Source organism: Mya arenaria, chromosome 15 (assembly GCF_026914265.1).
Source record: "Mya arenaria isolate MELC-2E11 chromosome 15, ASM2691426v1".
NCBI classification, from domain to species: Eukaryota; Metazoa; Mollusca; class Bivalvia; order Myida; family Myidae; genus Mya; species Mya arenaria.
The window spans coordinates 43,828,730-43,953,594 of record NC_069136.1 but is presented as its reverse complement, the minus strand read 5'-3'; the positions used below and the strand labels follow the sequence as shown (position 1 = coordinate 43,953,594).

General features: G+C 36.1%; 3 protein-coding genes and 1 long non-coding RNA gene across 5 annotated transcripts; 1 reads left to right on the top strand and 3 right to left on the bottom strand.

Annotated features, from left to right (window-relative positions):
• The first annotated feature begins 20,143 nt into the window (after positions 1–20,143).
• LOC128220703 (uncharacterized) lies at positions 20,144–21,474 on the top strand. The gene is made up of 3 exons (XR_008258836.1): positions 20,144–20,349; positions 20,721–20,831; positions 21,050–21,474. It is a non-coding gene; the product is annotated as an uncharacterized LOC128220703 (long non-coding RNA).
• Positions 21,475–64,101: 42,627 nt separating this feature from the next.
• Positions 64,102–104,550, bottom strand: LOC128219407 (choline-phosphate cytidylyltransferase B-like). The gene is made up of 7 exons (XM_052927218.1): positions 104,436–104,550; positions 103,682–103,798; positions 102,852–103,003; positions 68,377–68,465; positions 66,078–66,216; positions 64,664–64,763; positions 64,102–64,211 (listed from the first exon to the last, which is right to left on the bottom strand). The coding sequence occupies exons 1-6, from the start codon at positions 104,548–104,550 to the stop codon at positions 64,722–64,724; spliced, it is 654 nt and encodes a 217-aa protein (XP_052783178.1). The 3' UTR covers positions 64,102–64,211; positions 64,664–64,721.
• Positions 89,025–93,489, bottom strand: LOC128220762 (uncharacterized). 2 transcript variants are annotated; one of them, XM_052929287.1, is made up of 2 exons: positions 93,395–93,489; positions 89,025–91,137 (listed from the first exon to the last, which is right to left on the bottom strand). In XM_052929287.1, exon 2 carries the CDS (start codon positions 91,120–91,122, stop codon positions 89,041–89,043), a length of 2,082 nt encoding a protein of 693 aa, XP_052785247.1. In that variant the 5' UTR covers positions 91,123–91,137; positions 93,395–93,489; the 3' UTR covers positions 89,025–89,040. The 2 variants fall into 2 exon arrangements, with proteins under 2 accessions (XP_052785247.1, XP_052785248.1); XM_052929288.1 differs by lacking the exon at positions 93,395–93,489 and adding an exon at positions 93,153–93,259.
• On the bottom strand, positions 94,956–99,340 carry LOC128220764 (transcription intermediary factor 1-alpha-like). Its single transcript, XM_052929289.1, has 2 exons — positions 99,251–99,340; positions 94,956–97,620 (listed from the first exon to the last, which is right to left on the bottom strand). Exon 2 carries the CDS (start codon positions 97,603–97,605, stop codon positions 96,778–96,780), a length of 828 nt encoding a protein of 275 aa, XP_052785249.1. The 5' UTR covers positions 97,606–97,620; positions 99,251–99,340; the 3' UTR covers positions 94,956–96,777.
• Positions 104,551–124,865: the final 20,315 nt, after the last annotated feature.

Below are 124,865 nucleotides of genomic sequence, written 5' to 3'. Positions count from 1 at the left end.
CTGAATCTTATTAAAAACAAAAGTTTCATGAAGACTGAGGTAGAATTAAGAAGAAAATATAGCCTATACTGGAGTGTAAACAAGAGTTTTAAACATTTCAACAAGTGACCTACATTCTATTAACTGGCCAAACATTACCTGTCAGCAGACTTGACCTAACTTCAACAATGACACACACATAAGTAAGTTTCAAGAATATTGGAAATGAAATGTGGATATCAGTGTCTACCAACTACATTCTGTAAATATAGAGCAGACATGATTAGACATCCACTGATCACAAAGCTTCCTTGTTACCTCTACATGAACCCCTTGTATTGTTCAACAGCCTTTAACTGTTATATCTGAAAGGAATCAAGGTGCATACCTGCATGAGAGTCCACCCACAGGTAAATTCTGCCACCTTGGGCCTCTCATCATTTAAGTATGCATAGAGTGCGTCCAATGCCTGAAAAGTGGAAAATACCATGTACACTCAGAGTTGGCAACAAGCGTGAGTGGTTGTAACTTGGTGACCTCCTTTTTGACATTATCAGATTTGACCTAGTTTTCACAAAAATGATCATTATGACCACGTTCAAGAAAGACATTTTGACTGGACATGACCATAATCAGCATTGGCCTGGATGTCATTGTAATGTACACAAAACTTAATGAAAAAATATTAACATTGTTCCCTCAAGATTCTTAAGGTGTAAAAAGGGTTGTGGAACATTTGACCTAACCATCTGGCTCCTTTATGACTCACATGGCCTATACTCAAGGTTGACCTAAATCTCATAAAGATACACATTCTTAGTTTCTTGAAGAATAAGAACACTTCTGCCATCACAGAAGTGATGAATACCACAAAAAGCCAAATGGTCACAGCTATGGTTCAAGTTGGACTTTTTAGACAATTATTTACAGGAAAAGGTCCATAACTATTTCAAAACAAGTGAAATGGCACACTAATTGAAGTTGCAAAATTTGCCATGCTGATCAACATTCCTATGAATTTTAATGTATATACAGTAAAACTGCAATTGCTCGAGGACGCTGGGGTCCGAGCAGAAACCTCGAGAACCGATGTTTCGAACGACCCGAGTTTCATTTTTCCAGTCTGTTATTAAATATAATTATTTCGGTGCATTTTAAGTTTGAAGTCCGATTGTTTACTATGACGGTGATTATGTGTTGCGTTGTGGAAATCGCTCATATGTTGAAAGGCTGCTGTATCATACTCAATGTAAAAGAAAAAAAATTAAATGAATAAATAGTTATGTTTATTTAATTTTACAAAAAGCACATGTTCTAAACAATCAACATTTAGATATGACAGAACTTAGTATGGCATAAGCCAGATTAAGGTTTCGCAAAATCAAGGATTGATGATTGGCGCATCTTGTCTGTTTCGCAAAACTGTTCAAACTCAAAAATTATCTTCTCAAATGCCATTATCAACTATTAGTCAAGTCAAGTCAAGTCAACAGTCATGCAAAAACAGTGATAAACAGTTTTTCACACCTTATATTTCCTTTCAACTGTCATTACAATTTTTAGAATTTGCGAAAAATCTTTACACCTAGCAATTTGTTTATTTTGGAACATGCGTTTGGGAAGAAAGTGTGATATTATGACCTTGAGGGAGCCATAAGACCTTGTGCATGATTTGTGTTTTTGGGACCGGCTATTGTGCTCGACTCCTCGAGTTATTTCGGTTTCAATGCAGTGTCAGTATATTTTATAAGAAAATAGAAGGGAAAATTTTCAGGACCAAGCTCCGACCTCGAGGGACTGTCGGTTCATGAACGACCGCCTGTTTGAACGACTGCAGTTTTACTTTATAATACTTATGGAGCTACACATGTATGAGCATCCCAAGACTTTTGTCAGACCTAAACATTTTCTCATCCTTATCAACATTTCTATTTCATGAGTGTATGTGCAATAATTTTGTAACTACACCAATCACAATATTTTTTAAGACCAGTTTTTACTAAGTCAAGGGTCATTACTCTTTTAAGACAATGTTAAAAGTCAGACAAATTGCAGACGCACAATTACCTATGAGGTCCAACATTTCTAAAAAGTTTCATATTTGCAGGTGCAATACTTTAGTAGCAACATGCAACACAAGATATTTCAGTTAATTTATAACTTAATAAAGGGCTAGAACTCTTGTTTAACACAGTAAAATGCAACACAAGTTGTGTATATCCAATACTTTTGGAGCAACATGCATCACAATATGTTGTGACATGACATGATGGTACAGGACGCCATGCACAACTGGTATATAGATCCCAGATCAACTAGAGCTGTCACAGGAGTGACGAATAACCCCCAAATGCCGCCTGGACACAGGAATGGCAAACCATTCCATTGAAAAGAGGCCATAACTCCAAGGTTACTGCACACTGCATCTTCTTTTATCATGCATGTATTGTTTTATTTAAATCTGTTGAGTAATTTAGAAGTTACACTGCTGACAAGAAAAATTAGCTGATGCTCTGCTGATCTCTTCTGGAATAAGACAAAACGGTTTTTCTATTTTCGTAACAGTGCACGAAAACCTTTACTCCACTGGCCCCATTTTCAATCACAAGCATTGTCTTCACAGAGGCTGCCTACACAGCAAGTTTCATCACAATATCTCATGCCCAATTAAAGTTACGAAGCTGAAACCATTTTTCTATTTTTAGTAACAGTGACCTTGACCTTGGCCCCACCAGCACCAATATCAAACTTGACCTGTATCTTTTGATGTTACACCTGTGTACCAAAAAAATTTCTAATCTGTCTAGCCTTTCATGAGTTATCGTCCGGAAACCATGAAAACCGACAGACCGAACGACGTTCAAATCCGTTTAACCTTTCATGAGTTATCGTCCGGAAACCGTTTTTCTTTTTTTAAGTAACAGTGACCTTGACCTTGGCCCCACCAGCCCCAATATCGAACTTGACCTGTATCTCCTGATGTTACACCTGTGTACCAAAATCTTTTCAAATCTGTCAAGCCTTTCATGAGTTATGGTCCGGAAAACGTTTTTCTATTTTTAGTAACAGTGACCTTGACCTTCGCCCCACCAGCCCCAATATCGAACTTGACCTGTATCTTCTGATGTTACACCTGTGTACCAATTTTTTTTTAAATCTGTCTAGCCTTTCAGGAGATATCGTCCGGAAACCATGAAAACCGACCGACCGATCGACAGACAGACCGACCGACCGACAAGCTCACTAACTTGATCTGTATCTTCTGATGTTACACCTGTGTACCAAAAATTGTTCAAATCTGTCTAGCCTTTCATGAGTTATCGTCCGGAAACCGTTTTTCTTTTTTTAGTAACAGTGACCTTGACCTTGGCCCCACCAGCCCCAATATCGAACTTGACCTGTATCTTCTGATGTTACACCTTTGTACCAAAAAAAATTCAAATCTGTCAAGCCTTTCATGAGTTATCATCCGGAAACCGTTTTTCTATTGTTAGTAACAGTGACCTTGACCTTGGCCCCACCAGCCCCAATATTGAACTTGACCTTTATCTTCTGATGTTACACCTGTGTACCAAAAATTTTTCAAATCTGTCTAGCCTTTCATGAGTTATCGTCCGGAAACCATGAAAACCGACAGACCGACCGACCGACAGACAGACCAACCGAGAAGCTCACTCCTATATACCCCCTCAAACTTCGTTTGTGTGGGTATAATAATATCCGTCATGTGTTTCTGTTCCGGATAAGAAAATCCGACCCGAGGGCATGCAGCATTGCCATTGGGTCTGATTTTTCCATCCAGAACAGACACACATGATATATATTATTTAAAGCACACCTTAAACTACGTTTTTTGTATATTTCACCAAATAGCGCGTGTGATGATGTTAAATGACGTCATGAAGCACAGTATTCACTGCATACATCAATAGGTTCCTTCGATATCACATCTTTTAAGTGATATTTTGTTTAGTTTTGAACGTATATTTTTGTAAAGTTAATTCATCTATTGAAATCTCATAATTATGCTAAAATAAAGTGTATAATAAAAGAAAAAGAAAGTATTACGTCAAAGGGCTTGACTCATCTGGCATGGGGGTGGGGGTGCCAGATGGAATATTCTAGCACAGCTGAATTCACCAGAAATGCCTATCCAGTGTGCTAGAAATATCTACCTGCCCTCTACTACAGTCTTAACAAGCTTTTCAATCATTTCACCTACTTGTAGCGACTATTTTTTACCAGACATAACCTATAATCAAATTTGTCCCAGCTTTAACAGTGACAAGTCCTGACCAAATTTCAAGAATATTGTGAAACATATGTGGATCATCTAGAGACAGTGTTCCCTAACTAAATTTTGACAAGGCATGACTGTATGCCCAAACACAATAGCTCCCCTGATACAGGTAAATGATCCATTATGTTCCTGTCTATTACTGTATTACTTTAAGAAAACAGGGTGCATACCTGCATGCTACAGTCTTCCCAGAGATCTTTTAAAAACACTTTTGGCATCATGGCATCCAAGTCTGTACAGCAGTAGTTATTTGCCTGAAATAAGTGAGAAAATGATAATGCATTAAAGGTAGGGACATCGGGGATGCACGAGACACATTATATGTACCGAACAAAGTAATATTAAAATGTCTCCATGCAAATCAAAGTTACAGCCCGGACAACACCATCTAAACTCTATGTGCCTATAATTTATAATCATTCCACACTGATTAAAATCTCACTGATTAAAATTTAAGTATAACCTGAAACTTTGAGGTAAGGCCGTTGGTCTTATGATAATACACTTTTATGTACCGAACAAATTGATCTTATAATCCCACAATGCATGAAAAATTTACAGCGCATTCACAGATAATTAATCTATATAAATATATGCAAGATTCATTATTAAACTCTTATTTTTGACCTTGAACTTTGAAGAAGGGTCATGGGTCTTTCATGCAAAATACTACCCTTATGATTGCCATGTGCGAATTTAAAATTATGACAAAATCACAGCCTGGACAAGACCAACTATATGTACTGTATATGCATGTATGGAGAATTCAATAATGATAAACCTGTAAGTGTGACCTTGATCTTTGTCAAGGTAGGGACATGGGTCTTGCTTGTGACTTGTCATATTTAAGTGCTCAACACATGTGTGAAATTTTAAAGCAGCCCTCTCACAGATTGATAACTTTTTTCTACTTTTTATCTTGGCATGAGCCTATTTTTGCTTAAATAAATAGAAACAATTGATGTAAGACTGTTGACAAAAGACTAAGAGAAGATTGCAGTTTTCATATTAATGTTTGAAAATAGATTGTGGCTCAAAGCTTTACTAGCGCTTTAGGAAAAACTGAGATCTATTCTATAGTGAGTTATCTTATATGACAGAATTGAAGGCACTGATGCCAAAATGAACTGAGACCGAAAAATAAATAAGGTCAAAACTGGTAATTTGTGAGAGTTCAGCTTTAAACTAGAGATTGTTATTTTTTTTAAAGAGCTTGTCTCCCCCTTTGTGTGGTCATAAGTGAGAAATAATCAATGATGAACATAAAATTTGTACTTTTGGACTGAAGTCAAACAAACATAGGGGTCATTTTCTGGTCATGACCAACCTGAAGTTCCTGGGCCCAAGTATAAAGTTCCTGGGTCCAAGCATTCTTTAGTTATTGAGCAGAAAGAAGTGTGAGTAGGCACTGGTGACCAACAAAATTGTTTTTCATCTGAAGGTCACTGTGACCTTGACCTACTGACCTCAAAATCAGGGGCCTTCAACAAATCAACGCCAAAACCAAATATGAAGTTCCTTTATATGAGTGTTCTTTATATATTCAGCGGAAAGTGTTATTTTTTACCTTAAGGTTTCCTTGACCTTTGGCCTACTGGCCTGATAATCAATAGAGGTCAACTTTTAGTCAACTTTTAGTCATGACCAACTGGAATACCAAGATTCAAGTTCCTGGGTGCAAGCATTCCTTAGATATTGAGCTGAAACCATATTTTTACCTTAAGGTAACTGTCCTTTGACTTTGACCATTTTGCATATTAAATATGAATTTACTTGGTGCAAGCATTCTTTAGTTATTGAGCAGAACTATTTTTCAGCTTTAGGTCACCGCCAACATATCATTTTTCACCCCTAAAGGTGACCAGGACCTTGACCTTTGACTTACTGATCTCAAAATCAATAGGGGTCCTGTAATAGTCATGACCTACTTGCACACCAAGTATGAAAACCCTGGACCCCTAGGATATTCAGTTATAGCACGAAGACCGTTTTTTTCACCTTAAGGTCATTGTGACCTTTACCTTTGATGTACTGATCTCAAAATCAATGGAGGCCATCTACTGATCATGCTAACCTGCATACCAAGTAAGTTCCTAGGGCTTATCCATCGCAAATTCTTAAGCGGAAACAAAGTGTGAAGTATGGAACGACTTACTTCAAAATTCCCTACTGCATCACAAAGTTACAGCCTGGACACGAAGAACAATTCCATAATGATAAACCTTTAAGTGTGACTGTGACCTTGTCCTTTGAGGTAGAGATGCGAGTCTTGCACACGACATGTCATCTTGATCTACAAAGCATGTGTAAAGTAATTTCAAAATATTTCCTTGAACGACAAAGTTACACCCCTGACACAGAAAATCAGAGAGACAGATCAACAAACAGACGGATCAACAGACAGACGGCACCAATTTAATATGCCCACAGCAGTAACAGACTGCCATATCCCCTGCCAAATCAGTATAGAAGAATCTCAAGTATTTGCTAAGCAGGGAAAGTTATTAGATAAGACATGATAAATTCCAGAGAAACCAGTGTCGTCAAGCACAGCTTTATAGATTTGCATGTGCCAGCTAACGGGAGAAGAACAAAAGTCGAACAATAACAGAAAAGTACATGCAGGGCAAAAATTAAATTAACGCAGATTTATAACAAGAGTTAGGGGTTCTTTTCAATGCAGACTTCCTGAACATGATCTTTCAGTATATAGATTTTGAAGTTTATATCACTGACTTTTGAAATAATGCTCCAGACATAGTTATGGTACCAGGGCCTTAAAGAGATTTATCTGTATATGAAGTTTGAAAGCAATACCTCAAGAACTCTGAGTCATGCTCTGTCCAAAAATTGTTTAAACAAAAGGATCAACAGGGTTTTGGATTTGAAATGATATATGGATCTTATTGATAGGGTTTACTCCCTATGGGAAACCATATTTGAATTAGATTTCCAAAGACAGTCATTTTGAGTAGGTTTTATGAGACCTCTATTGCATAAACAAAGTCAATCTCAAGTTTTCACAAACTAAATGTTGAAGAGGCATGACTAAATATCCAAAGATCACAACATCTCCCCTGTTACATGTTTAGAATCTATATGTATTGTCTAACCATCTTTTACTGTATGATTTTACAGTAAACAAGCTGCATACCTGCATAAAACAGTCATCGCAGAGGTCAACTTCTGCCATCGGTGGGTCACTCCTCATCTTAGTCTGTACAACACTAGACCAATGCCTGGAATAAGTGGGAGAATACCATGTACATTCAGAATAAGAAACAAACTAAAAATCAATTGACCTCAATTTCATAACAAGAGGCCCAAGGTGGCCCAATGTCACTCACCTGATTGGACAAAGGGTTCTAAAGCTTTTGATTGGACAACATACTGGACCCCAGCCCCCTAAATGTTTGTCTGAATAAAAAACATGACAAATATGTATTTATTTAAAAAGTACCATAACGCACATTGTTTCTGTGAATATGTACATTAAGTTTGAAGTTGATATCTTCATTGATTGTAAAGCAATAAAATGTTTTAAAAATCAACAAAAACAATAAAAGAAAAAGAAAATTTGATAAAAGGGTCATCTAATGAACATGACTTTGAAAATGTTTTGAAATCGGGCCAAGGAATTCCATAAAATAATTTATTGAAAACTAGCCCCGCCACTGGCGACCATGTTTTTTATAAATCACAATGGGGTGATGGAATTTGTTATATGGTTGACTAAGGAACATTTCTTTGCAATTATTTTTAATTTGGGTAAATGGTTTCTGAAGAGAAGATTTTCAATGTTTCCCATGTGGACGTCTTCCCCTGGCAACGATGTTTTTTATGAATCAACATGGAGTGAAGGAATTTGGCTGAGGGTCACACTACTATGAAATAATTTTGATAATTTTAATTAGTTTCTGAAGAGGAGATTTTCAAAGTTTTCAATATACAGAACAGAACAGAAATTTTATTCGACTTAAGCATAACAAGAGCTGTCACAGTATGTGACGAATGCCCCCGAATGTGACATTGGCCTATGAACAAGGTCAGTACATGAAAAGTTGATCTTGCCTTTACATGTCAAATTCATATGGCAAGTAATTTTAAATTGCCACTGAACATAAACAAGAGAAAGTTACAGCCCGGACACAACAACCTATACTCTATGTCCTTATTTATGCAGCATTCCATTGTGAATAAACATTAAGTGTGACCTTGACCATAAAGGTAGGGACACGGGTCTTGCATGCGACACGTCATCTTGGTTTGTGGAACACATGTGGCAAGTTATTTTAAAATCTGTCCATACAAGGGAAAGTTACAGCCCGGACACGACAACCTATACTCTATGTCCTATATGCAACACTCCATTGTGAATAAACACTAAGTGTGACCTTGACCTTAGAGGTAGGGACACAGGTCTTGCACGCGACACGTCGTCTTGGTATGTGGAACACATGTGACAAGTTATTTTAAAATCTGTCCATACAAGGGACAGTTACAGCCCGGACACAAGTTATTGAGCCGGACACGGACGGACGGTGGACGGACGGACGGTGCGATTTTAATATGCCCACCTTTGGGGGCATAAAAAGCTCATCGTCACAACAACATGTATAGAAATAAATAAATAATATAGACACATAGTGTAAAGTAGCACCAACCCCTTGCGGCAATGTTTTTAATGAATCAACATGGCGTGAACTAATTTAATAAAAGGGTCACCTAAGGAACATTTTTGTGAAATAATTGTAAAATCAAGCAAGCAGATTCTAAGGATAAAATTCTCAAAGTTTTCCATATAGAAATATAGTGAAACATAGCCACGCTCACTGGCTGCCTTGTTTTTATACAATTAGACATGGGGTGAAGGAATCTCATGTATGATCACCTTAGGAGTATTTCTTTGAATTATGTTGAAATCAGGCCAGCCGTTTCTGACAAGATGTTTTTCCTTTTGGTTGCCATGGCCAACTGAGTTTGCCATGGCAACCAGAGTTCTGCATGGAACCACTTTTATTGAAGGAATCTGGAAGAGGACCACCCAAGGGACATTCCTGCATAGTTGAGTTGAAGGTGTCCCAGTGGTTTAGGATGAGAAGTTGTTTGAAGGAAAATGTTAATGATGGACGACGGACAATCACCCTATCACAAAAAAAGTTTGATGAAGACATGTGCATACTTGCCATTTCACTGAGGCTGGGGGAAAAATCTCTAAGAATTTTGATCCTACCTCCAGGCAGGGGATAAAAATTGCTCAGAATTTAACAAAAGAAAACAAAAAAAAATAACCAAAGAGAAAAATTTAACAATAGGCAATAATGACAAAATGAAACAACAGTATGTGAGTGAATGTAAGCAATCAACTCCACAAGGGAGAAAATGACTTGCAATAAATACTTTCAAAAATATTTGATAAATGCTAAAAGGAAACTTTTAAAAGAAGTGATTAATTTATTTGTAATAATGATCAAAGGCAAATAAATATTACCTTTTGGCAAGTGGAAGTATAAATAATAATTATAATATTTATTCCGTTTGTTTTTGTCTGAAAGTCATCAATGTTGATAGTAAGCAGAATTTTTTAATTGACTTCCGGGGAAGGTAAACCAAAATGTCATATGTCTCGAAAACATATTTTGTTAAAAAAGGTAAAGGTTTTTTCGTACTTTAGTCTAATTTTTGATAATTCGCCAACAAAGACCTGCTAATAAATCCCCCTGAATACTACCAAAATCCCAGAGAATTTTCAGCCTTTCTGAACAAATCCCCTGGAATGGTCTCCAGAAATATGGCATGTAATTGCAGTCCAAAGTTGTATCCACTGTGCTACATGGCTTACTCTAAACCATTGGAATATTTAAGCTATATACCTAACTTGGTATATCAAGTGAAAACATTGACTAGCCAATCGCTAATAAGAATGAATTCTACTAGGTATACATACCTACTAGTAATCTTTTTTAATGGAAAAATTACAAAAACACTGTGAAAATATATTAACTGTAAACTATGTGGTACTTCAGTTAGTGAGTTTCAATGCATTGTACACATCGATACCAAGTTTATGTCAGTTTTCAACAAAAAATTTTCCCGCTATTTCATCATAAGGTGTATAGCACAGATTAAAAGCAACCTACATGATGATCAAGTTTCAAATGGATAGAGAAGAAAATGTAGATGCTAGAGTTTCACAAACAAAATGTTTACGGGGCATAATTGGCCAACTGTCAATCACAATAGCTTCCCTGTTACATGTACAGGATGAATACATAACTATGTATTTCAGTAATGTTTCACGGAAACGGTCTTCCAAGAGATCTGTTTAAAATACTTGGCATGCATGGCCCCCTTTTCATCCAAGTCTTTACAGCCTAGTCCATAGCCTGAAACAAGTGAGAAAATAGCGTGTTCTGCCAGATTTAGAAGCAAACAAGATCTATGTGTATCCTGTAGTTATCTTTTATTGTGTTATTTAGTAGCACAACAAGGTGCCTACCTGCATGCAACAGTCCTCCAAGAGATCAATTTCTGCAACCGTGTGCCCCTGGTCATCCTTGTCTGTACTGTGCTAGTTCATCATCTGAAAAGTGGGAAAATACCATGAACATTCAGGGTAAGAATGTACCAGAGAGGTCGTCACGTGGTGACCTACTTTTAGGCATGATTAACTACTTTAATCAAACTTGACCAAGATTTCATTAAGACACACATGTTAGGTTTTAATGGGGCTGAGAAGATTGATATTTGTTCACAGGAACAATTACAAATATCACAACTCTTGTAATTTCTTGCCAGTGTTTTTTAAGGAATAGTTTGGAGTTTATAAAAAAACACAAAGGGAGATAAAGAAGAGAGAGATTCTGCAGTAATGGTAATTAAACTACAGCTGTCACATGAGTGATGAATACCCCCAAATGCCACCTGGACACAAGAAAGGCAATCTATTCCTTTTAAAAGAGGCCATAACTCCAAGGTTATTGCACAGTGCATCTTCTTTATCATGCATGCAATTCAAATCTGTTGAGTAATTTAGAAGTTAAGCTGCTGACAAGAAAAAGTAACATAGGGCATGGGCTCTTACGTACCGGTAGCTGAAATAAAGTTATGGTTTTTACCTACAGAACTTCCTCTCATTATGTTCTATCATTGTATGAAGTTTTATTGAATTCCATCCCATCCAGTAGTTTAAGTCATGCTACAGAAAAGAAAAAGTAACTAATGGTAATAACTCTGTAACTAGCTAAAATAGATGTATGATTCTTCCCTTCATTATTTTTCATCATCATATAAAGTTTTATTGAATTCCATGTATTCAATTAAAGTTATCCTTCAGACAAGGAATTATTAACCGACCAACAGATTGACCAACCGACCACAGGATGAGTACTCCAATGTATCAACTTCAAACCTCATTTGTTGGGGTTATAAACATTGTGTCATAATGTTCCCAGATTCAAAACATGATGGCCCTAAAATGCTCACCTAAGCAAAGGGCCACAACTCTGTGATAAAGCATTACAGCTGCACTCTCACAGATTTACCTTTTAAAACTTTTTTAGTTTTTGTCTAGGAAAGATCAAATTTTTGGGTTAGTATCTGAAAACCAATGATATGAAAATGCTGACAAAAGATCAGATCGCAGTTTTTCATATTTCTGTCACATCTATTTTTTACCTTAAACATAAAAATCTGCGATCAATTTTTTTGTCAGCATTCTTATCAAACTGGTTTCCATGGATTTTCACAAAAATTGGCTCGTTCCAAAACAAAAAATTAAAAAGTTGTCACAACTTCCAATCTGTGAGAGTGCAGCTTTAATAAAAATGTTGCAATCTAAACATATCTTTACTGATGACAATGCCTTGTTTTATATTTGTAAAGTGTCATGCAATGAAGTTACCACGAAAGTTTCATTAAATTTGGAGTGGTACTTTTAGAGATTTTTTTAAAGCAACACAGTAAGTCGGCCATTTTGTTGTTGTTGTTGTTGATGTTGTTCAATCTCAATGCCTGTTGTATTTTTGTAGAGGGTCATGCAATGAAGCTTCCTGTAAAGTTTCATTGAATTTGGACTGGTAGTTTTAGAGGCAATGTTTTTTTAAGCAAACAGGAAATTAGCCATTTTGTTGTTTTTGTTGATCAAGCATAACCCCTTGTTGTAAACTTTCATTGAATCTGGACTGGTAGATGTTTTTTAAAGCAAAACAGGAAGTCAACCATTTTGCTGTTGCTGTTGTTGTTGATCAATCATGACCCTTGTTGTATTTTTGTAGAGGGTCACCCAAGGAAGCTTCCTGTAAAGTTAAATTAAATTTGGACTGGTAGTTTTAGAGGAGATGTTTTTTTTAAAGCAAACAGGAAATTGGCCATTTTTTGTTGTTGTTGGTGGTGGTCAATCATGACCCCTTGTTGTATTTTTGTAGAGGGTCACCCAATGAAGCTTCCTGTACAGTTTCATTGAATTTGGAGTGGCAGTTTTAGAGGAGATGTTTTTTTTAAAGCAAAGAGGAAGTCAGCCATTTGGTTGTTGTTGCTGTTGTTGTTGTTGATCAACCGTGGCCCCTTGTTTCATTTTTGTAGAGGGTCACCCAAGGAAGCTTCATGTAAAGTTTCATTGAATTTGGAGTGATTGGAGTGGTAGTTTTAGAGATGTTTTTTAAAGCAAAACAGGAAGTCATCCATTTTGTTGATGTTGCTGTTATTGTTGATCAATCGTGACTCCTTGTATTTTTGTGGAGGGTCACCCAAGGAAGCTTCATGCAGTTTCATTGAATTTGGACTGGTAGTTTCAGAGGATATGTTTTTTAATTCAAAACAGGTAGTCGGCCAGGTTGTTGTTGTTGTCGTTAATCAATCGTCACCCAGTGTTGTATTTTTTTGTAGAAGGACACACAAGGAAGCTCTCTGTGAAGTTTCATTGAATTTGCCCAGGTGGTTTCAGAAATGTTTTTTAAGCAATTGTTGACGATGGACATATGGACTGACTGACGAACGGACAACGGAAAAAGACTGATCACTATACACACAATGTAGCTCACCTTGAAGGAATTCCAATGTACATCAATCATTACCTTAATAGTCCAATATTTGAAAGAAGTGCTCTACTGCCGAAGGAAGACCTGAAATGAAAACAAAATAGCTTAAGTTTCAATGCATCTAAAACTCTTACATCAATATCCAAACACAGAAAATTTACACAAGTCATACAATTACAGTACAATAATAAAACCACTTAATAAATGACTGGGATAACAATATGCAGGGGACAATTAGAGATATATTTCATAAAACAATGGGTACTACCTGGTCGTCCGCAGGATACATAATGCAGGACCAGGAGGTATCCTCGTCCAAATGGACATCATCGCAAGTGGTATTTGCGAATCACTTTCTGGGACACCAGTATGACGGACAAAAAGAGTAACACTTTGTTCAACAGATTGTTTAACAACTTCTGCATGGACACCCACTTTCCTCTGTGGTGGCCCCAACACCAAAAGGTGTACATGGAAGATTGGGACCCCTTGCAACCATGCCCTAAAGTCCTAGTCCAGCAGCACAAAACACTCAATTTTCTACGATGGCATTTAACTGAGATAATTGTGTCACCTTGGTGGAAAAAGTACTCACTGTAATGGTATAAAGGTAATGGCAAAAAACTGAACTTCACTTTTCTTGTCAAAATATTTAGTATTATTAAGGCTTAAAAAAAAACGGTAGGGTCGGCGCCTATTCCGTAGGTAGGGTCGGGTAGCCCGAACCAAATGCATTTTTTTTAGGCCTAACTGTATTAAATTTGATATACATATTATTTCACTTGATTTAATGGTTTAAAATGATTTTTTTGGTTACAAAAACACCAGTTAATTACGCCAAGTAAAAATTACTTTTTCCACTGCGAAAATCTGCAGATAAAAAATACGTTGGTGCCAGGCGTTATGGTTTAATATACATTAAACCCAGCCGTTGATTAACTTGCCTATCAGCCAGTATGGCATAAATTGAATTATGAAGAGAGGAACATAGCCAATTCAGGGCAGTTGCAGTAATAGATTCTTTTTAGTTTATCAGGGGAAATCACTGTGTAGGCTATTGTCATATGAATTAAGCAACAGTTACCTAAACTGAAATTGATGCTTTATAATACAGACCTTCAAACCAGTGATAGGAAATGCCCGATATAGGTAAAATGATGCTAAAAAGATTTTTTTAGCCACAATCCTTTGCATGCTAGACAAGTATCGGAAATTCTGCCAGTTCTTTGATTGGCGATAATAATCAATCACTGTTGTTTTTTTCTGTCAGCTCTGCAATTACTGGCATGGAAAGTTGACCATATTTACAAGATAAACAAGAGATCTGCTGAGTGAGCACTAATGCTCCTCTGTTGTTTTCAATCGAATAAGGGGTGTAACTCAATAATGACCAAACCCTGAGTTATGGTCTTTGCTATAAACATGCGTATTATCTCTGGCAACAGGTTCTACCAAGTTTCATACGAATATCTTTAACCAATTGTTATAAGTATGGCCAGGGTTAAAGTTTTTGCACAACAGCAATGTAAGGAAAATGATAATTCCTCAACTAATATTGCTAAAAATGACTGTCATATCAAGCATATCATATCAAGCATGTAATACACATGCAGTCATGATCGCTACTAATATTATTGATTTTAAAAAACAATTCTTGTGTAAATGTACATAAACACCCTGAACATGGCAAGTGCAATGCTTAATCTATACTATAATACATATATCTCATTATTCTTATCTACGATGGCACATTTCATGTAATATATACATGTAGATAGTTTGAATAACCGTAGTGTGTTAAGGATAAGATTTAAACATTCATCTAGGCCTTCTTCTTTTTATTCTATGTTTTACAAACACAGCCGCTCAAAAAAACTCATTTTTGAAATAAAAATAAAATTGTGATTTCGTTTTTCTTTTATTTCCGCCAATGAAACTTTATCGCGGCAAATAATTAAAAGCAGAGGACATCGCAATAGCTGTAAAAATGTTGGTGTAAACATCTCTGAAAAAGTTCAAGCCAACGAAAAACATTCATCCGATTTGCAGGCTGGTGCTAAACACCCGGTATCACTTCCCGATACCGGATTATGTTGATATTGGGGTTATTATCAGATAATAAATCCATTAGTATCCATGGTCCGTTATTAATTGCTAATTGACAACCAATGTATACTTTAAACTAGAACTGTAAGCCAAAGGCTAACGAATACCCCCCACCCCTTCCCTGTCTAGGTTGTTTGCCCTGGCCTTAGTTATGGTATCACTAGAACGCACAAGGCAATACATTTATTTCCCACCAAATTCATGTAGGCAAAGGTTTACATCATGGCTATTAATATTTGAAAGTTTGAAAAAGATTTGTTCAATAGCTTCAAAGAAGAATCCTGGACAAAGCTAATTTTGCCCAATTTAACTCATTAAGGGGCCACAACTCTACTCAGGATCATGCGATTCTGACCAAATCCACGGAGGCACAGGTTTACATCATGGTCATTAATATTTGAAAGTTTGAAAAAGATTCGTTCAATAACGACAAAGATGAATCCCGGACAAAGCTAATTTTGCCCAATTTAACTCATTAAGGGGCCACAACTCCACTCAGGATCATGCGATTCTGACCAAATCCACGGAGGCACAGGTTTACAGCATGGTCATTAATATTTGAAAGTTTGAAAAAGATTCGTTCAATAACGACAAAGATGAATCCCGGACAAAAAAAGACGGACGGACAGACGGACAGACAGACAGACAGACAGACAGACGGACAGACGGACAACCCGATTCCAGTATACCCCCCCAAACTTTGTTTTGGGGGGTATAATAAAACGGTATCAACATAATCCTGTATCATAAACTGTGATAACGGCTTTTCTCGATATCGATACCTGGTACCAGGTTTAAGCTCACCTGGATTTGCATCGTCATTGATAAAATGGCTGCCCCCATTAGTTCCTGTTGCGCTAGTTCCTGGCGGATAAATATTCGCTGTATAGAAGTGAACAAACTGATAAAAAGCTCTTTTGCTAACTGTAACAATGACATGGTTGGTGAATTGGTATCGGACAATTTGCAGCCAAGACAACGCAGTGGAGTGATGGCCGATTCCTTAAATTCTTAATGGTAAATCAATTTACCAAAAAAAAAATGATTTTTTTATGTCGCTTGTCTATTATAACATACATTTACAAAGTATAAAGAGTGATTAATGAAAATATGAATTGAACTTGTCAGATTAAACAAAAACAAATTTGCACACACTTACATATTGACATGACATTCAAATAGAAAGTCATAAAGGATACATCATCGCTTTTGGCTTTTGTGCGTCTTTTTCCCGACCAAAAAATAAAATTTCAGAAATGTAATTTTATATTTATTTTTATTTCCTCCTCCTCTGACACTAATTACATCTCTGGCCGTTCGTACAACATATAATTAAAAAAAAAGGCCCTACTTATTTTATAACTGTTATTAACGCTTAGCTCAATCTTAAACATAAAAAATCAAGAGTTCAATAATTTATTCTTTAAATTTATTTAATTGTAGTCATATAATCATATTAATAATTGTAAATATTTGGGAACAGAAGGATGTGCATATTATAACATATTTCATTCCATGATATTATTTTTATTGACAATGGAATTCATCTTCAATATATGTAGTATTACAAAATAAACATTTATAAGTATGACCTTCGTCATATAATTAATTCCATTTTCCATTTATATGAGAACAGAACTATCATTTATCTTACTGCAAATTGGCTTAAAGTTGTAAACACTTTACAACTAAATTTCAACAAAGGCATAAAAATTGTAAGGGTATTTTCACTTAAAATCCAAAAAGAACCATTTCTTTTAACATGTATCAAACACAAGTCCAGCTATTTTTTCCATTATATTTCCCTCAAGGCTTGTTTATCAGTAAATAATTATAGTCCTCAAAAAGGCTCTAGTTGAAAATGTTAACAACGAAAAAAAAATTTATTTTTGTAAGTGGTGCATTCTCATTGACTGTTAGAACTTAAACTGCCTTTTGACAAAGCTTCGTAATGTTACCCGTCATTTTCTATTTCGCTTCATTCTAAAATTCGACCATGTTTACAAAAAAGTTCAGTTTAAGAAGTTCTTTTTAAGTTTCCTTATATTACAATAATGATTATATAATCAGTTCTATTTAAAATTCCCTTTTTTGTAAGGCATTTTTCCTACTGTCACCGTACTATAATCTGCAAATATCACACTCTGTAAATTCCACCACAATTTTCATGATGACGTAGATGAACTTATATATATTTAACTTATCTTTTTTCCTGTTATCCTTTATTTTGTTCACGGTAGGATAAACCCAATCACATTAATTGTAAAGAACGCCTGTTTGCAAGACAGGATGTGGTTACCAACTGGAATTTATTGATTAGGCATAAAAAAACAAATCCACAACCCCAACCAATGCTAATTGTTCCTTCTGACCCTACACTCTTTTTTTGCCATTGTGTAGATTTTTTTCATAGTTTCCTAAGCTATGTGCATTTATTTGAGTGAACATGTTAAAATTCGACAATTTTACACATAACGCAGTTGCGGCCACTAATATTTGTCCCTGTGAAGCCATTAAAACATTTTTAGCGGCCACTTATCCCTTGTCACTGACACTTCCGCAAGTAATTTTGCCAATACACGGCTTTAATTGATAATGAAGTTGACGGAAAAGAACGACAGCCTCCGATATTTCTGTCATCCAATGAAAATGCCTATAACATCACATGATTACTATGCATGTTTACTTATCAAGAGATCATGTTTATAACATGTGTGCGAATGTTTCGATCAGGATTGACACACTTAATGAATATATTTTAAAAATTGAACTTAAAAATGTATATATAGTTGTGTTGACTTATGTTTGGTGTTGTTTGTTTATGTTTTAGCTTTTATCTATTGCATTATATTTGTAATTTTCAATAAAGTTGTGTTTTTTACTTTTGTATTCAACCTTCTTTAGTGGTAATGATGATACTGATTTTGGGGTGAGGTGGTGGTTAAGATACATACTCGACCTCTGTTTGAACAAAGCCAGGAAAGTGTCAGGAAAGTCTAACCTGGACTAAGTGGCCACCTGTAGTAAGCAGCCACTTATACCTTTTCCCAAAGGTGGCCACTTAATACAGGTTTGACTGTATGAGATATTTTCTGTCAGCACTGCAGATAACCAGCACACAGAATGTGCAAGTGTTAAATTAGCAACTGATCTGTTTGTAATTAGTGTATGTTATCACGGACCTATTATGTTTGACTTTAAATTAATATTGATTAAGTAAGGTTTGAAAGGTGGGGTCACTAGCTATACAAATGTATATTTTAATCAATAGTGATTATGCTTCCATTGTACTCAAGTTTTAAAAACTATCAAAAGTTTTAAGGGTCATGTCACCAAACAACACATAGACTTAGGGGTCATGTCACCAAACAACACATGAATTTAGGGGTAATGTCACCAAACAACACATTAATTTAGGGGTCATGTCACCAAACAACACATGAATTTAGGGGTCATGTCATGGAACAACATAGACTTAGGGGTCATTTCACCAAACAACACAAAGACTTAGGGGTCATGTCACCAAACAACACATGGAATTAGGGGTCATGTCACCAAACAACACATGAATTGAGGGGTCATGTCACCAAACAACACATGAAATTATGGATTCTGTCACCAAACAACACATGCGCTTAGGGTTCATGACACCAAACAACACATGGATTTATGGGTCATGTCACCAAACAACACATGGATTTAGGGCTCATGTCACCAAACAACACATAGACTTAGGGGTCATGTCACCAAACAACACAAAATAAAAAAGTCATTGACTTAGGGGTCATGTCACCAAACACCACAAAATAAAAGTCATGGACTTAGGGGTCACGTCACCAAACAACACATAGACTTAGGGGAAAAGTCACCAAACAACACATGGACTTTGGTGTCAGGTCACCAAACAACACTTAAGACTTAGGGGTCGCCCGTACGAAAATTCCAACTGTAATACAGCTGTAAAAGACCCGTAAATGAGGAGTAAAGTCACATTTACAGGTGTAAACCGCCTGGAAAATGAATTTAAGCAGGAAAAGCATTGATATTTACAGGCGGAATTTCTCATTGTGCAGGCGGAATTTCTTATTTTACAGGTGTAAAAAAAAATCCAACTGTAAATTTTAACTTCGAATACTTTCATGACTGTAATTTACATCAGAGTGGTGCTATTTGGACCTGTAAAAACAAATTACAGCTGTAAAATTGAACATAGAAATTTTATGAGCCTAATTCAGTGTAGAAAAAAAAGTTAACTTTTTTCATACACTGCTGTTAATTTAAACTTAGGTGCTTTTGTAGAGAATAAAAGATGAAAGTGGAAAATTAGTTTAAAAATACTTTTATCTTTATAGTAGCAGTGCATTAGAATATTTTTTAAAAACTAATTATTTCACTGTAAAGTTAAATTTAAAATATTCTGCAATTCAAACTCTTTTTAATATGACTTAAATTGAGAAAGAAAAATTATGTTTAATTTCAGAATTAATTTTTCTCAAATAACACTGTTGGTGATTGAATAAATCATATTGCATTCAACAAATCAATTTTGTTATATTTCTACTATATGTAATTTCTTGGTTATATTCCTAAATATAATCATGATTTAATTTGTTATATTAATAGTAGAAAATCCTAATTTTATAGCAATGTACATCTACATCTTAATGAACAATAGGTAAAGTGCTGAAAAGTTTACCATTGTTATATGTTAAACAAAATTTTCTCTCCATGAGTCCAGGTATATCACACCCTGGGCTTATCAGTTCATTCAAAGGTCAGGCAATATAGCTTCCTGGAGAGTCTAAGCCAATCAGCATCAGGTTAACATTCATCTGTGTAGGAAATTCAAATGTATGGAGAAGATTCATGTAAACATGGTGGTTTCTTAAGCTTTCATATTTTGGATGGATAAACCTTTTCCCTAAGGTAAGAACACTTTCAACATGTATTTTTAATAAAATGACACAGTAAAAAGAACATAAATACAATATGGTTGTGATTAAGTATATAATGTTTCTGCAATTCTGGTAGCATTTAAACAAACATTGTCTGTGTTATGCTCTCTGAACCTCCATTAACACAATGTCTCACTGATTGCTTTGAAGCCTGGTGATTGTAATACAGGTGTGTAATTATATGAATACCTGCACCAGTTCTATAACTTATCAGTAAAAGCTGCATTTAACTTTATATATACTCTTATTAATATAATTTTCCAACTAAGCCATCTTTATTTATCATTGGTGATCATGTGGGTGTGTATGTATATGCCTTATGATTTGATTTTATTACTATAGATGACCAATGTTGTGCCCAGTGTGACAAAGATTAGGATCCCATGTGACCAGACAAGATATGATGGGAAGATTGGAAAGCTTAAGAACATGAAAGGCAGTCCCTGCTTCATGGTGGGTTGCTAAATCATCTGTTATTTCATTGAGTTTCAACTTTGAAACTTTATATTTTTTTATAAACCCATGTAGGCATGAAGTAGAAATATAAATGCTTTTATAACAATAACATTTCTAATTTAATAACATTTTTAATTTATGTACTTAGCTATATATCATGGCAGTAAATGAGTAGTGATGAGGAATGATAGCATTGTTGTTGTTTGTGATTGCAGGTCAAACGCCTGGACCATAGTCATATTCTGATAGACGGAGATCTTAAAAGAAAAGCCATCTTAAAAGAGAGGTGTGCTCTGCAGCAAGGACAGTGCATTCAACTGAAAAGTGGACCAACACTTTTATAACATTTATGCATTCTGTTTGATAATGATCTCATCTGGCATTTTCATTATCCAATGAGTTATGCCTCAATCCGCTGTGCTTAGGGGAATAAATAGAGTTCAGAAAAACTTTTAAACCGTGTAGTGCCAATTATAAAAAGTGACTATAAAAAATGCCATTGATTTATTTGCTTATACAAATTTAGGATATTTAATTTCATTGTGTGAGCTCCTTTACCATAAGTTTTGTAATTCAATAAAGATTAATACTCTTGTTAAATGCATGCAAAAAATTGTAATGTTGTTGTTTTATTTGTGTGTTTTTTTTAATTATAGACAAGAATAAATGTTTTAACTGCATTATTGTAGCCCTGTTAATTCTACACCTGTAAATCTGAAATTACGCCTGTAAATTCTACACCTGTAAATCTAAAATTACGCCTGTAAATTCTGCACCTGTAATTCTCAAATTACGCCTGTAAATTCTGCACCTGTAAATCTCAAATTACACCTGTAAAATATTGCTGAGAATTACGCCTAATTTAAATATTTCGCGCAATTTTACAGGTCATTTACGCCTGTATTACAGGTCTTTTACACCTGTAAATGAACTTTTTAAAGATTAAAGTGAATTCCAGCTGTAATTCTAGAATTACAGCTGTAAAATCATGAAAAATCACAGGTCCTTTACAGGTCTTTTACAGGTCTTTTACAGTTGGAAATTTCGTACAGGCTGAGGTCATTAAACAACACATGGACTTAACAACAAAAGGTACTTGATGTTTAACAAGTGATTATTCTTAAAATTGAAAGTTGCAACCAAATTTTTTTGAAAACAATCTCATTTGGTTTTATTTATACAAGAATATAACATTTACATATGAAAAAAATGTTTTAAAATTATATGTATACAGACAAAGAAAATTAACTCTTCAACTGTATCATTCAACTGGTCAGGGGCACAATAATTCTGAGACACAGTCCAGGTATTCAGCATCAGGGAAAACAGTGACATGATGAACTACAACAACTGAATCACCACAATCACTGTCAACCCTATCCTCCAAATGTGCCCAGAGATGCTGCAGCTGCGGCAGACACTGCACATGGTAATTTTGCTATAGTAAACTTTTTTCTACTCTATTTACAGTATGTTTGTGTGCTTAAAAGTTATATGATGCTTGCTGGGTGTCGAGAAACCATGTTCTGCATAATTCACGTTCAGGTTTGTAGTCAGGCTAAAGTGAAATGTGTGTCTATTCATCCAGGCTGGTCCTTGTCTCAAGGACAGTGTTAATACATTTGTAAAAAATATTCTCTTATAAAAATTGGCAAACTGATTTGAAAGAAAAAGTATGTGCAGTACAGGACAGGATTTTGTTCAGTTGCCTGCACACTAACAGGACTTGGTGATTGACTGCACACTGACAGGATTTTGTTTAGTTGCCTGCACACTGACAGGACTTGATGATTGACTGCACACTGACAGAATTTGATTCTCATACCTGCACACTGACAAGACTTTGTTCAGTTGCCTGCACACTGACACTGACAGGGCTTGATAATTGACAGCACACTGACAGCGCTTGGTACAGATTTCTGCACACTGACAGGACTTTTTTCAGTTGCCTGCACACTGACAGGACTTTGTTCAATTGCCTGCTTACACACAGGACTTCATTTAATTGCCTGCACACTGACAAAACTATGTTAAATTGCTTGCACTCTGAAAGAACATTTACTAAAGATACACAAACAACAAACACTGCACCATCCAATAAAATCAATAAACTGCCTTAAGCTCTAAAAATCCAATATCAGAAAACATTCAGCACCTTCTGCTAATATTCATTGCTTCTTCCATCTAGGTCAACATCACCTTCCTTCACATGTTCACAATATTTTTTTTTCTTTAAATACATTAAGGCTTTTTCACTATCCACACAGAAGATAAGATTGTAGCTAAGAATAATATACATGAAGTTCAATGGAAAAGTCTGGTTATTAAATTTATCACAGGGGTAGACACTAACCATTTTTCCAAGGGATCCCGAAGGGACACCAACATTTGAAATCAGGTGTCCCTTCCTGAAATTAGGAGTCCCTTCCACTTTTTACATTTTTTCATTGTTGAGCCTGTTTAATATTAAATTCAACATACAAATACAGTGTCCTTTACTTTTCAATTTGTAATTTAAGTATACACCATATTATACATGTTTTCAGCAGCATGTAATGACAAGTTTAGTAGCACTGAATGTCAGACATGTGAACCTCTGGCAATGGCAGTAAGGTATATTTGGGTCTCTAAGTTGGTAGATTGGGTTCAAAAGCGGTAGAGTGTCTAAGTCCCTTTTGTTTTCAGTCAAATACAAAGATGGATACTATGTAAACAAAAACTTGATGTTGTTACTATTTTTAGATTTTCAGAAAATACGCATAAAATACATCATGGTTCAGGGTCTTGTCAGATGTCGGTGCTTTTCAATGAGAAACAGTAGGAATATTACATCTGGCTTGTGAAAACTGAAGCCAATGTTAAGTAGAGCTGCTGATATTTAAATCAATCAGACTGCCCAACAGGTATAGTGCATACTGGAAGAGCAGACGACCAAAAATTGTGTATGTTAATTTTCGCGCCACAAAGTCGTAACATTTTATAATTTGACTGTAGATAATGAATAAAATTTAACAAAGTTTATTTCTATTTTGATCTGATCATAGCGTTAAAATATACGTCTTTAAAATTAACAAAGAATACTGATAAGTTGAATGCCAATTAACAAAGAATGCTGAATGTATGATGCCGGTCTTTTGTGCCATAAATGTTATTGGAAATACTCGAAGGTCGTATCATAAAGGTTATCACCAGAGATGGCATCTTTTTTGAGCGGTTCTGACAAAACAATTCCACTTATGTATTTTACCGATAATAAATCTCTGTCACCTCCAACCTTGTTGAAAATGTAAACAACAAAACGGAAGCGTTAACCCGCATGCGCCCTGTGTAATGACCAGTTTATTTATAGAATTACGACGTAACTATAGTCAAAAAGTCAGCTATACTTTCGCTTTGGTGTGTCCGATAATAATAATTATAATATCATTCTGACATGCACTGTCAAGAAATTTAGGGGGACCCGAATTTAGGTAATAAACTAATGAAATGCTTCTTATTTATTGATATTTAGCGTTAATCGGTCAGAAAAATTAAGTGTCCCGACGGAATACCAGACTTTGAAGTTAGGTGTCCCTCCCGAAAAATTGGTGTCCTCGGGATCCCGGTGTCGAAAACTGTATCATTAAGTAAAAATGTAATTTCTTCTAAAGAATAAAGTGTATAATAATTATTTGAATCTATGAACCTAAAAAAATAACAATACTGACCTTAGAAGTGACTATGTTGAAGACAAGTAATAAGATTTAAAATCTATTACCTTGTTACAAAAAATAGAAAGTAGTGGAATCTCCAACAAAAAGGGAGACCATATAGCAAGACTTGATGCCCTTGCTTCAAGAGTAAACTTTACATAACTATTAGATTTTAACATTTTAGCCATTTTGTTGTTGTTGTTGTTCTTGATCAATCATGACCCTTGTTGAATTTTTGTAGAGGGTCACCCAAGGAAGCTTTCTGTAAAGTTTAAATGAATTTGGACTGGTAGTTTTAGAGGAGATTTTTTTTCGAAGCAAAATAGGATGCGGCCATTTTGTTGTTGTTGCTGTTGTTGTTGTTGATCAATCATGACCCCTTGTTGTATTTTTGCAGTTGGTCACCCATGGAATCTTCCTGTAAAGTTTCATTGAATTTGGACTGGTAGTTTCAGAGGAGATGTTTTTTAAAGCAAAACAGGAAGTTGGCCATTTTGTTGTTGTTCTTGTTGATCAATCGTGACCCCTTGTTGCATTTTTGTAAATGGTTGCCCAAGGAAGCTTCCTGTGAAGTTTCATTGAATTTGGCCAGGTGGTTTCAGAGGAGAAGTTTTTTAAACAATTGTAGGCAGATGGACGGACTGACTGACTAACGGACGGCCGGACGCCGGACAAAGACCGATCACAATAGCTCACCTTGAGCACTTCATGCTCTGGTCAGCTAAAAATGATGCAAAAAGACAGCTAAGATTTTGGTGCATAGATTACTTAGTAAATAAGAATGCGAACAAAGGAACATTTCTTTACAAATGTTCTCATTGGATGACAGGCACGTGGGAAGAACGGAGGACTGAATTACTCCAAAGAAAAAATGGTTTCATTATTATAAACAAGATTTAAAACATTATCTGAAGCAGGTACTTAAGCTATCGAGAGACTTAGTGCAGGCAGTCTGTTTGCAAGCCACTAATGAGACAAGACGCCATCCAGCAACACGTGCAGAAGCTGCTGGCTCTCTCTCTTTGCGGCCAGGGAGATTCCATATTGGTGCAAGAAGCTGAAAGACAAGTACCATGGCAGATCTCGGCCGCTGCAGGAACCATTTGAGTACGTTAGTGACCAGTAGCTGGAGAACTCATTGTGGGCCAGCTGACCACTGACGAATGGTCTGTCTACAGAAAGAACGTCCTTACCAACAAAAATACTGAAGGTGAATTTTTATACTGAACTAGGAAATTAATAATAATTATAAAATAAAATATAGTATGGCAGTGACCAGAGGTGTGTGTACATTTATTTATAAATTGTAATTAGTCACTAGTCGACACTCTTGACGTCCAAGTTAATGTCCGCTGATGGTGACCTGGGGCGGTCACTAGAGCATTCGGCGCACGTCCATGTGAGTGGCCAGACCGGAAGGGCGGGCGATGCTACTGGTCCTTGGGGAGGCAGTTGGGGGTCCGCTGTGGCACGTGTCCAAACGCTTATGAACACGGCCGGCTTCCGTGTGAGGGTTCCCACCAACCTGTGAGTAACTGTTGCTTCGCAGCAACAGACGCAGACATGGATCTGACGTTGGGCTGTTACCCGGTGAATTTCAGCATGCACTTCAGTGACGAAGTCCATCCGGGCATTATGTGAGCCGAGTAAGTGGCGGACGGCTGTCCCGATAAATGTCGGCAAACCTCTGGTCCATTGGTGTTCGTCCCAGCAGGAGGCGGCCTTCTGTATCGAAGTGTGTGGTCCGGAGCGCCTCGCTCACGAAGGCCGTCAGCCATCTGACGAAGTTGACGTACATTTAAAGTGCAGAGTAAATCTTGGCAGCGAAGAATTCATGCTGTTTCGAAGGTTTGTTTGAACATAGCTTAAGTTCAAGCAAGAGAATGTGGGCAGAACCGTCGTATGTGTGTGTTTATGAAATGAAATGACGAAGGAGTTGAAGTCTTTTATTTCCCCAATGACAAAGGGGTTGAAAAGTCTTGAGGTTGAAAAGATCTGTTTCAGATGATCTTTTTTAGAAGCTGGCAAATGATTCCCAAGTTTATGATCATTTGACAGAAGCAATAGGTCAGTTTCCACCAACAAGTCTTACAAACTTGTATAGCTTTTAGACAACTCCAAGAAAGAACAATCTCCATCAAAAGACTCTTTGCATTATGTCATGATATTCTGAGGAGATTTAACAAGTTTATCATACCCAACCAGCACCTTGAGAAGTGAGAAGAAACTCTGCATAGGAAGGGTAATTGTATATATGCTTTGGGCAGATTTTAGATTGAAAGTCAGGCAAGTTATACTGTCAAATGGAAATGGCGCAGTATATCATGCTGTAAAGTAAGTAGTTTTTAGGAGGGCAGAGATAATCACAAAAGGTCCATGAAGACAACTTAATGCTCTTCTGAGTTTCACAGCTTTTACTGTAAATTTAAACAATTGTTGTAGTGACCTCAGTGGAAAATGATGCCTCAAAATTGGTTTTAGAACAAGGTTTGTAAACCTTTACAATTAAACTTTTAACCTAGCAATCTACTTTATGACATCAATATAACCCATTATAGAACTTGACCAAAAATTTATAGACATGATCATTACCAAGTTTCATTATTGGGTTGAAAGTGTTCATAAGGTTGTTGAACCATTCGACCTAGTGACCCACATATTGACTTGAGATGACACATATTAAACCACATCTACCTATATTTTATATTAACATTCTGATAAAAGTTTAGTGAAGTGAAGATTTGGCAGAAAATGTGGCCTCTTAAGAAATACCAGGTATTTAAGAACATAAAGTTTAATATCATGACTTTTTTGTTGTGTTTTTACCCTTTTTCAGTCTTTCATGATTTTATACAAACACATATTCTGATCAACGTTTCGTAGAGATTAAGTAGAAGGTATGACCTCTAGTGATAAGAAAGTTTTTAAATAAATAACCTTCTTTATGAATATCCATGACCAAAATAAGAACTTGACCTGGATGTCCTAGACAAACATTATAACCAAGTTTCATAAAGATTGGAATAAAAAAGGGAAAGATTTGAGGTTGTTGTTTCTTACGTCATCAGGTAAGACCCATTTGGCGCGCATGTTCGAGTTTATAAAACTTGCCATACCATCTTTAGTTGCACCATATATTCATTATATCTAACTTACCAACAAGTGTAGTCAGTACATTAACTGGTAAAAATCTATATTACTCTTGAATACAAAAAGCTAAAAGAACACGTGCGTAAAGAGAAACAACATTCTAAGCACAGTCTAGTATTACAATAATATATATTTCCTTGGCAAAATACTCGGAACATATGAACACTCCTAACACATAGTGATATAAAAACAACTTATTATGAAAATATATTCATCACGCATATATACATTTTTGAAACAGACTGGAATATGTCCACTTTAGATTCTGGCTAGATGAGGCTGCATGTGTAAGAGTCTGTTTGGTCTATTTGCACCCTTTTTATCACAGCTGACTTGTGGCAAAGGGCACCGTCATTCAGCCTAGTCCCTTGAAATATTCGTTATGCACATTCAGACACTTTTTCAGTCCAACAAGGCACTCTTATAGATGTTGTTAGGTAAAGGCTAGATCAGGCTGCATGTGTCTGGTTGTCTCGTCTCTAAACACACTTTTTATCATCGCTGATGTGTGGGCAGGGGCACTGTCATTCAGCATATAGTCCCTTGAATTACTCCCAAATGCACATCCAGACACTTTCCAGGTGCCCAATACAGTCCAAAAAGGCACTTCTAAAGTTGTCCTTAGGAATAGAAAAATGCAAATTCTAGGGCATGCAACGTTTTGAAATTGTGACATCAGAGATGCTCCTCAAAGACTTTGCTTCACCAAAATTCCCATGGTTCTATATCAGTCTGCATTTAGATAAGAAACTGAAGTCTGTTTGTCTTTGGAATAAATGCACGGCTGACTTGTGGGCACCTTTATTTACATGTCAGGCCTCACATACTATGTGCATTGATGGGCTGTTTTGTAGTGATAAACAACCAAATGCTGCATATATGGCATAGACTTCTCCAGTAACAGTTTGTCCTTTTAGCACAGAAATCTTGGCCACCAATCCCTGTGTGTCCAACATTTTGACATGCTTTGCTCTGCCTAAACACTGAAGGTCGATAATAGCATCCCAGACAAAGGTCGATAATAGCATCCCAGACAAAGGTCGATAATAGCATCCCAGACAAAGGTCGATAATAGCATCCCAGACAAAGGTCGATAACAGCATCCCAGACAAGCCTCATCTTCAAGTAATCTTTCATTATTTATCATTCTTCAATTGCTGAGACTATCTTGTGTCACATTTTATAGTGCCATGTTAGCTGGCTTTAAGCCAAACAGCATCACATGCTCTTATAGCCGAACAGAGTCTGCATTTCAACACATGCACTACAAGCCAAACAGGGTTCACATTTCCATACATGCTCTGATAGCCAAACACGGTCCACATTTCCATACATGCCCTTATAGCCAAACATGGTCCACATTCCATTCATGCCCTTATAGCCAAACACGGTCCACATTTCCATTCATGCCCTTATAGCCAAACACTGTCCACATTTCCATTCATGCCCTTATAGCCAGACACGGTCCACATTTTCATACATGCCCTTATAGCCAAACAGGGTCCACATTTCCATACATGCCCTTATAGCCAAACAGGGTCCACATTTCCATTCATGCCCTTATAGCCAGACACGGTCCACATTTTCATACATGCCCTTATAGCCAAACAGGGTCCACATTTCCATACATGCCCTTATAGCCAAATAGGGTCCACATTTCCATTCATGCCCTTATAGCCAAACACTGTCCACATTTCCATACAAGCACTGATCCATAGTCAACAGGGTCCATATTTCCATACAAGCACTGATCCATAGCCAACAGGGTCCATATTTCCATACAAGCACTGATCCATAGTCAAACAGGGTCCATATTTTCATACATGCTCTGATCCATAGTCAACAGGGTCCACATTTCCATACATGCACTGATCCATAGTCAAACAGGGTCCATATTTTCATACATGCACTGATCCATAGCCAACAGGGTCCATATTTCCATACATGCACTGATCCATAGCCAAACACGGTCCACATTTCCATACATGCACTGATCCATAGTCAACAGGGTCCATATTTCCATACAAGCACTGATCCATTGTCAAACAGGGTCCATATTTCCATACATGCACTGATCCATAGCCAACAGGGTCCATATTTCCATACATGCACTGATCCATAGCCAACAGGGTCCATATTTCCATACATGCACTGATCCATAGCCAAACACGGTCCACATTTCCATACATGCACTGATCCATAGTCAACAGGGTCCATATTTCCATACATGCACTGATCCATTGTCAAACAGGGTCCATATTTCCATACATGCACTGATCCATAGTCAAACAGGGTCCATATTTCCATACATGCACTGATCCATAGCCAAACAGGGTCCATATTTCCATACATGCACTGATCCATAGCCAACAGGGTCCATATTTCCATACATGCACTGATCCATAGCCAAACACGGTCCACATTTCCATACATGCACTGATCCATAGCCAACAGGGTCCATATTTCCATACATGCACTGATCCATAGCCAAACACTGTCCACATTTCCATACAAGCACTGATCCATAGTCAACAGGGTCCATATTTCCATACAAGCACTGATCCATAGCCAACAGGGTCCATATTTCCATACAAGCACTGATCCATAGTCAAACAGGGTCCATATTTTCATACATGCTCTGATCCATAGCCAACAGGGTCCACATTTCCATACATGCACTGATCCATTGTCAAACAGGGTCCATATTTCCATACATGCACTGATCCATAGCCAACAGGGTCCATATTTCCATACATGCACTGATCCATAGTCAAACAGGGTCCATATTTCCATACATGCACTGATCCATAGCCAACAGGGTCCATATTTCCATACATGCACTGATCCATAGTCAACAGGGTCCATATTTCCATACATGCACTGATCCATAGCCAACAGGGTCCATATTTCCATACATGCTCTGATCCATAGCCAACAGGGTCCATATTTCCATACATGCACTGATCCATAGCCAACAGGGTCCATATTTCCATACATGCACTGATCCATAGCCAACAGGGTCCATATTTCCATACATGCTCTGATCCATAGCCAACAGGGTCCATATTTCCATACATGCACTGATCCATAGTCAACAGGGTCCATATTTCCATACATGCACTGATCCATAGCCAACAGGGTCCACATTTCCATACATGCACTGATCCATAGCCAACAGGGTCCATATTTCCATACATGCACTGATCCATAGCCAACAGGGTCCACATTTCCATACATGCACTGATCCATAGTCAAACAGGGTCCATATTTTCATACATGCTCTGATCCATAGCCAACAGGGTCCACATTTCCATACATGCACTGATCCATAGTCAAACAGGGTCCATATTTTCATACATGCTCTGATCCATAGCCAACAGGGTCCACATTTCCATACATGCTTTTTGCTCATCTACATGCATTTTTCTCCAATTAGAAGTAAAAGTAATTAGGACTGAAGTTCAAGTTTATTTTTTTACAAAAACACATTTCATATGCCCTTCTTATATACTGACCAACTGACAATTAAAAACGATTGCCAATCAGACTGCATCCTAAACCTCCCATTGTTGGGTGGATTTTATAATGCTGGAAGTGTGCCATGGGACTGTATTGCTCGTTCCCTCCTTAATTGGATAGTTAATTAGTTAAATGTAATTTGTACCATCATTACACCCATTATACACCCATTAGAGTTCGAGCACACTCCCATGTGTTTGCCTGGACACCTTAATATTAAACGTATTTTCCCTAGGGTCTCCACACCATAAAACAATTAAATGCGCATTTATAAAAAATAAAAAAAAAGAGAATTCACATAGAAAAGGAATGTCACAAAGTGAACAGGCAAACTAAGGGGGAGAATATGACCTTTAATTCCAGCTTGATACTCCGCCCTTATACACAAAACATGGTACAATAAAATGTATCCCAAGGAAATAAAAAATACATGCTTTCAATCACAAAAGTATAAATATCATAAACAGCAGTAAAGAAGGAGTCTCTGGTTGATTTTTTTTTTTTAACCAGTGCCTTGCTTTTCCTGGGGTAGGGGGCAGGGGGACAGGTAGGGCCATTTCCAATTCACTAATAAGTGATAAATTCTGAAAACCCATCAGGTACCACACAGAGCCAATGGGCGACACATGCTCAAAGGTTCTGAAAGGTCCTGACTGCTCGTCCCCCTGAGACCCAGCCCTAGGGGCTGCTCCGGGTTACAATAAAGTTACTATATCAAGGAAATAAAATATATATATGTTTTCAATCACTTAAGTATAAATAACATTAACAGAAGTCAAGAAGGAGTCTCTGGTTGTATATATATATATATATATATATATATATATATATTTTTCACCAGTGACTCCCAAGACCAGGCGCTTTCCCTGGAGCAGGGGGCAGGGGGACAGGTAGGGCCATTTCCAGTTCACTTATATACAGGTGATAAATTCTGAAAACCCTTCAGGTACCACACAGAGCCAATGGGCGACACACGCTCAAAGGTTCTGAAAGACCCTGACTGCTCGTCCCCCCTGACACCAAGCCCTAGGGGCTGCTTCGGGTTACAATAAAGTTACTATATCAAGGAAATAAAATATATATATGTTTTCAATCACTTAAGTATAAATTACATTAACAGAAGTCAAGAAGGAGTCTCTGGTTCTATATATTTTTATTTTATTTTTTTACCAGTGACTCCCAAGACCAGGCGCTTTCCCTGGAGCAGGGGGCAGGGGGACAGTAGGGCCATTTCCAGTTCACTTATATACAGGTGATAAATTCTGAAAACCCTTCAGGTAACACACAGAGCCAATGCGCGACACACGCTCAAAGGTTCTGAAAGACCCTGACTGCTCGTCCCCCCTGACACCTAGCCCTAGGGGCTGCTTCGGGTTACAATAAAGTTACTATATCAAGGAAATAAAATATATATGTTTTCAATCACTTAAGTATAAATAACATTAACAGAAGTGAAGTAGGAGTCTCTGGTTGCATATTTTTTTTTTTCATTTTTTCACCAGTGACTCCCAAGACCAGGCGCTTTCCCTAGAGCAGGGGGCAGGGGGACAGGTAGGGCCATTTCCAGTTCACTTATATACAAAAGATAAATTCTGAAAACCCTTCAGGTACCACACAGAGCCAATGGGCGACACACGCTCAAAGGTTCTGAAAGACCCTGACTGCTCGTCCCCCCTGACACCAAGCCCTAGGGGCTGCTTCGGGTTACAATAAAGTTACTATATCAAGGAAATAAAATATATATGTTTTCAATCACTTAAGTATAAATAACATTAACAGAAGTCAAGAAGGAGTCTCTGGTTGTATATATTTTTTTTATTTTTTTTACCAGTGACTCCCAAGACCAGGTGCTTTCCCTGGAGCAGGGGGCAGGGGGACAGGTAGGGCCATTTCCAGTTCACTTATATACAAAAGATAAATTCTGAAAACCCTTCAGGTAACACACAGAGCCAATGGGCGACACACGCTCAAAGGTTCTGAAAGACCCTGACTGCTCGTCCCCCCTGACACCAAGCCCTAGGGGCTGCTTCGGGTTACAATAAAGTTACTATATCAAGGAAATAAAATATATATATGTTTTCAATCACTTAAGTATAAATAACATTAACAGAAGTCAAGAAGGAGTCTCTGGTTGTATATATTTTTTTTATTTTTTTTTACCAGTGACTCCCAAGACCAGGCGCTTTCCCTGGAGCAGGGGGCAGGGGGACAGGTAGGGCCATTTCCAGTTCACTTATATACAGGTGATAAATTCTGAAAACCCATCAGGTACCACACAGAACCAATGGGCAACACACGCTCAAAGGTTCCGAAAGGTCCTGACTGCTCGTCCCCCCTGAGACCCAGCCCCAGGGGCTGCTCCGGCAGTTTAATATATCAACAAATAAATCAAAGTTATGCCAGAATGTTGTTTGAAAAATATTAACAATTTCACTAATACTTTTAATCATTATTAGCTTTATACCATAAATGAAATACGTAATTATGAAAATGATACTCAACAGATAAATAATATAGAGGTATGACCTGTCTATAAACTTGATGTCTATCATCCATGAACCTTTTCATGAGGTTACCACTGACAATCCGGAATACCGGTATTAGATGTCTTCCATTTAAAATCAGTCATCATGGTCTTAAAAGTGCATCAAACCAATCTCCATTACATGCTTTTAGAATGAGGTAGAATGGTGTTTTATTTTTAATATTTCATTGATACCTTAAAATGTGAGATAATACCTAAAATTAAGATATAACTATTTATTAACATACTTAAAAACTATTGGGGCTTCTATGTGTATTGAATACCTGTTGATTTTAAAGAAAATGTGGTCTTCAGAGTGTTAAAATATTTTTTCTTTCTAATATTCGACCTTGTGGCCATTTTTTTTACCCAATACTATCAGTATAAAACGACCTAGATTTCACAGAGGCACACATTCTAACCAAGTTTATAAAGTTTAAAACTGTTGCTACTAGAGTGCAAATAGTAGATGAAGCATTTTTTTTAATAACGCATAGCAGATAACACACAACAGACAAATTCCAATCTCAATAGATCACCATACACTTGAACATTGAATCATGTTGAGAGTTAAGTTCAATGACAATACTGGTAATTACTGAGTCAATTGAAAATATTGTATGGACTTTATCAAGCAAATACTATTTAGTAGACAGGAGGTTGTTGAGGACGGTCAAAGGCATGGAGGATAATCAGGTGGATCACCAGAAAGATACAAACAGAGAAAAACGAGCAAATACAGGCATTAAAGCTGCACTTACACACAGATAGAAGGTTTTGATATTTTTATTTTTTGTCTTGGAACGAGCCAATATTTGTGAAAATCCATGGAAAACAGTTATATAAGACTGCTGAAAAAAAATAGATCGGAGATATTTATATTAAAGTTCACAAAATGTTGTTTCATGCACTTTCTTAATCCCTTATTAACAGTTAAAGCTATAAGACATAATTTCGAACAGAAATATGAAAATCAACGATCTGATTTTTTGTCAGCAATCTTAAATCATTGGTTGGCAGAAATTCATGCAAAAATTTGCCCTTTCCAGGATAAAAAATAAAAAAAGTAAAAATGGTATATCTGTGAGTGTGCAGCTTTAAAAGTTCATGAAGAACAAGTGAACAGGATTGTATATCATTTCGGGCTCAGGCAAATACAGCTAACCTCGGACAAATAACTAGGCCAATATGATAATTTACCTAGCATACATAGTCAGATTGTATTCCAAGAGAAATATGCTAATTTACCTAGCATACATAGTCAGATTGTATTCCAAGAGAAATATGCTAATTTACCTAGCATACATAGTCAGATTGTATTCCAAGAGAAATATGCTAATTTACCTAGCATACATAGTCAGATTGTATTCCAAGAGAAATATGCTAATTTACTTAGCATACCCAGTCAGATTGTATTCCAAGAGAAATGTGGTAATTTACTAAGCATACATAGTCAGATTGTATTCCAAGAGAAATGTGGTAATTTACTTAGCATACATAGTCAGATTGTATTCCAAGAGAAATGTGGTAATTTACCTAGCATACATAGTCAGATTGTATTCCAAGAGAAATGTGCTAATTTACCTAGCATACATAGTCAGATTGTATTCCAAGAGAAATATGCTAATTTACCTAGCATACATAGTCAGATTGTATTCCAAGAGAAATATGCTAATTTACCTAGCATACATAGTCAGATTGTATTCCAAGAGAAATATGCTAATTTACCTAGCATACATAGTCAGATTGTATTCCAAGAGAAATATGCTAATTTACCTAGCATACATAGTCAGATTGTATTCCAAGAGAAATGTGGTAATTTACCTAGCATACATAGTCAGATTGTTTTCCAAGAGAAATATGCTAATTTACCTAGCATACATAGTCAGATTGTTTTCCAAGAGAAATGTGGTAATTTACCTAGCATACATAGTCAGATTGTATTCCAAGAGAAATGTGGTAATTTACTTAGCATACATAGTCAGATTGTATTCCAAGAGAAATATGCTAATTTACCTAGCATACATAGTCAGATTGTATTCCAAGAGAAATGTGGTAATTTACCTAGCATACATAGTCAGATTGTTTTCCAAGAGAAATGTGCTAATTTACTTAGCATACATAGTCAGATTGTATTCCAAGAGAAATATGCTAATTTACCTAGCATACATAGTCAGATTGTATTCCAAGAGAAATATGCTAATTTACCTAGCATACATAGTCAGATTGTATTCCAAGAGAAATATGCTAATTTACCTAGCATACATAGTCAGAATGTATTCCAGGAGAAATCTTCTAATTTACCTTGTACATAGTAATCCCATCATGTATTTATGCAATTGTTGAAGTTAATCTTGTGAATCACTTTGTATGATAACTGATCTTTAGGCACTTCTGTCGAAGCCTGATGCTTATCCTCAGCGTGGCTCAGGGGTGATTTATTTGGCTTTAAATACAAAGGCTTGCTGCATCACAATGTTATATATATGTCAGGGTTGCTAAAATGGGAATGCAGATCAAATGCTACTCAAATTTTTAATTTTTGCCTGGCAGTTGGGAATGAGAAAAGACGCTTCACTGACATGCTGGTAAAATTAAAGCACACCACCATGCAAAAGGGGTGAAATGGCCTGCGGGTGAGCCAGGAAAATGGGTGGATTGAACAGTTACTAGTCTTCAAGTGGCTGGGGACAGTATGGGACAAACATAGGGAAGCTGCTTTTTACGAGCCCCTTCTAGTCCTGGATGACTTCAGCGGCATCGTTTCAGCAAAATAAAGGACATGTTGAAGAAAGGACGAACAAAAAAAGCCATAAATCCGAAAGGGTGACGTCCTTCTACAATCGGAAATGTCGGTCAATAAGCCAATGAAAGTTCCCTTGAAACAAATGGATGGCCAGCGGCAGCAATATGTAAACCAACGCGGGGAGATAGAGGATGCCGGAATGAGAGGACACCTGTGCCTGGAGCATGAATGCCTTAGAATCATCTAGACAATAGCATCAAGTTCAAGCACAAAATCCCATATAAATGATTGTTAAAAAAACACACCAACAATGATTGTTAAAAAAACACACCAACGATTCACTCGAGGAAGATGCTAAAGAAGAGATGCCAAACTTTACCAGAGATGACAAAAAAATCTTTGAGCTGGATGACGATAAGATTGCTCAAGTAAACCCAAACTTATTCATCCCTGATTTGTAGTATACGTTGATTTAAATAGAATGGTTTGGTGATTGTGGTCTTGCATTTTTAATATATATATATATATATATATATATATATATATATATATATATCAGGGCTTCTAAAAACCGGCAATTTGCCGGTCTGGACCGATTTTGACCAATCCAGACCGATTTAAGATTAAAAAAGTGTCGAAAAAATTGGTCCGAAATTTTCTCATTTTTTTTTGTATTTTCAGTTCAAAACGACTTAAGTCAGTAAAAATTGTAGAAATTGTAATACACAAACATTCGTGGGTCATTCGCACATTCAAAACTACCCCCAATAAAAGTGTCTAGTTACCATCAGACCAATGCGACCAGCTGCTTTTTCCGCTCAGCTGAACACTCGATCTGTTAAGTTGCAGATGCTTGCAATCAGTCCAATCACATGTAGTGGTAGGTTACAGAAGACACAATTAAACACATAAGTTAACAAGAGATGTTTGTCAAACATTATGCCCCCCCCCCCTGAGCGCCATGTTGTCAGGATTATATGGACAATTGAATGAAATATGCATGGACCGAAATGACAGCTGATTTGTTGCTGTTTTAAGATTATGACCATTAAAGTGTGAGGATAAAGTGTGTTATGACCGTCATGACCTTTGACTCTATGAACTCAAAATCCAGAGTCATCAGCTGGTCACCAGAAACCTAAATGTCAAGTTTGAGTGCCATGGGTGCAGGCATTGTCAAGTTATCACAAGACAAGTTTTTTTCGTTCAAGGTCACTGTGACCTTGACCTTTGACCCAATGACCCTTTAAATCATAAGGGGTCTTCTACAAGTCAGATGCAACTCCAAGTCAAGTTTGAAGGCCATGGGTTCAGGCATTGTTGAGTTATCACTCTGACAACCTTTTACCATTCAAGATCACTGTGACCTTGACCTTTGGCTCTATGAATCCTAAAATCAATAAGGGTGATCTACTGGTCAGGCTTAACATCCATGTCAAGTTTAATGATCATAGGTTCAGGCATTGTTGAGATATCAGTGGGGGAAGATTTGTTAACTTTTTTGCGTTAAAGGTTACTGTGACATTGACCTTGGCCTGATGATCCCCAAAGTGAATAGGGGTCATCTACTGGGCAGGCCCAACCTTTATGTCAAGTTTGATGACCATAGGTCCAAGAATTGTCGAGTTTGCTTTCAAGGTCACTGTGACCTTGACCTTTGACCCCTAAAATCAATAGGGGCCATCTACTGGTCAGGCCCAACCTCCATGTCAAGTTTGAGGGCCGTGGGTGCAGGCATTGTTGAATTATCACTTGGACAACCTTTTATCATTCAAGGTCACTGTGACCTTGACCTTTGGCCCAATGACCCCTAAAATTAATACGGACAATCTTCTGGCCAGACTCAACCTCTAAATCAAGTTTGAGGGCCATGGGTGCAGCCATTGTCAAGTTATTACTCGGATAACCTTTTACCATTCCAGGTCACTGTGACCTTGACCTTTGGCCCAATGACCCCTTAAATCAATAGGGACCATCTTCTGGCCAGGCCCAACCTCAAAGTCAAGTTTGAGGGCCATGGGTGCAGGCATTGTCGAGTTATCACTCGGACAACCTTTTACCATTCCAGGTCACTGTGACCTTGACCTTTGGCCAGATGACCCCCAAAAACCATAGGGGTCATCTCCTGGTCAGGCCAGTTCTCCAAGTCAAGTTTGAGGGCCATGGGTGCAGGCATTGTTGAGTTATCAATTTGACAACCTTTTACCATTCAAGGTCACTCTGACCTTGACCTTTGGCCCAATGACCCCCAAAAACAATTGTGGTCATCTACTGGTCATATCCAACCTCCAAGTCAAGTTTGAGGGCCATGGGTGCAGGCATTGTTGAGTTATCACTCGAACAACCTTTTACCATTCAAGGTCACTGTGACCTTGACCTTTGACCCATTGAGCCCAAAAAACAATAGGGGTCAGCTACTGGTCAGGCCCAACCTCCAATTCAAATTTGAGGGCCTTGGGTGCAGGCATTGTCATGTTATCACTCGGACAACCTTTTACCATTCAAGGTTACTGTGACCTTGACCTTTGGCCTGATGACCCCCAAAAACAATAGGGGTCATCTACTGGTCAGGTCCAACCTCCATGTCAAGTTTGAGGGCCATGGGTGCAGGCATTGTTGAGTTATCACTCGGACAAGCTTTAAAATTATTTTACCATTAAAGGTCACTGTGACCTTGACCTTTGACCTGATGACCCCCAAAATCAATAGGGGTCATCTACTGGTCAGACCCAACCTTCAAGTGAAGTTTGATGACCATACGTCCAGGAATTGTTGAGTTATCACTCGGACAAGCTTTGGTCTACCGACCGACATACCGACATGCCTGTGCAAAGCAATATACCCCTCTTCTTCGAAGGGGGGCATAATTATGTGCTTGCAGCTATCCTGATTAGATGTTAAAATATATCCATATTTTCACATAGCAATCCGCTATGTCGTCTATCATAACATGATGCATCCGTTTGTTCATTACTTTTAAATTTAAATTGCAATAATTAAAGTAGCATTGCTGGTTAAGAACGATTTTTAAGATAAATACAATTGTCATTGTTAATCAGCAAAAGCATTAACATTCCAAATTTATTAACCTAGTCCTATGGATATCAACAGCGACACGCTTGATTAACTACAGAGTCTGAAAGCTGAGTGCGCCGCTTACGTCATATAATACACTGTAATAAAAAAATTGTTGTCGATTTCAAACTTATAGCTAGAAGCCCCGATTATTAATCAAGATACATATGATTATTCAAGATTATCAGTTGAATGTTGACCAACTGTAGTAGCATTAAGCAAATAAATCAGAATAATGTTTCACTTTTTGTCGTCTGACCGCTTTCTGCCGGCCGCAGTTTCCGATCCGACACGGCAGCTTTTCTTGTTAGAAACACCGCAGAACTCGATAAGAATCTCATTTGAAATTAAGTTTGTATCAATTTCTATCTAATTCGGCTATAATGGTTCTAGAGCCAGCTTACGAATTGCCACATCGCGAAAATGTGTGACATTTCTATACAATCGGACTTTTGAACTGGTCTTTTTTTTGGAGGGGGGGGGGATTGTTTTTTTGGGGGGGGGGGGGGTTGTTGCCGGGTCCGGACCAATTGAGGTTCCAAACTTTTAGAAGCCCTGATATATATAGATATTGTGTTATTTTAATTATCTTACAATGACATTATTTGAAAATTATTTAAAAACGATTATATTAAATAACGCACATTGGTCTTATTTAAATTTCAAACTAACTTTTTCATTCTCGTTTTTTTTCCTCTGTATTAAACAAAGTTTAGTGATATTTTAACAGATTTCTCTCACTATTTCCTATTGTGTATTATATTTCCTTATACTATAGTAAAATCAGTCTGTCCAAATGTATTTCCAATCCAGCCTCAGATAGAAATAAAAAATTCACCCGATAATAACACACCATTCCTTTCACCTCAAAGATTATTGAAAGACATGCTGCCAACTGTCTCTCTTTCTATCATTTTTTTAAGTATTTCTAAATCTATACCCAAAATTATCTTTACTTGCATGTGAACATAAAACAATATGAATATCACTGGGAGCGATGGATATTCCCCATACATACATTTTCTATGACAAGGCAGAAATTATAGTACAAAGTGCAGGTAGAAGGTTAATGGTTACAGCATTATTTTACACAAGTTGGAAAATTTCATAACATGGAAAGATATGGGCAGGTTTAAAAATTAAATTTAGAGTAAATATTAAGAAATGAAATAACAAGAGCACCGCGAAATGGAGCATTATACGCCCGAAGAAGATTCGGCCTGAGGTCTTTAATAAACATTTAGGTTATGCTAGTATACTGCTTACTAAGTTTAAAAGTAGCAGGACTTGGAAAGTGCTCACAACACATCCTTTTAATGTAGCAATAATTTGTATAAAGTTATCTAAAAATTGCTTTATTGGTTACAAAGTTGTGGCAAGGACACGTTTTCTAAAAATTCCTTTATTAGTCGTGGCCTGGACACGGAATTGCTAACACCCCCCAGTGAAATTAGCCTTTGAGTTACGGACCTGGAAAGCATGCTTGACAAATCCTTTTAATGTAGAGATGATTTGTATAAAGTTGAAAATTGCTTTAGTAGTAACCCAGTTATGGCCTGGACATGGAATTGCTAACGTCCCCCCCCCATGGTGATTCTAGTGTTTGAGGTATGGACCTGGAAATTGCGCGCGACACATCCTTTTAATGTAATGATGCTTTGTATAAAGTTATTTGAAAATGACTTTATTAGTGATCAAGTTGTGGCCCGGACACGGATTTGCTAACGCACCCCCATGGTGATTCTAGTCTTTGAGGTATGGACCTGGAAATTGCGCACGACACATCCTTTTAATGTAGTGATGATTTGTATAAAGTTATTTGAAAATCGCTTTATTAGTTACCAAGTTATGGCCCGGACACGAAATTGCTAACACCCCCCAGTGAAATTAGCCTTTGAGGTACGCACCTGGAAAGCATGCTTGACAAATCCTTTTAATGTAGAGATGATTTGTATAAAGTTATTTGAAAATTGCTTTAGTAGTAACCCAGTTATGGCCTGGACATGGAATTGCTAACGTCCCCCCCATGGTGATTCTAGTGTTTGAGGTATGGACCTGGAAATTGCGCGCGACACATCCTTTTAATGTAATGATGCTTTGTATAAAGTTATTTGAAAACGACATTTATTAGTGACCAAGTTGTGGCCCGGACACGGATTTGCTACCGCACCCCATGGTGATTCTAGTCTTTGAGGTATGGACCTGGAAATTGCGCGCGACACATCCGTTTAATGTAGTGATGATTTGTATAAAGTTATTTGAAAATCGCTTTATTAGTTACCAAGTTATGGCCCGGACACGGAATTGCTAACGGACGGACAGACGGACGGACAGACGATGGAGGCCATAACATAATCCGACCATTCGGGCGTATAAAAAAGCAGCAATTGAAATTCACAAATATCCAAGATATAGTTATTTCCATTTAGTATTTTCAAAATATGGCAAGAAGAGGGGCTAAGGAAATAGTTCAGAGAGGATCTCGTTACATTTTTTATAAATATATCTTTAGCCTCAGAAAAACTACCCCATCATACTTGATAATTTATGTGAACTTGAAATGTTACCCTTGTTTGTATAAACTAAATCAAGAGTTGGACACAGATATTTAAAAATACATGTATGAACAAGGAACAAAAAAAACGGAATTAAATGTCAACTCTCTTCAATTTGATGACTGTCACAGAGTAAGACTGGCAAAATCAGTTTGAATGGATGGATAATTTGAAGACAAATTAATATGAATTTTTAATCTCTGGTACTTAGTGCAGCAAAGTTTTCTTAAAATGAATTGGCTAGATATAAGGTTTACAATTTTTTAATATTGAACAACATGTGACAGTACTTAAGAAATGCCATCTTCAGCATTTTCTACTTTCTTTGGTATATATATTAAGAGACAATTGCACTCAGTCACAATATATTGACACATTACATGATCACACTTAACAAAAAATGTTCGATTTTGCTCATAACATAAAACCACAAATTCATGAAACCAACTTTGTTAATGGCAAAATTTACCAGATCATGAGAGTATATCCAGTTGTTACAGATAATAGAAGATGAATTCCATTGCCGACATACAAAAAAGAAAGGTAGCATGCAATGGGGCAAAACCAGGTTTTCAATATTTGTCAGTAATATATGGTTCAGCAGAAAACTTGTTCCTATTTTACAAACTGTTACAAGTTTAGGTTATAATAAATGCACTGTAAAATGAGATACTCTGTTAAGTAACATTAACTTTGGCCTTGACCCAAGGGGCCCCAAATACAATCCCATTAAAGATCTCCCATACACTCTTTCCATATTCCAAGTTCGGTCACAAAATGTCCACTCAAAAATATTCAGATTGAACCTTATTTTCATATTCAGTTCATATGCACTGCACTTCTCATCAATATCTCTCCATATAAATATGAATTCAATACCTCAAAAACTTAGTTATAAAACAGAATTATACTCCAGACAAACAATAAATGTGAAAAATAAAAAAGGGCAATAACTTACTGCACACAGAGTTAGGGTTCTTATGCCAGGGCTTTTTCTATAGTACCCACAGGTCCTACTATCCGACCCATTCCCAAAGCAAAATATAAGATATTTTTCCCAATCTTCAGAAAAAAATCCCTATCAAAAATTAAAAAAATGAATAAAAAAGTATTTTTACCTGTACTGGTTCATTTACAGCATCCTAATAAATTATGTGATGTAATTTTTTTTTGATAATTGAACTCGGAAATCATTGATTTTCATCACATTCAGAGATGAAATATTATCTGTCATGATTTATTGCAATAGATATTTACACCCCAAGGATTGATATTTTTGGGGTCTTTAAGGGGAAAATAAACTAATATTAAATCATCTTCTAAATCGCTGGAGACTAGACAGCTTTTTTCTTTTAACTGTAAAATTTCCCAATTTTGGCATTTTTACGACGCAAAATTTCCCAAAATGTCTAGGGGCTTTTTCCAAAAATGGGCAGAAAAAGCCCTGTATGCACTGCACATCTCATCAATTAGATCTATCTGTATGTGAAGATTGATTTCAATACCTCAAAGACTTTTCAAAATTCTTTACAGATAAGATTGCCAAGACGCACAAAAGAGCACAAGCCTACCATTACTATATCCCTTTAAGCATCGGCGGGGGGATAAAAACAATCATGGCAAAGTTGTGGGCATGTTTGCAAGGGGTCATTATCAAAGCAAACCTTAACTGATGTGGGGCTACCGCAGTGGAAAGTGGGAATCGGCACAGAAGTTGTTAAGCAACCTGTTGAACAAACACTTTGTGCCCGCCATAAGAGTGTCACAGAGTGTGAGTCGCAAACACCTACCTTGCGATGACAGTCCACTTGGCTCTAAGGATACACAACCCGATCCTACAGAGATGAGCACTGCTCATCCCACCAAATCCTACAGAAGTGAGCACTGGTTTAAACCAGAGCTCGGACCAATAATCCTCAACTGAGGACTACCCATACAACATACATATGAAATATTGTCTCTCAAATTGTCGAAACTAACCATAATGGGGAAACATGAACATAGCAAAATGAAATGAACAAAATATACATTTCAAAATACATTATATATATAGAAATATAAGTATAGGAAGGCCATCCTTAAAAAATGTTTGTTTGCAGTTACCTCCCCCCCCCCCCCACTCAGAGATTTCACAACAAGAGCACTATTAGCTGATGCAAACGCTAAGTATGTTTTTCAGCAGACCCAGACTTCCTCAACAATTGTTAAATCTAGAGTCATGGAACTACTACATGTGCATACTGTCTCTGGTAACATAATATCACACAGCCTATAACATCAATGCTTAGCACACTAAGACAGTGACACCAATGCTAACCACACTAGGGCAGTGACGCCAATGCTAAGACCACTAAGGCTATGACATCAATGCTAATGACACTAAGGAAGTGACACCAATGCTAATCACACTCAGGCAGTGACGCCAATGCTAAGCACACTAAGGCTATTACATCAATGCTAACCACACTAAGGCAGTGACACCAATGCTAATCACACTAAGGCAGTGACGCTAATGCTAAGCACACTAAGGCTATGACATCAATGCTAACCACACTAAGGCTATGACGCCAATGCTAACCACACAAAGGCTATGACGCCAATGCTAACCACACAAAGGCTATGACATCAATGCTAACCACACTAAGGCTATGACATCAATGCTAACCACACTAAGGCTATGACGCCAATGCTAACCACACAAAGGCTATGACGCCAATGCTAACCACACAAAGGCTATGACGCCAATGCTAACCACACTAAGGCTATGACGCCAATGCTAACCACACTAAGGAAATGACATCAATGCTAACCACACTTAGGCTATGACATCAATGCTAACCACACTAATGCTATGACGCCAATGCTAACAAAACTTATCTTATGACACCAATGCTAACAACACTACAACTATGACACCAATGCTAACAACACCTCAGCAATGACAATAACTTTTTTCTTGGAAAAACAGACAAGCTAAATTAGTTTTAGATATTTGAAGCCCTTTTTCTTGTTTATTGTGAAATCATATTTAAACACCCTTAACACAACATGGTTTTTGGCCACTGTAAACAAACTATTTTTCAAGGATTGCTTAACATAGAATAAAACATAATTTTAACAAGGTAATCAGGATGCCAGCTTTATTCCCCCGCCGCATAAATAATGAGAAGGAAATAGGATGTACACGTTGCCGTGATGGGACACACATGTGAAACATCATCCAATGGGTGTGTTGGGAAAAGCCATCACACATGAAGTTAATGGTTCAGATCTTTTATGCAAACTGATTATAAATGTGAAAGAAAATGATGTTTGAATACAATGACTTCTACATGGACTGTGTCAAATTGCACATGCGTGGCAGCGATAGTTGTAACTTGCAACAGGTAAAGCTTCATAATTGGATAGCTTGGTCATCTTGACCAGTCCAACTTATGGCCAATCTCATGAGGCTGACTCTTCAGAGTACGAGATTGCTGATGAGATTGCTGATGACACCAACTTCCAACAAAATAGTGTATTCCATTGTTGATGTGTACTTCATTTCTGGTCTGTATCAACTGGGCTGTCTTCAATGCTGCTTAACTGGATGCAGATCTCTACTCGGAAATTGTAGGGCTGAGCTGTGCTTAGGCTGCTTTCAAAGTAGATTTTTACTCAGGAATTGCAGGGCTGGGCCGTTCTCAATGCTGCTACTTGATGCAGATCTCTACTCGGGAATTGCAGGGCTGAGCTGTTCTTAGGCTGCTTTTGGAAGTAGAGTTCTATTCAGGAATTGTAGGGCTGAGCTATTCTATATGCTGCAACTGGATGCAGATCTCTACTCGGGAATTGCAGGGCTGAGCTGTTCTCAATACTAATACTGGAAGCAGATCTCTACTCTGGAATCGCAGGGCTGAGCTGTTCTAAGGCTGCTGTTGGAAGCAGATCTCTACTCTGGAATTGCAGGGCTGAGCTGTTCTAAGGCTGCTGTTGGAAGCAGATCTCTACTCTGGAATCGCAGGGCTGAGCTGTTCTTAGGCTGCTGTTGGATGCAGATCTCTACTCTGGAATCGCAGGGCTGAGCTGTTCTAAGGCTGCTGTTGGAAGCAGATCTCTACTCTGGAATCGCAGGGCTGAGCTGTTCTAAGGCTGCTGTTGGAAGCAGATCTCTACTCTGGAATCGCAGGGCTGATCTGTTCTAAGGCTGCTGTTGGAAGCAGACCTCTACTCTGGAATCGCAGGGCTGAGCTGTTCTAAGGCTGCTGTTGGAAGCAGATCTCTACTCTGGAATCGCAGGGCTGATCTGTTCTAAGGCTGCTGTTGGAAGCAGATCTCTACTAAGGAATCGCAGGGCTGAGCTGTTCTAAGGCTGCCATCGGAAGCAGATCTCTACTCTGGAATCGCAGGGCTGAGCTGTTCTAAGGCTGCTGTTGGAAGCAGATCTCTACTAAGGAATCGCAGGGCTGAGCTGTTCTAAATGCTGCTACTAGATGCAGATCTCTACACCGAAATTATAGGGCCTGTTCTCAATGCTGCTGCTGAAAATGGACCTCTGCTGGTAGAGGATATCTAAGTCTGTAGTATGAAGACTTTCTGTGTTGACTAAATAAATGCTGTATTTGTTCAAAGCACCACCAAATGTGGTAAAGACGAAAAAATAGTTCATTATTTTCATATTTATAGAAAAATATTTTTTAATGTTATGTTTAAATATTTCAAAGCTGCAGCTAAGGCCATCCTTAAATCATTACAAAAATGTGTTGGGTTTTTTGCAGTAATTTGATCCAGACTGTTTGCAGTTCACTGGTTGGTGTTTGGATATTGCTTAGATATAGTAATGATAATAATGAACCAGAGAACAGCATTCAACTAACAAACTTCATCACTTTTCCAGAGAGTTTTTCCAATCAGCAGCCGCTGTCTGCTGATGCTACAGTCAGCATATTTCATTGTACTGCTGTGTCGGTTGTTACTTCTATTGGCATATTTTAAGTACTGCCTTGTCTGTTGATATTCATGTTGGATTAGTTCTGAGACTAAGTTGACTCTTTGGTACTTCTGTCAGGTATTTCATAGTACTGCCATGTCCATTGACTCATGTCAGGGTATTTTATAGTACTGCCTGGTACATTGATATTCTCATCGGCGTATTCCTGTCAGCGTGTTTCAAAATTCTGCCTTGTCCATCAATATTCCAGTCAGAGTATATTTAAGTACTGCCATGTCCATTGACTCCTGTCAAGAGTATTTTATAGTACTGCCTTGTACATTGATATTCTTGTCGGCGTATTTTATAGTACTGCCTTTTCCATTGGTATTCCTGACGGCGTATTTCATAGTACTGCCTTGTCCATCGATATCCTGTCGACATATATTAAAGTACTGCCACATCATTTGATATTCCTGTCAGCGTATGTTATAGTACTGCCATGTCATTTGATATTCCTGTCATTGTATATGTAAGTACTGCCTTGTCAATTGATATTCCTGTCGGCGTATTTTATAGTACTGCCATGTCCCTTGATATTCCTGTCGGCGTATTTTTAGTACTGCCTCGTCCATTAATATTCAATTGATATTCCTGTCGGCGTATTTTATAGTACTGCTTCGTTCATTGATACTTCTGTCAGCATATTTCCTTGCACTGCCTTGTCTGCAATCACTCCTATTGGCATATACCAAATCATTACCTGGTCTGTGGACACCCCTACTGTTGTCATCCATGACATGGTCTCTTTTGCAATTTGTACATGATAACACCGGTACTAATTTTGCTACATCTGCTTCCTTATTAGGAATGTCATTTCCTACTTAATGATGTTGAATGTTATTGATTATTGGCTATTGATTGTGTTGTTACTAAGTTTCAATGCACAAGTAGATTTCTTCCCATTTTTATTTGTGAAAAAATGTGTTACTGTTGTTTATGATGCTGTGTTGAAGTCTTACTGTTATTTACACTAACCACATCACAATTTATGTAATTTCCATTGTAGGCTCGCAATATTGTATATGAATTGATTAAAATAATCGGTTATTGACTTTCTTTATAATCATGATTCTTTTTTATGGCACCTTGAACCATTTTGTATTTATCAGAAACTGAGCCTAAAATTGAAATCAAATACAAATATAAATCATCGTGCTCTTAATAAAACCCCAAAATTAAATCATTTCTTATGTGAGTCAGAAAAGATTTCAGTGAGTCGGTCAAGCCATTGCAAATATCATTCTTTTTTAAATTGGTCAAGCCACTGCAAATATAGTTCTTTTTTAAATTAAGGATGGCTTAACAGGCTTTTAAATGGGAAAATGATTGACGGGACGGTAAATGAAGAGGCATTCCTATATTGCCCTTGCAGATTGTGGCGAGGGAACAAAACAAGGCCATTGGTCGAACCAATGTGACCTTGACCTTCACTCCGGCTTTGCATATTAACTTGATCAAAGACAGATAGGCAGACGGACGAAACGGTGACTATATGCTACCAGATTTTTTCAGGGAGCATTACAAATATACTAATCATAATATGAAGTTAAAATGATACTTCCCCAATTCCAAAGTCGAGGGAACTGCCAAGATGATGCTACACTCGTGAGTCCTACAATAATACTCGCTAGTCGCTGGATGCCATGTACAGGATACACACCAAAAGAAGCCATCAGTCCCACCTGTTTATACAGAAATAATACCAATAGTTACATTTAGAATATGCAATTATTTACCAAACTTTTAAGATCAAGCAATTGTTCATAACCAATTTTGAATTTATTTATAACAGATTGATTAGGCAATTATTTCAGATAGTGCAGTTATTTATTACCAGATTATTCAATAATTTATCATTCTATGAAAACAGTATGAGCAAAATGTTTGCTTATACCTGAAATTTTACCTTAGAATTTCCATAATAATTTTCAAAAGATCAAGGTCAAAATAGTTGGTTGGATATTTTCATTATAAACTGGGGACAGGTATTCAATGTCAGTACAATGGAAGTTGTTATCTCTTCCAGGGTTTATTTTCGGCAATTTTTATAGCCGGTATTCGATCATGTTCCCAATGGCAAAAAGTATAATTTTTTCCCAATTTGTGAATAAAAATTAAGAGTTCCAAAAATTTCAAATGAAAAAAAAAGAAACAAGAGCTGTCACAGAGACAGCGCGCTCGACTATTCCGCCACTTTTCAGTGTAAGGATTGAAAAGTTTTGGCGAAACATGCATGGATCACTGTTAGATTAGATTTCAATGCAATACATGATGTGCGCAGATATTAACATAAATGTGGTTACATGCTAAATTTTAACCAGAATGTTTCAAGTGTAATAATAAAGGGCCATTATGTGCAAAACACAGTTATCTAACTTGATTATTCAATTAGGTTGGGTGATTGAATACCATTGTATAAAGTCTCAATGCAATACATCAAGTAGTTGCTGAGATATTATCCTATGTGTGCTAACATGCAAGACCTTAACAAGAATTTCTAAGTCGCATAATAAAGGGGCAAAAATTATATAATATGAAAGATAGAGTTATCTTACTTGATTAAATAAGAAGGTTAAATGGTTGGGAGCCTTTGTGTAAAGTTTCAATGCAATACATGATGTATTTGCTGAAGCATTGACTTAAAAGTGGTTACATGCAAAACCTTAACCAGAATTTCTATGTTGAACAAAAAAGGGGCCATTTTTTGAATTTAATGCAAACTAGAGTTATCTTACTTGATTATTTAAGTAGATTGGATGGTTGAGTACCATTTCATAAAGTCTCAATGCAATTCATCCAGTAGTTGCTGAGATATTAACCTTTGTGTGCTTACATGCAAAACCTTAAGCAGAATTTCTGAGTCAAATAATAAAGGGCAATTATTTGCATTAAATGCAAACTAGAGTTATCTAACTTGGTTAATTAAGTAGGTTGGATGGTTGAGTACCATTGTATCAAGTCTCAATGCAATACCTCAAGCAGTTGCTGAGATATTAACCTATGTGTGATTGCACGCAAAACCTTAACCATAATTTCTAAGTCAAATAATTAAGGCCTATTTTTTGCATTAAATGCAAACTAGATTTATCTAACTTGGTTAATTGAGTAGGTTGGATGGTTGAGTACCATTGTATCAAGTCTCAATGCAATACCTCAAGTAGTTGTGGAGATATTAACCTATGTGTGCTTGCATGCAAAACCTTAACCAGAATTTCTAAGTCAAATAATAAAGGCCTATTTTTTGCATTAAATGCAAACTAGAGTTATCTAACTTAGTTAATTGAGTAGGTTGGATGGTTGAGTATCATTGTATCAAGTCTCAATGCAATACCTCAAGTAGTTGCTGAGATATTAACCTATGTGTGCTTGCACGCAAAACCTTAACCAGAATTTCTAAGTCAAACAAGAGATGTTTGTCAAACATTATGCCCCCCCTGAGCGCCATGTTGTCAGGATTATATGGACAATTGAATGAAATATGCATGGACCGAAATGAGAGCTGATTTGTTGCTGTTTTAAGATTATGACCATTAAAGTGTGAGGATGAAGTGTGTTATGACCGTCATGACCTTTGACTCTATGAACTCAAAATCCAGAGTCATCAGCTGGTCACCAGAAACCTAAATGTCAAGTTTGAGGGCCATGGGTGCAGGCATTGTCAAGTTATCACAAGACTAGTTTTTTTTCGTTCAAGGTCACTGTGACCTTGACCTTTGACCCCTTAAATCATAAGGGGTCATCTACAAGTCAGATGCAACTCCAAGTCAAGTTTGAAGGCCATGGGTTCAGGCATTGTTGAGTTATCACTCAGACAACCTTTTACCATTCAAGATCACTGTGACCTTGACCTTTGGCTCTATGAATCCTAAAATCAATAAGGGTGATCTACTGGTCAGGCTTAACATCCATGTCAAGTTTAATGATCATAGGTTCAGGCATTGTTGAGATATCAGTGAGGGAAGATTTGTTAACTTTTTTGCGTTAAAGGTTACTGTGACATTGACCTTGGCCTGATGACCCCCAAAGTCGATAGGGGTCATCTACTGGGCAGGCCCAACCTTCACGTCAAGTTTGATGACCATAGGTCCAAGAATTGTCGAGTTTGCTTTCAAGGTCACTGTGACTTTGACCTTTGACCCCTAAAATCAATAGGGGTCATCTACTGGTCAGGCCCAACCTTCATGTCAAGTTTAAGGGCCATGGGTGCAGGCATTGTTGAGTTATCACTTGGACAACCTTTTATCATTCAAGGTCACTGTGACCTTGACCTTTGGCCCAATGACCCCTAAAATTAATAGGGACAATCTTCTGGCCAGGCTCAACCTACAAATCAAGTTTGAGGGCCATGGGTGCAGCCATTGTCAAGTTATCACTCAGATAACCTTTTACCATTCCAGGTCACTGTGACCTTGACCTTTGGCCCAATGACCCCTTAAATCAATAGGGACCATCTTCTGGCCAGGCCCAACCTCCAAGTCAAGTTTGAGGGCCATGGGTGCAGGCATTGTCGAGTTATCACTCGGACAACCTTTTACCATTCCAGGTCACTGTGACCTTGACCTTTGGCCAGATGACCCCCCAAAACCATAGGGGTCATCTCCTGGTCAGGCCAATTCTCCAAGTCAAGTTTGAGGGCCATGGGTGCAGGCATTGTTGAGTTATCAATCGAACAACCTTTTACCATTCAAGGTCACTGTGACATTGACCTTTGACCCATGGAGCCCAAAAAACAATAGGGGTCAGCTACTGGTCAGGCCCAATCTCCAAGTCAAGTTTGAGGGCCATGGGTGCAGGCATTGTCACATTATCACTCGGACAACCTTTTACCATTCAAGGTCACTGTGACCTTGACCTTTGGCCTGATGACCCCCAAAAACAATAGGGGTCATCTACTGGTCAGGCCCAACCTCCATGTCAAATTTGAGGGCCATGGGTGCAGGCATTGTTAAGTAATCACTCTGACAAGCTTTAAAATTATTTTACCATTAAAGGTCACTGTGACCTTGACCTTTAACCCGATGACCCCCAAAATCAATAGGGGTCATCTACTGGTCAGGCCCAACCTTCATGTGAAGTTTGATGACCATACGTCTAGGAATTGTTGAGTTATCACTCGGACAAGCTTTGGTCTACCGACGGACCGACCGACCGACCGACCGAATTACCGACATGCCTGTGCAAAGCAATATACCCCTCTTCTTCGAAGGGGGGCATAATAATAATAAAGGCCTATTATTGGCATTACATGCAAAGTAGAGTTATCAAACTTGGTTAATTAAGTAGGTTGGATGGTTGAGTACCATTGTATAAAGTCTCAATGCAATACCTCAAGTAGTTGCTGAGATATTAGCCTATGTGTGCTTGCACGCAAAACCTTAACCAAGGGGTGACGCCGACGCCTACGCCGACACCGATGCTTGTGTGAGTAGTATAGCTCTCCTTATTCTTCGAATAGTCGAGCTAAAAATGACGATGAAAATATAAACAAAACAATTATTTCCCCTACATGCAAGCGTCTATTCACAGCGACATACAATGATGTTCATTGGTTGAACTATATTTTTTAGCCAATCAGAGAACATATAACAAAGTAAGAGTTCTTCACATTGTGCTATAAAACGTGTCATTTTTAACAAAAGGATTAATAATATAAAGTTGACAGTAAACTATTTGTCGCAGAAGGGGATTAAAATAACTTAAAGACAATGATGATCTTTGTCATGCCTCACCTACATGATTACATTCATGACATTGACCTTCATTGCCAATATTGGAAAATGACAGAACTGAGAAATGAAACTGAAAGTTGACAACTCGGGTGAAATGACCAAGTCTTTATTCATAATTATTATTATTATTATGTATTTATTTTTTGATATCTGCCAAAAGGAAACATGTAGATGAAATTTTACAAAAATTCATTCATTTGCAAGTTTGACTATTTGGAAATTGGAAGAAACAAGGCAGAAGGACGGCTATATCCCCCGCTGATGTTTTTTAGTATATTTTGTTTTTCTCGCAACCTGACTGGTATGTTAAATCTGACCAAAATTGAACACAACCACTGGTCAAGAGTGGGAATATAGGAAATACAAGTTGTTTGATCGGTAACCTAAATATTCTTGGATATTTGAACATATTATTAAAGGATATTTGTTTTTTATGTTAAAAGTTTTTCATATTGTGTCACAGTGTGTAGTGTAGGTAAGATCAATGTCAAGGTTATTTTGGCTAAAAATAGGAAGGAAAATGAGTCCTTGATTTATAACATCGATGAAATAGCAAGCCTTTTCAAGTATTTTCGATAAAGTGATACATATATATTGTGGTGACATCAAAACATTGTTTTACTGCTTTTGAAGAGAAAACACATGTAATGATGTTATAAAAATATTATCACATTTGTGTCCATTGTTTTTTTTTTAAATATTAAGCTTGTTGCACATAATGATAATGCTTGGTAGAGTGCCTCAAGTATCAATCTGTGCAACTTGTTTAACATTTTCAATGAATATTGATTTCTTATCCTCTTTTTAGCATTGTCATAATATGGACCCAAAACTTAATGATGGATTACTGGCACAAATTGCAATTGGTTGGAGTTCTTGGATCAATTCAGATATTGTTGCAAAAAGTACATGAAATGTTTAACTTCAAAAAATCCAGTAAGAATTGACATGCCTACACTGCTAAATGTAAAAAGCCCAGACACAAGCATGTGTACTGTGACCTTTAAATGTCTCGTGTGACCGAGACCTTTGAGGTATGGACCTGGGTCAAGGTCACTGCACATCGTCTCAATGAGGACAACATATGCACCAAGTAATATGGTAAACCATCATTGCATAAGTAAGTTATAGCGCGGACACGAGCATGCGTACTCTGACCTTTAAATGTATTGTGTGACCTTGACCTTTGAGGTATGGACCAGCGTCAAGGTCACTGCACTTCGTCTCAATGCGGACAACATTTTTACCAAGTAATATGGTAATCCAGAGTGAAATGATCAAGTTATCATTCACCAATATTTTCCATTCTTTCACCGACATGCATGAAATAAATTGATTTATTCATTCCATTCTCTCTAGTCAGCATTTTTAATAGTCAGCAGATTTTGTACCCAAATTAAGAGATTCTTAAGAGAAGCCCATAAAATTGACTCTGAAAAATAATTTTCGATGAAGTACTTGGTTATGCAAGTGAGTGCTTTTAATATGCAATATGACATTGAGTGTTAGAAAAAATACAGTTTGCGTTTATACAGAAAATGCCCGAGAGGGATAATAATGTTATATATTAAGCATTAAATGGCAAGTATCAATCAGAAACGTTAACCTGACCAAGATTGATTGAAATATCCATAAAATCCTTTAGCTTCTAGGCAAATCTTTACTGTTAGGCCTAAAAAAAAGTTAGGGTTACATCCTTCTCAAAAATAGGTAGGGTAGGTAGGCTTTTTTTTTTTTTTTTTTTTTTTTTTTTTATTAGGCTTTATATAAGAATATCATTTTCATCATTGGAGAATGATGTTAAAGCTATCTTCTGTATAAGCATTTAAGGTTTAAACTACATATTGAAAAGCAATTAAAAAAAAACGAAAAATTTTTTTTTTTTTGTTTTTCATTTTTTTTTCAAACTGACTATAAAAATGGTAGGGTCGGCGCCTATTCCGTAGGTAGGGTCGTGTAACCCGAACCAAATGTATTTTTTTTAGGCCTTACAATGCACCAGTCACTTGTAACCACGCCCCTAAGGTCTGGGGGTATACCAGGGATAACTTGGAAAATTTGCTGTGTTTTAACCTTCCAGGTGGCCCCGCAGTGCCGGGTGAATGTGGTAGATTTGTCTTTATGCCAACAACAGCAGGGGATGGGCCTTACCTATGGTCCTGGGGCTGCGGGGGATTTTGCGGGGATTTTACCAGCAGTTCGTCCCCGGAAGACAGGGATTTTCCCCGGGGCTTGGCTGGACCGAAAATCAAATTCCCCGCTCTTTTCCCTGGACCTGGGGGGTTGGGGGGTCGTGGTTACAATTGACTGGTGCATAAATAATAGTTAGCATGAAATGGAATTATTCTCTAGGCATAACTAAACAAGAGCTGTCACAGAGACAGGGTGCTCGACTTTTCCGCCATTTTTCTGTGAATGGATTGAAAAGTTTTGGCAAAACATGCATGGACCACTGTTAGATTAGATTTCAATTCAATACATGGTGTGCTGAGATATTTACATAAATTGAATTGGAAAATATTTGAGGTGGTACGCAAACTTTATCGTAAATTCTTAGTAAAAAAAGGGGCATAATTCTGTCAAAATGCTTGATACAGTAACCTTCTCCTGTGTACAGTTCAGGGGCATGATGGTGAACAAATGTGTGAAGTTTCAAAGCCAGATGTCAATGGATTTTGAAAATATTTGAGGTGGTACGCAAACTTTATCGTAAATTCTTAGTAAAAAAAAGGGGCATAATTCTGTCAAAATGCTTGATACAGTGACCTTCTCCTGTGTACAGTTTAGGGGCATGATGGTGAACAAGTGTGTGAAGTTTCAAAGCCAGATGTCAATGGATTTTGAAAATATTTGAGGTGGTACGCAAACTTTAACGTAAATTCTAAGTAGAAAAGGGGCATAATTTTGTCAAAATGCTTGATAGAGTTACCTCCTCCTATACACAGGTTGAGGGCATGATGGTAAACAATGGTGCAAAGTTTCAAAGCCGGATGTCAATGGATTTAGAAAATATTTGAGGTGGAATGCAAACTTAAACATAGGTGGTCACTCAGACGCCGATGCTCGAGTGATTAGGATAGCTCCCCTTATTCTTTGAATAGTCGAGCTATAAAAGTATGTTATATTTATGCAAGATACAGACTTTGCTACAAATGTGGTGCCCTAAAATTGTCATTTCAAATCATACTCATTCATCAGAGGTTTGATTATGATAAATCTAAAGCATAGCATCATCACTCTGATGTACGAGAATGTTACAAAATAAAAATATGCATTGCATTAAATGGCAAGTACCTATCAGTAACGTTAATCTGACCAAGTGACCTTAAAGGGGTGGGGGGATAAGAACCCTGAAGGGGTCCGCTGGTCTTTATATTTAGTAAATTCTCAGCCCGGGTTTTGCTAATTTGCATATTACCAACCAAGTAATTAAACGTACTTTGAACATACTTCCAATGATAACGGAATGTTATACTATGAATGCACATTCGTCACCTACAGCAGACTGTTACATTATTTTGAACGCACATCCGCCGCCTACAGCGGACCGTTACATTATTATGAATGCACATCTGCCGCCTCCAGCAGACCGTTACATTATTATGAATGAACATCCTAGCCTCCAGCGGACCGTTCTATAATTTTAAACGCAAATCCGCCCCCAACAGCGGACAGTTACATTTGTTCATCTCAAACCAAACTCAACTCTTGCATTTTACCTGTCCACATCTCAATCATTTTCCTCATAAAACAAATAAGCTTGCTTTAATAAAAAAATATAAAAAACCACGGCAACTTTAAATTGGACTGCAACTGTATGGGTGGGTGGGGGAAGGCGGGACAATTCAAGATAATTCGACCTTAAGCGAACCAAAGATAACCCGTTCTTATTTTTTTTTAGAAAAGATAAAATGTTAATCTGTCGTGGATCGCGTGGAAACAGAATAAAACCTACTCTTTCGTCGCCACGGTTGTTTTAAACATCGAGGGACTAGCAGGAACTGGCCACATGGCCGGTATCATCGCACGAGACTTCAAGACTAAAGGGAAATAACTATTGTGAGTGTTTTTAAGTGCTGACGAATTAGCTGACAAAGTAGAAATAGAAGAGAGTTGCTGACCAATTGCTGACCATATAGACAGAAGGGGAAAAAAGGAAAAATAAATAATTGAAATTAAATATTTTTCAAGCCTTATTTTGTTTAATTTATTTTATATACTCCTTATAGTGTAAGTATAGACGGATGATTGTGAAGTTTTCTTGAAAATGGCATTTCATTGAAATGAATTGAGTTATATTGTTTTGCTGGTTTGATGAAAGTATGAGAAAATATCACGAATTTAATTACCTTTTTAGGTGTTTCATTTACAATTGATTTATTTTTTATTTTAGTTGTGAACGTAGCTTTAAACGTTAGCCTCACTATCTATGTAACACTATCTGCATTACATCAAAGAACGATCAAAAGAATGTTGTTTGCCAATCCCCTATTGGTCATATTCATTAAGAAATTATTAATTTATTTGTTATATTTTCGAATTTGCTTTGTGATTAACAAGGCAAACATATATATTTATTTTCTTGGTTTGTGAATATCACTTTCAAATTCGTTGCATAGTTAACGCAAAAATATTGCTATACAGTACATTCAATTCTTTAACTGCATTTCTAACTATTAATTTATGCACCATTCAATTGTAACCACCATCCCCACAGGTCCGGGGAAAAGCCGGGACATTGACTTTTGGTCCAGCCAACCCCGGGTAAAATTCCCGCCCTGCGGGGACGAATTGATGGTTAAACCCCGGCCAAATGCCCGCGCACCCCAGAGACGCTATATAAGGCCCAATCTCCGCTAAATTTGACGCTATGACAAAACCACCCCGGTCACCCGGCCCTGCGGGGCCACCTGGAAAGTAAAAACACGGCCCTTTTCCCCGGCTATCCCCGGTATACACCCCGGACCTGGGGGGCCGTGGTTACAATTGACTGGTGCATTATAAGGATTTTATCAAGTGAATTTGCGTGCACATATAGTTAAATATAGTGAGGTTTTTTTTAACTGGACTTGTAACTTTGTGTTTTCTAATAGTTTCATTGTGGCTTTAATTGTTGGACATTCACAGGCGAAATACTTAGGCAATTTAACCGAGTGTCCTGTATTTTCATGCTCTGGATTTAAAATAAAGCGGGTAATTTCCTTGATAAAAGTTTGGATTTTTACCAGTTGGTGCCAAAGCAGTCGGTAAGTGAAAAATATGATTATATCATCATGTAATATGTGTAATTACAAATACTTTAAACTAATTGTGACTTGTTTAAACCCCATTGTCTTTTTAACTAACTTAATTAGCCGATAGTTTTTACTAAATATTATAGAGGAGTTCTTATTTCTTAGCTGAGCAATGCTAAACGAAGGGAAACTTGATATTGAAGAATTTGTTCTGTTTTTATATGGTCAGTCAACTTCACTGTTCACTGCATAGTGCTGACTTATATAACGTATAGGGAAATACGATGGTGAAAAGTTACTGAACAATTTCTTAGCTGACCAATGTAACGTATAGGGAAACTCGATATTGGAGAAGTTGTACTCAGAAAAACATATAATTTCAGTAATATTTTTTCCTTCTTTGTCTATATGGTCAGCATATCTCCTTTATTTCTATATCGTCAGCTAATTGCTCAGCACTTTAGCACGACCCTTAAAGAAAGCCAAGGTCAAAGAAGGTCAAATTATACTGACTGTTGAAACAATTATTTTGGCAGTTATATACGCAGTGACCTCCCCTATTACCTAATTGCTTCTTATATACTTTGAAGGACGTGGCCTTCACTGTCTGCCTAAAAATTGAAGAAATACAGATTTCTGACATATAAATCTAAAGCTCTAACGTGTAACAGAAAACGAAATACTTATAGATATGTTTATCCAGTATTTTAGCTGTTTTTTTCAGAGGGCATGTCCCGAACCCACATATAAATCGACATATGTATCGTTTTAAGCCAAACAACGCCCATCGTTATCGGAAGAGTATCGCTGCGAAGCTAGAAACATTGGTAGTGTCATCATTCGCGTAGCATTCCTTGCAAATCTTCTAGTTTATTTCATCTAGGCTCTTTATAACATATTCGATATTGAATTATGACATTCAAAAGAGTCTGACCCTGATTTTGATTTTTTTTTTCAAATTTTTTAATCATTTAAATATGAAGTAAAAATATTACAAAGATAGTTATCATCTATATCAATTAGCATGTATATTTCAACATAACATAGTTACAGTGTACGTAAATTAAAGTTCTTGATGTTTCATAACATCATTTCACTTAAAAGTAACTGAACATTAAAAAAAATCAAAAAGAAAATCAAGAACATTTCTGCAAATCATTTAGTAATAAAAATAACAATTGAATAAACAAAATCCAACTAATCAAAAAAAATATGAAAACATAAATAATAAACAAAATCTCATTTTTTTTATTTTTTTATTTTGACCTTGAACTGATCTTGACCTTAGAATATAAAAAGAAATAATTATATAGAGGATATTTGTTTATTTCAGTGTAAGATTTTCTGTTTCTTTGGTGCTTATTTTCTGAGTTTTATTAGTATTTTAATTTATGTTTTAACTACTCCTTTTTTACGCCGTAACCCGTGGGACGCACCTCAAGCAAATTCTATATATATATAATAGCAGATTTTCTATTTCCGGTTTGTTGAGAAAACGTTCTCTGATATTCATTTTTATAGCTAATTATTCGCTCGTTTTTTAGTGCAAATATTTTATGAACAGTAAACAATGAAGTTTCATTTGTGCATCTATATTAAAAAAAATGAAAACACTTTTATTTTAAGCGGGGCATGAATACATAACCAAATTAATTCTACGCCGCCATTTATTGAATGAAAATTTGAAAGGTCGAATGTGTTAGCAAAACAATTGCGGATAATCATTGGATATTAAACATTTTCCTCAGTTTTAGAGGGTGTTTCATGATACATGTATATACAGTCATCTAACTGTCCGAGACCAGTCTGGTTTGCTTGAAGACAGGTCGATTTCCAGGAAGTTCGTATTACGTATTACAACGACAAACAGTTCAAAATACTTTTGAACGATGATATAACATTCTGTTTATGTTCGAACGGTTGTTTTCGTCTGTAATTTGTTTGGTATGAAAGCAAATGTTCGAACATTTAGCTTCAAGATCAAGAAAACGTTTGAAAAACGGGATAACCATTTTTCTAATAAACGGGAAGTTGTTAATTTCCAAATATATATAAATTTTATCTTATGTAACATTTCTTTCAAGTTTAAATATTTTATTTGCCAACGTATTCTGGTTCAAAGTGAAGTGTTCTGTTTTGATCAAGGGGAAGTTACTAAAATGGATTTTAAAAGTAGTTCTGAAGGTTGATATTTTCACTCCTTATTTTGCAGTGAAATTTTCACTGTTGTTATTTCACTGATAAGATAAAACACCATATTTCATCGAAAAGCATGCAAGAAGCCATATAATTTTGCTTTTAATAATGGAATATATTATTTACAATTCTGCCACCACTATTTGACACAAACTTAACTTAAATAGAATTATACTTAACAAAAAATATACGGAACATCTTTCTTATTTTGAGGGAGGGAGGGGGGGTGCGGTTTGGGGGGGGGGGTAGCTTTTATACTTACAAATCCGCCACCACTTTTTGACACAAACCAATCATAAAGGAATTATTATAAGAAGAAACGTATCCATAAAAAATGGGGATTTTTTCATACTTTGAACTTGAATGACATTGACCTTTTTAGTGCTTAATGTTACATTTCTTTTTAAAATACAATATGAAAGATGTTATATCCATGTGAATATTCACTTTTAGCTATTTAAAGAAAATACCCATATTCGTAAATAGTGTTTACTGAAATGACAATTGGAGACGGCCATTAAAGGCCGCTGCAACATTTTGTCAATCTTTGAAAATGCTTTGGTTGTAGTGCCAAATATTCTGGGAAGCCTTCCAGCAATATTGCATGCCTGAGATATTGATGCCTTGTCCCCTGGGCTAAAGTAAAACCCCCTGGTTTTCTGAACAAATTCGTTTTGGAGGTCTCCAGAAATATGGCATATCTGTTTGGACACATGACGAAAACAAAAGAATAAAAGTCTTGCATGAACGATCAACAGCGAAGAAAACATCGAAGCAGAAATGCTAAACCTGACTCTTATTAGTGATGGTTATATCAGAACCATAGTTGATGCTGATACTAATTATAAGACATATAACTTAATTAATATTCTAAAGAAAAATATATAATATAAGAATAAGTACTGTTTAGAAAATATTGCACAGTGCCTAAACAGATTGCATTATCATGTGATTAAGAAATATTGCACGGTTTTATTGCTTTTCCAAAGACGTAAATGATGGTTGTATATTGCATAATTTAAACGTTGGTAAAAATAGAAAATATTGCACTGTGTTTAAACATATTGCATCGTTTAATGTGATATTAGAAAATAGTTCGTTTCAAAAGAAATGAGAAAATATTGCACTGCATTGCACATTTTAAACGATTGTAGTATTAGAAAATACTGTACTGTTAGTGTTTAAACTATATTGCATTGCCATGTGTATTAGGAATTATCGTACGGCTTTTAAAATATCAACCAACATTATCATAGTGCTATTGTCCGTGAATATTACGTTCATTGTTCGCCGCGGGGACGGCTATAGTCTGTTTAAAAATAGGTTTGTCCTTTATCAGTACCGGAAAGGTAATCATGCATAACATATTTTATTTAGTACAGTGTGAAGTCTGGCTTCAATGTTTATATTAATATTATTGGTATTGTTACATTTTCTATACATAAACAACATGTACTTTTTTAATAAAAGTCTAACCGTAATTGTACTAGATATGTTCTATATGCAACGCAAAGCGCTTTTATGTACACATATATATGTCTAACGTTCTTTTCGATTTCGAGTAACCAGATTTATATACGTATTTACGTTACGAGCTTGCATTGTATATATTCTTTTTTCCCATCTGATAGGTGTTAAACGGTATCTCAAATAGGAACTACAAAAATACAATGACACAAAGTAAATTAAATATTTTACTTATTGTCTCGTTAAATGTCCAAGGACTAAGAGATAGAAATAAACGTCTTAGATTTATGCTCTGGCTCAATAATCAACGAGCCGACGTAGCATTTGTCCAAGAGACTCATTTTACTGAGAATATAATTAATTCTATTGACAACGAGTTAAGTAGTTGGAATACGTGGCAAAGCCTTGGAAATAATTTAAGCAGAGGTTGTTCAATTCTTGTCAATAAGAAACTTACACATAGTAGTATAGATCATTTTTCTGATGGGGATGGGTAATATATTCTCCTAAACATTGAAATCAACGAAAATATATACACTTTACTTAATATATATGCTCCTAACGATAAAAATATACGTAACGCATTTTATAATCGTATCCTAAATATAATATCCGAAAGAGGCCAAGGCATAAAATTAATTGGTGGTGACCATAACGATACTCTTAACAAAAATGATAGAAGATCAAGTTCAAACACAAATTGGAAAATAATCGCATCATATTGTCTTGATCAATTCGGACCCAATTATCTTGTCTTCAATATGAATTTAGACTCACTTAAATCCCTATCTTGACAAAACTTAAAACTCATTGTTTTCTACCGTGACTTGATCAACACATGGTTAGAATTAAAATCAATTTCAAGGTCAAACAATATCAAGAATGACTTTTATTCCATACGAACTCAAGTTTTATGGGGAAATAAATATATTAAATTCAATAATAAATGTCTACTATTCAAACACTGGATTGACTCTGGATTTATGTTTCTAAACGATATAATTTCATTATCTGGTGAGATAGACGTGAGAAGAATTGTGCAAACGTTAAAAGTGAAATGTAACTGGATTTCAGAGGTAAACACAATAATAAAAGCTATCCCAAACGACTGGAAAATTGTAATTAAATCAACTCAATCTGTAAACACAAAGGTTAAAACGTGTTTTAATCCTAAATACGGTCAAAAGCTGTTAGACGATCTCACTAATAAAGATATTTATCATATTTTTTGTAACGCTGTATTTAAAAAAAAACCTTCATACATAAATACTGGCAAGAAACTTTCAACAAACCAATCAACTGGCGATCATGGTATTTTATTTTACATTGGATAGTTCCAGAAAATAAAGTTAAACAGTTCAAGTTCAAACTACAACATAACATCATGGCTACAAATCTAAACCTATTCCGCTGGAATATCTCACCAAGTCCTCTTTGTAATCACTGCAACCAAGTCGAAGACTATGACCACTTTCTTATTAATTGCTCGTATCTTTCTCATTTTTGGTCGAAGATAAATGACACCTTTAAACATTGTTATATATATAAACAGATGAAAAGCCTCGAAATACTTATAATTGGATATAAAATGAATAAAAGAATATAATACTATCAATACTATTCTATCTCAAATAGGTTACTGTATTTACAAATCGTACTTTTTATCTGAAAGAAGGCAAATATTTGTTAACTTATTTGCATTATTAAATGGCGACCTTTTGATTATTCAGACATTATATAAGAATAAAGGATTTCATTGTCCTTTTCTCAATAAGTTCATTATGAAATTTAAAAACAACTAAAGAATATTCTGTTAACAAGTTATATTTATTTAATAAAAATGCAATGTCTTAAGATAAATAGTTGTATATCATGATTTTCTTGTTCATTATTTGTCATGTTTATGATTTGTATATGTTTTTATGAACAAAAGAATCACCTCTCAGTGATTCCAATAAGAAAAAAAAAAATTAAAAAATTCAAAGGTAACAGAAAAGGCTAGAAATAAATCAAGAAAAAATATCACACAGAAGCATCCAAGAATTGAAAATGAATATGTTTAAATTCAACATGTTTTATTTCTTATTATGTATTTGGTGTGTCAAAATTGTCTAGTAATGTAATATTTGAGTCATTTATTTAATTGGAATTATACGGTTACTTGGAAAAGTAACAAGCGATAGCTCATACGTCTATCTATAGGTATTATCAATGAACCATAATAATTCCACAAAATTAGTAATCATATTTCTTTAATAGATATCTGCTAAGGTAAAACAATTAAAATCACAGATAACAGTTTACATGTTGTTTTTTGTTCAAACTTATTGCATTAAAAGTCATCTTCATCCTCGGAACACTCATCTGATTTGAGCTCCTTTGAGGCGCACATGTTCTCCGCGGCCCGTTTTGATCTTCGCTTCCTGTGTGAAGACTCGGGGGAGGGTCTTGTGGAAACGCTCTCGTCTGCTTGATCATGTACTGGTACAGGAAAGATGGCTCGCTTCATCCATGATACCTGTTACCGAATTGACAAAGTAAGATTGACAAATGACATGAACTTGACTTTGGTCCGAAATACGCACCTCTTCATTCTACCAATTTACCAAAACAAATCCGAGAAGGAAGGGGATTATAATATTGTTAACATTAACGTTATGTTAAGTTTTGCCAGATACAGAACATATCTTTTTTTAATCAATTTTTATGAATTTATATCCAGCATATATCAAATGCATCCGATGTACAAATGTGACGCAAGCTGCAAAAACCTGGAGTCATAGGCCAAAATGAGGTAAAGTGTTATATCAAGTTTTTTTAACATTTTGACTTTGAAAGCGTTACATGTTATTATTTTTATTGTCACTTTGCAAAATGAGAGTAAAAATATAACCACTGACACACTTAAAAACATTAGAGCATAACACAACCCAAAAAAATTTACAAACCCGAACCGTAATTCCCACTTACAATCCTCCAATCTCTGCCAAACAGCTCGAGGAAGTTTCCGATAAACTCCTTCCACTGTTTACCCTTGCTCATACCTCTCACTAATCTGTAGCTTCTTTTCCTAGAGGAGAATAGAACACAAGAAAGATTTGATGAGCTGAACCCCTCGAGGGCGTAAAAGTGCGTACCTTTGGTGCTCGATGTAATCAATTTTGGAAATCGATTTGAATCGATTAAAAGTTCTGGCTCACTTGAGGGCCATCCACACTCAACATCAAATAAAAACGGTTATGTCGATTACAAGGGCTCTTAAGTGCGCACCAAATTTGCGCGTTTTGGCCAAGTTTGCGTTTTTTTGGTGCCCCATCAAAGCGGTTTTGGAAACCGGTATGAACCGGTTTAAAAGTGTGGTTCACTCGAGAAACAAACTTGTGCGTTTTGGCCAATTTCGAGTACTTTGGTGCCCCTTCAAATTCGGTTTGGAAACCGGTTTGAACTGGTTTAAGGTGTGGTTCACTCAAAGGCCTTCTCAGAAAAGTGATCTTTAGAATATAGCTTGATTAGGATTTTTAAATGATACGTATAGGAAATACTTCATATTGATATTGTGTTTCAAGGGATGCACATCATTGAAACCCAGATAAGTCGATAATTAGTATATTTGGTGTCACAACCAAAGCAATGAAGCAACTATACACATACTTAACAATCAAATTAGAGTGCACCAACTCATTTGCTTATTCGAAACGATAAACTTAAAATCATTTTTTTAATTCTAAAATGCTTTAATCCACTGGCAAGCATATAGATGTAATAAATAACAGCATTTGATTATGTTTATACTATATATTTGATTGATAATGATTAATTAAGCTATCCTGTACACAGAAAGAATACATTTTAAATAATCTACATTTATACATGTATGTACATGGGAGTGTTGGCTTTCGGCCATTCATTCGATTGTCCTGTTTTATTTCATACAATATGACCATGAAGATAATGAACTAATATATCCGTTTGCAAAACTTGTAGACAAACCCCAATATAACCATGAAAGTAATGAAAACAGTTAGGCGTGTGCAAGAGGGATCTTATTGACAAACTTCAATATGACCATGAAGGTAATGTACTTATATAGCCGTGTGCAGAATGGATCTTATAGACAAACTCCAATATAACCATGAAGGTAATGTACTCATATGGGGAGAGTGTTTTAGAGTATAATTGTGTACCTCTTACCCAAGCAGTTATGGGTTCGATATCGGCCAGGGTAACATTCTCATGGCCTTTCAAAATGGATATCCGTACTAGTTACTGTTCAGGAAATTGGATTCAAGATGGAAGATAAGTTAGTTACTTAAGCTTTCAGGTTTCGTCACATTTTTGCTAAAGACATCACTAAACGTTTACAGTATGCTTATCAAAAACGTACCATAAAGAAGCTGACGTTGAGTTGCTTAGCGGTGTAGCCTCGTTGCAAGTTACGCCGGATGTACACCTCATAATCCTTGAGAATCCGTGCTATAACGTCCGTTGTGGATATACCTTCAGTACGCTGAGTTGGCAGGAACCTGCAATGTTAAAATGAAATCTTCATAAAGTCAAAATTAGATTTTGTCTTCATAATTAAAGATATCATGAAACCCTCTCAAGTATAAATATAACAGGATAAGCCAATGAATATCCCAAATCCATTGCTATGTGTCATCACTCCTATGTACAAATGCATGCGTATTTTTTCTACATTCTGCATGTACTCTTTCTGTGTAATGGTTAGCTAAATTATTAATTATCAATCCATAAATAAAGTCTTAACGTAAACAAATTGTGGTTTATCATAAGCCTTTCCGTGGTTTACAGCAATTTATCAGTGAAATATAACTTGATATTTTAATGTTTCCAACTGGAAAACTATCCAATAATTTACTGTTATGACATTTTAGCCCGTTCGCGATCCCAAATTAAAACATTAAAGTGCAAAAGACTTTTTCAACGACATCAGTGTGAAGATGGCGTTAATTTTTAGCTCACCCGAGCACAAAGTGCTCAAGGTGAGCTATTGTGATCGCCCTGTGTCCGTCGTCCGTCGTAGTCGTCCGTCGTCAACAATTTGACTGTTAACACTCTGGAGATCACAATTTGGGCACAATCTTATTGAAACATGGTCAGAATATTACCTTTAATAAAATCTTGGACGAGTTCGATATTGGGTCATTTGGGGTTCAAAACTAGGTCACCAGGTCAAAATAAAGGAAAAGCTTGTTAACACTATAGAGGTCACATTTATGAATGTATCTTCAGGAAACTTGGTCAGAATGTCAATAATAATAATTTCAAGGTCAAATTCGAATCTGGATCATGTGCGGTCAAAAACTAGGTCACCAAGTCAAATATAAGGAAAAAAGCTTGTTAACAATCTAGAGGTCACATTTATGAATGTTTTTACATGAAAGATGGTCAGAATGTTTATATTTATAATCTCTAAGTCAAGTTTAGATCTGGGTCATTTGCGGCCAAATTTAGGTCATTAGGTTAAATCATAGGAAAAGCTTGTCAGCACTCTAGACGTTACATTTATGATTGTATGTTCATGAAAATTGGTCAGATTGTTTATATTAATAATCTCTAAGTCAAATTCGAATCCAGGTCATGTGTGGTCGAAAACTAGGTCATTAGGTCAAATCATAGAAAAAGCTTGTTAGCACTCTAGAGGTCACATTTATGACTGTATGTACACGAAACTTAGTCAGAGTGTTTATATTGATAGCTCTAGGCCAAGTTCGAATCTGGGTCATTTGCGGTCAAAAACTAGGTCACCAGATCAAATAATAGGTAGAGCATGTTAACACTCTAGAGGCCACATTTATGACCATATGTTCATGGTTCACTTGATCAGAATGTTATTCTTGATGCTCTTTTGGTAGAGTTTGAAACTGGGTAATCAGAGGTAAAAAACCAGACCACTAGGTCAAATCACAGAAAAACTTTGTAAACACTGTAGAGGTTACATTCTCTCTTTGATCACCATGAAAATATGTCAGAATGTTTGTGTTTATGAAGTCTATGTCAAGTTAGAAACTGGGTAACCTGAGTTCAAAAACTAAGTCACGAAGTCAAATCATAGAAAACATTGTTAAAACACTGTTGGGGCCATATTTTGGTGCATTTTCATGTAGAACAAGTGTTTTAATCACACTCGCTGCTAAAATATATTCTGAATTAAATGAAACATTTTTTTATGTTTATACTCCAACCATAACAAGAACAGAAAATAAAAATGTTCAAACAAAGACAAGTACGCATCCCTTCTAAGGTAGCAGACCACCAGACAGACATTTCAAATTCTCTAAAACTTAATACCCTCAACTATAATACATGTAGCATTGAAAACTAGTCCTAAATTTATTTTAATTAAGTCCCCTCTTGTTGCACTTTCCATCGCCCTGAAAAACACTTATTCCCCCCCTGTCACAATTGCCCTAGCCCTGAAAACACTTATTTCACACTTGAATTGGATCAGGTGAGCGATACAGGGCCGTCAGGGCCCTCTTGTTTCGTTAAAGTTCTGGTAGGCCATTCGTGAAATAATTATTCTTTTTATGCGCCCTCAGTGAAATATATTGCAATTTATACAATAGCAAACATTTATCCACTATGTTTCTATACTGCGGTCAGGGTTAGCACCATAACATATACTGTAAAAATTTGACAAAAACAACGGAAAAACCAACATTCCGCGAGCCTTAATTACGCTGTACACATCGCCCGCACTATCGGCCCCCGTAAGGTATGGAATGTCGTCGTGCGCAACAAAGTCAATCTGTAAATAAAACCAGATTTAAAGGCATTGGTTTTCAGGCGCATGTGTACTGCCTTTGGCATTATTCGTAATAAGTTATATTGCGAATATGTAGATCAATGTTTTAGTTTTATAATGGCTTAGGTTAAAGTGGTTTCCATACGACGATGACGCTGACGATGCCAACGGCACAAAGCCTAAGCTATTCCACTTGTTTTGTCTGAAGAACAGACAAGCTAAAATGTCTTCAAAAACACAATTGGAATACCTTATTAACACAGTACCAACTACATTTTGCAAGACTTCATCATGCTGGAAAAATTAATGTGTTCATCTTAATTCGGATCTCCATTTACTTCAACACAATAAAAAAGACTGAACCTCATCAAATGCATCGTTTCTTTATCCTTTTCACTTACACCATTTATAAAATTTGCCATTAAAATGCACATGAGTCAAATCTTATACAAAACTACTATCCAATTATAAAATCACCTGTTTAATTCAAAGAGCATTTTAGATAACCTTTGATTCATGCTCTTACAACCTCATACACGTTTCGCCAGTGACATAGAGCCTCATAATGCTCTGATAACCTCATCCACGTATCGCCAGTGATATAGAGCCTTATAATGCTCTTACAACCTCGTCCACGCATCGCCAGTGATATACAGCTTCATAATGTTCTTACAACCTCATACACGAAATCGCCAGTTATATATAGCCTCATAATACTCTTACAACCTCATACACGTTTCCTCAGTGACATACAGTTCATAATATTCTGACAACCTCATACACATATCGCCAGAGACAAAGAGCCTCACAATGCTCTAACAACCTCATACACATATTGTTAGTGACACAAAGCCTTATAATGCTCTGACAACCTCATACACATATCCTCAGTGACACAGTGCCTCATAATGCTCTTACAGTCTCATACACATATCCTCAGTAACACAGTGCCTTATAATGCTCTGACTACCTCATACACGTATCCTTGGTGAAATAGAGCTTCATAGTGCTCTGATATTCTTATCCCCGTTACCTTAGTGACAAAGTGCCTCATAGTGCTCTGACATTCTTATCCTCGTAACCTCAGTAACAGAGAGCCTAATAATGCTCTGACATTCTTATCCCCGTAGCCTTAGTGACAAAGAACCACATAATGCTCTGACATCCTTATCCCCGTTACCTCAGCAACAAAGAGCCACATAATGCTCTGACATCCTTATCCCCGTTACCTCAGTGACGGAGAGCCACATCATGCTTGACATCCTTATCCCCGTAACCCCAGTGACAAAGAACCACATAGTGCTATGACATCCTTATCCCCGTTACCTCAGTGACAGAGAGCCACATAGTGCTCTGACATTCTTATCCTCGTAACCTCAGTGACAGAGAGCCACATAGGGCTCTGACATTCTTATCCCCGTTACGTCAGTGACATAGAGCCACATAGTGCTCTGACATTATTATCCCCGTTTCCTCAGTGACAGAGAGCCACATAGTGCTATGACTTCCTTATCCGCGTTACCTCAGTGACAAAGAGCCACATAGAACTCTGACATTCTTATTCCCGTTACATCAGTGACAGAGAGCCACATAGTGCTCTGACATTCTTATCCCCGTTACCTCAGTGACAAAGAGCCACATAGTGCTCTGACATTCTTATCCCCGTAACCTCAGTGACAAAGTGACACATAATGCTCTGACATCCTTATCCCCGTTACCTCAGTGACAAAGAGCCATATAGTGCTCTGACATCCTTTTCCCCGTTACCTCAGTGACAGAGCCTCATAATGCTCTGACATTCTTATTCCCGTAACCTTAGTGACAGAGAGCCACATAGTGCTCTGACATTCTTATCCCCGTAACCTCAGTTTTTTCATTTTTTCATCACATAATTAAGGGGTAGCGAACTAACAAAAATAAGGAAAAAAACATCTACCTATCTACCTATCCCTCAAATGTTCGACAATTAAACTAAACCAAGTATATGTTTTAAGTGTGGCCCACTGGTACACTGATACACTAGCAAGTATGTGAATGTACCTTATGTTTTTCAAGGTATTCGTCAGTAAGTGTCCAGGGTGCATCAGTGACCACCTCGTCCACGTATCGACAGTGACGCAGAGCCTCGTACCTCTCACTCTCGTTCATCACTGTACGGCCTTTTTTCCTGTGGGTCAGCTCATCGTTGCAAACTGATGAATACATGAGAAGGAAAATAGTATTTTAAAATTTACATTTTGCAAAGAAGTTTAGAACGTTGATTCCTTGGTTAGCGACAAATATGAAAAGTTTAATAAGGTTGGTAAGAGCTCTTTATTTCAACAAATGATGAGGTTAATAAGTTGGACATGAGCTGCATACAAATGTTTTATGGAGAAAAAAATACATTTGCGAATTAGCTCTTATTCAGTTCAACACGTCAACACCTCATGATCTTTTTTCATTCTTGTTCAAATGTTGTTGTTTTTTTCTCAGCCAAATGTGTTCCTTCACAGAACTTATTCCTGCTAATAATGTCACAAACAAACAAATAAGTTTTAGTATAAGCACAGTAACAGGAACATGCATTACCGAACATATATCGGGGATGTAATTGAAAATACAAGGGCACAAATTGTGACCTACACCCCTTAACTCAGAATATAACAAATAAGCCCTGTATGTGAAACAGAGGGTAGGGCGGGGGTAGGGGGCTCCCCAAGATTTTTTTCTTAGTGTAAAATCATTCCATTGGATGAATTCTATGCATATTTCTTTTGTCATATTGACATTAAAAGTTCACCTGGACAACTCCTTTAACATATCCCTCGGGTCTGTCAGTACATTCTATTATTTTGACGCTAAGACTGCTTTAACACTGAAAGAACAACTGTACCTCCGACAATCAAGTATGTGTTCGGAAAAGCACATTTAGCCTGCTCCAGTTGCCTAGCGTGGCCCGAGTGGAACATGTCATAAATGCCATCAGCGTATACTCTTACACGCCTTGGGGCTGTAAACAAGAACAGAGAAGACATGAGCATCACTAGATACGTCATAGAGTTTAAGCTAAAGAGTTATTCATCCTGTTTCATTTTAGTGAAACATTTCGGGGGGTTTTATCTGAAAGAAAAATTCGATATTATAAAGTAACGGTTTAAAGCTAAAAACATTTATCAGCTTCTGTTTGTCTAATTTCACCTAATTGTCAGAAGTTCACCTCTGATACTAGCTATACACTATGACATGTACATCGAAGTGATGCTCGAGTCATCTTATTTGTAGCATTGATCATTTAAGGAGGTGAACAGATTTTTTAAGTAGATCCCAGAACTTTATTCAACGTACTTTACTGCCGTTACTCTATTTTTAGTAATTTCCCGCACCTCATAACAGTAATAACTTGTATACATTAGACTTACAGGCACGGAGCTTGTGAACTTGGGTAGGGCTCCCAAGCTGGGGTCAGACTCGTGACCCTTCTTTTCACCACTGTGCATCTTCACTCGTTGAAAATAAACAGACAATCATATGATAATTCCGTTTTGCAACAATTTACAGAATTTGTAAGTCAGAGACCTGGACTTATGACCTGCTTTTTACAGCTGCTAATTTTTACCCGCTGAAATAGGGAGATAAACACAGTATCTCAACTTTCTGTCTTATAAAATCACAGAGGAGCAAAATGCAAACTCCATGGGCGGGGTAGATTTTTTACACAATGTCAATATTTGTACACTAGAGGACCCCTAGATATTGCCAAAGTCAAATATCTTAGCTCTGATTTCTCAACGGAAACATTTTTTTCTAACAAGTTTGAAAGAGTCCAAGGATCATTTAAGTGAAGTTAAATGAAAGGAGAATGTCCACGAAGACTTATTTTCGGACTCGCTAAGTCTCCAAAGAAACAAAAGCCATTGACACATGTTAAAGTAAAATATAAATTGATGCCAAGATGAATAATATTATGTTCGCCTACATCAAACTTGCTAACGAAAAATGATGGCATATGTGCATCCTTGAACAGTTTTGAACTTCTAACTCAGGAAAAATATCTGTTTACAAACTCCCTTCAACTCTTATTCTCACACAATCACTCTCGCTCCCTCGGTCTCCATAACCAGCATAAACTAATATCGTGTACATATTTATTAAACTTTTCGGAAAAAAATCACTTTCTTTTGACTAAAAGAAAAAACATATATAACTATGTCAACAGATATGTTTCCCAAAGGTCGATTTAATTAGAACGGATAAGAGACTGGTACTTTACTATTGTTAGCATTGTTCTTCATTTCATGTTAATTTCTTATTCTTTCGCGAATATGGCTGAATAAAGGCTTAGAGTGCACCTCCGTGTGCCTAACCTTTTGACCCTGCGGTAAATAAGGAGATATCATTTAAGGCAATTGTAGACGACGAACGGATGGACGGATGAATGACATCGCCAGACATTCCGCAATAGCTCACCGCATTTTGTTTATTTTGATATGGTTTAACATATTAACAGCTCATCGTCACATAACATGAAATACAAATACACCTACTCATTCAATAAATAATCATATAGTTACATGAAAATGCGTTGAAAAGTTTTTTTTGTATATTATAAGATAATTTGAGTAACGCAATGAAAATCAAAATACAACGACAAATCATTATGGAAAAATACAATGTATAGATAAGATAAAATCAAAGTCATACATTAAGCTGATTAAATTCTTATTTCAAAAGCTTTTAAACATCTATTCGCTGATTTAAATTATTTTGATTATAAAAACCTTTCTTTATTGAACGTCTCAAATTAACCTACGTTAAATAACTTTTTTTACAATACGGCCGTAATTAAAATATACCAGCAATGCAAAACACCAATAATCATGAATAAATAACAATCGCTGACCTGAATTTAACTTCTGATTACTGACAATCGCGACCCTCTACTGCCCAAAGACCGCTAGGAGTTTATACACAATCAAACAACGGTCAACATACTTTTTCCAAAAATGTTATTTCACATTTGTTCATGGAAATGGATTAAAGTACATTGACTAATTTGGAAGGTTAATTGTGCAATTTAGGTATTCCACCCTATTAAGCATTATTTGTCATAGTGCCAAAGCATACCGCACATTAGTGCCACCACATTCACGTCTTTGAATGCCGCACAATGCTTGGTGTAAAATATGCCAAAATTATTCGTCGGGTTTAAGACACAAATCTCATCTGGGTCAAGTCTAGCTTGAGATTTTGAAAATATAGACAGAAATGAACTTTAACAGCAGTACAGTCAATCTCATCACGGCACGGCCTTTTTCAAAGGATATATATAATCAAATAAATATTACGACACTTTTCTCATGATCTGTATAACGTCTCGTTCGAAGTATAAATGTGCGTCTGCTCACCCTACGCAGTTTTGGCGGATAAGCGTTTACACACAAAACTAGAAGTCTGTCTGTCTACGATTCCACTTAAACCCTCTTGCACGTGTTTTGAAACTTTGGCTTAAAATGACGCATATTAAAACAAAATTACAAAAAGATGTATTTCTTTAATTCATTCACTAAAATTGTGTTAATGAGATTCATTTAATACTGTCTTTTTCATGAGCCTTTCGGGATTGCATGTGAAAAAAACTCGGGAATAAGTATAACGCTTAACAAAAGCCTTTGTTTGGAGTCGCTCAATTTAGAGGGGGTAAAAACACAAGAGTGCCAATATTGATGACATTAAGATATGTGTATGAGGTGGAGAGAGTTATGAAAAACGCTCGATTTCTAGCAGGCTCGGGAATGTCCATCGACAAAGACTATCCAGTAGAGATAAGTCAAGCGCGTAAAACCTCTGGCCAACGTATAAAGATTATAGGGCCAAAACCCGCTCAGCCAGAACTCAACTCTGATACCCGGCGGCGATTGTTGGTAATTGGCAGACCGTGCAGGATGAATTTCCTGATTGGCACAGATTACTCAACCGACCGTTGAAACGAACACAACCTGTACCGGAAGTAGTGATATCCGACGGCGCGGTCGGAAGCACATATACACAACCACCGGTAACAACAACAGATGCTACGCAGATGCTACGACAGTCCGTTCCAAGAGTCAACGCTAATCAACCGTCTACGTTTACAGACTGGAAAAGTCCAGCTAATAGTGTTGTGAATAAGAATGCCCAACCTTTGACAATAGGCTGAATAACACCCAGACTAAATGTGTGCATGCTAATCCGTTTTCGGCACTTGAAAGTGGAAATTCGCAATCGCAATCAGCAGAACATACAGCAGAACAGTAATCCGCGTGCTATTGTTGACAAACAAACGCCACGTGGTAGACCACAATCACGTGCGAAAGCTGTAGCCAATCCAGGCAGAGCAAGGTCAGCCAGTGCACAAATACGACGAGCTACGTCATCAACCACAAGAAAAGCAACCAATGGGAAAGACAGCTCACATGGTTCTACGACGCAAGGTCACGCGAAATACGAAATCTACAGTTAAGTTCGCGTTGATAAATGTTCAAGGTTTAATTACCAAACGTCAAAATAAATTAAATTATCCAGAAGTAAATATCATTTTCAAAAATAATGACATTATTTGTTTTACTGAAACATGGGGATCTGAAGAATTTGATTTTGCTGTTAAAGGTTTTGATGTTTTTATTTTGAATAGAAAAGAGAAAGTAATTGGCACAACCCATAATTCTGGAGGGATAATTATTTATGTCAGAGATAAATTTGTGAGTAAAGATATGTTTATCATGGAGCATAGTGATACACGTATTTGGATTAAACTTGACGGTAGATTTTTTCAATTTCAAAAATGATTTATTTGTTTGTCTTAGTTATGTTATTCCAAGTACGTTAAGCAGGAATGCTCTTGTTGACACTAACACATACAATGTTATCATGGAAAATATAATACATATTCAGGATAAGAACGGTGAGGAAAATTGCTTATTTTTGTTACTTGGTGATCTAAACTCTAGAATAGGGCTTTTGCCAGACTTTGTTTCGGAAGATACTGAATCGTTAACTCATTTAAATATTTTACCAGACGATTATAATATTGATAATATTTTACCTAGGCTATCGTTTGATAAAGGTACTAACGCTAATGGGTCATTACTGTTGGATTTTCTAAAACAGACAGGTTTACGAGTTGCCAATTGGCGTGTATGTGGTGATAAAGGTGCATTTACATATATAGGAAGATCTGGAGCTAGTCTTGTAGATTATTGTATTGTTAGTGAGAAGTTGCTTAACCATTTTACGACATTTACCACAAATGGTCCTAATATATTATCAGATCATTGTCTTGTTGAATTTTCATTAGAAGGTAATGTTGATAAATTGAATGTAAATAGTATTACTCTAAATGGTATACATGTAACAAAACGGTAGATGACCATTATTTCAAATAGAAGTCAGGCAATAAATATGACTTTGTTTGAAGTATATCTAGTGAGTAATTCAAGCACAGTATGTTTGAACTGAACTGTAATATTGATAGAGCGAATAGTAATGATGATATTGATCAATGTATTTATAACCTGTTATCATGTATTGAAGGTGTATGCGAGCCTATATTCAGTAAACGGATTAACAGTCAATCGCTTAATAGTGGAAATACCAATTATGTAGATAGTATCACATCAAGAATATCGAACCCGTTATTTGACCATGTTGTTCAAGATAAACGAAAGGATTTTTATTGTAAACTTAATTTATACAGTGATTTAAATAGATTAGCGATGGTACAATCAAGAAGTATTTATAAGAAAAGTGTACACCCGTTTAATTTTGTGAAGGCCAAGGATAAAACAAATGTTTTATTACAGGCACGAGTCAAAAATGCAAAGTTATAGTGGCGCTTGTCAAAAGAAACCTCTCGCGTAAAATCTCCACATAATATCTCCTTAAATACGGTCACGGAATATTTTAGAGCAATTAATAATCCTGAAGATAGATTTTTTCAAGCAGATGAAGATGTTATTCATTTCAATGAAAATATAGTTGATAACGAGATAAAGATAATGTTCAGTGAGTTAGATGCACCTTTTACTACTGTTGATATCAGTAGAAATATTAAAGAGTTAAATCTAGGTCGAAGTGCTGGGCCATATAAAGTTTTAAATGAGTTTTTATATTACGGAAATGATACATTTTCACCAGAATTATCATTGTTGTTTAATAAACTTTTAGAATTAGGTCATTTTCCGGAATTGTGGAGTGGTGGATATTTAGTGCCAATTCACAAGAAGGGCAGTCTGTCAGACGTTAAGAACTTTAAAGTATCACATCATTGAGTGTAGGGAAATTATTTACTAGATGTATCAATGAACGTTTGGCATCATGAGCTGAAAGAAATGACATATACGTTATATCACAAGCCGGGTTTTGTTCAAAAATGGGCACTACTGACAATATTTTTGTTTTACATAGCTTGATAAATCATGTCCTTAATGCGAATGAACAATTGTATTGTTTATTTGTTGATTTTCTAAAGCATTCGATTTTCTTGTTCGACCTAATATTTGGTATAAATTATATAAGTTAGGTCTTCGAGGCAAACGTTTTAATGTTATAAAAGGTATATATAGTAGTGTCAAAACAAAAGTGAAGCTTTTTGGAGAAACTGGTGAATTGTTTGAAAGTTTTCTAGGTGTTCGTCAAGGGGAATGTTAAAGCCCGTTTATTTTTTCTATGTACCTAAATGACTTAGAAGATGAATTATTTTTGAATGGATCCAAAGGAATAGATATTGATAAAATCAAGTTATTTCTAATCCTGTATGCAGATGATATTGTAAAATTTGCCAAAACAAGTGAGGAAATGCAACGTTATTTAAACATTTTACATGACTACTGTAACAAATGGAAGCTATCTGTAAATAAGGATAAGACTAGAGTTGATGTATTTCGGCGGTAGACTACCCCAACATTTGCAATTTCATTATGGTGACTCAGAAATAGATGTTGTATCAAGATATTGTTATTTAGGTATTGTTTTCACATCTGGGGTCTCTTTTATGGAATGTTATAAAACACTATCAGGTCAGGCAAATAAGGCTATTTTTTTTTTTTTTAAAAAGGTATCTTTAGAGTTTTGTCAACATATCAACTGAACATGTGTTAGATCTATTTGATGAATTAGTTAAGCCTATGTTATTTCATGGTGAGGTCTGGGGATTTTCCAGTGCCAACAATATAGAAAGAATTATACAATGTTTTGTAAGAACTTATTAGGGGTTAAACTTCGACACAAAATTATTTCGTATAAGGTGAATTAGGAAGAAAAGATTCGTTTTCTATGCGCTTGACGTACATTTTAAAATACTGGTTCAAATATTAGATTGCTGTGACAGAAAGTATTCAAAGGTTATGTAAAGAACGATGTTAAATGAAATTGAAAATAACCCAAGAAAAATTAATTGGGCAGTAAATGTTAAAAATATGTTGTGCAATAAAGGTTTCATGAAGTCTAGATTGCCCAAGGGGTGAGGAACACAAAAACATTTATCAATAATTTTCAGCGTCGAGTTAAGGATATCTTTATCCAAAATTGGTACAGCTGACTAGAATACTCAACTACAGCGTCGTTCTATAAAGTGTTTGCGAATTTTGAGTTTCAGTCATATTTGAAGAATGTAAACATAGATAAATATAAAATAGCATTAACTAAATTACGATTATCATCACACCGGCTCTCGGTTGAGACTGGAAGTGGACAAATATTCCTGGAAATGATCGCTTATGTAGAGCATGCATTAAGTTAGAAGATGAGTACCACCTGTTATTTGAATGTCTTGTGTACAACATACGATGTAAATACATTAAGAAATATTATAGGGAGAGACCGAGTTTCTATACTTAAGTCTGAAAATGCAAACATACAAAATGTTGTTTATATATTTAATGCATTTGACATAAGGAAAACGTATGTTCACGTATAGATTTTTCTAGACCTGTTATTTGAATGTCTTGTGTACAACATACGATGTAAATACATTAAGAAATATTATAGGGAGAGACCGAGTTTCTATACTTAAGTCTAAAATGCAAACATACAAAATGTTGTTTATATATTTAATGCATTTGGCATAAGGAAAACGTTGTTCACGTATAGATTTTTCTAGATTAGTATGCGTGCTTTCATCTGTATAACATGTTCTTTGAAATACACCATGCAATAGCTTTATCCTGTAAACCCTCCTAATATTTCGTTTTCGCCCTTTTAGTGGGGTGGGAATGTCACATATTCATCTGAGTTAGACACGTTTGTACTTCTAAGAATATAACGCATTAGTAACATACATTTTGTAAATTAATTAAATTTCACATTTAATACATATCATATGCCTGTTGTATTCTTGTATTATAGATATTACAGTAAAGACCCAATATTTCAAATATCATAACGAAAGTACGCATTATCTGATTTATTGGCAAGAAGTTTATAGTATTAGTTCCGTTTAGTTATTCCAGTGCATGGATATAGTATAAGTCAGGTGTCTTTCATAGTTAAGTTCATTTATGTATTTATGATGTATATCAAACTCTATAGGTATAACTGCAATTTATTTGATACAATTATACTTGTTTAAAGTTTACTTGTTCGCTATTTGAATTTGTATACGTAAGCCATTGTATTCGATGAATTTGATCACGGGTCATGTTGGCCTATTTCAAATAGTGTGTGTTATATTTCCTTGAATAAACTTTCTTCTTCTATTCACGTGTATTTATCTATTTGTTCAAGCGTAACGACCCTTCTTATGATTTCATACAAAGGTTCTAGAATTTCACTTACTCGATTCAGTAAATAAATTGAATTGAAAACATACTCTATACCTATAGAGCGAATTTTGATAAAAAAAAATCTTACGAAGAAGGAGAGCCACGGCATGAATGGCCAAGTTAATTTGTCAAAATTATAAATCGTGTTGAATCAGTTTATCAAGGTCCGTTTGCGTACGATTATTCTACGACGATATAACGAACGAATACGCTCATGTGTCAAGCAGATCGAATGCCACAGATGTATAGAACGCAAAATAAACATCAGAGCAAGACAATATACTATGCGTATAACATAGATATCATTGTCGAACCTCTGATGAATGAGAATGTGACACATCCGATACGGTTCTACACGAATCGGAAAGCATAGGTAGACGACGAACGTGCGAAGTTCTTATAGATCGGGAAGCGCCACAAATGTTCAAAATGATCGTTGTGCATTCATATCTACTATTTAGTATTATTTGGTCTGGCGTGGTCTGGCATAATCGTACAACCGTATATGCATCCGCTGACTCCGGTTGCAATAGTGGCCGATTCTTTGTCACATTTCGGCCATATGAATATTACAAATGCACAACATTTTGCTACGGACGTACCACGGTATTATACGAATTTCTACGATTTCTCTACGGCTAAATTACGACACTAGTACTTCGATCTACTTCCCCAGCTGTCTTGTATATAGTCCAGATAATGCATGAGTCCTTGACAATCGGTGACGCTTCCTGTGCTGCTTACCTCGACTATTGCACGTTAGCACTTCGTTTGTATTCTGCAATGTCCAAGGTATCGCGATGTCATATGAGTCAGGAACGTTGCTTAAGGATGGATCTTCTTTGCTGTCTTACTTAGTCGTTGGTCTGGTCGTATAATCATTGTAAACAGATAAAATCGTGATACGTTAATCGTGAAAAACTATTTATCGATCAGCGATCCGCAATAGATCAACCTGTATCGTGGGAGGGGAAATACTTAAAATCAGGCTTTAATGTTTTACATTTAGACATTAGTTGCACACTGCTAACCTTCTGGCCCAAACGCCATCCGATGGTATATCTCCACATGAGCTTGCTACATACGAAGAATTTATTATACATAACTTATGCAATTGAGTGAAACCGCTTTTCTATTTAAGCAACATTGTCATACTTTGACCACTCACCAAAAATGCCATTTCAATATGGATTTTCACATGAGCTTCATTTCAAAATGACATCATTCCAAAAACCCGATTTCATTTCCTAAACTTCATTAGTATTTCGAGTCACTATGTGGTTACAGAACGTGCATAAATATTATGTAATAAATGCACAAATCTTATCAATTCAACAGTCAACATAACATTGTCATGTACTACCACTCCTGTTATCACATATGCAGTCATTACATGTATAAGCAGTTCAAATTCCGTAGTCAACAAAAGTGCGTAAATGGACAATTACAGGGCAATAAAACGAAGTTTCACAGGCCAAGGTCAAAGAAAACACAGTTTTAGTATTCGAATGTGTAACATCTACCGATTTAAGATATTTCATGAAAAAAATGTAGAAATAGATTGCGTTACAAGGTTGTGGCCATATATGGTCGGACAGGCAGACCGCAATATTGACACCAATAGATCATCCTTAAAAGCTCATTTTGCGTGGGGTTCAGTATTTAAACTGATCTGCAGACTGTTTTGCAGGAAACCTGCATACAAGTATTTACAATGAGACGTTTGTGAAGGTTGGTACCTACGATACAATGAGAAGTTTGAGTAGATTTTTTCCTACGATTTAATGAGAAGTTTGAGTAGGTTTGTACCTACGATACAATGAGAATAACATTCCAGTGACCGTGACCAAGGTGCAGTCTTGGCCAACATTTGTATCAAGTAATTTTAAAATCACGGCAGATGCATCAACCACAATACACTCAAGAAAAAGATGTATTTCCACAATCTCTTATTTCTCAAAGACTAACATATATTTCCACAATCTCTAATTTCCCATAGACTAACATGTGTTTCCACAATCTCTTATTTCTCAAAGACTAACATATATTTCCACAACCTCTAATTTCCGATAGACTTACATGTGTTTCAACAATCTCTTATTTCTCATAGACTTGCTTGTGTTTCCACAATCTTTTATTTCTCATAGACTTACATGTGTTTCTACAATCTCTTATTTCTCATAGACTTGCATGTGTTTCAACAATCTCTTATTTCTCATAGACTTGCATGTGTTTCCACAATCTCTTATTTCTCATTGACTCATGTGTTTTCACAATCTCTTATTTCTCATAGACTTACATGTGTTTCCACAATCTCTAATTTCGATCCCTTCGTTTTCCGTTAAGTCTGTGGTCTTATTTTGACTAGTCTAACTAGAATGACTATTGCTTGTCATGTTGTGAACGTTAGAAGACAAGGTATACTGTTTAACTCTATTTTTGCATTTTTGTAAAGAGACACATGCCATTAGATATAACTGTGTAGGGGTGAAAGGTGCTAAATGTAGTTGGCACTGTTCAAATTCATTTCTGCAAGAAGTAAAAGGTGCCAAGTGCAGATAGCACCTTTTACCGCTATGATATTTCATCAAATTTGAGTATTTCTAGATGCAAAAGAGGCCAAATGCAGTTAAACCCTTTAAACAATTCAGGAATTCCAGGTAAATTACTGTAATGCTCATCAAAAATATTATTATACATGTATCATTAGATAAAATAAAAACCAATATATTTATGCGGTCTCTTTATTTAGACGATTAATGCATTTTGTATTACAGTAAGAAATGAGGTATACTTTAAAAGTATAGTCTTTTACATGTTTCTTTGTAGTGTCTGTAAAACTTGAAGTTCTATATTGTACGCAGATTAACTTAAATATTGAAAATTTGATGACTTATTATCAGTAAGCAAAACTGGATATGTATTGGTAATCAAAACATTACCCAAGTCTCTTATCTTTCGTTAGGCAATGAAATAGTATATATCATACAGTAATAATGATGAACACAATTAAACAGATATGCTGTTTCCCAATGAACAATTTCCATTGGATAGAATGTGCTTTTTCTCCAGCATTTCGCAATGTTAACCGTTTCATATCTACTGCTCATAATCTCTTATATGTTTTCCGCGTCGTTTCCATCCCTTGAACCTGGTTTTCGTACTTTGATCAACAAGAAATTCTGCAGAAATATTTTATGTGGCACAAAACTCACTTACATTTGCGCACCTACATTCCATTAACCAATGTAACAGCTCACTTGTTTCAGAACTAATCTTTTCCTCAATAAAAAACTTTTAATACATTGCCCTCACAATTTTATGAACCCATTCTACTAAAGGTTTATCAATAAGGTCATCGAAACTATGACCTGTAACCTAGTCCATATCTGTGTTAATTTGATTCTTTAAACCCCTGTCGGCGTTTTGTCTTGTACATTGATCTTGTAACACCAAATTTCAATAGATCACCTCATTATCGATCAATTTCTTAATGTTATAAAATAAAAACCACATTCAAAGGCACTATTATATTATTGGTCGGTTTTGGTACTCGTTTCAGAATCGATGGACGTTTTTCTTTCACGACCGTTCATAATACGATATGTTTATAGCATAAAACACTTTACGATTATTTCAATATGTTTATTGCATAAACATATTGATTTAAAAAGCATTGCTGTTACGATGAGTTATGAGATACGTGTCAACTTATTCTTCAGTACTACTGACTGACCAGTCAGACCACTCGTTCCTTCCATCTACACAAGTTAAAGATATTTGATTTGTTTTGAAAGTTTAGGGACGTGCACTGTAAGAACATAGTTTTAAGACGACTCATAATCTATTATTTTGAGACCAATAAGTATATAATAAATACTCATGAAATAATGATAAAACATTTTTTATCAAAAGATCATTAAGATCAGGAGTAAGCCAATAAACACATTTATAAGTATTGGTTTAAGCAATATTTATTTCGATATAATATTTACAATTGGTTTAGTTTAACAAATTTGAGCATAATCAACGTTAACAAAGACCAAATATGTAATGCATATAAACAACGAATATGTTAATTATGCACAAAACAAAAGTGTAAACAGAATTGAGAAGAAAGCCTTAAGGCTTATACTATGTCTCGCTTCTGTAGGTCATTTACGCTGCTTAGGCTAGTGCGCAAGTTGCGGTGACTCGAATAAATATAGTCTTATAGTCGTATTGTGTAAACTATGGTATGTAAATCAAGTTGTTTTAGTCTGAAATCATTTAGTTAGAAGGAGGAAAAGATAACGATGAATAAAAGGAAGCTGAACGAGAGAGGTGGTACAGGCACTGGTCAGATCGGGATTGGGATAAAGTTTGTTAGAATGTGTACTCAAAAACGTTTAGATTGGCGTATATAGTTATGGACGCTATCAAAGATAAGTTTGTTCGTTTGATATGAGGCTTCTTCGATCCAAAGAGTAACAGCTGAAGAGACAATTGCCCAACGGTGGATAACTGAACAATCAGATGATTTCTTTGGACGCTATATAATTGACAGGTGAAGAAAAAGTGAAAGGTGTCCTCAATTTCACCGCATTGACAATTAGGACTGTTAACATTATTTTTTTAGAATAGATGTTCATTAAGATTGCTACAGTGCATACGTAACCTCGCGTGATTGACACAGGATTTGCGGTCACCTTCGTAGTAGAAGTCAGGAACTTGTTTTGTGTTCCTATAAAGTTTGTATTTGAAAGAAGGTACGGATGGCGATGAACGAATTTCTTCCGGGAGTGCGTTCCATGCGGATATAGTTGATGGCAGAAATGAACTCGTCAACAACTGTGATTGGCATGAAATGTTCCGAAGGTTATCTGCATTTCGAAGGTTATACGAAGTAGTATCGCCAACTCTTGTTGGAATCAGTGAAGTTAATATGATGGTGCAAGGGAGTGAAACACCTTGTAAAATAGGATAAGTTTATGTTTACGTCGCCTTTCTTTGAGTGGTTCGATTCCAGTTTTAACATAAAGATTGGTTAGAGATACTAGTCGAGTTGCACCCGATATAAGTATTGGTATAACTTAATATAAATATTTAGTGCCTTAGAGTAGTAGAGGAAAATGATAACAAAACAATTGAGATAATCAACGATCAATGCAAGTAAAGAACAATTTAACCCTGTATTACAACTTCATTTTTTTAATGTAATTAGTAGCCTTTTTCTGCATTTGTATTATATGATAAACGATACCTTAAATCAAATAAATTTCAAATGCTACTGCGGTATTGATTAGTATGATTATAAAATATGAGCCCACTACAACATTCGTTCTAGTAATACAAATAAGTTAAATAAAATAGACGTTTGAATATTAACTTAGTTAATACCATACCACAAAAATATTTTTTTCAACTTAGTAGTCAAATCAAGCATCGCAACATTTATTAACATGAAGACAATTTAAATGATAATTATCATTCATTTTCTAGGAGTTAACCCCAGCTTGACCGGTAAGATAAACAATTAGCCTGCAAAGTTCCTGGGAAAAGGAGATAACTGATTGTAGCACCTCTGTTAATAGAGCCTAATTTTATTGGTAAAAGGTTACAAGTAAAGTTAGCACCTTTTTCCACTGTAAATAGTTTACATTTTGTTGGGATGAATGTACCAACTGTACTTGGAAACTTTTACCTAAACAAATTATCCCTGAAAGTAGTTAGCTCAATATAATTCTATCAATTTTGCCCATTTAAGGAATGAACTTGAACTAGAAAATTTACCCACATATAAAAGGTACCTTGTTTGCTTGAAATAAACACACAAAATGTCATATTTGACCAAAACTGATGTTGGCACCTTTTACCTTTGAACCCTCGATGTGTTTCCACAATCTCTTATTGTCACTGATGTTACGGATATAAGAATGTCAGAGCACTATGTGGCTCTCTGTCACTGGGGTTACGGGGATGAGGATGTCAGAGCACTTTGTGGTTCTCTGTCACTGAGGTAACGGGGATAAGGATATCAGAGCATTATGTGGCTCTCTGTCACTAAGGTTACGGGGATAAGGATGTCAGAGCATAAATAATGTTCTTCCTAAACAGAGCACCATCGCTTCGGATTTTGAATTTCAAGTGACTCGCTCATCACCAAAAATAAGTTTTCCCTGTAATGCATATGAAAACACTTATTTTATCATTATTTCACTCTATGATATCGAAATTGCACAAAAAATATAGTTATAGCATAAATTAAGTATTTTGGTTTTAGTGGGGTTCAAACCCACGCCGGTTAAGTCAATAAAATATTAGAAAACAGCCGGCTAGTTCACACGGCCACCGGGACTTTAATAGAAGTAGGGGATATGTTGACTTGTTAAAGATACATTGACAACATCACGTGATAATGTCAATCATCACTTAACACCACAGCCGTAGTTAATTTTCAATCGCGTTATAAACGCTAATGAAAATTGTGGTCTTCAAAGACGATATTTGAGCAAATATCAACATTTGCTAAAGGGTTCCAGCTTTTGGTATTTTTGTGTGAACACTCCTTATGATTTCCTATTTCGTAATTAAAAAAAGTGCATTTTACAAATCATGAGCGAGTCACTTTAAACAGCTGCGATAAATTGAATGATAGTGATTTTCAGATAATTACAGATGCACTCTTTCTCCCAAATAAGATTTACCACAGTTAATAATATTGTTTTAATATTCCAAAAAGGATGAATAAATGTCGAAAACAACGTTTTTTACGAAGGATACCGAGTCTAATTTGAAAGAAATAAGCATAAAACACGGTTTTTCTACCTTATGAGAATAAAGTAGACCACAGTAAATCCTTTAGCATTCACCAATCATTTAATGTGTTTGCGCTTTCTGCTATCAAATACACGGTTACAATCTTGTTATCAGTCATTACTATTTTCCATGAATGCATTATTTAGTAAGTAGTTTAAGGTTTATCAGTCAAAATTGATGTTTGTTATACACGTGTATGTATTGATTTTGAATATGAGTGTCACTTCAAATATTGTAAAAATATTGAACAGCTATATTTGGTTTTACAAACATTTTACCTGCCACTCTGAAACGTGTTATACCGCACAACTGAAACTCGTTACATTGGATTTTGCTGGAGTATGTCTTGACATTGAAGACTGTGAGGAAATACTTAACAAAACCTACACTAGTCTGTACTGTTTTCTTGCTCGCAAAGTGTTAATCGTATTGTATTTCGAAGAGAAATCATAGACAAGAACGGAGATTGCTCATTTCATATTTTTAAGACATGAATAGATTCAGTTTAGTAGAATCCCTTTCGCTCTTAGATGATGAATATGATATGTCAATGCAATGGGATGGACCATATAGTGAGGACCATGTATTGTATGACACCCAACTTTTTGCTGGTATTGAGCAGGCCATGAATGAAACCCTTCTCATTCAGGATGATGGAAAGACTGATCTTAATTTGTATACTATAGCTAACAAAAGCATTGACTATGCTGACGAAAATAACAATACCTTTCAGGATCTTTTAAATAATGTATTCACACAAACAGTACACACATTTCCAGAAAATGAAAAAATCTCATTCCTTCTGAATCAGTAGAACAAATAGAAAACCAGAAGCTGAACACACGAATGCCTCCAAAAATGAAGCAAAGACTGACATGAACTGACTGACACCAAGTTGATAATATAATAAGATTTGTTTAGTTCTGTGTAATGAAACAAGTCTTACTTGTTATGACTTTTTGTATCAAAGTTGTCATGTTTCATAATCAGTTGAAGTTTACTTGACAATTATTAACAGTTTTGAATTAGTGTTAAAGAAAATGAATCAAAATCGTCTTGATATACAGAAAAGCAAGAACGAGCTTTAAAAAAGATATTTAGCTCATTGAAGAAACTGAAATATGTTTACTATGTTTAAGGAGATTTGTTAATGGGTTGTAAAAAGCACTTTTTACGGATTTATTTATACAAAATAAGGAGTGGCAAATCATTAAGACTGTCAAAACTAAGATACTGACGGCTGGAACCCTTCAACAAAAATGTTGATATTTGCTCAAATATTGTCTTTAAAGTCCACTATTTAAAAATCGTTACTACTGTCATTCAACAAAAGGCTGTAGATTGATTAGAAAATTGACATTATCACGTGATGCGAGCAATGCTTTCAATATAGGTCTTAATTTCCTTCAGTAAGCGTCCCAGTGGGCGAGTGGGCATAACTGGGCACCAAAGGGCCAAGTGCTTTGGAAGTTCCATTTTCTTAAAAATATGCACAGTTTTGTATTTTCAATCAAAGAAGCCAGTTAATTGTATTTTCATGTCTTGAAATCCGTTGTACACACATTTGTTCTATTATGGCAGACCATGAATAATGGGCTATAAAAGCATCTTTTAAAACAATATGAACTACTAATTCAATAACCTTTACCACGAGCCAAAAAACTTACATTAAGTATATAGCAAATGAAATTTTAGCGAACCTGCAAAATTTCAAAAAGAGCCTGAGGCCCGTTTCTTTCAAGCAGGGCAATGTTTACCTTCATTTGCTCTTTTACGGCAGACAATAAATAATGGGCTATAAAAGGTTTATTGTCAAGAACGTTAAACATCCCAATAACGTCAAAGACAATTACATTAAACATTCAAAAACAATCCTAAAACATCGTCAAATGAGCAAGTTATATGGTTCATTATACGGTGGTTTAAAATAAACGAGTATTAAATTGCATTTCGCATCTAAAAATTATAACTATAAAGATTTTATCAAAATGTGCATTTTTAAGGTCTATTCCGCGAGCATATTTTCCTTATGGCGGAGAGCAAATATATATAAAATTCCATTCAATCAGTCAAATATTAATCAACATGTAAATACAATGTATACCTTTTCGTGATTTGCCCGAAAACATCAAAGCGAATGAAACAAAAATCATAAAACGACTCCAATGGCCGCATGCAGTAACATTTCCACCCAATTGAAAAGTGGTTTTCATTTCCATTCAATTAAGATTAGTGATAACCGAAGAATCAACACACAATCAAACATTTGTTCGTGGTAGAATTAGTCACGTGACTTGCTAAGCTTATTTTAGCCATTTTATTTTAAATGTAGGTTTCCATGATGCCTCTCTTTAATTAGATATATATATAAAAACAATTTAAACGATTTTCCAACTAACATTAAAACGTCGTACGTCTTCCTTGCAATAAATCAACGGTAAATGTATTTCAGTGCAAGCAGAAATATATATACATAGACTATATATAGGATCAATAACGGACATCACTGAACTTCAGGTATCATATATTAAACCCTATAATACCATAACATCGGCGTTACTGAGGCAGTAAGACAGTCACACACAGCATTTGAGTTCAAATTCAACAATAAATGTCATTCTTAGATAAGACACCAACCATGTGTAAAAGAAAGTTAAAAAGAGTTGGCGAAAAAACAATATGTAACAAACTCACTTTAAACATCTAAGCAAGTCTACTAATGCTGTATAAATCTACTTTGTTTCATCATATCCAGTTATGTTCTGTAGCTTCATTTCTTGAGAGCAATGTGCCTATGATTGCCATACGCTCAATAGTATATATGAACACACTCAGAACATCTCGGCTCGCTCTGCCATGACGTCAAACCGCGGGTGTATGTTCTCTAAATGCTGAGCACAAGGACTTGTGAGCAGCATTTTGACTGAGAATGAAAATGTGCAATATATACTTGATTTCTTCAATGTTCATTTGAAAAAACGCACTGACACGCGTTGGAGCGTTTATATGAACGTGTACACGCGTAGGAAGTCGTCCTGACAACCCACGATTAATCTATTCGTCTCCACGTAGGAACACAGCGGTTTGTTTACGCCCTTCACAATTACGCGGCTATAGCATCCGATGTCCCGGATCAAAACCTCGTGAACGTTATTTGATTCCTCGCCACAGACGTATACGCAATTTCCTTCCGGGTCTTGGCACAATCCTCTAGGTTTCTTTAATCTTCTTTTCTTGCTTGAATTGTACACACGGGTTCTTTTTTTAAAAAGGAGCCACTTTTCAACTTCATCAACTATGTAGCAAGAAATTTTCTCATTTTCTGCCAAGATGATTAAAGACTCGTCATAACGCATGACCCACTGACCTTCTTTAACGGTGTTGAAATCTTCATCCTCAGAGTGTTCAAGTGTTGCATTTATGCGATTGCCATCTCTTACTTCTATGGCCACATCATCGGATTGTGATTCATCAGAAGTGCTTTTCGTTCTAAATAGAATAATCAGACGTTCTTCATCAAACATTGACAAACTAACAGGAGGCCTTTTAGTTGCGTAGCTTGATGGTTCTTGAATTACAGACGGGCCAACTGTGTACCTATATATCTTTTTTAATTCGGGAAAACAGAGGAATACCTCGTTTCCAAGGCAACACATATCAGATGGCACACCTGGAAGTTTAATCTCTGTGAGTGGATCTAATGCTCTTGATAGCAGCTTCAACTTTTCATTCCCTTGGTCAGCAACAACAATTTGTCCGTCTGATACAGTCTTTATAGCAACTATTGAACACGTTTTTGCATCAGTGGTGGTTTTCACTTCATACATTTTACCACTGTCAATTTTTCTCTTCATCAGTTCCCTTGGAGTTGCATTTGCTTCTTCTGACACGTTTGCCTCTGTGCCTTTAGCATTACAGATGTTTTCAGGTGATTTAACATTTGTCTCTATTGGAGCATCACCTATTTGAAGAGAAACTGAGCCAAGTGACTGGAGCACATTACATGGCTCTGTCTTGCGCAGAAGTAACTGCTTTGGAATACTGTTTTCTATGGATACTATTTTACTCTTGTACATGTTCATTTTCTCGGTAAGCGTCTTGGACACCACTGCCACCTCTTTCCTTGATCCATGTAGTGTTAACACCGATACTATATCCCAATGTTCATCAATATTTTTTTTAATATTTAAACATTGACTTAAACGCTCTTGTGATGCTTTAACTTCACGTTTGGCCCATGCCTCTGCCTCAGTTTGAAGCAAAATTCCAAGCGTTTCAATATGCTGTTTCCATTTGTCCATTAGTTCCTCACATTCTTGCTTAATTTCATATCGCTGACTTTTAACTCTGTCGGCTGTTTCCACATTTCGCTGAGTGCAGATTTTCAGCCTATCGAGGAGCTTAGTGACGAGGGAAAAATCAGCCGCCTTGGCGAGACAGTTTTTGTCGCTGGTTCCCAGATCGACTATGTCGTCGCATTTCCGATGGCTCCCTGTTAGACAAGACACACAGATCAACTGTTTGTGGTCCATACATTCGTAAGCAACCTCGTTCTCTGGGTGTGTTTTGCATTTCAACAAGTCTCGTATAGCTCTGAAGGGAGAAACATCTTTGGGCATGATGCCATCTTTAAGCATATTATGTTCTCTCGTTAGCTTATTCTTCTTGTGGTCTCTGCAGCAATTTTGACAGAGGTATTCGGTACATGTTATACAGAAACCTGAGGCAGTTTCCAGTAAGTCATCATATTTACAGGCATCACAAAACCTCTTTTTCTCTACGTTCACGGTCTCAACAGTATCTTCATCTGGAGTTTTTGCACATGCCCCAGCAACATTTATTTCAGCTTCTGTACTTGTATCATCAGCAGTATCGCCATTTCGTGTGTCACCGTCTTCATCGCCGTCAGCATCATTTTCATCATTGATCTCATTATCGTCGTCAATAGGACTATCCGAATCATCGTTTTCGTCGCCAAATTCAGTTAGATTATCCATTACTTGTAAAACATTACTGTTATCATTAGCTAGCTCGCTGCTCAAACGACTAGGTTCTTTAGAGGGCTGTATTTCTTCTTCGTCCATTACGTCTTATTGTACCTGAAATTATCAAAGTTTTATAAACGCTTTTTGTTATCATCTATGCCCGCTGTTGAAACAAGCAATTGATTGTTATCTGTTATCAAAACATGTACACAGGTTCAATATTCAACTGATAATCTTTTATATCAGACAAGTATAAAGGTAAAATAAATTAAATAAAACTGATTCATTAGAATGGTAGTATCTAATTATCTGAAACTTACTGTATTAACACACATGCATATAATAAGATTATAATATGCAACTTTTAAAGTTATATGTTTGAAAGCTGTGATTTTGTTGTTGAGAGCTATTAGTTTGGAAGTTTTGTGTTCAAAAAACTATATATTTATATATATGTGCGTGTGTGTGTGTGTGTGTGTGATTACATAACTTTGATTTACCAAAGTCATTCTAAAATTTTAAATCCAGTATTTATATAACCGTCTTTGAAACAAAATTTTCAGTGAATATTATTCACTGGCATAAGCGTCATTCTTCAATAAAATTCCAGAATGTTCGAAGAAATAAAAGACAACAACAAGATATTTCTTTGAAAACGAGACCGAATATTAGACAGAAAAAATGAGAAAACGTAAAAACACGTTTCAATATATACATGTACTTTCTGACCATTTTATGTTTTTTTAGAATGACTTATCACACAGTGTACATTGTATGTGTACTTTCTTTCCGAGTTGTATCATGATGGTATTTTGTAAGACATGAGTTGACATTTATTTGCATAATGATTACTAGAAGTCTACAATCGAATATGTCGCCGGTCGGAAGGGCCAATATTGTTTTATTAAAGGTCACTGTGACCTTAACCATTAAATCCAATCTACAGGGGTCATCTACTGACTGTGGCTTAAGTGCTTGTTTGAGGACTCAACACCAAGAAATTCAGGAGTAAATTAGTGACGGAAATTGATCGAAAACGAAATTGTGACGACGACGAACACGCCGGACAAAGTAGTCTCTATATATCTATCTGCCTTCACAGGCGATACAGAACTAGTTCAGGAAGCAAAGGTTGCTTTTTACTTCCATCATCATTATGTCTTGACTCCTGCATACACTGGCAAATAGAATGTTCTCATTCGCGAAACGTGTACGTTTTGTAACATGAAATATGATTTGGACTTTTCTTACCCATTTCTAAATTAAATATTTAAACACACGCGCAAGCACACACACGCGCACGCACACACACAGACACAGGCGCACGCCTAGATTCTGACCCTGCTCCAGAGAAGAGCGCTTGACCTCAACCTCAGTGCTGTGGCTCACGTTCGAGCCGGTACAAAGAAGTGTACATGTCAAGGTCATCATCTGAGTGCTTGTAATGAAAATGGCCGCCTTATACGAAATTTTAAAGAGGACAAGTTAATTTGAAGACTGACACGGTTGTTCCTAAAATTGTGATGGTAGTCAGTTTGTAATATTTCGGAATGGGGTTGTATTATCTGTACACAGAAGCATAAAATCACTTAAATATTCCTGCTGTAGTGCTGTTTACAGGGGAGCACATTGAAGATTGGAATTTGCTGTACAGTTTCCGACTACAGAAAAAGAAGAGAATGAGACATTGAATTATGTTTGTTTGACATATATAATTACACCAACATATCGCATACCATTTTAAAGGGAATTATCTCCTCTTTTCATGTCACCTTTTTAAAAATGGATTGTTCATATGTTGATTAAGAAATTAAAATAAAATTGGACTCTACCGTGAAATTCAGTAAGTTTGAGTTGCATACCTTGTTTCATTTTTACATCTAAGGCACTAAATATCTTCAGATGTGTTGTTTATCATCTCATTATATGTACCCAAAATGATTTTAATCAACATTTTAGTGACAAACAATGATTCAGACGCCTGTGAAATTTTGTTTTTCATCGCGGCTTCTGACAAAAATAACTGTGTATAATTGTTATAATGTAAGGCTAATGTGATTTGAAAATCGTTACTCTAATTCTTAGGTTATAAATTAGGACTTAAGACAAAATATAGTGTAATTTCTTACGAATGAATATATCCCAAAAAAACACGGTTAAATCATAGGTAATTAGGTATGCATTTCCAACCTAAAAGACTAACACGAATTCGTTCAGATTTTGACCTCGTTTCCTCGTTTCCTCATTTCAAAAAGTCTACTTTCGGTTTGTCAAGTTAACATTACATGCCAATTTTACTATTTAATGACTAACTTGTAATATAAACATGAAGTCCATTTTGTTAAAAGCGAAAACAGAATAAAAACCCTACCTTTGCTACCTTCGTAACATTCACCAAATCAAAACGATGAGAAGAACAAGACGTTTGTATTTCGAAAATACAAGTATTCAAGGAAGACAATCCTGCTACTGTTCCTAAATGCTAAAAGCCGTCTTATACTACCACTTTGCATTTTGCCTATTTAAACGTCTGGGGGACTACTCGATATCGTTTTACGGTATGTAATATATAGGCTAGGAATGTGTGTATATAGTATATAGGTTTGGAATAGCGTAGCTCCAATAGGCACCGTAGTCCCGGGACTTCACTTCGTTTTTAAAAATGACAACACGTCCGAATCGGTTATAAAAACTGAAAGCTAAGGGGGTGATGATAGTCATGACCAATCTGCTTACAAAGATCCACTGACCTCAAAACTAATATATTTAATCTGCTGGTCACAATCAATCATACAACCAAGTATGAGGTCCCTAAGTCAAAGCAATCCAAGGATATTGAATGTTAAGCGATTTTCAACTCAAGGTCACCAACCCCTTGACCTTTGACCCACTGACCTCAAAATTAGAACTCATGAATATGACCTACCTACATAAGTTAAAGATTACTGAGCCTGAGCGTTCTTCATATATTTATCGGAAACCGATTTTAAGCTGAAGGTAAACTTAAGGTCACCACGACATAAATCTCTGACCAACTGACCTCAAAACCAAAAGGCTTTATCTGCTGGTCATGACCAACCTGCCAACAAAGTTTAAGCACCCTGGGCCTAAGCGTGATTCATATCAATAGGTAACCGTGTGAATGGACGGACGAACGGAGAGACGATCTAAATGGCATAAAAATCCAAGGTACAGTAATACTATCTCAAGGTTTAATGTTTTTAGTTATGAGTAGTCGGACACAAGCTTTGGATGAATAAGCGAAATTCTGTACTCTTCAGTTTATAAGGGGTATGATAATGACTTCCAAATGACTTCTCTTAACCTTTTTGACGTCTTTTAACCCCAAAATGCAGTTATCGCAAAAATGAACATGCCATCAAACTCAAACTATATTCTTAATTAAGCGCGAACAACGTCCGGTTTACGAATTTCATGTGACGTATTTCATGCTAAATATTCCATTTTCCTTTAATATGCTAATACATTTCATATTTCAACTAAGGAGGTATTTGTTTAATTACTTTTTAAGCTACTAATAATCATACTTACTAATAAATACACTGTTATGTTCATAAAATGCTTCAATTGAAAACTAAATTATATTAATTTGAAGAAAAGAGAGATAATAAGACAATGAAACGGCCATGCTTACTGCATAATTGGTGTACGTACAGTTCCTACATTTAATCATTCATATTGTTGTATGTAATGCATAGTCAAGTTTACCCACCAAATTTTAAATAAGCAAAACAACGACCAAAGCGGTTTTTCTAAACTTTGAAAAATCGGGTCAAATGGTTAATAAACCAAGCTTTAAAAAACTGAGGCCTACGAGTTTGGGGACGAGTTAGAGAATATCAATTAAACGTGTACAAGGGTTTACAATAATGTATAACATTTTTGTATCTTGATGTTTATTTATTGTTTGATCAGTTTTAATATACATTTGTGTGTTCATCAAGGTTGTTTTTTATCAAATATATTTTCTAGTATTATTTCAAAATAATATTTTTAGCTTGTCCATTTTAACACGTGGCGCTCCATGGTACAATATTAAAACCTATTCAATACTGACGGCGCGTTTCGACGCGACTTCAACAGCATTTGAGTCCCAAATTCAACAAGTGTTTTCATTTGTTATATTAGATACCCGCACTGTTTGAAAGAAAGACGAAACGTACGACTGGTGTCAACTTATTATGTACCTAACTCAATATGTTAAACACATCTATGCAAATCTTCGAAAGTTGTACATTTTAGTTGGTTTCATCAAGTCAAGTTATATTCAATATCATTATGTCCAGAGATATTTGCGCCTATGATGGCCATACGTTCAATATTACATACATAACCACAAAATATTCTTGCCAGCTGCATTTTGATTAAGTGTGTAACACGTGGAATATTCACTTGATGCCGTTAACGTTCAAAATGCGCACTTAAACGTCCATTTGTTGACGCGCTTATATGAACGTGTATACATGTAGGAATTCGTCTTGTTGACAACCAACGATCAGCCTGTCTCCTTCCACGTAGGAACACAGCGGTTGGATTATGCGCTTCATAAGTACGCGGCTATACCGGTATTCAAAATCTCGTATGAAAACCTGGTGAATGTTATTTGATTCCTCGCCACAGACGTACACGTTACTTCCTTCCGGGTCTTGACACAAGTCTCTAGGTTTCTTCAATGTCTTAGTTTTGATTGGATTGTACATCAGGGTTCTTCTTTTAAATATTAGACAGTGGTCAACTTCATCAACTATGTAGCAAGAAATCTTTTCATTATCTGCCAAGACAATTAAAGACTCGTCATAACGCATGACCCATCGACCTTCTTTAATGAGGTTGAAATCTTTATTTTCAGAAAGTTCAAGTGTTGCTTTGATGCAACTGCCATCTCTTACTTCTATGGCCATATCATCTGATTGTGATTCATTAGAAGTGCTTTTCGATCTAAATAGAATAATCAGGCGTTCTTCATCAAACATTGACAAACTAACTGGGGTCTTATGGTTGCGTAGCTTGATGATTCTTGAATTACAGACGGGCCAACTGTGTACCTAGAAATCTTTTTCAATTCGGGAAAACAGAGGAACACCTGATTTCCACGGCAACACATGTCGGATGGAACACCTGGAAGTTTAATCTCTGTGAGTGGATCTAATGCTCTATAGATAGCAGCTTCAACTTTTCATTCCCTTGGTCAGCAACAACAATTTGTCCGTCAAATACACTCTTCATAGCAACTATTGAACAAGTTTTTGCATCAGTCGCGGTTTTCACTACATACATTTTACCACTGTCAACCTTTCTCTTTATCGTTTCATATGGAGGTACACCCGCTTCTCCTGACACGTTTGCCTCTGTGCCTTCAGCATTACAGATGTTTTCAGGGGATTTAACACGCGTCTCTATTGGAGCATCACCTATTTGAAGAGACACTGAGCCAAGTGACTGGAGCACATAAGATGGTTTGTCATGCGCAGAAGTAACTGCTTTGGAATTCTGTTTTCTATGGATACTATTTTACTCATGTACATGTTCATTTTCTCAGTAAGCGTCTTGGATACCACCGCTCACTTCTATCTTTGATCCATGAAGTGTTAACACTGATATTATGTCCAAATGTTTATCAAGATCTTTTTTAATCTTCAAACATTGACTTAAACTCTCTTGTGATGCTTTAACTTCACGTTTGGCACATGCCTCTGCCCCAGTTTGAAGCAAATTTCCAAGCGTTTCAATATGCTATTTCCATTTGTCCATTAGTTCCTCACACTCTTGCTTAATTTCATATCGCTTACTATTAACTCTGTCGGCTGTTTCCACATTTCGCTGAGTGCAGATTTTCAGCCTATCGAGGAGCTTAGTGATGAGGGAAAAATCAGCCGCCTTGGCGAGACAGTTCTTGTCGCTGGTTCCAAGATCGACTATGTCATCGCATTTCCGATGGCTCCCTGTTAGACAAGACACACAGATCAACTGTTTGTGGTACACACATTCATAGGCAACCTCGTTCTCTGTGTGTGTATTGCATTTCAGCAAGTCTCGTATAGCTCTGAAGGGAGACACATCCTTGGGCATGTTGCCATTTTTTAGCATTTTATGTTCTCTCGTTAGCTTGTTCTTCTTGTGGTCTCTGCAACAATTTTGACAGAGATATTCGGTACATGCTATACAGAAGCCTGAGGCAGTTTCAAGTAGGTCATCATATTTACAGGCATCACAAAACCTCTGTTTCTCAACGGCCACCGTCTCCAAAGTATTCAGCGATTCGCTATTTTCTTCATCTGGGGTTTTAGCACATGCCCCAGCAACATTAAGATAGTTTTTCTCCGCTTCTGTACTTATCTCATCAGCGGTATTGCCATTCCGTTTGTCACCTTTTTCATCGCCGTCAGCATCATCCTCACCATCGACCTCATCATTGTCGTCATCATGACCATCTGAATTATCGCTTTCGTCACAACATTCACTACAAGTATCCATTACTTGAAATACATTGCTGTTTTCTTTAGCTAGCTCGCCGCTCAAACCACAACGTTCTTCTGTGGTCTGATTTTCTGCTTTGTCCATTGCTTCTCACTGTACCTGTAATTATCAGATTTTTATAAATGCTATTTGTTATCATATATGCCCGCTCTTGAAATACTCAATTGTTTGTTAATTAGGAAAAAGTAGGAGGATTTCTGACAGAAAAGAAAGAAATAGTAGGACTATTTTTTACAAAAAAGTAGAAAAAAGGAATATTTTTGGTTAAATATGTAATTATTAATAGCTATTAACTTACCTAGAGGAGATGTTTTTAATGCTAAATCATACCTTTCTCTATGCCACAATGAATATTTTAGTGAATGATGCTTGGTCGGTTTCTGTTGCTGAACTGTGAGGTCATCATCCCTCAGCCTTTTTTTTGAAAGATGATACATATCAAAGTGGAACATGTTGCCCCACCTTTCAACAACAGAAACCAGCCAGTTTGACATCTTTTCTGCAAATAAAACTAGCACAATGATCAAACTTTAATATTTTTGCGGACTTTATTTTCAAAAAAGTAGGAATAGTAGGAGTTTTTTTAGAATAAAAGTAGGAAAAAGTAGGAAGCTGTTTAAAAAGGAGGAAAAAGTAGGAAAAGTGGGAAAAAGTAGTAACGCTGGCAGGCCTGTATAATATGTTATCAAAACATGTACATATTTGTAGGTATTGCGCATCCACCGCAGAACAGTGTTTGAATCAGTTGTTTGATAAATTTCGGTTTAAAGGATTATATTAGGAATTTATGTTAATCGTTAAGCCAATAAGTTAAGCCAGCAAATTAAGCCAATAAGGTGCCAATTATGATATTGGCTTAAGCTATTGTAGACTTGTTTGAAATTAATTTTGTTATTCATCGAGGCTTCTGACGAAAATAAATGTGTTTAATTGTTATGCACCAGTCAATTGTAACCACGGCCCCCCAGGTCCGGGGAATAGCGGGGACTTTAATTTTCGGTCCAGCCAACCCCGGCTAAAATCTCCGTACTGCGGGGATGAACTGATGGTAAAATCCCCGCCAAATGCCCCCGCACCCAAGGGACTTTAGTGCACCAGTCAATTGTAACCACGCCCCACCAGGTCCGGGGAATAGCGGGGACTTTGACTTTCGGTCCAGCCAACCCCGGCTATAATCCCCGCCCTGTGGGGACGAACAGATGGTAAAATCCCCGCCAAATGCCCCCGCACCCCAGGAACCCTAGGTAAGGTCCATTCCCCGCTATATTTAAAGCGAGGACAAAACCACTGCATTCACCCGGCACTGCGGGGCCATCTGAAAGGTAAAAACACGGCCCATTTCCCCGGCTATCCCCGGTATACTCCCGGACCTCGGGGACGTGGTTTCAATTGACTGGTGCATTATCATGTCAGGCTCATGCGAATAAAAAATCGTTACTCTAACTCTTAGGTTATAAATTAGGACTTAGACAAAATAAAGTGTAACTCCTTACAACTGAATATTCCACAAAAAATCTACGATAAAATTATAGGTAATTAGGTATGCATTTCTAATTGGAAAAAGACTCAACACGCTTTAAAAAAGTCGTTCAGAATTTGACCTCGTTTTCTAAAAAAGTCTACTTTCGGTTTGTTAAGTAACATTACATGCCAATTTTACTATTCAACGACAAACATATGATATAAAGATGGTGTGCAGTTAAAGCGAAAAAAAGAATAAATAACGTACCTATGATACCTTCGTAACATTCACCAATTTAAAACGATGAGAAAAACAAGGCGTTTGTATTTAGAAACTGAAGTATTCAAGGAAGATAATCCTGCTTCTGTTCCTAAATGTTAAAAGCCGTCTCATTATAAAACTTTGCACGTCTGTGGGACTACCACAAATTCTTCACGGTATGAACTATATAGGTTAGACACATAAGTAAATAGTATATATAGGGTAGGAATATGTGTATACATATATTATTTCTAGGCTCGGAATATGTGTACACATATTCCAAGCATGTATACTGCATACTTTGAACGATTTCGAGTAGTCCCGCAGACGTTTAATTAGGCTAGTACTATGTGTATATAGTATATAGGCTAGGATAAGGCCAAATAAAAAATAGGTGCGTTTCAGGTAACGCTGCCAAAAAAAATAGGGTAGGTAGGTCGGAATATTTTTTTTTTATATATATATATATTTGATATATTGATTTCGGTAACTGTTGACTCAGAAAGTAACAAAAATAAAAGTCATCAATTTTCAGGTTTATCAGTAGTTTTTAAATATGTTCCATGCTTCAAAGGAAACATTCTTTATTTGTCTGGTTAAATACTTTGACAATGATAGTTGGATTTCAACTAAGTTATGGTACACCACTCTGCTATTATTTAAGACTTTCCAGGATGGTTTTACTTTTCTTTATGCACCCTTTTGCTTTCAATAACCATATGTAGAATGCTAACCTCTCTGTAACATAATTACATGAAGAGTGGCACAGCCAATGTACCATATAAGCAATCAGCCAAGGAAACCTCAATGCTGTCAAGAGGACCTGGGGGTTTAGGTTTGAAGAACAAGTAACATGCAGGTTTTATTGCCAAAATTGCACACTTATGTATGACATATCAATCCGAAAGTCAGTATCTGACACAAGAAAATATAGTTCAAGAATTGAAATATACCTGCCACACAAGCACAAACTACCCGTAATTCATCTTAGAGTTCGGACAATCTAAAAATTCGGACATCCATTATTATTTTCAAAAATAATTTATTTTAGGTACCTAATTTTCGGACACCCAAAGGACATCGATTGTAACTTTTACAGTTACTAAGTCTCACAGACCAAAATTATTGATCTTTATCGTTACAATGCCTGGCTAGATTACCTAACCATATACATCACTGTGATAAGTTAGTTAGTTACTACCCATCCTAAACAATTTATTGCCTGTTGAAAAGGACGTGTGATATATTAAATGGAGGATTAAATAAACAACAAGGGTAATCAAGAGATTAAGAAAACACAGACATGACATGTTTGTAAAACGATCCGCCAATAAACTTTGAAACTTGTACCACACTTTTAATATAGACTTTATGAAGTAATAATCGTACAGTAATACTCATTGTGTCATCAATAGAACAATAAAAGTCAACACTTTCAATGATACAGGTAACTATTTAAAGTGATGAATTAAAGTTAGAAATATGCAATACTTAAGTTACAATCAAAAACACCACCCAGACACATTAATCCTTATAATGCTCTGACAACTTCATACACGTATCGCTAGTGACACAGTGCCTCATAATGCTCTTACAACCTCATACACATATCCTCAGTGACACAGAGCCTTATAATGCTCTGACAACTTCATACACGTATCGCTAGTGACACAGTGCCTCATAATGCTCTTACAACTTTATACACGTATCCTTAGTGACACAGTGCCTTATAATGCTCTGACAACCTCATACACGTATCGCCAGTGACACAGTGCCTCATAATGCTCTTACAACCTCATACACGTATCCTCAGTGACACAGTGCATTATAATGCTCTGACAACCTCATACACATATCCTCAGTGACACAGAGCCTCATAATGCTCTGACAACCTCATACACGTATCGCCAGTGACATAGAGCCTCATAATGCTCTTTTTTCTTTTCTTTTTTTTTTCTTTTTTTTTTCTTTCTTTTTAAACATATTTATTTTACAACGATTGTGAAACAAATTATTACAAAATTATATTAATCACTATCGTTGGCACGATTTTACGCGAGAGTGTGGTCTTGTGTTGTGGGGTAAACCGGAGAACCCGGATAAAACCCACTTGTCCGGCTTGGTGACCACATAATGCTCTGACAACCTCGTCCACGTATCGCCAGTGACATAGAGCCTCATAATGCTCTGACAACCTCATACACGTATCGCCAGTGACATAGAGCCTCATAATGCTCTGACAACCTCATACACGTATCGCCAGTGACATAGAGCCTCATAATGCTCTGACAACCTCATACACGTATCGCCAGTGACATACAGCCTCATAATGCTCTGACAACCTCATACACAAAATCGCCAGTTACATATAGCCTTATGATACTCTTACAACCACATACACATATCCTTAGTAACATACAGCCTCATAATGCTCTGACAACCTCGTCCACGTATCGCCGGTGACAAAGAGCCTCACAATGCTCTGACAACCTCATACACATATTGTTAGTGACACAAAGCCTTATAATGCTCTGACAACCTCATACACATATCCTCAGTGACACAGTGCCTCATAATACTCTTACAGTCTCATACGCATATCATCAGTAACACAGTGCCTTATAATGCTCTGACAACCTTATACACGTATCCTTGGTGAAATAGAGCCTCATAGTACTCTGACATTCTTATCCCCGTTACCTTAGTGACAAAGTGCCTCATAGTGCTCTGACATTCTTATCCCCGTTACCTCAGTAACAAAGAGCCACATAGTGCTCTGACATTCTTATCCCCGTAGCCTTAGTGACAAAGAACCACATAATGCTCTGACATCCTTATCCCCGTTACCTCAGTAACAAAGAGCCACATAGTGCTCTGACATCCTTATCCCCGTTACCTCAGTGACGGAGAGCCACATAATGCTTGACATCCTTATCCCCGTAACCCCAGTTACAGAGAGCCACATAGTGCTCTGACATCCTTATCCCCGTTACCTCAGTGACAAAGAGCCACATAGTGCTCTGACATTCTTATCCTCGTAACCTCAGTGACAGAGAGCCACATAGGGCTCTGACATTCTTATCCCTGTTACGTCAGTGACATAGATCCACATAGTGCTATGACTTCCTTATCCCCGTAATCTCAGTGACAGAGAGCCACATAGTGCTCTGATACCATTATCCCCGTTACCTCAGTGACAAAGAGCCACATAGAACTCTGACATTCTTATTCCCGTTTCATCAGTGACAGAGAGCCACATAGTGCTCTGACATACTTATCCCCGTTACCTCAGTGACAAAGAGCCACATAGTGCTCTGACATCCTTTTCCCCGTTACCTCAGTGACAGAGCCTCATAATGCTCTGACATTCTTATTCCCGTAACCTTAGTGACAGAGAGCCACATAGTGCTCTGACATTCTTATCCCCGTAACCTCAGTTTTTTCGTTTTTCATCACATAATTAAGGGGTAGCGAACTAACAAAAATAAGGAAAAAACATCTACCTATCTACCTATCCCTCAAATGTTCGACAATTAAACTAAACCAAGTATATGTTTTAAGTGTGGCCCACTGGTACACTAATACACTAGCAAGTATGTGAATGGACCTTATGTCTTTCAAGGTATTCGTCAGTAAGTGTCCAGGGTGCATCAGTGACCACCTCGTCTACGTATCGACAGTGACGCAGAGCCTCGTACCTCTCACTCTCGTTCATCACTGTACGGCCTTTTTTCCTGTGGGTCAGCTCATCGTTGCAAACTGATGAATACATGAGAAGGAAAATAGTATTTTAAAATTTACATTTTGCAAAGAAGTTTAGAACGTTGATTCCTTGGTTAGCGACAAATATGAAAAGTTTAATAAGGTTGGTAAGAGCTCTTTATTTCAACAAATGATGAGGTTAATAAGTTGGACATGAGCTGCATACAAATGTTTTATGGAGAAAAAAATACATTTGCTAATTAGCTCTTATTCAGTTCAACACGTCAACACATCTTTTTTTCATTCTTGTTCAAATGTTGTTGTTTTTTTCTCAGCCGAATGTGTTCCTTCACAGAACTTATTCCTGCTGATAATGTCACAAACAAACAAATAAGTTTTAGTATAAGCACAGTAACAGGAACATGCATTACCGAACATATATCAGGGATGTAATTAAAAATACAAGGGCACAAATTGTGACCTACACCCCTTAACTCAGAATATAAAAAATAAGCCCTGTACGTGAAACAGAGGGTAGGGCGGGGGTAGGGGGCTCCCCAAGATTTTTTTCTTAGTGTAAAATCATTCCATTGGATGTATTCTATGCATATTTCTTTTGTCATATTGACATTAAAAGTTCACCTGGACAACTCCTTCAACATATCCCTCGGGTCTGTCAGTACATTCTATTATTTTGACGCTAAGACTGCTTTAACACTGAAAGAACAACTGTACCTCCGACAATCAAGTATGTGTTCGGAAAAGCACATTTAGCCTGCTCCAGTTGCCTAGCGTGGCCCGAGTGGAACATGTCATAAATGCCATCAGCGTATACTCTTACACGCCTTGGGGCTGTAAACAAGATCAGAGATAACATGAGCATCACTATATACGTCATAGAGTTTAAGCTAAAAAGTTATTCATCCTGTTTCATTTTAGAAGCACCCTTTTGACCTCATGGAGACCAACATTAATGAATTAAATGCTTAAGACTGTCAAATATTTCTTGTTTGGATTAAAACTTATAATAAGTTTAATATGAAATAAGGCACTGCCTTAGATGGGATCTAGGTATGTTATCAACTACAGAAACTGCTAATGCTGTACAATTTTTCCTAGGTAAACAGGTGTAAAAGGCAAAATTGATTTTATAGGACATACCACGACTATGACTATGACCAATTAGATCATTTAGGTGCATCACAAGTAAGGTCAATGCAATGCAAAAGAAACTGAATATTATTTTTGGATTAAAACTTATAATAAAATTAAAAGTACATACACACTAAGATTTTGAAGTTGAAATCAAATATTACTACAATTCAACACAATTTCAAACACATTTGTCAAATTCATTAAGTTTTTCACAGCCCGATTCAGTGTGCCTATATCACTCTTAGCTACCTGTCCCTTTTCTGCAGCACCGTGTACTTTTTAAAACCTTTCTAAAATCCTATGGCAAATTAAAGACTTCTGTCCTGTCTCTAACCTCTTCCAGCCTCTGCGTCATCCAATGACAAACGGATACTGTAGTCACAGGACTCCCGTTCAAAATGTGCAGCCTCATCGTGTGAGAGATGGGCGGGGCCGCAGCTGGAACCCATGCCCTTAGGTATCTGTAGAAAAAATGAGTACAGCAAAGTGGCTGAAATTAACACAAGCCTACACGCACTGACCTAATAAAAAGATTTTGGATTTTATATTGCAGGGATTGTTATTTGTTTGAAATCCAAGCACTTGCACAGTGAAACATTTCGGGCTTTTTTATCTGAAAGATTACTTTCGAAAACTATAAAGTAACGGGTTAAAGCTAAAAACATTTATCATCTTCTGTTTGTCTTATTTCACTGAAGACGTTCTCCTCTGGTACTAGCTATACACAACGACATGTACATCAAAGTGAATCATCTTATTTGTAGCATTACTCATTTAAGGCGTGAACAGCTTTTTTATTAGATCCCAGAACTGTTTTCAGCATACTTTACTGCCGTTATGCTATTTTTAGTAATCCCCTCACCTCATAACTTGAATACCTTAGACTTACAGGCACAGAAATCGTGAACTGATTTCTCAACGGAAACATTTATTTTCTAACAAGTTTGAAAGAGTCATAGGATCATTCATGTGAAGTTAAATGAAAGGAGAATGTCCACGAAGATTTATTTTCGGACCCGCTAAGTCTCCAAAGAAACAAAAGCCATTGACAGTTTGTGTCTGAAACACATGTTAAAGTAAAATATAAATTACACTGACATTGCCAAGATGAATAATATTATGTTCGCCTACATCAAACTTGCTAACAAAAAATGATTGCGTATATGCAACTCGGTCTCCATAACCCTCTCCAGCATAAACTAATATCGTGTACATATTTATTAAACTTTTCGGAAAAAATCACTTTCTTTTGACTAAAAAAAGAACATATATAACAACAGATATGTTTCCCCAAAGTCGATTTAATTAGAACGGATAAGAGACTTATACTTTACTATTGTTAGCATTGTTCTTCATTTCATGTGAATTTCTTATTCTTTCGCAAATATGGCTGAATAAGGGCTTAGAAAGCAGCTTCGTGTGCCTAACCTTTTGACCCTGCGGTTAATAAGGAGATATCATTTAAGGCAATTGTAGACGACGAACAGATGGACGGATGAATGACGTCGCCAGACAATCCGCAATAGCTCACCGCATTTTGTTTATTTTGATATGGTTTAACATATTAACAGCTCATCGTCACATAACATGAAATACAAATACACCCACTAATTCAGTAAATAAATATATAGTTACATGAAAATGAGTTTTTTTTTGTATATTATAAGATAATTTGAGTAACGCAATGAAACTACAAAGGAAGGCACTCTCGTAGAAATCCAGGAATCTTAATTCAGAATATCGAAATACAACGACAAATCATTATGGAAAATACAATGCATAGATAAGTATAAAATCAAAGTCATACATGAAACCGATTAAGCTGATTAAATTCTTATTTCAAAAGCTTTTAAACAGCTATTTGCTGATTTAAATTATTTTGATTATAAAAACCTTTCTTTATTGAACGTCTCAAATGAACCTACGTTGAATAACTTTTTTACAATACGGCCGTAATTAAAATATACCAGCAATGCAAAACACCAATAATCATGAATAAATAACAATCGCTGACCTGAATTTAACTTCTGATTACTGACAATCGCGACCCTCCAACTGCCCAAAGACCGCTAGGAGTTTATACACAATCAATCAACGGTCAACATACTTTTTCCAAAAATGTTATTTCACATTTGTTCATGGAAATGGATTAAAGTACATTGACTAATTTGGAAGGTTAATTGTGCAATTCAGGTATTCCACCCTATTATAAGCATTAATTGTCATAGTGCCAAAGCATACCGCACATTAGTGCCACCACATTCACGTCTTTGAATGCCGCACAATGCTTGGTGTAAAATATGCCAAAATTATTCGTCGGGTTTAAGACACAAATCTCATCTGGGTCAAGTCTAGCTTGAGATTTTGAAAATATAGACAGAAATGAACTTTAACTGCAGTACAGTCGATCTCATGTACAGCATGGCCGTTATCAAAGGATATATATAATCAAAGGAATATTACGATAGGACACTATGATCTGTATAACGTCTCGTTCGAAGTATAAATGTGTGTCTGCTCACACTACGCAGTCTTGGCGGATAAGCGTTTACACACAAAACTCGAAGTCTGTCTGTCTACGATTTCACTTAAACCCTCTTGCACATTTTTTGAAACTTTGGCTTAAAATGACGCATATTAAAACAAAATTACAAAAAAATGTATTTCTTTAATTTATTCACTAAAATTGTGTTAATGACATTCATTTAATACTGTATTTTTTCATGAGCCTTTCAGGATTTCATGTGAAAAAATCGGGAATAAGTATAACGCTTAAAAAATGCCTTTGTTTGGAGTCGGCATTTTCACGCTCAATTTAGAGGGGGTAAAAACACAAGAAGGCCAATATTGATGACATTAAGATATATGTGTATGAGGTGGAGAGAGTTATGAAAAACGCTCGATTTCTAGCAGGCTCGGGAATGGCCATCGACAAAGACTATCCAGTAGAGATAAGACAAGCACGGAAAAACCTCTGGCCAACGTATAAAGATTATAGGGCCAAAACCCGCTCAGCCAGAACTCAATTCCGATACCCGGCGGCTATTGTTGTTAATTGGCAGACCGTGCAGGATGAATTTCCTGATTGGCACAGATTACTCAACCGACCGTTGAAACGAACACAACCTGTACCGGAAGTAGTGATGTCCGACGGCGCGGTCGGAAGCACATATACACCGGTAACAACAACAGATGCTACGCAGATGATACGACAGTCCGTTCCAAGAGTCAACGCTAATCAACCGTCTGCGTTTACAGACTGGAAAAGACCAGCTAATAGTGTTAAGAATAAGAATGCCCAACCTTTGACAATAGGCTGAATAACACCTAGACTAAATTTGTGCATGCTTATCCGTTTTCGGCATTTGAAAGTGTAAATTCGCAATCGCAATCCCTAATTGATCAGCAGAACATACAGCAAAACAGTAATCCGCGTGCTATTGTTGACAAACAAACGCCACGTGGTAGACCACAATCACGTGCAAAAACTGTAGTCAATCCAGGCAGAGCAAGGTCAGCCAGCGCACAAATACACCGAGCTACGTCATCAATCACAAGAAAAGCAACCAATGGGAAAGACTGCTCACAAGGTTCTACGCAAGGTCACGCTTGCTAGGAATTTCCAAGTGCGAATAATGTACATACTAATACGAAATCTACAGTTAAGTTCGCGTTGCTAAATGTTCAAGGTTTAATTACCAAACGTCAAAATAAATTAAATTATCCAGAAGTAAATATCATTTTCAAAAATAATGAAATTATTTGTTTTACTGAAACATGGGGATCTGAAGAATTTGATTTTGCTGTTAAAGGTTTTGATGTTTTTATTTTGAATAGAAAAGAGAAAGTAATTGGCACAACCCATAATTCTGGAGGGATAATTATTTATGTCAGAGATAAATTTGTGAGTAAAGATATGTTTATCATGGAGCATAGTGATACAAGTATTTGGATTAAACTTGACGGTAGATTTTTTCAATTTCAAAAATGATTTATTTGTTTGTCTTAGTTATGTTATTCCAAGTACGTTAAGCAGGAATGCTCTTGTTGACACTAACACATACAATGTTATCATGGAAAATATAATACATATTCAGGATAAGAATGGTGAGGAAAATTGCTTATTTTTGTTACTTGGTGATCTAAACTCTAGAATAGGGCTTTTGCCAGACTTTGTTTCGGAAGATACTGAATCGTTAATTCATTTAAATATTTTACTAGACGATTATAATATTGATAATATTTTACCTAGGCTATCGTTTGGTAAAGGTACTAACGCTAATGGGTCATTACTGTTGGATTTTCTAAAACAGACAGGTTTACGAGTTGCCAATTGGCGTGTATGTGGTGATAAAGGTGCATTTACATATATAGGAAGATCTGGAGCTAGTCTTGTAGATTATTGTATTGTTAGTGAGAAGTTGCTTAACCATTTTACGACATTTACCACAAATGGACCTAATATATTATCAGATCATTGTCTTGTTGAATTTTCATTAGAAGGTAATGTTGATAAATTGAATGTAAATAGTATTACTCTAAATGGTATACATGTAACAAACACGGTAGATGACCATTATTTCAAATAGAAGTCAGGCAATAAATATGACTTTGTTTGAGTATATCTAGTGAGTAATTCAAGCACAGTATGTTTGAACTGAACTGTAATATTAGCGAATAGTAATGATGATATTGATCAATGTATTTATAACCTGTTATCATGTATTGAAGGTGTATGCGAGCCTATTATATTCAGTAAACGGATTAACAGTCAATCGCTTAATAGTGGAAATACCAATTATGTAGATAGTATCACATCAAGAATATCGAACCCGTTATTTGACCATGTTGTTCAAGATAAACGAAAGGATTTTTATTGTAAACTTAATTTATACAGAAAAGATAACAGTGATTTAAATAGATTAGCGATGGTACAATCAAGAAGTATTTATAAGAAAAGTGTTCACCCGTTTAATTTTGTGAAGGCCAAGGATAAAACAAATGTTTTATTACAGGCACGAGTCAAAAATGCAAAGTTATAGTGGCGCTTGTCAAAAGAAACCTCTCGCGTAAAATCTCCACATAATATCTCCTTAAATACGGTCACGGAATATTTTAGAGCAATTAATAATCCTGAAGATAGATTTTTTCAAGCAGATGAAGATGTTATTCATTTCAATGAAAATATAGTTGATAACGAGATAAAGATAATGTTCAGTGAGTTAGATGCACCTTTTACTACTGTTGATATCAGTAGAAATATTAAAGAGTTAAATCTAGGTCGAAGTGCTGGGCCATATAAAGTTTTAAATGAGTTTTTATATTACGGAAATGATACATTTTCACCAGAATTATCATTGTTGTTTAATAAACTTTTAGAATTAGGTCATTTTCCGGAATTGTGGAGTGGTGGATATTTAGTGCCAATTCACAAGAAGGGCAGTCTGTCAGACGTTAAGAACTTTAAAGGTATCACATCATTGAGTGTAGGGAAATTATTTACTAGATGTATCAATGAACGTTTGGCATCATGAGCTGAAAGAAATGATATATACGTTATATCACAAGCCGGGTTTTGTTCAAAAATGGGCACTACTGACAATATTTTTGTTTTACATAGCTTGATAAATCATGTCCTTAATGCGAATGAACAATTGTATTGTTTATTTGTTGATTTTTCTAAAGCATTCGATTTTCTTGTTCGACCTAATATTTGGTATAAATTATATAAGTTAGGTCTTCGAGGCAAACGTTTTAATGTTATAAAAGGTATATATAGTAGTGTCAAAACAAAAGTGAAGCTTTTTGGAGAAACTGGTGAATTGTTTGAAAGTTTTCTAGGTGTGCGTCAAGGGGAATGTTAAAGCCCGTTTATTTTTTCTATGTACCTAAATGACTTAGAAGATGAATTATTTTTGAATGGATCCAAAGGAATAGATATTGATAAAATCAAGTTATTTCTAATCCTGTATGCAGATGATATTGTAAAATTTGCCAAAACAAGTGAGGAAATGCAACGTTATTTAAACATTTTACATGACTACTGTAACAAATGGAAGCTATCTGTAAATAAGGATAAGACTAGAGTTGATGTATTTCGGCGGTAGACTACCCCAACATTTGCAATTTCATTATGGTGACTCAGAAATAGATGTTGTATCAAGATAATGTTATTTAGGTATTGTTTTCACATCTGGGGTCTCTTTTATGGAATGTTATAAAACACTATCAGGTCAGGCAAATAAGGCTATTTTTTTTTTAAAAAGGTATCTTTAGAGTTTTGTCAACATATCAACTGAACATGTGTTAGATCTATTTGATGAATTAGTTAAGCCTATGTTATTTCATGGTGAGGTCTGGGGATTTTCCAGTGCCAACAATATAGAAAGAATTGATACAATGTTTTGTAAGAACTTATTAGGGGTTAAACTTCGACACAAAATTATTTCGTATAAGGTGAATTAGGAAGAAAAGATTCGTTTTCTATGCGCTTGACGTACATTTTAAAATACTGGTTCAAAATATTAGATTGCTGTGACAGAAAGTATTCAAAGGTTATGTAAAGAACGATGTTAAATGAAATTGAAAATAACCCAAGAAAAATTAATTGGGCAGTAAATGTTAAAAATATGTTGTGCAATAAAGGTTTCATGAAGTCTAGATTGCCCAAGGGGTGAGGAACACAAAAACATTTATCAATAATTTTCAGCGTCGAGTTAAGGATATCTTTATCCAAAATTGGTACAGCTGACTAGAATACTCAACTACAGCGTCGTTCTATAAAGTGTTTGCGAATTTTGAGTTTCAGTCATATTTGAAGAATGTAAACATAGATAAATATAAAATAGCATTAACTAAATTACGATTATCATCACACCGGCTCTCGGTTGAGACTGGAAGGTGGACAAATATTCCTGGAAATGATCGCTTATGTAGAGCATGCATTAAGTTAGAAGATGAGTACCACCTGTTATTTGAATGTCTTGTGTACAACATACGATGTAAATACATTAAGAAATATTATAGGGAGAGACCGAGTTTCTATACTTAAGTCTGAAAATGCAAACATACAAAATGTTGTTTATATATTTAATGCATTTGACATAAGGAAAACGTATGTTCACGTATAGATTTTTCTAGACCTGTTATTTGAATGTCTTGTGTACAACATACGATGTAAATACATTAAGAAATATTATAGGGAGAGACCGAGTTTCTATACTTAAGTCTGAAAATGCAAACATACAAAATGTTGTTTATATATTTAATGCATTTGGCATAAGGAAAACGTTTGTTCACGTATAGATTTTTCTAGATTAGTATGCGTGCTTTCATCTGTATAACATGTTCTTTGAAATACACCATGCAATAGCTTTATCCTGTAAACCCTCCTAATATTTCGTTTTCGCCCTTTTAGTGGGGTGGGAATGTCACATATTCATCTGAGTTAGACACGTTTGTACTTCTAAGAATATAACGCATTAGTAGTACATTTTGTAAATTAATTAAATTTCACATTTAATACATATCATATGCCTGTTGTATTCTTGTATTATAGATATTACAGTAAAGACCCAATATTTCAAATATCATAACGAAAGTACGCATTATCTGATTTATTGGCAAGAAGTTTATAGTATTAGTTCCGTTTAGTTATTCCAGTGCATGGATATAGTATAAGTCAGGTGTCTTTCATAGTTAAGTTCATTTATGTATTTATGATGTGTATATCAAACTCTATAGGTATAGCTGCAATTTATTTGATACAATTATACTTGTTTAAAGTTTACTTGTTCGCTATTTGAATTTGTATACGTAAGCCATTGTATTCGATGAATTTGATCACGGGTCATGTTGGCCTATTTCAAATAGTGTGTGTTATATTTCCTTGAATAAACTTTCTTCTTCTATTCACGTGTATTTATCTATTTGTTCAAGCGTAACGACCCTTCTTATGATTTCATACAAAGGTTCTAGAATTTCACTTACTCGATTCAGTAAATAAATTGAATTGAAAACATACTCTATACCTATAGAGCGAATTTTGATAAAAAAAAATCTTACGAAGAAGGAGAGCCACGGCATGAATGGCCAAGTTAATTTGTCAAAATTATAAATCGTGTTGAATCAGTTTATCAAGGTCCGTTTGCGTACGATTATTCTACGACGATATAACGAACGAATAAGCTCATGTGTCAAGCAGATCGAATGCCACAGATGTATAGAACGCAAAATAAACATCAGAGCAAGACAATATACTATGCGTATAACATAGATATCATTGTCGAACCTCTGATGAATGAGAATGTGACACATCCGATACGGTTCTACACGAATCGGAAAGCATAGGTAGACGACGAACGTGCGAAGTTCTTATAGATCGGGAAGCGCCACAAATGTTCAAAATGATCGTTGTGCATTCATATCTACTATTTAGTATTATTTGGTCTGGCGTGGTCTGGCATAATCGTACAACCGTATATGCATCCGCTGACTCCGGTTGCAATAGTGGCCGATTCTTTGTCACATTTCGGCCATATGAAATTTACAAATGCACAACATTTTGCTACGGACGTACCACGGTATTATACGAATTTCTACGATTTCTCTACGGCTAAATTACGACACTAGTACTTCGATCTACTTCCCCAGCTGTCTTGTATATAGTCCAGATAATGCATGAGTCCTTGACAATCGGTGACGCTTCCTGTGCTGCTTACCTCGACTATTGCACGTTAGCACTTCGTTTGTATTCTGCAATGTCCAAGGTATCGCGATGTCATATGAGTCAGGAACGTTGCTTAAGGATGGATCTTCTTTGCTGTCTTACTTAGTCGTTGGTCTGGTCGTATAATCATTGTAAACAGATAAAATCGTGATACGTTAATCGTGAAAAACTATTTATCGATCAGGCGATCCGCAATAGATCAACCTGTATCGTGGGAGGGGAAATACTTAAAATCAGGCTTTAATGTTTTACATTTAGACATTAGTTGCACACTGCTAACCTTCTGGCCCAAACGCCATCCGATGGTATATCTCCACATGAGCTTGCTACATACGAAGAATTTATTATACATAACTTATGCAATTGAGTGAAAACCGCTTTTCTATTTAAGCAACATTGTCATACTTTGACCACTCACCAAAAATGCCATTTCAATATGGATTTTCACATGAGCTTCATTTCAAAATGACAACATTCCAAAAACCCGGTTTCATTTCCTAAACTTCATTAGTATTTCGAGTCACTATGTGGTTACAGAACGTGCATAAATATTATGTAATAAATGCACAAATCTTATCAATTCAACAGTCAGCATAACATTTGTCATGTACTACCACTCCTGTTATCACATATGCAGTCATTACATGTATAAGCAGTTCAAATTCCAGTAGTCAACAAAAGTGCGTAAATGGACAATTACAGGGCAATAAAACGAAGTTTCACAGGCCAAGGTCAAAGAAAACACAGTTTTAGTATTCGAATGTGTAACATCTACCGATTTAAGATATTTCATGAAAAAAATGTAGAAATAGATTGCGTTACAAGGTTGTGGCCATATATGGTCGGACAGGCAGACCGCAATATTGACACCAATAGATCATCCTTAAAAGCTCATTTTGCGTGGGGTTCAGTATTTAAACTGATCTGCAGACTGTTTTTGCAGGAAACCTGCATACAAGTATTTACAATGAGACGTTTGTGAAGGTTGGTACCTACGATACAATGAGAAGTTTGAGTAGATTTTTTCCTACGATTTAATGAGAAGTTTGAGTAGGTTTGTACCTACGATACAATGAGAATAACATTCCAGTGACCGTGACCAAGGTGCAGTCTTGGCCAACATTTGTATCAAGTAATTTTAAAATCACGGCAGATGCATCAACCACAATACACTCAAGAAAAAGATGTATTTCCACAATCTCTTATTTCTCAAAGACTAACATATATTTCCACAATCTCTAATTTCCCATAGACTAACATGTGTTTCCACAATCTCTTATTTCTCAAAGACTAACATATATTTCCACAACCTCTAATTTCCGATAGACTTACATGTATTTCAACAATCTCTTATTTCTCATAGACTTGCTTGTGTTTCCACAATCTTTTATTTCTCATAGACTTACATGTGTTTCTACAATCTCTTATTTCTCATAGACTTGCATGTGTTTCAACAATCTCTTATTTCTCATAGACTTGCATGTGTTTCCACAATCTCTTATTTCTCATTGACTCATATGTGTTTTCACAATCTATTATTTCTCATAGACTTACATGTGTTTCCACAATCTCTAATTTCGATCCCTTCGTTTTCCGTTAAGTCTGTGGTCTTATTTTGACTAGTCTAACTAGAATGACTATTGCTTGTCATGTTGTGAACGTTAGAAGACAAGGTATACTGTTTAACTCTATTTTTGCATTTTTGTAAAGAGACACATGCCATTAGATATAACTGTGTAGGGGTAAAAGGTGCTAAATGTAGTTGGCACTGTTCAAATTCATTTCTGCAAGAAGTAAAAGGTGCCAAGTGCAGATAGCACCTTTTACCGCTATGATATTTCATCAAATTTGAGTATTTCTAGATGCAAAAGAGGCCAAATGCAGTTAAACCCTTTAAACAATTCAGGAATTCCAGGTAAATTACTGTAATGCTCATCAAAAATATTATTATACATGTATCATTAGATAAAATAAAAACCAATATATTTATGCGGTCTCTTTATTTAGACGATTAATGCATTTTGTATTACAGTAAGAAATGAGGTATACTTTAAAAGTATAGTCTTTTACATGTTTCTTTGTAGTGTCTGTAAAACTTGAAGTTCTATATTGTACGCAGATTAACTTAAATATTGAAAATTTGATGACTTATTATCAGTAAGCAAAACTGGATATGTATTGGTAATCAAAACATTACCCAAGTCTCTTATCTTTCGTTAGGCAATGAAATAGTATATATCATACAGTAATAATGATGAACACAATTAAACAGATATGCTGTTTCCCAATGAACAATTTCCATTGGATAGAATGTGCTTTTTCTCCAGCATTTCGCAATGTTAACCGTTTCATATCTACTGCTCATAATCGCTTCATATGTTTTCCGCGTCGTTTCCATCCCTTGAACCTGGTTTTCGTACTTTGATCAACAAGAAATTCTGCAGAAATATTTTATGTGGCACAAAACTCACTTACATTTGCGCACCTACATTCCATTAACCAATGTAACAGCTCACTTGTTTCAGAACTAATCTTTTCCTCAATAAAAAAACTTTTAATACATTGCCCTCACAATTTTATGAACCCATTCTACTAAAGGTTTATCAATAAGGTCATCGAAACTATGACCTGTAACCTAGTCCATATCTGTGTTAATTTGATTCTTTAAACCCCTGTCGGCGTTTTGTCTTGTACATTGATCTTGTAACACCAAATTTCAATAGATCACCTCATTATCGATCAATTTCTTAATGTTATAAAATAAAAACCACATTCAAAGGCACTATTATATTATTGGTCGGTTTTGGTACTCGTTTCAGAATCGATGGACGTTTTTCTTTCACGACCGTTCATAATACGATATGTTTATAGCATAAAACACTTTACGATTATTTCAATATGTTTATTGCATAAACATATTGATTTAAAAAGCATTGCTGTTACGATGAGTTATGAGATACGTGTCAACTTATTCTTCAGTACTACTGACTGACCAGTCAGACCACTCGTTCCTTCCATCTACACAAGTTAAAGATATTTGATTTGTTTTGAAAGTTTAGGGACGTGCACTGTAAGAACATAGTTTTAAGACGACTCATAATCTATTATTTTGAGACCAATAAGTATATAATAAATACTCATGAAATAATGATAAAACATTTTTTATCAAAAGATCATTTAAGAACAGGAGTAAGCCAATAAACACATTTATAAGTATTGGTTTAAGCAATATTTATTTCGATATAATATTTACAATTGGTTTAGTTTAACAAATTTGAGCATAATCAACGTTAACAAAGACCAAATATGTAATGCATATAAACAACGAATATGTTAATTATGCACAAAACAAAAGTGTAAACAGAATTGAGAAGAAAGCCTTAAGGCTTATACTATGTCTCGCTTCTGTAGGTCATTTACGCTGCTTAGGCTAGTGCGCAAGTTGCGGTGACTCGAATAAATATAGTCTTATAGTCGTATTGTGTAAACTATGGTATGTAAATCAAGTTGTTTTAGTCTGAAATCATTTAGTTAGAAGGAGGAAAAGATAACGATGAATAAAAGGAAGCTGAACGAGAGAGGTGGTACAGGCACTGGTCAGATCGGGATTGGGATAAAGTTTGTTAGAATGTGTACTCAAAAACGTTTAGATTGGCGTATATAGTTATGGACGCTATCAAAGATAAGTTTGTTCGTTTGATATGAGGCTTTCTTCGATCCAAAGAGTAACAGCTGAAGAGACAATTGCCCAACGGTGGATAACTGAACAATCAGATGATTTCTTTGGACGCTATATAATTGACAGGTGAAGAAAAAGTGAAAGGTGTCCTCAATTTCACCGCATTGACAATTAGGACTGTTAACATTATTATTTTTAGAATAGATGTTCATTAAGATTGCTACAGTGCATACGTAACCTCGCGTGATTGACACAGGATTTGCGGTCACCTTCGTAGTAGAAGTCAGGAACTTGTTTTGTGTTCCTATAAAGTTTGTATTTGAAAGAAGGTACGGATGGCGATGAACGAATTTCTTCCGGGAGTGCGTTCCATGCGGATATAGTTGATGGCAGAAATGAACTCGTCAACAACTGTGATTGGCATGAAATGTTCCGAAGGTTATCTGCATTTCGAAGGTTATACGAAGTAGTATCGCCAACTCTTGTTGGAATCAGTGAAGTTAGATATGATGGTGCAAGGGAGTGAAACACCTTGTAAAATAGGATAAGTTTATGTTTACGTCGCCTTTCTTTGAGTGGTTCGATTCCAGTTTTAACATAAAGATTGGTTAGAGATACTAGTCGAGTTGCACCCGATATAAGTATTGGTATAACTTAATATAAATATTTAGTGCCTTAGAGTAGTAGAGGAAAATGATAACAAAACAATTGAGATAATCAACGATCAATGCAAGTAAAGAACAATTTAACCCTGTATTACAACTTCATTTTTTTAATGTAATTAGTAGCCTTTTTCTGCATTTGTATTATATGATAAACGATACCTTAAATCAAATAAATTTCAAATGCTACTGCGGTATTGATTAGTATGATTATAAAATATGAGCCCACTACAACATTCGTTCTAGTAATACAAATAAGTTAAATAAAATAGACGTTTGAATATTAACTTAGTTAATACCATACCACAAAAATATTTTTTTCAACTTAGTAGTCAAATCAAGCATCGCAACATTTATTAACATGAAGACAATTTAAATGATAATTATCATTCATTTTCTAGGAGTTAACCCCAGCTTGACCGGTAAGATAAACAATTAGCCTGCAAAGTTCCTGGGAAAAGGAGATAACTGATTGTAGCACCTCTGTTGTTGAATAAATAGAGCCTAATTTTATTGGTAAAAGGTTACAAGTAAAGTTAGCACCTTTTTCCACTGTAAATAGTTTACATTTTGTTGGGATGAATGTACCAACTGTACTTGGAAACTTTTACCTAAACAAATTATCCCTGAAAGTAGTTAGCTCAATATAATTCTATCAATTTTGCCCATTTAAGGAATGAACTTGAACTAGAAAATTTACCCACATATAAAAGGTACCTTGTTTGCTTGAAATAAACACACAAAATGTCATATTTGACCAAAACTGATGTTGGCACCTTTTACCTTTGAACCCTCGATGTGTTTCCACAATCTCTTATTGTCACTGATGTTACGGATATAAGAATGTCAGAGCACTATGTGGCTCTCTGTCACTGGGGTTACGGGGATGAGGATGTCAGAGCACTTTGTGGTTCTCTGTCACTGAGGTAACGGGGATAAGGATATCAGAGCATTATGTGGCTCTCTGTCACTAAGGTTACGGGGATAAGGATGTCAGAGCATAAATAATGTTCTTCCTAAACAGAGCACCATCGCTTCGGATTTTGAATTTCAAGTGACTCGCTCATCACCAAAAATAAGTTTTCCCTGTAATGCATATGAAAACACTTATTTTATCATTATTTCACTCTATGATATCGAAATTGCACAAAAAATATAGTTATAGCATAAATTAAGTATTTTGGTTTTAGTGGGGTTCAAACCCACGCCGGTTAAGTCAATAAAATATTAGAAAACAGCCGGCTAGTTCACACGGCCACCGGGACTTTAATAGAAGTAGGGGATATGTTGACTTGTTAAAGATACATTGACAACATCACGTGATAATGTCAATCATCACTTAACACCACAGCCGTAGTTAATTTTCAATCGCGTTATAAACGCTAATGAAAATTGTGGTCTTCAAAGACGATATTTGAGCAAATATCAACATTTGCTAAAGGGTTCCAGCTTTTGGTATTTTTGTGTGAACACTCCTTATGATTTACCTATTTCGTAATTAAAAAAAGTGCATTTTACAAATCATGAGCGAGTCACTTTAAACAGCTGCGATAAATTGAATGATAGTGATTTTCAGATAATTACAGATGCACTCTTTCTCCCAAATAAGATTTACCACAGTTAATAATATTGTTTTAATATTCCAAAAAGGATGAATAAATGTCGAAAACAACGTTTTTTACGAAGGATACCGAGTCTAATTTGAAAGAAATAAGCATAAAACACGGTTTTTCTACCTTATGAGAATAAAGTAGACCACAGTAAATCCTTTAGCATTCACCAATCATTTAATGTGTTTGCGCTTTCTGCTATCAAATACACGGTTACAATCTTGTTATCAGTCATTACTATTTTCCATGAATGCATTATTTAGTAAGTAGTTTAAGGTTTATCAGTCAAAATTGATGTTTGTTATACACGTGTGTATGTATTGATTTTGAATATGAGTGTCACTTCAAATATTGTAAAAATATTGAACAGCTATATTTGGTTTTACAAACATTTTACCTGCCACTCTGAAACGTGTTATACCGCACAACTGAAACTCGTTACATTGGATTTTGCTGGAGTATGTCTTGACATTGAAGACTGTGAGGAAATACTTAACAAAACCTACACTAGTCTGTACTGTTTTCTTGCTCGCAAAGTGTTAATCGTATTGTATTTCGAAGAGAAATCATAGACAAGAACGGAGATTGCTCATTTCATATTTTTAAGACATGAATAGATTCAGTTTAGTAGAATCCCTTTCGCTCTTAGATGATGAATATGATATGTCAATGCAATGGGATGGACCATATAGTGAGGACCATGTATTGTATGACACCCAACTTTTTGCTGGTATTGAGCAGGCCATGAATGAAACCCTTCTCATTCAGGATGATGGAAAGACTGATCTTAATTTGTATACTATAGCTAACAAAAGCATTGACTATGCTGACGAAAATAACAATACCTTTCAGGATCTTTTAAATAATGTATTCACACAAACAGTACACACATTTCCAGAAAATGAAAAAATCTCATTCCTTCTGAATCAGTAGAACAAATAGAAAACCAGAAGCTGAACACACGAATGCCTCCAAAAATGAAGCAAAGACTGACATGAACTGACTGACACCAAGTTGATAATATAATAAGATTTGTTTAGTTCTGTGTAATGAAACAAGTCTTACTTGTTATGACTTTTTGTATCAAAGTTGTCATGTTTCATAATCAGTTGAAGTTTACTTGACAATTATTAACAGTTTTGAATTAGTGTTAAAGAAAATGAATCAAAATCGTCTTGATATACAGAAAAGCAAGAACGAGCTTTAAAAAAGATATTTAGCTCATTGAAGAAACTGAAATATTTACTATGTTTAAGGAGATTTGTTAATGGGTTGTAAAAAGCACTTTTTACGGATTTATTTATACAAAATAAGGAGTGGCAAATCATTAAGACTGTCAAAACTAAGATACTGACGGCTGGAACCCTTCAACAAAAATGTTGATATTTGCTCAAATATTGTCTTTAAAGTCCACTATTTAAAAATCGTTACTACTGTCATTCAACAAAAGGCTGTAGATTGATTAGAAAATTGACATTATCACGTGATGCGAGCAATGCTTTAATATAGGTCTTAATTTCCTTCAGTAAGCGTCCCAGTGGGCGAGTGGGCATAACTGGGCACCAAAGGGCCAAGTGCTTTGGAAGTTCCATTTTCTTAAAAATATGCACAGTTTTGTATTTTCAATCAAAGAAGCCAGTTAATTGTATTTTCATGTCTTGAAATCCGTTGTACACACATTTGTTCTATTATGGCAGACCATGAATAATGGGCTATAAAAGCATCTTTTAAAACAATATGAACTACTAATTCAATAACCTTTACCACGAGCCAAAAAACTTACATTAAGTATATAGCAAATGAAATTTTAGCGAACCTGCAAAATTTCAAAAAGAGCCTGAGGCCCGTTTCTTTCAAGCAGGGCAATGTTTACCTTCATTTGCTCTTTTACGGCAGACAATAAATAATGGGCTATAAAAGGTTTATTGTCAAGAACGTTAAACATCCCAATAACGTCAAAGACAATTACATTAAACATTCAAAAACAATCCTAAAACATCGTCAAATGAGCAAGTTATATGGTTCATTATACGGTGGTTTAAAATAAACGAGTATTAAATTGCATTTCGCATCTAAAAATTATAACTATAAAGATTTTATCAAAATGTGCATTTTTAAGGTCTATTCCGCGAGCATATTTTCCTTATGGCGGAGAGCAAATATATATAAAATTCCATTCAATCAGTCAAATATTAATCAACATGTAAATACAATGTATACCTTTTCGTGATTTGCCCGAAAACATCAAAGCGAATGAAACAAAAATCATAAAACGACTCCAATGGCCGCATGCAGTAACATTTCCACCCAATTGAAAAGTGGTTTTCATTTCCATTCAATTAAGATTAGTGATAACCGAAGAATCAACACACAAATCAAACATTTGTTCGTGGTAGAATTAGTCACGTGACTTGCTAAGCTTATTTTAGCCATTTTATTTTAAATGTAGGTTTCCATGATGCCTCTCTTTAATTAGATATATATATAAAAACAATTTAAACGATTTTCCAACTAACATTAAAACGTCGTACGTCTTCCTTGCAATAAATCAACGGTAAATGTATTTCAGTGCAAGCAGAAATATATATACATAGACTATATATAGGATCAATAACGGACATCACTGAACTTCAGGTATCATATATTAAACCCTATAATACCATAACATCGGCGTTACTGAGGCAGTAAGACAGTCACACACAGCATTTGAGTTCAAATTCAACAATAAATGTCATTCTTAGATAAGACACCAACCATGTGTAAAAGAAAGTTAAAAAGAGTTGGCGAAAAAACAATATGTAACAAACTCACTTTAAACATCTAAGCAAGTCTACTAATGCTGTATAAATCTACTTTGTTTCATCATATCCAGTTATGTTCTGTAGCTTCATTTCTTGAGAGCAATGTGCCTATGATTGCCATACGCTCAATAGTATATATGAACACACTCAGAACATCTCGGCTCGCTCTGCCATGACGTCAAACCGCGGGTGTATGTTCTCTAAATGCTGAGCACAAGGACTTGTGAGCAGCATTTTGACTGAGAATGAAAATGTGCAAATATACTTGATTTCTTCAATGTTCATTTGAAAAAACGCACTGACACGCGTTGGAGCGTTTATATGAACGTGTACACGCGTAGGAAGTCGTCCTGACAACCCACGATTAATCTATTCGTCTCCACGTAGGAACACAGCGGTTTGTTTACGCCCTTCACAATTACGCGGCTATAGCATCCGATGTCCCGGATCAAAACCTCGTGAACGTTATTTGATTCCTCGCCACAGACGTATACGCAATTTCCTTCCGGGTCTTGGCACAATCCTCTAGGTTTCTTTAATCTTCTTTTCTTGCTTGAATTGTACACACGGGTTCTTTTTTTAAAAAGGAGCCACTTTTCAACTTCATCAACTATGTAGCAAGAAATTTTCTCATTTTCTGCCAAGATGATTAAAGACTCGTCATAACGCATGACCCACTGACCTTCTTTAACGGTGTTGAAATCTTCATCCTCAGAGTGTTCAAGTGTTGCATTTATGCGATTGCCATCTCTTACTTCTATGGCCACATCATCGGATTGTGATTCATCAGAAGTGCTTTTCGTTCTAAATAGAATAATCAGACGTTCTTCATCAAACATTGACAAACTAACAGGAGGCCTTTTAGTTGCGTAGCTTGATGGTTCTTGAATTACAGACGGGCCAACTGTGTACCTATATATCTTTTTTAATTCGGGAAAACAGAGGAATACCTCGTTTCCAAGGCAACACATATCAGATGGCACACCTGGAAGTTTAATCTCTGTGAGTGGATCTAATGCTCTTGATAGCAGCTTCAACTTTTCATTCCCTTGGTCAGCAACAACAATTTGTCCGTCTGATACAGTCTTTATAGCAACTATTGAACACGTTTTTGCATCAGTGGTGGTTTTCACTTCATACATTTTACCACTGTCAATTTTTCTCTTCATCAGTTCCCTTGGAGTTGCATTTGCTTCTTCTGACACGTTTGCCTCTGTGCCTTTAGCATTACAGATGTTTTCAGGTGATTTAACATTTGTCTCTATTGGAGCATCACCTATTTGAAGAGAAACTGAGCCAAGTGACTGGAGCACATTACATGGCTCTGTCTTGCGCAGAAGTAACTGCTTTGGAATACTGTTTTCTATGGATACTATTTTACTCTTGTACATGTTCATTTTCTCGGTAAGCGTCTTGGACACCACTGCCACCTCTTTCCTTGATCCATGTAGTGTTAACACCGATACTATATCCCAATGTTCATCAATATTTTTTTAATATTTAAACATTGACTTAAACGCTCTTGTGATGCTTTAACTTCACGTTTGGCCCATGCCTCTGCCTCAGTTTGAAGCAAAATTCCAAGCGTTTCAATATGCTGTTTCCATTTGTCCATTAGTTCCTCACATTCTTGCTTAATTTCATATCGCTGACTTTTAACTCTGTCGGCTGTTTCCACATTTCGCTGAGTGCAGATTTTCAGCCTATCGAGGAGCTTAGTGACGAGGGAAAAATCAGCCGCCTTGGCGAGACAGTTTTTGTCGCTGGTTCCCAGATCGACTATGTCGTCGCATTTCCGATGGCTCCCTGTTAGACAAGACACACAGATCAACTGTTTGTGGTCCATACATTCGTAAGCAACCTCGTTCTCTGGGTGTGTTTTGCATTTCAACAAGTCTCGTATAGCTCTGAAGGGAGAAACATCTTTGGGCATGATGCCATCTTTAAGCATATTATGTTCTCTCGTTAGCTTATTCTTCTTGTGGTCTCTGCAGCAATTTTGACAGAGGTATTCGGTACATGTTATACAGAAACCTGAGGCAGTTTCCAGTAAGTCATCATATTTACAGGCATCACAAAACCTCTTTTTCTCTACGTTCACGGTCTCAACAGTATCTTCATCTGGAGTTTTTGCACATGCCCCAGCAACATTTATTTCAGCTTCTGTACTTGTATCATCAGCAGTATCGCCATTTCGTGTGTCACCGTCTTCATCGCCGTCAGCATCATTTTCATCATTGATCTCATTATCGTCGTCAATAGGACTATCCGAATCATCGTTTTCGTCGCCAAATTCAGTTAGATTATCCATTACTTGTAAAACATTACTGTTATCATTAGCTAGCTCGCTGCTCAAACGACTAGGTTCTTTAGAGGGCTGTATTTCTTCTTCGTCCATTACGTCTTATTGTACCTGAAATTATCAAAGTTTTATAAACGCTTTTTGTTATCATCTATGCCCGCTGTTGAAACAAGCAATTGATTGTTATCTGTTATCAAAACATGTACACAGGTTCAATATTCAACTGATAATCTTTTATATCAGACAAGTATAAAGGTAAAATAAATTAAATAAAACTGATTCATTAGAATGGTAGTATCTAATTATCTGAAACTTACTGTATTAACACACATGCATATAATAAGATTATAATATGCAACTTTTAAAGTTATATGTTTGAAAGCTGTGATTTTGTTGTTGAGAGCTATTAGTTTGGAAGTTTTGTGTTCAAAAAACTATATATTTATATATATGTGCGTGTGTGTGTGTGTGTGTGTGATTACATAACTTTGATTTACCAAAGTCATTCTAAAATTTTAAATCCAGTATTTATATAACCGTCTTTGAAACAAAATTTTCAGTGAATATTATTCACTGGCATAAGCGTCATTCTTCAATAAAATTCCAGAATGTTCGAAGAAATAAAAGACAACAACAAGATATTTCTTTGAAAACGAGACCGAATATTAGACAGAAAAAATGAGAAAACGTAAAAACACGTTTCAATATATACATGTACTTTCTGACCATTTTATGTTTTTTTAGAATGACTTATCACACAGTGTACATTGTATGTGTACTTTCTTTCCGAGTTGTATCATGATGGTATTTTGTAAGACATGAGTTGACATTTATTTGCATAATGATTACTAGAAGTCTACAATCGAATATGTCGCCGGTCGGAAGGGCCAATATTGTTTTATTAAAGGTCACTGTGACCTTAACCATTAAATCCAATCTACAGGGGTCATCTACTGACTGTGGCTTAAGTGCTTGTTTGAGG

Coding starts and splice junctions, on each gene's coding strand:
- LOC128220762 (XM_052929287.1), bottom strand. CDS start 91,122: ATGGACGAAGAAGAAATACAGCCCTCTAAAGAACCTAGTCGTTTGAGC.
- LOC128219407 (XM_052927218.1), bottom strand. CDS start 104,550: ATGGGTTCCAGCTGCGGCCCCGCCCATCTCTCACACGATGAGGCTGCA. Junction 68,466..102,851: donor AATACCTTGAAAGACATAAG/GTCCATTCACAT, acceptor TTTTATTTACAG/ATTGACTTTGTTGCGCACGA. Junction 64,764..66,077: donor TCAACGTCAGCTTCTTTATG/GTACGTTTTTGA, acceptor ATTCTCCTCTAG/GAAAAGAAGCTACAGATTAG.
- LOC128220764 (XM_052929289.1), bottom strand. CDS start 97,605: ATGGACAAAGCAGAAAATCAGACCACAGAAGAACGTTGTGGTTTGAGC.